This window comes from Cervus elaphus, chromosome 29, assembly GCF_910594005.1.
Source record: "Cervus elaphus chromosome 29, mCerEla1.1, whole genome shotgun sequence".
Lineage (NCBI taxonomy): Eukaryota > Metazoa > Chordata > Mammalia > Artiodactyla > Cervidae > Cervus > Cervus elaphus.
The window spans coordinates 7,189,527-7,333,705 of NC_057843.1; the positions used below are offsets into that span (position 1 = coordinate 7,189,527).

General features: G+C 37.4%; 2 protein-coding genes across 13 annotated transcripts; one reads left to right on the plus strand and one right to left on the minus strand.

Moving 5' to 3' along the window:
- Positions 1-40,684: 40,684 nt before the first annotated feature.
- Positions 40,685-78,057, minus strand: FBXO8 (F-box protein 8). The gene is made up of 6 exons (XM_043890818.1): positions 77,868-78,057; positions 63,497-63,833; positions 61,788-61,914; positions 44,850-44,968; positions 42,581-42,777; positions 40,685-41,317 (listed from the first exon to the last, which is right to left on the minus strand). The coding sequence occupies exons 2-6, from the start codon at positions 63,823-63,825 to the stop codon at positions 41,130-41,132; spliced, it is 960 nt and encodes a 319-aa protein (XP_043746753.1). The 5' UTR covers positions 63,826-63,833; positions 77,868-78,057; the 3' UTR covers positions 40,685-41,129.
- CEP44 (centrosomal protein 44) lies at positions 78,042-112,103 on the plus strand. 12 transcript variants are annotated; one of them, XM_043890807.1, is made up of 13 exons: positions 78,042-78,660; positions 79,758-79,866; positions 81,570-81,617; positions 86,353-86,491; positions 89,530-89,677; positions 90,833-90,979; positions 91,347-91,469; positions 93,431-93,592; positions 94,277-94,483; positions 94,937-95,012; positions 97,509-97,633; positions 97,886-97,923; positions 111,382-112,089. In XM_043890807.1, the coding sequence occupies exons 4-13, from the start codon at positions 86,403-86,405 to the stop codon at positions 111,602-111,604; spliced, it is 1,338 nt and encodes a 445-aa protein (XP_043746742.1). In that variant the 5' UTR covers positions 78,042-78,660; positions 79,758-79,866; positions 81,570-81,617; positions 86,353-86,402; the 3' UTR covers positions 111,605-112,089. The 12 variants fall into 12 exon arrangements, with proteins under 12 accessions (XP_043746742.1, XP_043746740.1, XP_043746748.1 ...); XM_043890805.1 differs by having other exon boundaries at positions 78,042-78,568; XM_043890813.1 differs by lacking the exon at positions 111,382-112,089 and adding an exon at positions 98,715-99,250 and having other exon boundaries at positions 78,042-78,568.
- The last annotated feature ends 32,076 nt before the right edge of the window (positions 112,104-144,179 follow it).

Sequence of the window (144,179 nt, forward strand, 5' to 3'; positions counted from 1 at the left end):
CTACTGAACCAGTGTGCCAAAATGAAAGATCCCACATGATGCAACTAAGATTCAATGCAGCCAAATAAATAAATAAATATTTTGGAAAAAATACAACAAATGTTTTTAAAAATCTTAAGATAAACCATAATGGAAAAGAATTTTTTAAAGGTATATATGTGTGTGTATATATATATATATATATATATATATATATATATATATATATATATATGTGTGTAAGACCTCACGGACTGCATATAATTCTCCAGGCCAGAATACTGGAGTGGGTAGCCATTCCCTTCTCCAGGGGATCTTCCCAACCCAGGGATCAAACCCAAGTCTCCCGCATTGCAGGTGGATTCTTTACCAGCTGAGCCACAAGGAAAGTCCAAGAATACTTGAGTGGGTAGCTTATCCCTTCTCCAGGGGATCTTCCTGACCCAGGAATCGAATCGGGGTCTCCTGCATTGCACGCAGATTATTTACCAGCTGAGTTATCAGGGAAGCCCTACATATGTATATATATGTACGTGTGTGTGCAGTTACAATGTTGTGCTAATTTCTGTTGGGCAGCAATGTGATTCAACTATATTGCAATAAAAAAATAAGTAAAAAATTAAAATTTAAAAATCTGAGAAAATATGAATGGAAGGAAAAGTAGGAGAGTGAAAGCCATGAAGATATGTAAAAGATGATGCTTAGCCCAGAGGGCTTCTTCTTCAATCTGTTGAACCAGCTTCAACTAAAGATAAATAAGTTGTCACTGTATCAAGGAAAGTTTGACCATAAATGGAAAAAAAATAACATCTGTTATAGCACAATGAATTAAAGGGAAAGTGGTAGACTAGATTATTTAGAGTGGTTCTCTGCCATGTATTGAAACAACTGGATCAAACATACAAAACATCTGGTTTTAAGGCCTAGGAGAGCTATCATGTTTGTGAAGTGCTACTGCTTCAGTATCTTGAGGTATAAAAGGGAAGCAGAAAACTGAGTCCAGCTCTGACCACTTTTCACATTTTTTCCCCTTAATTTGAAAGAGCAAGGATGAGAGCATGAGAAGTGCTTTTGACAGAGAAAATAGAAACAGTCCAGAGCCTGTCAATGGGAGTTCCCAGTTGAAATCCTTTTCTTCTGGTTGGAAGGAATGCACCTTCAGGTGATAAGGATAAGGATAAAGAATAAGATAAGAGTGAGATGTAGGATGTAGCACTTGCAGGACCCAGAGTTCAACTTAAAATCGTCTCAATAAATGAAACTGGATTAAGATGATTCCCCCCTCACCAGGTACCTGATGGAGGGAAAAGTAAATCCTCTCTGGAAATAAAAACAGTATCCCCTTTTCCAGAAAATTTTAAAAGCAGTCATAAACATTATAGCAGGGATGAAGCAGTGAGCAGGCACAGAAAAATGACACTACTGAAAAACAGCAAAAACAAACAATAGAAGCAGACCCACAGGAACTTCAAATTTGGAGTTAAGCTTATTGTGTACAAGGACATAAAAGATCAAGACTTCAAACTTTAGCAGAAACTAAAAATCACGTTTTTTTAAAGATAGAATTCCAAAGCAACAACAAAACAATTACAAAGTTAAAATTTCAATGAGAAGTTTTTATAGTAAATTAAAAATATTAAAGAGAGAATTAGTGAACTGAGATATAGGTCAGAACAAAATGTTCAGAATAAAGCATGGAGAAATTAAGAATGAAAAATATGAAAAAGAAAACAAGATTTATAAAGGGATATAGTATAAAAGCTTAATATAAATAAAATGGAAGTCCCAAAATAAGAATAGAAAGAGAATGGAACAGCAGTTTTATTTAAAGAGAAAATGACTGAGAATGTTTGCAAACTAATGGAATAAGCCAAGCCATGTATTCAAAAAGCCTCACAAATCTCAAGTAGAAATAGCTAAAAAAAAAATCAGTATCTGTTCACATAATAATAAAGCTGATGCTGAGAAGCAATCCAAGAAATAATCTTAAAAGCAGTTAAAAGAAAAAAGAAACAACAATTAGACTGACAGCTGACTCTCAACAGAAACAGTATAAGCAAAAACAAAAAAGCAAACAAAAAAAAATCCATAAAGCTATAAAGTATTTAGATAAAATTATAGCTTAAATTAGAATTATATGCATAGCAAAAATACCTTCCAAAAATAATGATGAAATTAAGACATTTTTCAGAGAACAAAAACTAAGAAAATTTATCTTCAGCAAACTTATATTTAAAATATTTTCCAAGTTGAATACAATTTATCTGAGGGAAAGTCAGAAATTCAAGAAATAAAGACTAAAACACAAAAAGTGTAGGCAAATCTAAATGAATTTAGCATCTGATGAATGTTTTTATGATGCTGCTCTCTAAGGACTAAAACCTAGAGGTGTACATCCGTTTCATATGTGCCTCTAAGCTGACACACGTGATCATGAATTCTGTTCTCTCATTTGTTGTTGTTTAGTCACTAAGTTGTGTCTTGACTCTTGCAACCCCATGGACTGTAGCCCCCCAGCTTCCTCTGTCTTCAGGATTTCCCAGGCAAGAATACTGGAGTGGGTTGCATTTCCTTTCCAGAGGATCTTCCCCACCCAGGGACGGAACCCGCATCTCCTGCATTATCAGGCAGATTCTTGACCACTGAGCCACCAGGGAAGCCCTCTCTTGAGTACACTGCTAATATAGTAGCCAGTTGCCACATATGGCTAGTCTAAATTGAGACAGATTGTAAGAATTTAGAGAACTTAATTTTTTCAAATACAAATATCTATTAATACTTTACAATGATTAAATATTGGTATAATATGTATCCATTTGATTAAATACAATGTTATTGAAATTTCACTTCCTTTTTGCTTATTTTAATGTGACTATTAAACTGCTACAAGTTTCAAAATGACATATATGGCTCTCATGGTGTTTTTATTGGGTAATGCTGCCTTAGAGTATGAATTCCGTTCCTTCAAAATGGAAAGTTTCCTATATCTACTCTGCAAAGTCCCTGTAGGGAGTTTATATTCATAGCAGAGACATAGTAATTCATGAACACTATGACTTCTCCACTCTAAGATAAAGTCATTTCTTAAATTTATTCATCACTTCAAGAGCTACAACTATTCTTCAAACAAGAGTCTTTTACAAACCAGATCTGCTTGTGAGGATGTAGTGGGATAGGAACGTGAAGATTTGGAATGGTAGCAGCAGCCCCAGCACCACAGAGCGTCTCCCTGGAATCGCCCTGCCTGGTGGGAGTTCACCCTATCAACACGGAAGGAAGCTCCCATCGCCTCTGGAATTATATGATATTCAATCACCGAAAAAGGAAAGTGGTTATGTCTTAGGGATGGTTCGTGTTTCTTATTTATTACAGTCTCTTGGTAAATACATCAAGGTTTTGACATGTGAACAGCACATGGGAAGTGAAATGAGAAATGAAGACCAGCCCGTAAACTGCGATGGTGAGTGTGCACACACAAGCCTGTGATGATACAGCCTAGTGCACAGAAAGCAGGCAGACGGCCCTCCGTGAATATATGTGGGAATATGTGTACTATGTAAATACACAAGTCTCCTCTCGTGACTTAGGAAGGACACTGAATGTGCTTTCCTCACAGACTGCTCAGTAATCAGCTATTTGAAAGGCAGTTTGGTTCCCTGACGTTATTTTTTAATCTTCATTCCAGACCCTGTTCCCTTGGAGGTCAGTGTGTGCTGAGATAAAGAAACGATGCTACAGAAATCTTACCAACTGTTTGTGGGAACAAAGTGTAATAGTTACAGGCGTCTTTCAATTCATACCAGACAGGAAGCCAGGAACATGATCCAATGGAGACATCGCCATCTAAGCCTGATACAGGAAGAAGTTGAGAGGAGAGAAGTAATTGAGAAAATATTTTCATGTGCCCACAAATTAACCCATCGAAGTATTCCAATGTCATTTCTTCAAATTACGAGTCCTAGGATCTGTGCTTCTATTTTGCATATTAAGGTCCTTCACAACCTGAGGTTGCCATGTCAACCTCATCCCCCTTCACCCTCCTCCTTGTCTTTGCGCTCCAGAAAGACCAACTTTCTGCTACTTTCCTGGGCGTGTCATTTTCTTTCACTCTTGTGCTTCTGCCTACATGCTTTCCCCTCTATGTGGAATATTCTTCCTCACTTCCTCTGGTGACTTTTAACCTATTTATTCCATATAATGAAACTCAAACTTTACATCTCGGTTAATCTTCACCTCATAAAAAATGATTTTCAAAATCCATTTTAAAGCATTTATACGTGAAACTGTGGGAAACAGGGAGAAATAATGTCATTCAATCTAGAATAGTTTTCTTAAAGTTTTACTTTATTTATTTTTAAATTTTTACTGGAGAAAAGTTGATTTACAATATTGTATTAGTTTTGAGGTGTACCGCAAAGTGATTCAGTTATACATATACATATATCCATTTTTTTTTAGAATCTTTCCCCACATAGATCATTACAGAGTATTGAGTAGAACTACCTGTGTTTACAGCAGGTTTTTATTAGTTATCTATTTTATATTTATATTGTAGTAGGTATATGTCAATCCCAATCTCCTAATTTATCCCTCTTGCTCAGAATAATTTTAAGAATTAACAGTTATCCAAATATAATAAGCTTATAAAAAATAAAACCTAGATTATGCTCACACATCTATGAATACATATATACTTCCATAGTTTCTCTTTGAAGATGATATGAAGAATTCTACACACACACATAAATATAGGCACATACAACATTACTGTTAACCAAAAAAGGAAAATTTTGCCACTATATTTGTTAATGTTTGGGAAACAAAATCATGTAATAGTCACTGGAGATATATTTGCTGTTCTTTTGTTGTTAAAATATTTCCTCACTAAAATGATTAAAAAGGTGAGCTTCTGATGAAAAAATAAATGACGCAGTTTGCAAAGGGACACCAAATTAACATCTCAACTTCAGTCATGACAACAAAAACATGTTTCTCTTCAAATTTAATTTCCATGAGAAACTATTTTAAATTAAAACCTTCCAGTGCAGTGTCCTTCCATTTTTTGCATTTTTACTACCTAGAGATCAAACAGTTTGACACAGCAAAAATTCTGGTAAGTTAGGAAGAAATGCTGATTGGTTTGTTGGCTGGTGGCCGGGGGAATGTTATGACCGAGTAATTATGTGTTCTGGACAGATGCATTAACCAGGCTTGGGGCTGGAGCCACTGGATATTATTTTAGTCATAAGGCTAGAGGAACTGAATCATTTTCAAAGCATCGGCTGGCTGACATTGCCTCACTGATGCCTGTTCCAATGACTCTTTGGCAATAACTTCCAACGCTGCACTTATGACATGGTAAACAAAAACTACATTAAAGGTTTGCTTTTTAATCATGAAGGACTTCAACATTTCCACTAAGCTCTCTTGCTATTCATCAAGTCACATAGAAGTCTATTGCAGATTTTCACAGCCCTGTCTTCCGATGGAAGAATTGTAGCAGGCAGAAAGGCTTAGTTTTGGGGATTTTTTTTTAATAGCAATCGAAAGGCTCATGATCAAAATTTTCAAAATGATAATACACTTTTACAATTGTTCTCAACTATTAAATAGACTGAAAGTTGATAATAGCTTTCACCTTTTACCAATGACATATATTAATTCATAAAATGCTGTTCCTTACAATGCATCTATGTTTAATGATCAGAAAAATATACATAATAAGAAAATAATACAGTCAACATGATGACTTTTTGCTTCTAGGAAAATACAATAAGTCCCATAATAATCAATTGTTTAGCTTTAAGTAAATTTTGTGTCATATAGACTTGAAATTTTGCTTCCACATCAGGTACTAACTGTAAATTTAATAATAATTTAATTGGAATCACACTTAGTTAATGCAGATATTTTAATACTGATTATTTAAAAACTTAATCATTTTAATATGATTTAAAGCAGAAACATTTTTACTTTTTTAATGGGTTTGAATTATGAGGGCCTAGTGACATTTCTCACCAATGTAGCACTACTGAAATAAAATGCAAATAATAACCAGGTTTTATGACATTTGAAAGACCTTGAATCACTTTTTCATATTTGCAAATGATTGATTTTGATAGATAGCAAGATAGGTGATGAATGGAAGAATGGATGAATTAGTAGACAGACATAAATAGGTGATAGCAATAGATAAAGATGGAAGTGTTTCATTGTGGTTTTATTTTCTTTTTTTGTATTTTTAGAGCATAATGACTACAAATTTTAAAACGATTAAACAAAAAAATTATTGGAGGATATTCTCCAAAACCAGATATGCTTAAAAACATTCTTTGGAGATTCATCATTTTGTTTCAGTTTCATATTGTTGTGATTTTTTAAAATTTTGATTATTATTAAATAAATAATCCATCAGAAGAAAAGGAAAAATTACTTTCATGGATAGAATTTTTTCTTTAATTACAAAGAAGCTCTCAACAAATTATAGTATTAGTGCCTGTGCTATAACTAAGTTATATGTCTCAAATAGCTGCAATGGAAATTTCTCAGGAAAAGACTCCATGAGATAATTATAAATTAGTAAAGAAACACATTACTGTGATCATTACAATCATTGTAACCATCTTGTTATTTTTATTAACAAAATTCACTATTTAAAATGCTGTTTGTTTGTTTCAAATGAACTCATCCAGGAAACGCTATCCCCTTGGGCTAAAGAACTGTCAAAAGCCTGGAGGCCTCTGTTAATTAGAAGGTACTTAATGAACTTAGGAAAAATCTAGAAAAATTTCTTCCTATACCATCAAGCACTGACAAAAATATAAACTGGCTTTTTTTTGTTGTTCTATCCAGGAAGAATTTACTGAGAGAAAACTTTAAATTATATCTAAAAAGCAATAGACAGACATAAATGAAACCATGATGATGAAAATGATGAAAACTGTATTTCCTAGAAAATGGAGAATGCAGAAATAAAAAGGATTGTTGAAGAAAGCGGCAGAGTTAAAAGCACTGTCTTAAGTTAAACATTATATCATGATTTAAGAAATGATTGTTTATGATTCAAAAATACAGGATATATCAAAATATGATATAACTACAATCTAATTAGATTAAAGTTCAAAATATATAATGAAATATTATAATGATACTATAATTATTCTATAATAAAATATTTTAGTCCATTAGAATTTAATACATAACCAATATAACAGAAAAACTTTTACAAGAAAAGAATATATGTTACAGTCCAACAATAAGAATATACTCTAGAAATTTCTTATTTAAAAATTTCTACTTCTTTCTTTTTTCTAGGGACTCAAACATTTTCACAAAATAAAAGGTTAATTATTTTTTACTATTTTAATCATTTTAATAAACATTTTGCTCTGAATTGTTACTAATTTCACTAGTAGTGTTAATTAGTGAAACTAATTGCCACTTAAACTAATCTTGAATAAGTGAGTAGAATATGAATTAGTGCTACTTTATCATATGTGGTATATTCAATTCCTTTCTGGAAAACAAAAAATCAAAATAGTTTCATGGCACTGTTTAGGTTGTAAAATTCAAATATGTAATGTAACATCTGCCACATAACAACTGTTTACAAATATCATGAATAAATAAATCTGTTCGTAATAAATGGGTTTTTTTTACAAAGGCTAGTATTCGGGATTTATTTTCCCGCTTACTCTATTCTCAGGCATTGTTTTCATTCAGTATATAGATTGGATAGATCCATCAGCTAATTCCTGTTTAAATGCAAGAAATTCTGGGACTCATCTTTTCAAAAGTTTTTATAAGAGATGTTTTTGATTTTTAAAAAAGTTATGTGATCAGATGTTCACCTAGCTGAAGTGCCACCCCCCACCAAAAAAAAAAAAACAAAAAAAACAAAGAGACTTTGAAAAAAAAAGTCTTTGAACAAGCACAGTATAAAATATGGTGAAAATGTTGAAAGGTATTTTATTACCAGAGGGTGTAGTAAATGTGAATTTAGCATAGAGTGACCTAAATTAAATACAGAAACTTATACAATATATTCTCTGATGGAGCTAATGAAAATACACTTTTTAAGCAAGCTGTAAAAAAGAATACAAAATAAATGCATTTTAACGTGAAATGATCCTCCACTAATGATTTTCTTTAAAAAAAAAAAAAAGAAACTTTCTATAAAGCCTAAACAGGCAGAAAAGACACACAGACACACATCTGTCATATGTTTGCTGCCTTATGGTTACTGCTTTAAGGAAGGATGTGACTTATGAAGTGAGTCCTTTTGTAAACATTCTAATAAAGTCTGGGTAAGATATACAAGACTTCAGAACCCTTCAAGCTGCTGTTCTCTAAATAACACTAAGAATTCTATAAGAGTCTCAAAGTTATTTGTGTAAATTGCTACACCAGCGCAAAACACTGGGCTGCTTTATCATTTTTAAAATCCTTTTAAGAAAACCTGTCGTTATTCTTCCACTTTACAGAGAGGTGATAACACAGCAGTGAAGAATCTACATTTTATAAGATGTTCATGCTTTTTGGAGAAAGGGGTCAGTACATTTAATTTATGAGCCCTATTTCTTTTTTTTTTTTTCCCCTTCCTAAAACTTCATGTCATTAGCTCCGCTGAGGGAGATGACATGACCACAAGCACATTCTAGGCATTCATTCTTAAGAAAGAGGTTGGTAAGAGGATATGGAAACGTCAACTAACCTTTGATTACTTTATGAACTGTAGTCTATAAAAATCTAAAATGAAAGGACCCTAGATTTTTAAAGCTCAGAACAAATAGTAGACTATCTCCTCTTGTTCTCACCTGTCATTTCTACTAAATATTTCTGAATCAAATCATTTAAATTTGGGGGGATTAATTTCCACAAAGACTGTTTGAAGAACTGAGTCCCCATTCCTGTTTTCAGACTGTAGTAACGCTAGTTCAGTCCTAGTCCTAGTGACCCTGTTTCATGGCGTATTTTTATCATTCACTTCCAAACTAAAACTAACTTCTAAAAAAGAAAATGTTAAAAATTATTTAAAAATCTCTGCCACTAGTTGAATAAAAAACATTTTTCTTGGTTTCTAAAAATACTTAAAGGAAATGTTAATCTCTTGAGAAAATATGAAGCTAAAGTAAAAAGTTGAACCTAACTCCAATGGACAAGTTGTTATCAAAGCATTGATTGTTTACAAGGTTTCGTTGTCTCGTGACTATTTACAGTGTGACCAGTTGAAAGCAAGAAAAGCATATAAACATAATGATGGAAAAAATAAATTTAAAAAACAAAAACTAACAGATTTGTTCATTGTCTCATGTAGAATGTGGAACTGTAATCCACTTCCTAAGACACTCAAATTAGTGTTTACTGCTTTTTCGTAAGGATTTATGTTCCTTAAATTTACTGTTACATTGAGTCTGGGAATCTAACATCACAAATTTGTTTCTCTTTTCTTCAATAGCAATTCCCTATGGATAAGAGTTGCTACTGCAAAATTAGATGTTAAGGAAAAAGAGAAAAAAATAGAGAGCGAAGAGTTTGAGATTCTAAAAGTTAGAAGGACATTTTAATTCTTACTTTCTTTTCTGTTAGCAACACCCAGCAACTCTGGGACTTACTTTTTTGGCGGGGGGAGGGGGACTTACTCTCTTTAACTGATGCTATAGAATATTTATGCATGCATGACAACAAAATATGTTTCAATAAAAATATATTTGAAAGAGCAAAGCAAAATTGCTTTAAGCTTTTGATCTGTCTCAGAGCTCACATGGCTGAAAGTCTTTTCCTTTCAACAGTTACATTCAAAAAGTCAAAGATATACAGCTGACGATTCAAGCTGAATGACAGTACGATAAACTATGGTTTCTCCTGAAGATAAAATACATCATAAATCCAGGCAACACTTACCTCATTTTAAATATTACTGTCTCCTTTTATCAGGTAACACTATATGACCTCCCCTTACCTCCCTTCTTCCCATATTTTACATGGGATTTTAATTCTATGCAATGATCACAACCAGAATTTTTTTAATTAAAATAGGATATATGGCTTTAAAGGCTTAGGTTATCTGATAGACAGATTTAATTTGAAAAAATAACAAAGGCAGACTGACTTCTGATGCCCTATAAAATGTGACAATAATGGAATTATATCTATTTTAAAATGGCACTAACTCTTTAAACTTAACTGCAATTTATCACATGATATAAAAATGATAGGCAACACTTTTGAATAAAATGGAAATGCATTCACGACTACATGGCAAAGGGATATTTTTGCAGGGAGTGTTATGAGAACATAAAGTGTCATTTTTTTTCTCATTAATGTATCTATTCATGAATTATCGCAACCTTATCAACATGGTATGCCCAGTGAACTGCTTGATTTATACTGTCCAGTCTCCAGCAAGAAGTTATCCTTTTTTTTTTTTTGTATACATAAATTTGGACTACACTCCTCGAACTATTCAGTGTGTTAGTGTACTAGTATAAATGCCAATTATCCACTGCACGGCTAGGGGTTTATATGCTCCCCTCATTGGGAGGGACGCACCCTCACAGCAGGGTAACCAGGTGCTCTCTGCCCTTTTCCTTTCACTGGCTGCCCCAGAGCAGAAGCTAGGCCCTTTTAGTTACCCCTATCTTGTCCATCACTGGAAAACATGAGTCACAAAGACACCCCAGACAGAAGCCACGGAAGGCACTCTTAACCATATCCTTTCATCCAGAGGATCGTGGCTACCAGCAGGTAAGGATCATGTCCCAGGTGGAGGGAGATGCCCAAGCTAGCTGAAAGTCTCTTTATTGACTTCATCCATTCTGTTGTAAATGATTACTTTTTTCCCCCTACACAGGGGCTCAGGGACTTCTGAGTATATGAAAGCTTTACACACAGCAGTAAATAATATATCCTATTTTCATAAAATATGAGAAAGAAATAAAGTGCCTTAGATTCTGACCTATAGATTCTAATGGTTTCCTTTAAGGGCATGCTTTGTGGTAGATTCGTACTGATGGGTATCCAAGCGTTTCACACCTCCAGGGTCTATGAACAAGGACCTGTCCACCACCCTGAGCTGACATAGGGCTGAGAGTGGAGCCTTCAGCCTTGAAACACAATAAGGCCAGTTAATTCCAGCATGAGACCACAAGGGCTTTCCACACCCACATTCCCGATGCCTCAACTTCACCTCAAGGCTAAGGCACCCAGTCTTGGACCTTGCCAGGTCTGAACAGCATTATCTCTATGCTATAGTGTTCTCTTATTCCTCTTGCCTTAAAAAAAAAAAAAATCAATGTCCTTCTTTTCCCCAAGTAAGCCTCTCCATCTGTGCTGAATTTCACCTTCTCTTTTCTCCCCGAGAACTTTGCACCATCAATTATTTACCCTTGACCTCCTCATAGACTCCTCCCAGTATGCCTCCATATTGGATCCATTTGGAAAAACAAAATTATTTCATGTGTCCCTACCACATTCTTCCAGCTATTTTCCCATTTCTACCCTTCTTTTCACTGCTATAAACTTCCAAAGCATTCATTTTTCTCCTTCTATGACACATAATCTATACATCATTAATGACTTGTTTCCTGTCTATTTTCACAAGCAATCTATAAACTCCATAAAAGCAGAGATTAAGTTGTCTTGTTCCAGGCTATTCCCTCAACACTTAATACTGTTTCTGGCACATAATAAGTGATCAAAAAAACCATTGATTATATTATAGTATTTAATTTTAATAAGTACTTCTTCTTTTTCTTACCAGTGTCACCATCAGTTATGAAAATCTGGTTTCCACCCCACCACTGACATGAAAATGTACACTCATCAAAAATACATGGTTTATACTTTCTCAACACTTACTTACAGGTCAGTAAATACAATAGCATTGTCTCAGCCCTCACTGTTTTTGACCCTTAAGAATTGGAGGCTGGTGAGGATAGAGGAGCCTAGTGGGCTACAGTCCATAGGGTCACACAGTCAGACACAACTGAAGTGACTTAGCACACACACACGAGGACTCTCTTTGGTGACTTTCCAGGGCACTGGCTCTCCTCATGTTACAATCCCTGGGACTTCATCTCTGTTTCCTTCATCTAAACTTTGCAAACTCTGGGAATTTCCTGACAGTCCAGTGGTAAGGACTCCTTGCTTTCATGGCTAGAGGGTCCTGGGTTTGATCCCTGGTTGGGGAACTAAGACCCTACAAGCTGCATGGCACAGTCAACAAGATAAAGAAATTAAAAAATAAATTTTACAAACTCACCTCACCACCTCCACCCCAATCTCCTTGCGTGGGATGCTGTCTTTGATTCCAGCCTCTCCCGTCTCAATCCACACTGAAAGTTATTAGGGGCCTTACTACCCCTGTTCAAAATTTTGAAAGCTTCTCTCTGTTTATATTATTATTAAATCTAAACTCCTTTTCCTGGCATTCAAGGCTCTTTATAATCTACCCCTTAATCTCTTCAGCTCAAATTACTGACAGTCATCCCCATTTACTTATTAGGACCATAAATGTTGTCTATTTTCCTCTGTAGGGCTTTTGCTCAATGTCAGTTGAATTCAGAATGCTTCCACCTCCTTTTGAAGTATCCAAATAGTATCTATCTTTTAATATTCAGTCCAGATTCCTATTTCTTCATTAAGAAGAATTCATAATTTAAATATTTCAAGTATAATGGTTTTCTATTTGCACCATTGTTTTGGAAAGTAGCCATGTACTTAAATATTGATTTTCTTTTTATTTTGTTCGTTTGGAGTACTTTTGTAATACATTCTTGGTGTTTAAAAATCAAGAAGTACAAAAAAATATTTACCAGAAAAAAAAAAAAAATGCTGGGGACTTCACTAGTGGTCCAGTGGCTAAAACTCTGTGCTCCCAATGCAGAAGGCTGGGGTTCAATCCCTGGTCTGGGAACTAGATCCCACATGCCTCAACTAAGACCCAACGCAACCAAATAAATAAATAAATATATATATTTTTAAAACACCTCTCATCCTTCAACCAGGTAGATTCCCTCCTGGTAATAACCAGTGTTGTCAGCTTCTTGTGTATCCTAGAGATTTATTTATTAGAAGCAAATAAAATGTACCACCTTTTAATATGTTTCACATTTTGTACCAAACAACTATGTATCTACATATCTCTTTTTCTAGATATTTAACATTTTATATATATACTTACATATTATCTTCCCGCTCATGGAGATTGTGTGTCTTGGCTTCTTTATTAAAAAAAAAAAAAAAGCTGTCACACAAATATTGCTTGATTTTGCAATTCTTCCTTTCAAGTTTGGGATAGAGTATGCAATGGGAAGACTGAATCTCCACCACCTCCTCAATTAAGGATAAAAATGTAAGCAGTAGGTTTTTCTCAAACACTTCCTCCCCATCCGCCACCACCATTAAAGGAAAATTAAAGCATGACTAATCACATATGCAGATGTGCATTGTTTTCCTGCGATAGTTTAATGTGTTCCAGATTCAAGCATGTATTACCATATTTCCTTTGGTCCTGATACATCTGCTGATACAAAGATTAACAAAATCACTGATTTGTAATGGACGATTCTGTTTCATTTTAGAAATCTTTCATTCCTGCAGCATTCCAAGTTCACCCAAGGTATGTTTGCATTGAAATTTTTGCTTCGTAATTGAGTCCATCTCCATTTCATGTTGCATGTATTAGAAATGACGTGAAAGCCCACCCACCTTGTTACTGCTTAAGTGCCCTACAGTTTCCTATAATTATTTTAAACGTATATGCCAAACTGTGAAATGATAAACCTTCCAATTTTTTTTAATAAAGTCACGGAATAATACCTAGGAGTGAAGCATTGGAATCCGAGTAAGTTTCATTCATAGCTAAACACTGCTCTCAGTCATATTAATTTAAAGTGTTACCTAGTACATGAGTAAGTGTTTGTAATGAAACAGATTATTTGGTCAATAGAGAAACAAAGCAGATAAGCCAGAATCCCTCAAAATCCATTAGTTAAAAAGTCTTTAACTATGAAGTTGTCTGTTTTTAATGGAAGAAACTGAATAGATAGTTCCAAATACTGTCTTCACTTCACACCATGCCAAACATAACTTTAAGGTATACCCCACACTTGTTCCTTGAATTATGATATTTCTTGCTGATTAATCTTGTATCTAAATCCATATCCAAGATTTAAATATTAATTATAAAGCCTCAATTTTCCTTAGGGGGGGGAAAACTGTCTTGAACCAATAAATAAAGTTCTAGTTTTAAAAAGTCAACCTAAATGATTTTTTTCTCTACTAGTAGTGATGCTTTTTAAAGTTTGAAATTTTTTCCCACAGAACTCTATGGGAAACACTAGTATTTTAGGCTTAAGAATTTTAGTAACTCATTAAATCACCATAATTGCAGCATAGTTTTGGTTTATGTTATTTTTCTTAATGGCATCGGTTCTTCCCAACTAAACAACATAAAATGGTCATAGGTTTGTTTTTATTCCTATGGGCCTTCTACCTACGACAGTCCTCTAAGTATGAAATTCACAGTAAGTGTGAGTGAGATTAAATGAGATTCAATAGCTGTCATTCATCCTCACAGAGACTGAAGGTTTTGGAGGAATTGTTTGTTTCTGCTTTTTTTAGGGGGAGGGGCTGCTACACAGGCTTACTTTACTGTGCTTTGCAGGTATTGCACTTCTTTTTTTTAACATATTGAAGGTTTGTGGCAGCCCTGCATTAAGCACGTCTATCAGCAGCACTTTTGTAACAGCATTTGCTCACTTCATGTCTGTGTGTCCCATTTTGGTAATTCTTGCAATATTTCGGATTTTTGTTATCCTGAACTGGGATACATTTTGTTTTGGGTTTTATTTCAGGATGGGAGTATCTGTTGTCATCCATGGTTTGGACTTTTGCTAGCTAAGAAATTAAGTAAATTTAACAATTCAACAGAATGCTCATGTTAGATGTTAAGACACGCCTAAGGTAGGTTGGAAATGCTTAGCTTTGATGGGTGTGATATATAGTTGGGGAAGTGAGTGTCCCTAAATAATTATGCTGTCTTTGAAAGAGTGGCCTATTTATAAGCAGAACAACCAACGAGACTGAGGTAGCAGTTGTCAAATTTACAGGAAGTAATTAAAGAACCAACGATTCTCCTCTTTTACTGGCTATTGCTGGGTTACATAGAGATTATGAAGAGAGACAAGAAAAATGACAGAGGAGCCTAAACAGCCCATCAAACTTTCCACTAAGAAAATTGTTTTTTTCCCCAGATAAACTTTCCAATTAACAAACACTTATTGTTTTTATTTCATACCCTATTGTGATTTTGCACACACACACACACATACACAAATTGATTTCTACACACACACACACACACACACACACACACAAATTGATTTCTACATGTTAGCAGAAAACACAGGGATGTTTATTCCCCTAAGGACTCGTTCCCTGTTTCACCAGCATTTTATAATCTCCTCCATCCGCCGTGCCTTTGGTGGCCTGCCATCTGGCATTGTGCCTTTTATTTTATGAATAAGGTTCCCAATTGTTTCTGCAGCTGCTATCAGTGCAGTCTGACCTGCTGCAGATGAGGATACCAGAGAAAATCATCCTCAAGACTTGCACAGCGTTTCATTCCTGTGGTTCTCTTCCCAGAACCGCAAGCTGTACTTTTCTCACATTTATTCCTCACCACAGATGGGGACAATACTAGACCCTGAGTTCAAGGAAGATATAAAAGTGAACCCTTTCCAGTAATCACTGTTTATGAACACATTTATGAATCGATGAATATGGAACCTATTCATTCTATACATAGTACATACATGTGGTTGTTCCCATTCATAGTCTCGGAGAATCCTAATTAATCAATTTCTCTCTCCTTCCAACCAGTTGTTTTTTATGCCAATATCTTTCTATCAACCTCAGGCAAAATAATCATTTTCAAACTGTACTCTCAAGAGTCCAGGGGGATGAATGGAAGAGATCCAAGTGGCAGGCTGCTGCCCAGCACCATCCTGTCAACCAGGGTAGTTCTTTTTAATTTTTTTTTTTAATGTGGACCACTTTTAAAGTCATTATTGAATTGGCTAAAATTTCTGCTTCTGTTTCATGTTTTTGTTTCTTAGGCCATAAGGCATGTGGGAGCTTAGCTCCCCAGTCAGTCAGTTCAGTCGCTCAGTCGTGTCCGACTCTTTGCAACCCCAGGGACTGCAGCACGCCAGGCTTCCCTGTCCATCACCAACTCCCGGAAGCTACTCAAACTCATGTCCATTTAATTGATGATGCCATCCAACCATCTCATTCTCATCCCAACGAGGGATCAAACCCATACCCCTGCATTGGAAGGCAAAGTTTTAACCTCTGGACTGCCAGGGAAATCAGAGGAAACTCTTTTTAAATGTCTTTCCTGTATTGAGCTTAGGAGTAAAATTTCATTTGGAAAAGGGGTCTGCCTACTCAATTAGAAGCTAACTGAATCCACTCACTTTGAGAGGTGGCCTCAGGCCAGTTCACCCCACAGACAAGATTTCATTGTGTTGAAGGGGCCTTTGTCACCAACACCCCCCAAAGCATCTCCCCTTGTATTTTGCCACAGGAGAATTTCTACTTCTAAGCCCATTTCTTTTTAAGACATTGAAAACAGCAGTTTGGAGAACCTAGAACAGATTGATCAGGAAAACACATTAAGGCATCCATTAGCACTTCCATGTGAATAACATTGGGCTTCCCTAGCGGCTTAGTGGAATCTGCCTGCTAATACAGGAGACACAGGTTCAATCACTGGGTTAGGAAGATCCCCTGGAGAAGGAAATGGCAACACACTCCAATATTCTTGACTGGAAAATCCCATGGACAAAGGAACCTGGCAGCTACAGTCCATGGGATCGCAAAGACATGATTGAGTGACTGAACATGCATGCATGAATAAGGTTATCTATCAACTCATGGGACCTAGTAGGGTCTGGAGAAAACTTGATAAGTTTCTGTGGAGAGGACAAGAAGGAAACGACTGGAAACCTGAACAAAAAAAAGGGCAACGATAGGAAACCTAGGTTCTGAAAGTTGAGACCCATGAGTCAAGGAGAGTGGAGAGCTGATGGCTAGTAAGGGTGGCGGGTGGGGGTGGGGGTGGTGTAGTTTTCATCTACCCCCACTGCTCCCCCACCCTCCGCAATCTCACCTTGGTTAACAGAGCTCCTATCTCCAGATCAATAGAGTTTTTCTTCTCTAATATAAGAACTTTATTCTTCTGATTGTGTCAACTATTAATATAAATATTTTTGTTTAACTGAATTTTACTGTAAAAGGCTTTTGTTGGAGGAAAGGATAAAGAAGATGTGGTGTGTGTGTATATATATATATATATATGGTATATATATATATGGTGTATATATATATATACGTATATATATGTATGTATATATATATATATATAAAGGAACATTATTCGGCCATAAAAAAGAATGAAATTGTTCCATTTGCAGAGACATGGGTGGAACTAGAGACTGTCATACAGAGTGAAATTAAGTCAGAAAGAGAAAAGCAAATATTGTTATATTAATGCATATATGTGGAATCTAGAAAAGTGGTATAACTGAACTTATTTGTAAGATAAGAATAGAGACACAGACATAGAGAACCAACCTATGAACACCAAGGGGGAAAGGGAAGAGGATGGGATGGATTGGGAGATAGGGTTGGCGTATATACACTACTATATATGTAGGAGATAACCAACAAGAATCTACTGTGCGGCACAAGGAACTCTACTCAGTGCTCTGTGGCGACCTAAACGGGAAGGAAACCCAAAAGAGAGGGTGTGTGTGTATATGTTTGGCTGAGTCACTGTGCTTATAGCAGAAACTAACATAGCATTGTAAAGCAACAATACTCCAGTAAAAAATTAAAAATAAATAAATGAATGGTTCTGTTGTCACCAGTACCAATAATAATGCCTAACCTATATTCATCTTGAGTTTTGCTATCTTCATAAAGCCTGTTTATTTTTTTCCAAATTCAAGCCACAAAGTTCTCAAATCTATCCACAGAACTGGTTATACACACTAATGTTTAGGTCTCCCACTTTGGCACAGGAAGAGATGGATAGAAGCTCGCCTAGGGTACAAAGGTAAGATGCATGCAGTCGGTTCCCTAAATTACATTCTCCTTGCAGCAAGGTATGAGCAGAGTCTTTACTTAACCTGTACAATTTGTAAAACGGCAGAAGGAAAAGCCTACTGGGTCTAGTTTTTACATTACATTAAAGTGATAAGTAAAATTGAATTATAGCCATGACTCACTCTCTGCAAATTACCATCCCACATCTCCCGGCCTGCACTGGAGGATGTTTCTCTGAAGAAACGTGCTTCAGAGAAACATGCTTCTGAATTGCTAGTGACTGAGGTAAATTCTAAAGCCGAGTTGGCAGGGCGCTTAACTGTACAAAGATGAAGACGGAAATAGGACCGTGTTTTTACAAAGACTGTGTCAACTTTCAGTAGAAGTCAACCTCAGATGACAGTGGAAGTGAAAGAGAGGTGGCAGAGAACTTGAATGAAATGAAAACAGAACTCCACCAAGAATTTTCTTACCAATTGTCCCCACATATATACATGAACATTTCAGATACACCTAGTAATACTGCCAGCTAATAGTCTACAATTGAAGAAGTGCTTTCATGTGTGTTTTCCCTTCTTTGCAGACTGTGAGCCTTGAACATCAATCAGTCATCCAGGATGCTGCTGGAGGCTAAAGAAGAGCCTTCTAGACCTCAGCTTTCTTCAGGCACCATCTTTATATAGATACACCCCATGGCACCCCTCCAAGGTCCATGGGTCTCAGGACTGTGTGTGTGTTTGCATGTACACTGTCTCTACTGCACGTTGCAAGGTCAAGACACAAGGAGCAACTGCATCTTCTTTCTGCAGGTAAGAGCTCTCTCTTCCTCACAATCTACTGTCCATCACATTTAGAAGCCAAACCCACACCCAAACACCCTTTGAAAACTCTCAGTGCTACCTAGGATGCTGACAGAGATGCTTTGCTGATTTACCCAGTCCTTTGATGATGATTAAAATCAAGCCCTGATCCCCACTGCTGTTTGGTATTCAGCTATGTCCAGGGAGGGAGCCCTGCTGGTCACTCATAATGCAACCTCCCAGTCTTCATCTGTTTGTGAAGGACCTATGGAAGGCAGGATGCTAACAGGCTGACTCTTCCTTTTCTAAAGCCCTGTTGACACAAGTTGCTGTTTAGTTTCTAAGCCCTGTCTGACTCTTTTGCAACCCCATGGACTGTAGCCCTCCAGGCTCCTCTGTCTATGGGATTTCCCAGGCAGGAATACTGGAGTGGGTTGTCGTTTCCTTCTCCAAGGGATCTTCCTGACCCAGGGATCAAACCCAAGTGTCCTGCGTTGGCAGACAGATTCTTTACTACAGGGCCATTAGGGAAGCCCATGTTTACACAAATTACTTCTTCCTTTTAATGAGCAACCAGGATTTCTTTTCTCTTTGTATCAACCACACACACACACACATTCAGTGCTGGAGAACCAGTGAACATTAGTGTTCTTATTTTATTCCTAATGAAGCAGGTTCAAATCAAACAGCAAAGTCTGAGAAAATAATAAAAAAGCTCATGGAAGGCTTTTTGCCTTTGTGTTTGTTCTAATTTTCCTCCACTGATCATTTTCAACTCTCTTCTTCATCAAGGGGAATTAAGTAGGTATCCTGCCCCCAGGGCAGGTGGTAGCCCCAGGTTCAGGCAAAAATCACTGAGACCCTGACAGCTACCGTGTCTTGGTACTCAATGGGCAACTTCCCCAGGGGAGGCTTTCAGTGGAGAAACAGAGACACTTGAGAGACCTTTCTGCAAAACCAGATATTACCTGGAAACCCAGCCAGTTCTGGCTGTTGTTGAGAAGATGCTCAGCCTTCCCCAGGCAACACTTCTGTCCCCAGAAAGGAGAGGGCAGTGAGATCCCAGGTAGGTAAAGTGAGAAAACCCCCTCTGTCCCTGAGAGATGTGACCTGCTCTTTGTCTTGAATTTGGCCTGGTGTCAGTGAAGATCCATGGGGCCGAGATCCCATAAACGACACTAAGTATACTGAATTGTTGACTCCATGGCTTGAATCAAGACCAACACTAGTTTGAGAGGGGTTTGGAGAGCCCTTCACCCACTGCCACACAGATGGAAATGGTGTGAGCCAGGCAAAAAGGATGGAGGGTGCTGCTATCTGCTTTGTATCGAAGCAGGTACCTGGTAGAAAGACGGGGGAAAGAAAGGCAGTGTAATTTGATTTATTATGTAATAGGATTGTACACAATAAAGAAACCTCTTAGGTGACAAGGAGAGAGGTCTCAACCAGATGGCTAGGACTGTATCTTATGCTTCTATTAAAAATCACATCCTCTGTGTGTCCAGCCCAAAGTGAGTCCTAATATAAAGCTGATACTCCCTGCTATAGTAAAAGCTCTAGAAAAGGAATTTTGTTGTTTTGATTTTTAATTGTGTGTCCCCATCACCTAAACATCCCCATCACCAGGCATTCAGTACATATTTACTCATTGACAGATAGAACTTTCCATGTCCTCCTCCCTCCCCATCCCCATGAAACAATGGGATTTATAAACCAAAGCCAGTGAAAAGGGAGATGCTGGTAGAAAGAAGTGCTTTCTAACCACAGTTTGCCGAAGAACTGGCCACCCAGGAAGATAAGTTCTGACTCAACACCATCTTCACCTACTCTTTATGAATAAGGGAAGCAAAATCACACCTGTGTTGGGGACCTTGGAGTGGGGAGGGGCCTGAGCACTCCTAACGACCTTTCCTGAGATTCTTGGAGAAAAGAGATCCTGGGTACTGGGGATGATGGGTACAGATGAAAGATGGCATAAACATCAAGCGCATAAATGCAAAACTGCAGAACTTGCAGACTACTACGTAAAGGAAATGTATTCATTCAAAATACCGGTAACTGGAAAACGGGTTTTGGAAATGGCTCTAGATTTTTGGTTTTTTTTAAGTGTTGATCTTGGAGCTTCTGGTTTAGACTCTTTCTCTGCTTCCTTCTTGTGGGTCCTTACGGAAAGAGGATGCTCCACGGCCGACACCAGTGTCCCCTTCGCTGCTCAGGGACCGGGTGATGCCAGGTTCGGTTCTGGCCCCCAATTCCCCTTGTCACAGCTCCTACCCCCACCCACCCCCCAGCTACTGACCGAGGCCTCGAGCAGCTGCCATAATGTGTATAAAAGAACCTCTCGCAGACATTGGTTTCCTCTGTTCTTGGAATGTTTTTGGCAGATTCCCCCCCGTTTTCCGGGTCTCTTGGGAGTCTAAACACACATTTTCTTTATTTCAGACTAGATTACAAAGTATTCACTACATTGCTCGCACACTACCCCTCTCCCCCTCCCAGCCGTGCGCTCGTCCCTGCCAGCCTCGGGCGCGCGGGGACTCGAGGGCGTGAGCCCTGGCAGACCCAGCCTTTTGCAACTTCGAGTGCAGAATCTGATTCAGAGTCAGGACGATTCAAACTGCTATATGCCGCCGGAAGACTGAAGGGCCCCGTGCAGCCAAACGAGAGCTGCTGCAGACCCAGCGCCGCGGTCCCCGGAGCGACCAGGCTCCACATCGCCGCCCCGCTTTCCAGACGCACGCGTTTCAGAAAGCTGTTCATTGGAATACATCCTTCAAACCGGTGGGGAGAGGAGCGGGTGGAGCAAAGCCCGAGTGGAGTCTAGGGGCTCCAGAGCAGAGGAACTCGAAAACGCGAAATAGGCTTCTGCTGGCCTTGGATCATTCGGTTTTGATACTGAGCTGCGGCTATGTGGGGTGGTTTCGGTCCCGGCTCTCACTGGCTCTAGATCCTGGAGCTAGTTACAGCCGTTCCACTGGTACGCGGGTGGGGCAATTCATTAGGCAAGAAGCGGATTAGTTGTTTATTATCTATAAACATTCCAACCACAGCAACCAATCATAAAACCGTGGAAGGGCCTGTAAAGGAAGCCTTGGTGTGAGCGTTGCGGGCTCAGTGACCGTTCCTGGAGACGAAGGGTCCTTGAGAGAGAGAAAGAAGGAGAGAGAGAGAGGGAAGCGGTTTGGGGTGGCGTGGAGTCAACAACAAAGCCATTTGTCGGAAAATCATTTACTAGATTTTTGAGAATAACGATTTTTTAAAAAAATGGAACAGGGTAGCAGAAAAATTAGGCAGCTTAAAGTCATAAGTGGGGTTGTTGATGCCAGCAATAAAAGCTATTGATTAAATGGGAAGAACAATTTAGTCTTTGGTTCTTGGTGAAATACAAAGTGACTAATCATGAAAGGAACCTAACAATAATTTATGGAGGGAAAACATGTTTCAAACTGCCTTCTGTTTAGTGACAGAAATTAACTTTTGAGTATGGCTGAGACCCTTTTAAAAATTCCCGTTTGGGATAAAACATTTTCGAATAGGAGTTAGTATCAAACAATTAAATACCGTTTTAAAGTATGAAGTCTCGTTGTTGTTGTTTTTAACCAAATAGCTATTTTATTTCTTTAGGTATTTTCTTAGACAAGCTTTAAATTCCCAGTGCTCATTTGATATTTTACTATATTAGAAAGCTATCCAACTTTTATACTGGTTTTCTAATAACTAATTCAAGCGCATTGTTCTCAGTCTGATTCAGAACCTATTACTGAGAAACCAAGTTATTGGTAAATTTCTTATATATAGTTTAACAAATATATTGGTTTGGAAATTCATTAGAAATAGATTTTAGGAGATCTAGTGACATACACACATACCAGAGGTTTCCTATTTTTCAGATATTTTAAAGCTTTTAATTGAAGTATAACAACGCAAAAAGAGCCACAAATCATACACTAAACGCTCAATAAATTATTAAAAACAGTACATCTCCTGTAACTACCTAGATCAAGAAAAAACATTACCAACATCCAAGAAGTCCCCCTCATTTAAAAGTAAAATAGGTTTGCTTTTGATTTGGAGATAGGTTTTTTAAAATAGTTGCTCATCACAAGCTCAGATTTCTTTTTAGTATCAGTATTGTGGATTTTTTTTTTCAGGGGATTATCTTCTGGTAAATAAAATTAAAATGCTCTGAGTTTTCCTGTGTTGAAAGGGAATAAAAAGTCTCCAAATTCATTCCCCCCCTTGGCAACCCACACCCCTTCCCAGCTTTCCCGAGTCCACACCGGGAGACATAACAAACAAACGATTACATGTTGAAAAACACAGCTGAAAACAGAAAGGTCACATTACCCCTGAGTCCTGGGGAACATTAATCTCGTGTTTGGAAAACAGTTGACAGTTGAAGGTTGGGGTTTCTCTCTCTTCTACAGTAGGACTAAAACGGGCGGGGAAGGGGGAGGGGAGGAGGAGAGGGGGAGAGAGTCATTTGAGAATAAAAGGGAAGAGATCATCTCTGTGGCCTCTTATAGAAATAAATGCTTTGGGGGACCACCAACTTCCAACCCAGATTTAAGTGAATGAGTGAATGCATGCATGATTGGGGGGGAAAAAAAAGAATGCCACTGGGAGAAAAAGAGAATCCGAAATGGCTTGCCTTTACTCAAAGAGTGCAGAGGTGTGCGTGAGCTTTCCTAGAATAATTAATGTGAATAGTGAGCAATAGTAAGATAGCGTCAAGCCCAGAGCGCCTAAGGGCAGAGTTTGCTGGACGAAAACCAGTCCCTTCTCTAATAGTTTATGGGAAGGTGAAAGCTGATTGCCTAACCACTCGCCTGGATCGGCATTTCCCTGAGCCTGCGCCTACCCCAGGTCCCCCACCCCTCCAGTTCTCTGACTGCTCGGAATTCCTCCTCCTGACTTGGATGAGTGCCCAGAACCCACTGCCGGGTGGGGGTGGGGGTGGGGGGCAAAGTGTCGGGGGAGGTGGATTGGGTGTCTAGCACCCTGATATCTAAGATCGCACGAGATTCTGCGTATCTGAATTTATGAGGTAGAATGAGGAAAGATCTGAAGTACGTTTCTGGGACGATAACTAGAAATATCAGGCCGAAAATTATACTGGTCCATTGCAAATTCAGCATATAGTGATGTCCCCTTTATTAGCATCCTTACATCCTGACATCTCTAAAACAATGAACTTGAGAGGCAGGACGATGGAGGGGTCAGGCAGTGATAGCGAGAACCAAGGGACTTCGGGTCAAGCAGAAGTTTTCCAAGAGCTTTAAATGACCTTGAGAATGTTACTTTAACCTTAATGGACTCAGGGATCCCCGTGCACAAAATGCGATCTGATGATGATGCGCTCTCGACCTCTCTGACTGCAGGTCAGTAATCAGACCCTGGCGAGAAGAGGCGGTAGGTGGCTAGAACCATCTCCCTGGCTCCCTCTGCGCGTCCGAGAAAGTGCAAGCTCGCGTCTGAAGCCCAGGAGATCTGGGTGGGAAAATTAGCAGGCAATTCGTTCTGAGCCGGGACAGTTAATCTGCCTAGAGCCCGCGTGGCCAGGACGAGCGAGCTTTCTCTCTGCCTGCTCTGTCCGGCTGACAGTGATTTATGCGCCGGTGACACAAGCCGGCCGTGAACCTGGATGGTTGGACGGTTCTTGGGGGCTGCAGGGAGTTAAAACCGGACCTCTCAGCGCGGCGCAACCTGCACGCCTCTCGCGGGTGCTCGTAGTTGCAGCGCGCGGATGCGGCAGATTTTCCCGCTCAGTTGGATTCAACATCAACCTTCTCGGTTAAGCGAAGGCATTTCCACTCCTGGGTGTGTGGCCCTCGAGCCCCGGGCTCCGGACCGAACTCGAGGTGCAGGTCTCGCGCCGACGGTGGGAACCACTTGTCCTAGAGTTCAAAGCCAACTGCCTTCGGGGGGAGGGGGGCGGGGTGGCCGCTTTGCCTCGGGAAAGAACTGTCCCTGGTTATTTATTTTAAGACACGAACTCCTCCAGATCCGGAGCCCAGCCTCCCTGCGGCTATAGCCCCCGCGCCAGGCAAGCGGCCACACCGCGCTCTCTGTGAAGCAGCGAGACTGCATCAATCCGGTTGCAAATATAGTTGTTTGTTTGTTTGTTTGTTTTACAGCCGCCGGCCACGGCCTCAGTTCCCTCGCGGTTCAAAGTCCACAGCAGCTGCCTTCCCCGAGGCTGGAGGCCGCCTCCCAGGACCACAAAGCGAGCGCCTCCGCCCGGCAGGCCGCGGGCGGGGCCGCGGGACTCCTGAGGTGTTGGGGGATGCTGGCTCGACTCTCCGCGGTTCCTTTGTCGACCCAGGGGTTCAAACATTCATTTTATAATCGTCCCCGAAGAACTACGCGCGACTAAGAAAGACTGCCAAGAATTAAACTGAAGTCAGGCACCCACGTTTCGGGGAGATTTTTTTCCCTTGAGCTTGGGACACGGGGGCTGTGCCCCTTTACGATTCATTCACCCTCTTTCTTCCAGCTCTCTGTTCTGCTTGGTTACGAGGAGCGACGTGGACCCGGTGTGAAACCAGGCGGGCGGAAGGAGGGGGTCCTCTCCCTGGCTCAGGTGCGTCATCTCCAACCCACTGCCATCCCCAGCCCACCCCGCGGGACGCGGGAGAAACAAGCATCTCTGGGCACCAGTGGGAAGAAGGTCAGGCCTTAATGCTCTGCAAGGGTGAGGTGTGGCGATCTCTGGGGAGTTGGGCCTTGCTTCCCTGCTGCTCCTCTCCTTCATATCTCCCACCTCCTCCCCGTGACACACACACCTGGAGGAAGGGGAAATGGACGGAGAGGAGGCTGGAGAGACGCTCCCACCCACCAGGAGATCAGACTCTTCTAAGGCTGCGCGATTTGGCCGGTTCTGGTGGAGGTCACAGAAGGTGCTAAGACCTGCTAAGATGATGCTAAGAAGATGCTAAGATGAGAAGACACAGGAATGGTCCAACGCAACGAAGCTCAGAAGGAGACAACCCTCTCTCATTCATAAATATCACTGCAAATGTATTAGAGACCTCAAGTGATTTTTTATTCCGTTTGCAGTCTCCGCTGAAAAGGATCTGGTACTGTTTGTGCTAGTCAAGCGCCAGAACACTGTTAAAGTGAAAGGGAAAAGGGAACTAAGAATGTTTAAAAAGACACACGTAACATTTTAAGATAACCACATACAAAATGCTCACATAACTTTTATGAGGCCAGTTACAGTTAAGAAAATACATTTTCTAATTTAATAAAATTTAGTTCCTTTGGTTGTTTCAACAGACTTTCAAAATTAATGACATTTGATTATAAAAGTTGACTTTGCAGAAAAATTAGTGCCTTTGGCTTTTTAAACATACATAGTTATTTTGAAACAAAATGTTTTAAACTATCTGGCACAAACACAAAATACAAAACATATTTTAGGAATTATCATAATACCTCCTCCTCTATGAGATCAGAGTTTGACCTATTTAAACCAAGAATAAATAGCTAACTCTTTGGTTTCAACAATTTTTTCTTCTCAGTTCCTAGATGTTGATTGAAAAGTAATAAATGACTGTTTTTAACAAATCATTAAAAAGCAAGATTAAAAACTGTATAATCTTCCTAGATTATAAAACATAATAAAACATAAACATACTAGAAAACAAAATTTACATAAATTTCATCTCTGTATGAAACTGTCATTTATAAATTTTATACTCTTATGAAACATAATTCATTTATGTATTTTGTAACAAAATGGGAGCCTTATTGTATTACTATTTTCCTTTATCTTTAAGAAAACCCCTCTCCCCAATGAAAGATCTTTTTCTTTAAGCAGCAAATTATGTCAAAATATAAAATCTAAAGGAATTGGCTATTTTAAAGTTTCTTGACAACTTCGGAGATTATGTGTTGGTATTTTTTTCTCTTTCTCTCTAATTTCCGTAATTTCCATATGTGAATATGTGTTTGTGTAACTTTCACTATCTTTCCCCATGTAAGTCATGTATATCAGGCAGGAAAAGTTAATTTTGAGACTTCTATTTATTTTAAAAATGTTACACATTGTATGTATGAGGCAAGTACACACTATCTTTCCCCATGTAAGTCATGTATATCAGGCAGGAAAAGTTAATTTTGAGACTTCTATTTATTTTAAAAATGTTACACATTGTATGTATGAGGCAAGTAAACTAAATTTAGAATATTTTTTCACAATGATAGAGTAAATGTAAGGAATACTATATTATTGATGTTAAAAGAGAAAACCTCTCAGCCTGTGAAAATCAACGACCTATCTTCTCTTGATTACAAAAAAAAAGTACATTGAATTCTTTGGTTAGGCTCTGTATATATTAATAATGTGTCCTCAATAGTTTTGATCTCCAGTATTAATGTTGAGATTATAGAGCTAGCTTTATACCAATTAAAGAGAATTTCTGAGCAACATAAACATAAAAGGGAAAAGACATCTTCCCACATATCCACACCCCAAACTTCTATCCCCGATGCAGTAAGAATAATCTTTTTATTCCATTAAAATTGTCACTAACCTTATAATGATAAAAGAATGTTTCCATCTCTTACCTGAAAGGAGGCTTGTCAATATAACAGGAACTGAAATTGGGACTGTTCTGTGCTGTCTATTACAGTACAAGGCTCTGCGCTGTTTTGCCTCTTTGAAGGCTGAAGTAACAATGTATGACTCTTGCCTCCTGGGACCCTATGAAAATGAGATAGCTGGTTCCAATAAAAGCTATAGACCTTGACGCTGGGACAGAGTTGAGGAAAACCAATTATTTCACATACACTAAAAAATAATTAACATGTTATTCTAAACTTGTTTTCCTTGAATATTTTTGTATGTACATATGAATGTTATCCTCATTCACACAAATATGAAAGAAATGATTTTACTGACACAAATGCTACTTAAACTTTTTGTTTGCAGAGGGGCAAAAACCACCTTAGAAAGCAGTTGCTTAAAGCCTTTGAAATTTGAATATTGTAATTTATAACTTTTATCCTTATCATCTTAAAAAATGTTAGGCTTCTTCAAAGCTGGCACTTTAAAATTTTCTGTGGTTTGGTGGGCTAGGTATGTAGGGTTGCCTTTCCCATTAACTCTGTCAAAATGCTTTGCATTTAACATTTATTTGGATGTGTGTGCAAATCTGTTTAAGACTATGAACTCTGGAGAGTTTTCATTCTATGCAACATAAATGAGTTTTACATAATGAATATATATGTTTCAGCTGAAAAAAAACAGGCTTTGTATCTCGACAATATATTATTAAAACGTGTTAGGATATTGTCAGCCTAAGATCAACCTAATATAAAAAAATTAAAAGACTAAGTTCTTTTAATGAAATACTAGCCTATGTTATATGTATACCTATTTTGCTGATTTTAAAATGGAAACTGATTCTCCTGAGAAAGAAATTTGAGGTGATTACCTAATGAATTATCTTTAGCCTAATGTTAAGGTATTAAAACACAGTCATATATTTTGCTTTTTATTTTCAAAAGAAAGTCTTAAAAATCAAAAAATGTTAGAGGAATATTCAACTTAAAAGCTATCATTCTGCTCTTTAAAATTACCAATCTTTATGCCAGGAGAAATATGTTTAAGAGTCATTAACACTGTAGGCACATTGAAGAAGCACAGAATATTATTTTTAAAATAATATATATATATATATATATATATATATATATATATATATATATATATATATATTCATACATGTGCATATGTACTCTCTTTAAAAAGAGGCCTAGAGAGGTTTCATAATTTTTGGCAATAGAAAAAAGGAATAGCAAGTATCACAGACTAAACGAGAAGAAAGCCAGTCATGATTTTTTAAGTAAAGGAGAAAGATTATTTTCCAGGGTAAATTTAGCTTTATTTGGAGCAGTTGAGGTGAAGAAGAGGTAGGTGCTCACTCTCTAAATTAAGTCAACTGGATAATCTTTCTACACAGAGCAATGAAGACATCTCTTATTCTAATGAGCTATGTAGACATTTCTCTAACCTGAGAATATAGAGCACCATTCATTTACTTTTGAAATAATTTAGAACTTTTATTTCAGTTAAGAAACATATTTTGCCAACATCATTATTGTAACTGTATTTTCAATGACATTCTCCATAATAATAATCTTTAAATGGAGAGTACCTCCAATGGTAAGTCATCCCCCATTAAACAGCTCTATAGTGATGGTCTGCTAAGCGCCAGGCACTGTAGCCGGAGCATCATCAATGAACAAAACAAATAAAATTCCTCCTACGTGGACGCAGAGCAATTCTTTCCCACGTGTATGGAAATTAATCATTAGGGGCGGGGGGAAGACTGTAGTTTTCGGATTGTCCACTAGGTGGCAAAATGTGAAAAACTGACCGCCTGCTGGGGAGCCAAATTTGGTGCGTAGAATAGAGTATTTCTTTGAAAATCTCGTTCATATTTTGCTTAAACCGTCTCTTTTTGAGCACTACAGTTAACAGCTAATGGTCGGATTATATCTTGTGTTTAGTTTATAAAGCATTGCCAGCTGCTTTTCCTGGAGTCCTGTCTGCAAGAATCCCAAAATTATTTTAAGACGTCTTTATACATTCCTTACCTTACTTCTCTGTGCCCTCAAGTGTGTAGGGTATAGACATCTGTCTAGGGATATGAATATCTGGCTTTGCATAGGGCCTCACGAAGGCTTGGGTCGATTTTATTCAGATTTACATAGAGAGATTTAGTCATTAGACTTCAATTTGCTAATTTGAGGAGATATTGTCCAAAAACACCAAGTAACATTCATGCTGTGGAGTAGCCAAACACATTTGCTAATATATACATTCGTACAATCATGCATATATTTTGTATTCAGAGGTCCCTTAAGTAAGATCTTATACTTACATCGAACAAAGTGAAAGTGAAAGTGTTGGTTTCTCAGTTCTGTCTGACTCTTTGACACCTCATTGACTGTAGTCCACCACGTTCCTCTGTCCATGGAATTCTCCAGGCAAGAATTCTGGAGTGGGTAGCCATTCCCTTCTCCAGGGTATCTTCCCAACCCAGAAGTCAAACCCAGGTCTCCCACACTGCAGGCAGACTTTTACTGTCTGAGCCACCAGGGAAACACCAAAGAAACAAAATGACTTCATTTAATCAGATCTCTCTGGGACAGAAGGAAGATATTAGTCCCAAACAAAATTGGGATCTGCATTTGCTTTTAGATCTAGTAAAGACATTTTAAAAGAATCTTCCTGTCCCAGAAAAAAAAAAAATGGTTTATACATGGTGTAAGAAAGGTTGTAGAGGGGTTTAAATGAAGAATTTGAGATTTTTCTCTACTTGTATACTGTGTGAATTTTTGTTTCTAGAGGAGTGTTCTTTCAATCTAAAAATGAAATGTTACAGAGAAACATTTCTATATGGAAAGATGTTCTCATCAACCAATTTGTGTGTTCTTTTCCTAAGGACAGAATTAGTAGAATGCTCAGGTTTTAGTAAGTGTTGCTGAAGATTTTTTCTCCTTGCATTTTCACTTTGGCTTTGGTAGTTCATATATTTGAAAAGCATGGATCACAGTTGAGTTTATCAGTTTGGTCATAGATAATAGCTGTGAGTAAGAAAGGAAGGATGATTTTATACAGAAACTGGAAATGTGAGTAAGTTTTCTTGCAGATGTGGCTGTTCTTGAGTTTGTGGAGTTCTAGGGTCACTGTTGTTTGATAGAAAGTGAAAATATGTATATGAAGAAGGCACTGATTTATACCTGCCCTGTTTTGCTGGGGGCCCCACAGTAAGCTGAATTGTAACAACTTCATTATTGATAATGAGGATAATTTCATGCAGAAATCATTTGTATAAAATCCATTTGTAGAGGCTTCCCTCACGGTCCTGTGGTGGAGGAAGTTCCTCATGTGAGGTATGCCCCCCCCCTCAAAAAAAAGTCCATTTGTAACTCTCAGTGTAGCAAAGCTAAAGGTGTGGTGTGAGTAATCTATTCTTAACATGCTTCTAAGGGTAACAGGATTTACCGCTGAAGAAAAGTGAGTGAAAGTGAAAATTGCTCAGTTGTGTCTGACTCTTTGCAACCCCGTGGACCACCGAATGCAGTCCACCGAATTCCTCCAGGCCAGAACACTGGAATGGGTAGCCTTTTCCTTCTCTAACTCAGGGATCAAACCCAGGTCTCCTGCATTGCAGGCAGATTCTTTACCAGCTGAGCCAGAAGGGAAGCCCAGAAGAAAAGAAGGGATAATTAAAAGGGGCTCAAGTGTATGAAGTGCTTCTTTCTGAAGCTGGCAGTGCATTGCAATCCATTCCCGCCAAGACCAAAACAAGAAAAAGTGAAATATAGGGAAACTGAGGACTTTATGTTAGAAAACCATCATCAGGGGTTCTTCCATCCATCCATCCATTCATTCACACATTCCTTAAATATTTACTGACTTTTTCTTATGGTTCAGTGACATTTTTAGGTGCTTGGAATAGAAGAGTGAGTAAAGCAGTGTCTTCCTGAGACTTCCCTGGTGGTTCAGAGGTTAAGACTCTGCTGTTCCAATGCAGGGGGTACAGGTTCCAACCCTGGTCAGGGAACTAAGATCCACATCCTGCACAGCACAGATAAATTAAAAAACAAAAGTGTTTCCTTCCTGAAGCTTTCATTCTATGGTACATGGACCAGCCCATGTACCAAAGACTATTTTTGCCTCACAGTCTTTGTATTTGCTGTTTTCTCTGCTCTGGCATGGGCTTCCCAAGTGGCGCTAAAGAACCCACCTGCCAATGCAGGAGACATAAGAGCCATGGGTTCGATCCCTGGGTTGAAGGAAATCCCCTGGAGAAGGACATGGCAACTCACTTCAGTATTCTTGCCTGGAGAATCCCATGGACAGAGGAGCCTGGCAGGCTACAGTCCAAAGGGTCACAAAGAATTGGACACTAGTGAAGTGACTTAGCATGCATGCATGGCGCTTTGGCAGACTCTTCTCCAGATCTATTCAGGGGTGGATGGAATATTTAGACAGATATGGATATACAAATATGTCAGTGTATGCAAGACTCACAAGCCTATGACCTGTAAGTTAAGTCACATTTATGTTCTCCGTGTGTACTTGTGAAGATTAAATAAGAGAAATGTTATCTGTAATTTTGATTTTATTATCATCATTGCCAATTAAATATCTCCATAATCTTTCCAGAGGATTCTGAGACTCAGTTCCTTAGGATTTTGACCAAACTACAAAACAAGCTCCTCTCCAGGGATTCTAAATTACCAAATGTGTTTCCAACAAGCTGAAACATTATTTCCTTCTGGAGCTTGAGCTCTGTTGTACTGCCTGGTGCAAATAACCCTGGCTTAATGGCATGTTTTTTTTATCATGGATGCTGACTGAAAAATAATTTAGAGATGTTTCTGATTGGAAACAAATTTGGACCCATCAGTGTGTTACATTCAAAATGTTCCCCCTGCAAAGTGTTTAAACTTTTATTAACATGTTTATCACATTGTATTATAGTCACGGGTAGGGCGACCAAACTTCCTAGTTGACGCATGTTGTCTTGAAGTACCATCTGGTTTAGCATTTTAGCACTCTCAGAAGTATCCTGGTGTGGACAATAAAGTCTATAGACCCCCAGGTTATGAGGCAGGTGCCTGGCTGGAGAGGCTGAGGAGCACTGGGGTGGTCCTCAGCCGTGGGTGGGTCTGATGGAGAAATTGGTAAGTCTGGTGACCCAGGGATGTCTGGTCGATTTGCACACAGAGCAGGGCTATGAGGGGAAAATGAAACTCTGGAGGCTAAAGGCAAGAGTCAGTGGAGGAAAGTCAAGAGGGCCTCAGAGATTGTGCTAAGCCCTGTGAGGAGTTTGCCTTCCCATTTCTGCTAAGAATACACCATATTCTAAGACAAGGAGACTGCAGAGAAGAGCATCATTTTGGCTCTTTTAGAGCTTAGTTACACGTGGATCAGGAACAGCATCCTGGTGAAGGAAGTGAGGGCAATAAGACATAATCCAAAGATACTTTGAAACTTTGAACTGCAGCAGGCCATGAAGGCAACTCACCTCGAGTTTCCAAGGACTCAGGAATAGTCAGGTTGGGTATCTTGGGTGTGGGGATGGGAGCAGTAGATTTGCATGGGTCTTAATCAGCAGTGCAAGATTTTATTTGGTTAATTTTCATTTTTAGCTTTGAGTATTCCAACTATAGGGTCAATTGGAGTTTCTCCAATTATTTACAAAAAAAAAGCTATTTGATAAATAGAGCCCTTGGGCTTCTCTGGTGGTTCAGACGGTAAAGAATCTGCCTGCAATGCGGGAGACCTGGCCTCAATCCCTAGGTTGGAAAGATCCCCTGGAAGAGGGCATGGCAACCCACTCAAGTATTCTTGTCTGGGAAATCCCATGGACAGAGGAGCCTGGTGGGCTACAGTCCATGGGATTGCAAAGAGTCAGACATGACTGAACGACTAAGCACATTCATATACTGGCAAAGACATGGATGGTCAAGAGGAAACACTTTTCTGAACAGATCAACCTCAGTTATTTGGTTTTTAAATTGGGTTGTGAAAGGTTCTTTCAAATGTAACAGGGTGCTTTTTTCCCTCTCTATCCAAGGCATGTTATTAAAATACTTTGAGATTTTTGGATATTTGAGAACACTCATCAATATCAACTTGCTCATTTCACCACCAAGTATAGTACAAAATGATCTTGACAACCTTAACATATGTATCTATTCTTTTTCTTCTATCTTATTTGTGCAGAGGACTCTCTCAAAATGTAATCTTAGCTTTTATCTCCAATCCTTGCATTAGATTACATTTCAAACTAACTGCTGAATTCCTTCGCATAATTGTTCTCTCTGCACTTAAGGAAATGGCAACCCACTCCAGTATTCTTGCCTGGGAAATCCCATGGAGAGAGGAGTCCATGGGGTTGCAAAGAGTCAGACATGACTGAGTGGCTAACACACACACACAAACGGAACTTATCCTCTCTCTCTCCTCAGTGCCTTACTTCCAACCCAAATAAACTTGTTGGTCACTTGGGTTTTCTCTGTTTATAGCAGCAACACCTTCTTCAGATCATGCAGAATCATTTTTAACTCCTTCATCTTTATGGCCAACGTTCAGTCTTGTACCAGGAGGGTTTACTTCTTTCAAATCTTTCTTCTATCATTTCCATTCCAATAGCCATGCTAAAGTTCAGATTTGCACCAAATTTCACTGCCAAAATTCCAGAAGCATTTTCACTAGTTTCTTATAAAACATTCTAGTGTGTTTTTGTTTAACATTTTAGATTGGCTTTAAAAAGAGCTTCCTAAATCATAGATCAGAAATGACATCTGTGTTCATGAATATCTCCAATTGCCTACAAAAAGTCCCAACTGTCGCTTGTAGCATTATCTCTGTCCAATCTGTATTTTCCAGCCTTTTCTTCCACTAAATCACTGCTGAAAACTTGCCCTCCAATTCCAGCAAATTGTTCACTGTTTCATGACCTCAGACACTTGCATATTTCCAAGCTTTTGGTCAGGCTATTGCCCCATCCAGCAGTATACCTGCTGATATCACATTCCTTCCTTCATACTTGGCTGTGCATTTAGTCGCTCAGTCATGTCCAACTCTTGTGACCCCATAGACAGTAGCCTGCCAGGCTCCTCTGTCCCTGGGATTCTTCAGGCAAGAATACTAGAATGGGTTGCCGTTTCCTTCTCCCGGGGATCTTCCCGACCCAGGAAACGAACCCCGGTCTCCTGCACTGCAGGCAAATTCTTTACTGACTGAGCTATGAGGAAAGCCAGTACTAATTGCTCACTCTTCTCTTTAAAAAATCATAGGGCCTTTTCCCCCCGCATAAAATTGAGGTGGGAAAAAAAGACATAGTGTTTTTATTAACTAACTCCATAACAAACTTCTGTTAGTTTTTCCCCTATATTTTTAATTTTTTAAATTTTATTGTTGGAGAATTATTACTGTATGATGTTGTTACTTTCTGCTGTAAAACAGCTTGAATCAGGTACAAGTATACATGTATCCCCTCCTTCTTGAGCCCCCCTCATACCCCCACCATCTCACCCCTCTTGGTCATCACAGAGTACCAAGCTCAGCTTCCTGTGCTATATAGCATGTCCCCACTAGCTAGCTATTTTACATACAGTAGCGTGTATATTCAATCCTAATCTCCCAGTTCGTCTCACCCTGCCCTTCCCTCCCTGTGTCTACGTCTGTCCTCTGTCTGGGTCTCTGTTCCTACCCTGCAGATAGGTTCAGCTGAACCCTTTCTCTAGAGCCCACATATATGCAATAACATATATTTGTTTTTTCTTTTCCTGACTTACTTCACGCTGTGTGACAGACTCTAGGTTCATCCACGTCACTACGAATGATCCAGTTTGTTCCTTTTTATGGCCGAGTGATACTCCATTATATATGTGTACCACATCTTCTTTATCCATTTGTCTATTGATGGGCATTTATGTTGCTTCCATTGTCCTGGCTATGGTAAATGGTGCTGCTATAATGCTGGGGTGTATGTGTTTTTCTGAATTAAGATTTTCTTAGGGTATATGCTCAGGAGTGGGATTTCTGGGTCATATGGTAGTTTTATTTTTTTAAGGTGGGCTTTTTTTTTTTTTTAAAAGCTTTTTTAAAACATCTTTCAAAGTTTTTTATGGTTCGGTATATACAAAATGTACTCGGGGTCTGCCTCTCCTGATCCCTATAAATGGTCACATGAACCTCCAAAACTCACATAACATCTCCAGACCCCTGCAAAGTTGCAGTGGTAGATATAAAGTATTCTAGAATTGTATGTGATTATGGTTGTCTTCCTCCCAAGCAAAGCCCTCGATGGCAGGGCGTAGATTTTTTTTGTTTTCGTTTTTGCTTTCTTTTGCAGCACATGGTTAATTCCTTCCTTGCACAAAATGAGCCATCTTTAAATGCTTACTTAAATATTTAAATGAAAATTTCACTGTCACGTAAAATGTACTGCTCTAAACTCATGTCATATTATACATATTGGGGAGCTATAGTGATCCTGAATATATGAGAAATGAAATTCTCCTTGAATAGAAAAGCAAAAAAATGCATCAGAATAACTTTAGGAGAGCAAACCATGCCCAAGTGATTAGCTACAGTAAAGTTTTAAATAACTTGATGTAATAATCATGAGAGTATTAGAAACATTCTGAGTCAATAAAAAGAGAAACTGCTGAGAAGGGAAAATTATTGTTCCACTTAGCATAACATAAAGAGAAACAAGCAGCAAATACTGGTAATATCTGGTAGAAAGTGACTTCAGTTAGCAAAACTTATTTATGTATTAATATTTATGGGATGTCCCTGGTGGTCCAGTGGCTAAGATCCCATGCTCCCAAATAGTGGGCCTGGGTTCGATCCCTGGTCAGGGAACTAAGATCACACATACTGCTTTTTACTGTTCTCTTAGTAAGAGCAACAGCCTTGATCAACTGCTCAAGGCATTTCCACTTCTCTGTGCTTTCCTCAGCTTTCCTACCGTGGGAATGAAGCTGACAGTCACTGGAAGCCTGGCTCTGGCTGAGAATTTTTTCCTTAGATTGTCTACAGGCACACAGTTCAAAAGAGATCACCATCTTGATATTGTGAATAGGAAAGCACTCTTTGCTAATTTTTTGCTTTGATAAAAATTGGCAAGTAGACATTATGTTATTTCTAAAGAAGAGAGTCCAACATTAGTATTGTTTCCTTATGTGGTTAATTAAACAAAGCAAAAACACATATTGCATTTACCCCATAATAACTAGCCACATTCATCAACTTTGCTTTAGCTAGTCATATCATTGACTATTTAAAAATAAAAGTACACAAGTAAAAGAGGAGTTCACTATGTCAGATCATAAATTTATAGCTTATTTTAAAAACTTGATGCGAAAATTTGGTCATGCTAATGGTTAAAAACAGCATTTTCAAAAGTGAAAAATCATTTCACCTTTTTTTAAAAAAAAGCTCCACCTTACTTCTTTAAGTTAAAAAAAAAAGAAAAACAAAAAGTGACCCAAGATCACAGGATTCCTTGTTTGTTGAATTTTTTAAATAATTTAGGGAAAAGGGATATATTAGTAAAGATTTTGTCTTTAAATAGTTTCCTTTGGAAAACATCAACACTTAAATATTTAAAAAGCGATTAACCACTTGCAAGAGACTGAAAACATCCCAGGTATGTGTGTTCCCAAAACATACATTTTCCAATTGAGACTTTTAAACTGTCAATGCCCGAGAGACAATGCCATTGATGTGTACCTGGCACTAGTTCTGCCAGTTAATTTTTTCCCCAGAGAGTGGTTTTGGGCGACAGAGTGGCGTCCTGGCTTCCCAGGTTGTTGCATTGACAAACTGCAGTGGGGTAAAGTCAAGAAGCCTGACAAAATCTCATTAATCATTTTAAATTAAATCCAACCCTCCTGTCCGACCAGGCCAAGAAGAAAGTCATTTCTTTTTTTAAACAAATGAAAATTTCCTCCGTAAAGATTTGGTATCTTTCTCTTGTTGGTCTTTAATTTGATGAGACAAAAATAAAACAAAACAATCCACTTTTCTAAGCTTGAAAACAAAACATTTATCCAGATATGATTTAACAGATCAACCAAGTGTCTTTTAAAAATAAAACAAGCTTTGAATAAAAATGCATGGAAACATTATGAAGGGAAACTCTACTAGCCAAATTAGGAACACTCTATCATTTTCTGAATAAAGAATTTATTTTGTTCTGTCTAAAATACATGACCATTAAGAACATTTGAAAGAAGAAATTTTAAAAATTTCATTATCCATACTATTTTGGTATATTGTGTGCCAATCTGTTCTTTTCAGTCATAGGCTTTTGCTTTGTTTTACAAAGTAATTGTAATGTGTGTGTTTATATGTAATTCAATATCCTTTTAAATATTTACCATAATTTACAACTGCTAACACATTATTAACATCATGGCATCATAGTTATGAGGATGTGTTCTGGTCTACTTGACCAGTCCTTAGTTTCTGGTGTCTAGTATAAACTCAAATATTTATTATTTGTCAGAACAGCCCCAAGTTTGGGGCATTCCAATTGTTACTTTTCCTTTTGTATTAAAACAATGATGTGACGAAGACTGTACCTACTGCCCTTCCTCTATTTTGGATTATTTCCTTAGGATGGTTTCCTAAAGTAGACATATTCGCTTACAATGCTTGAAAAGAAACCATAGCCAGTTCATTACATGATTAATAGTAATATTTAAGAAAATGTTCACTAGAACAGTATATAGGTTGGATCTGCATTATTTTAACTCTAATACATCCTGATTTGTAAAATGGGTACACCTGAAAGGTCTGGATGTATTTTTTTGAAATGCAAACAGTAAAGCCATCTTTCTGTATACTTAGATAGAAACTAAACCAGGGCTAGAATAATACAATTTTGGGTTTATTGAGAAACTGCTTCCAGGCCAAGGTCTATGTTAGGTATTGAGGGAGATCTAAGAATACAATTCCCACCTGCAAGAATTGAGAAAGCTGCCCTGGAGGCAAAAAGTATGAGGGGACTTTGAAGGGCAAATAACATCTCAACAGGTAAATAGTGAGGGATTACAAGCTTTCCAGAGAGAAAGTAGAACAGATGAGATTAGAGATTGTTAGCTTGGACAGAATAATGTTAGAAAAAAACCCTGTTGATGGAGGTAAATTTGGAGGGCTCTAAACGTTTTCAAGCATATTCTCCCTTTGCTTTCCTTAATATAGCTTGTACTGCATGTTAAAGTGTAAGTGGTGATGGTGTATAGGAGGGAGGCACGAGCAGCGCATAGTTGGTACGGTGTATTCTGGGCTTGAAACAGCAGAGCCCTTACTGGGAAGGAAAGTGTAGACAGGTCTGAGTTGCAGAGGACCATAAGTACTGTTACTGGTTTCAGCAGAGTTCAGATTACACACTGAACAAGGAGGTATTTGGCCAGAGACAATATAAAAGCCATTAGCACTACCATTATTTTCTAGCCTCAAAGAACTCAGCCCCAAGTGGAGAAGGTATACTCAAAAAAGGCCTAGGTGTAAATGGAAAAACAAATCTACTTGGGCTGCAGCACATGCAAAGCTCAGCCTCCTCCTTGAATTCCTAGCTCTTGGGATTCCATTATTCCCTGGTCCTTCTACAGTTTTTACAAACCTTTGTTTTCGGACTTCATGCTTCACCTTGTATGCTGCTGCTGCTCCTGCTAAGTCAGTTGCTTCAGTCGTGTCCGACTCTGTGCGACCCCATAGACGGCAGCCCACCAGGCTCCCCTGTCCCTGGGATTCTCCAGGCAAGAACACTGGAGTGGGTTGCCATTTCCTTCTCCAATGCATGAAAGTGAAAAGTGAAAGTGAAGTCGTTCAGTCGTGTCCGACTCTTAGCGACCCCATGGACTGGGGCCTACCAGGCTCCTCCGTCCATGGGATTTTCCAGGCAAGAGTACTGGAGTAGCATGCTCCAAATTCTAATTACCCTCAAACTTACATATCTAGTCTTATTCTTTAGCTTCAATGTTCTATTGATACTTTCAAATTCAAGACATCCCCAAATTAGAATCATTATCTTTCCCACTTCATTCCACTGGTTGCTTTTCCTACTAGTTACCTTTGATAATAGAATAAGCAGATCCTCATATTAGAAACTTATCTTCCAAATCACTAAATCCTATCAATTTTCAGTTGTGTGTTTTTAAAAACTTTTTCTTCCTCACTAAGTCCTCTACCACTTGTTTAGTTCAAGCCTTAGAACAGAATCTAACAGAACAGACAGACTAGCAGTAATCCTTGACATTAGTAAGACTACAGTTTGATAAAGAAGTTGGACATGTAGAAAATTAATTAACACCAGTGGTATATATTATATGATAAAGACAGTCTTTTATAGCTTTGACCAAGAAATAATATTCGAAGTGGATCTTAGATGATAGTAGGGGGACCTTAGATACAAAAAATGGTTAAGGATATCACAGAAAGAACAGCTTGTAAAAAGACAGATATGGGTTTGGTTTACATGGATGAGGCATTTATAAAGACATTTATTAGAATTATTTTGTCGTGGAATTCAAACTTACATATGTGTGAAACATAATTAGATATTTGCTTTGGAATCTTAGAAATTGAGTGTGTGTGTGTGCTCAGTCGTGCTCCTGTGATTCCATGGACTATAGCCCGCCAGGCTCCTCTGTCCATGGGATTTTCCAGGCAAGAATACTGGAGTGGGTTCCCATTTCCTTCCCTAGGGGATCTTCTTGACTCAGGGATCAAACCCAAGTCTCCTGCATTGGCAGGTTCTTAACCATTGTACTACCTGGGAAGACCCTAGAAATTGTCTGCTACCAGCCTAAAAGTCCCTTAGCACATGGAAGGCCCTTGATAAATATTTACTGAATGAGCAAGTAAAGACAGTTTACTATCATTCACAAGATTCCTTTCCCAGATGATTCTGAGCTGAAATCATCACAATTAGAAGAATAGTAAGGTCTGACTAATTACTTTGGATATAAGTTCTAATAGCATTTTGTTCTTGTGTGTGGAAACCTTAGATTTTAATGTGTTTTGCTACGGTTTAAAGGACTTCAGACTTAACTAAGGCAGAAATTTTAAAAATGAAGTCAGGTGATGAATTTATGTTGTAAAAATAAGTGCCTGTTTTGCATAGAGACAAATATACTCTTCAAAGACTGGAAAGAGAAGCTGGTATCGGTTTCTATCCAGGTTAGATGCAAGTTTTATGAAGACAGTCATAATTTCTTATCAAATAAATTTCAGAACTCAGTTTGAGAGAAAAAGGAAAGGCTTTAGTCAAAATCTTTACAATAAAATAATTATGATTATAAATTTTTAGTTAAATATGTACATATTACATGGTATTTTAAAAAAGAATGGAAATGAATAAAGTTTCAGGCAAAATCTAATGCACAAATATCCCATCTTTTTTAGAGTATAACGTCAGTTTAACATTCTTAAACAGCTGTGTCAGACAATGGCTCTGCTTTGTGCAAAACATGATAAGCAAAATTAAGAAAAATTCTGCAAAATTCTTTAGTTCCCCAAAGAAGTCACTAAAAAGAAAAGAGTAAAAGGAAAAAGGTTGTACACTCAAGCTTGATTGTATACAGAGGCTAGAATGACCAGCACTAATGTCACCCCCATATCTGCTAAATAGGTCCTTGGGTAGCTTTAGTTTGCAGTTAAAAGCTGAAGTCCCAGCAATTGTGCTTTTATGCAGCCACATGGCCAATAAGGTAGATGTTGTCATAAAGGTGCCCCACGAAATCTTCACTAATGTTTTGAGCAGCACGCCGGGTGTTTCGAATAAATTCTCTTTTTGACATTTTATTCTTCACATGAGGGCTAGTGAGGTCAATGGAAAGTAGAATCAAAGAGTAGCACAGTACATAGACAGCATCTGGAAGGAAAAAGAAACACCTCCAATTATTAGATGGTTATTAAACAGTGGTCCCAAAGGAAAAAGTGGTCATAATTCCAAAAGATTAGATTAAAATTAAAGAGAACTGCCTGGGCCTTTTCCAATTTGGTGATGAAAGTCTTGTGTCCTAGAAAACTCGTCTCCTGGGCCAACAGGGATGTCAATTATCCAAACACCAATTCATTGAGCATTTTCTTCAAATAATTTAGGAATTTTTAGTGAAAAGTCATTCTAAATTTAAAAATTTCAGAATTGGTCTTATTTTCCTCTTGCTTTCAAATGTGATATTCCCCTTCAACTACCCGTAAAACATATTTGTACTCTGTTTATCCTATTAAAACAAAGTAAGATATTTATTTACATATGCTTTTACAGAAACCTAATTTAATTTGGAAGCATTGTATATAACAAGAAAATGTATTAACTTGGTACTAGAAAATAAAATGTAAACACCTCATAAAATTATTCTTCTTCTAATTTAGATATGTATAAAAGGTTTAAAAAAATTCTATGGAATTTACATATTAATCTCAAACGTGAATCTTTAGATTGCTAAACATGAGCCCATGCAGCAAAAAATTTTCTTCTCTATATATTTTCAGGGCAATAGTTGATGCTTATTGTTATCCTCATGATACTTGCCACAACTACTTACTACTACTACTATGGTGTTTATTTTTCAGAATCTTGAAAGTCTTTATAAAGACTGCCTTGCACAAGTATGTTCAACAAATTTCTTATGCTAGGAAAAGGTTTGGTAATCTCTGTAATAAGATATGAAAAACATTCTTGACAGGAAGAAAGAAATAAAGCTGCATCACATGAAAAAATACATAGGTGACTCAGGCTACATCATGCACACATATACATACACACAAACAGTGAAAACTAGTTATAGAAAAAATACACTTTAGTAGAAAAATTCTAGGTGTTACCTATGTAATATGTGTATTATGAAAAGCTTTAAAAATAATTTCTCAAGATTTTGATTAGACTAGTATAAAATTTCCAATGCTTAAGTAAGAATTAACATACCTAAGTATAACTTTCCTCCTAAAACAGTATATTGACTACATGTAAATAATAGCTTTGACAAACTAGTCACTGCTAGAAGCAATGAAACAAGTATTTGTAATTATGGGAAGCATTTTTCCCCAGAGTGAGGAAAATGTCTCATTTACTACTATTTTTACCCGGAGATGGGAATGGGAGAAGGAAGGAATTCACTATACATACTCTTACCAGGACTAAGGCCAAGTTCTCTCATTAAATCAGGGTTACAAGCACAGAATCTATGTGAGAACTTTGTTATAAGTGTTTCAAGATACTCCCCACGCTCTTCAGGGGCATGGATGTGACGAAAAAATTCTCTCAGTGCATTGGGCAAGAATTGATTTCTAAAGTTATGCAGCGTTACAAGGTCATCCAAGACATCTCTCCTAGTAGAAAAAAAAAAAAAATACAGCTTTAGTTAACTTTTCTCTATTTAAAAAAGATGGGAAAAATCATAGATTATTTACATTTTGGATGAAAATACTTTACTATTTATTACCAGTCTTATAAAGCATATATGTCTTAAAAGTTAAAAAAAAAACAAAGTATGATTATCAAGTTAAACAATTAAAAAAAAAATCTTTCATGAATAGAACAAAAAACAAGGTGGAACTAGAAATTTTAATTCTGAAATGAAAAAATGAATTTTTCAGAATTAAAAATAGTAACTTCTTTTCAAGAATCTTCTTGGTTAAATCCATATGATCAACAAAATTCTTTACCTTTTTAATTCTGAAAATAAGGAGAATCTACACTTTCCATACCAATCCACATTGCCAGAGGTAACAACTGCTGATGTGAAGCTTTTTAAAGTGTCTATCTATACCCTATATTGTTCTAGAATCTGCTTTTGCTTATTTCATATAGTATAATATGAACAGCTTTCTGTGTTTTTGCACATGGATCTAACTCATTCATTCTAATGGCTCCACAGTATCCCATCTTAAGGACATAATTCTAATGAAATACATTTCGGTTGTTTACGATTTGTGTACATATGTGCATATATACTTATTATCAATAGCATTCCAATAATAATGCTTTGGGGTTCCCTGGTGGCTCAGATGATAAAGAATCTGCCTGCAATGCAGGAGACCTGGATTCAATCCTTTGGTTGGGAAGATCCCCTGGAGGAGGGCATGGCAACCCACTCCAGTATTCTTGCCTGGAGAATCCCCATGGACAGAGGAGCCTGGCGGGCTACAGTCCATGGGGTCGCAAAGAGTCAGACATGACCAAGCACAGTACAGTGCGTTGTTACACTATGCTTCAATCCTTACTAAACTCAACAACGATTATATGATCATAATCTTAATTTCTACCAGCTGCTTACGGCAGGGACAGGCAAACTACAGCTAGTGGGCCAAATACTACAGAGGCCCATGGGTGGTTGTTATAAATAAAGCTTTATTAGAACACAGATTTTCTCATTTGTTTACTTATTGTCCATGTCTGCTTTGATGATACAATGGCATAGTTATAAGTAGCTGCAACAGAGATCATATGTCCTTCAAAGTCTAAAATATTTACAGAAAAATCAGATTTTTCACCAAAAAAACCTGCCAATTCATAGGTACCTAGCACTTCAGGACAAAAAGAGTTAATTATACCATCTTTATGTAAGAAATTTTTTTCAGTGACCAATATGCTGAACTGTGTACCCCTCAAGGCTAGGGATTATGTTTTAATCAATTGCATACTGCAAATTCTAGCAAAGTTCTTGGCATATAATAAATACAAATTGTTGGAAAATCCTGAGAAATTAAAAAAAAATGAGAATCACAATGAAAAGGCAAACCCATTTTTGAAACATTCCTTAGATTACTATGAGATCTATAATTTTTAAAATCATAGTTTATGGTGATATCACATCAAAATATTTCCACAATATTTTTATGTCCTTGATACCCAGAATTCAAGAGTACAAATGGATAACTATCAAGTCAGGACAGCATATCAGACACTATCTCTGGAGAGCACACTATTAAATCATACTTCTCAAATTTTCAAACTTTTAGATGACACTTTTCATGTACTGTATCACAAATATATACATCTTATACTTCTAGGATTTGTGTTTATGAGTACAATTTGTCTACTTGATTTTTATATGGGCAATTTCAAAATTCAGAACTTTTAGCTACCAAACACTTCTTAGGGCTAGTTATTAAGGAAAAAAGTCTTCGACCTTCTCAAAAATATTTGGTTTTGGTTAGCTATCACAAAGATGTTGGACTTCTTGGGCCTTTTTTTTTTTTTTTTTTTAATTTTACAACAGTAAACAGTAAACTCACACACAAGTTCAAGTTCACAAGAGTAATGATTTGCAAGGTACAGGAATCTTTTCCCTGTCTTCACTCAATTTTACAACTAGATGACTATAATTTTTAAAGTAAAACTTAACTAATTAAAAGCATTCCTCAACTCATTTCTCATGAAAAATTAATTTTTTTTTTACCTTTCATCAAGATAAATTCTCAGTTTTTTCCAATTTAGTGTCCTTGTACAGAAGATAAACTTTGCTATTTCCTTTGGTGAATCATCAAGGATGCCCTTGGACATAAAGTAGTTCACTCCCTAAGACAGAAAGACAAGTCTACATAAATAAAATCAGTCTTCATTTATAAATTTAACAATTAGGCAATAGCAAAACAATAGCTATCGAGTCTTTCCAGCATCAACAGACTGTTTATAGCTTTCACATGCAAAATACAAGCTAGAACTTGAACTGACACTATTATTTATGGTTGATAGTTTACATGCAATGAAAAGTAGGAAATTCAAAGTTAAGACTTCTAAAGTAAGTCTGATTCAATTTTCTGACTCATGTCAATCAAAAAAAGTATCCAGAAATATCATCTAAACTGGGTTATGGGTAAGGGTAATGAATAACTATTACATAGACTTTAAAAATAAGCCTTATAATGAAAACTTCAATTGCCTAATTGAAAACATGAAAGTGCAGATATACATTCTAACACACTTTTCAAGGAAACAGATTCTTGAGAAAAAAAGATTCTCCAAATCACAGACTAGCATTTTTTTTTTGGGGGGGGGTGGAGAAGAATAATAATTAAGTTATTTAACTTAAAGTAAAATGGGCAGAATTATAGACTGGTTTATGGGTTGTATATAGTTTGGCTTTAAGTATTGCTATGTTCTATAAGAATTTGGCTCCAATACACACTGAGGCAAAACACAGTAAGACAAAACAATTTCAATGTTTTTCATAGGGTTTATCTTTGAATTTCCTTTTCTCTGCATGCAAAGTTTTCCAGAGAAGCACTATCTATAAGGTTGTGCCCTACTTTAGATTTAAACCAACAACAACAATACAGCAACAACAAAAAAATCAAACACTGAAACCAATGTTTTCTCATGTATATGAAGGTCACATTCAAATAAATGTCTTATGTGGATTTGAATGTGCAGTTATTGAAATAAAAGGCAGGTGTGTTTATTTCAACTCACAGTTATCCAGATACATGCATTCCCATGAATGCTCATGTCTGGATAATAGCACAATGTGTGCAGTTAATTGGTAGAGAAAATGACATATTATATACACGTAACATACTGTTTTCACACACAAATTCCTTCAGCATTTCTTCCCTTTACAAACAATGACACAGTACTCAGAAATACTGCATATATTAGGAATTCTAAGAGTTGGAAGAATTTTTATAAAAACTCCCATAAAAATCTTCTATTACATTTTTAGAGCAATTTGGTACCATGAGGTTATGCTTTTGAAAGGTTATAATTATCTATAGAATGTAATTCAAAAAGATAAGATTTTTATACAAAATTAATTTTATGAGCCATCAAGATAATAGGATATTAGCAATGTTATCAAATTTTCATGAGAATTTTAAAAGTGTAAAAACAATCCTAAAGCATTGATTTCAAAAAGCACTGACTTTAAAAAGAACAAAATGTGAGAACATGTGACTCTGTCAACTCAGTGGGAAGCCATCTTTCAGACTGCACTGTACCCGGATAGGAGGCTAGAGAACGTAATATGGTCAAGATGGAAAGGAAAGCCAAGGACCTTGTTTGCAGTAAGGCTCTCAGCAATAGCCTGAGGGGGTAGGAACCAGGGAAATAGGAATGAGTTTTCCATCCTTCCCTCCATTCGTTTGAACAATCGAGAGTTGACTGTATATTTAATTGATCTACTTAGCAAGATTAAGTCAGGTTTTATTTCTTTTCCAAAATTCATCCATTTAAAAAGTGTAACAAAATATTAGAAGTACTTCCAGTGTTTAATTTTAATCCAAGTGATTCAAAGACAAAGGAATGTCAGTTAAATAGTTATGAACAGGTTCTTTATTCACGCTTACTTGTAAATCAGTATTTAAGAGATACAAAACTAATTCTAATTTACTTTCTAAAAATTTACAAAATATAAAAAAACTAATGTGATCTATTAAATAGTATATAATTCTCTAATTATATTATATATGCCATTTTTAATATTGCTTGATGCTCCTCACTTATAAACAAACACTGGCATTTGCCTTATGCAAGCATCATAAAGTTGTTGGTCATTCCCTTTTTCTATGGACTACATGTTTGAAAATTTAACATATAATCTCACTTGAGTTCTCCAAAATCAATTAAATGCAGAGGAGGAAGCAGACGGTTTTAAACACAATCCTGAAAACCAGCAACACAAACTTGAAATCAGCTAGCACTGTTGGTTTTGAGGATAGACGGCCTCAATTTGAAGCCTGGGATTCCTCTGGAAAGGAAGATTACTTCAGAAGGGCTATCAGAGTGAAGGGTTAAGAGATGACACAACAGAAAAAGGCACAGGACCAGATTACAATTGTCTTCAATAAGCAAGCTGGCAACCATCCAAAACTATCTTGTTTTGTAAGCAGTAAATACAAAAGAAACTGCAGCATGAACTGTTGAATAACTATATATTTGTTTAATACATGTATAAGTATTGTTGATTTTTAAATAAAGTTTTAGAAGAATGTTACAGAAGAATCCCTAGACCATTTTGGAGGTGTTGTCTAGTCACTAAGTTGCGACCCCATGAGCTGCAGCACGCAGACTTCCCTGTCCTTCACTATCTCACAGAGTTTGCTCAGACTCATGTCTATTGAGTTGGTGGTTGCTATCCAATCATCTCATTCTCTGTTGCCCCCTTTTCCTCTTGCCCTCAATCTTTTCCAGCATTAGAATCTTTTCCAGTGAGTCAGCTCTTCGCATCAGGTGGCCAAAGAATTGGAGCTTCAGCTTCAGAATGGTGTTCAAAAGGGTTGATTTCCTTTAGGATTGACTGGTTTGGTCTCCTTGCTGTCCAAAGGACGCCACCACCAAGCATCTTCTCCAGCACCACAGTTCAGAAGCATCAATTATTTGGTACTCAGCTGTCTTTATAGTCCAACTCTCACAACCGTACATGACTACTGCAAAAACCATTGCTTTGACTAGACGGACCTTTGTTGGCAAAGTAATGTCTCTGCTTTTTAATATGCTATCTAGGTTTGTCATAACAATTCTTCCAAGGAGCAAGAGTCTTTTAATTTTGTGGCTGTAGTCACCATCCGCAGTGATTTTGGAGCTCAAGAAAATGAAATCTGACACTGTTTCCACATTTTCCCCATCTATTTGCCACGAAGTTATGGGACCGGATGCCACGATCTTCATTTTTTGAATGCTGAGTTCTAAGCCAGCTTTTTCACTCTTCTCTTTCACCTTCATCAAGAGGCTCTTTAGTTCCTCTTAGCTTTCTGCCATAAGAGTGGTGTCATCTGTGTATCTGAGGTTATTGATATTTCTCCCGGCACTCTTGATTCCAGCTTGTGCTTCATCCAGCCCGGCATTTAACATGATGTACTCTGCATATAAATTAATCAAGCAGGGTGACAATATACAGCCTTGATGTTCTCCTTTCCCAATTTTGAACCAGTCTGTTGTTCCATGTCAGCAACCAATCTGTTGCTTCCTGAATACAGGTTTCTCAGATAGCAGGTAATGTGGAGAATTCCATGGACAGATGAATATGCTAGACCCTATAGCATTAATGATAGTTATTAATCAGGACTATAACTCTCAGCAGTATAGATATGTGCTTCTGTGTGTGTGTGTCTTATAGGTAGCAAGGAAATCATGACCCAATACTAGTCTAAATTAACACAGTTTCCAGAAAAAGGAAGGGTGTAGCTCATTATCATCTACACGATATAGTAAAGTAAGTGTCCAATTCTGGATGTTGCATTTTATGGGACATATTGACAAACTAGAACCATCTGAATAAAGGAAACCAGGGTCTGAGTGTGTTGTTGGAAGGTTAGACTTTATGTTATATAAGGCAGAACCAAGGGAGATAGAGATATTAGGTCTAAAGATGAAGCTATTTAGGAAAGAAGAAAAGATTAAGACATTGAGACATCTAAAGAGGTTAAGACTTGTGACATCTGTGTCAGAAAGAAAATAAACACTGTGTGTGGTTTGAGTGAAGACTTTAAACTGATGAAACTTAGAACTTCTTGCCCCCCAAAATGCATACTGTCAGGTTTTCAGTGATAGAAATTAACAAGTATCAGAGTTTGAATCTAAGAATATATAAAAATAGTGACTTTCAAGGGGTCCCTTTTCACATAGTAATGGGAAAAGTAGAAAACTAAGGCATGAGCAAGGTGAGAAAACTGAATACAAATCTACTGACTTAGTGTATTAGTACGTGTGTGTGTGTGTGTGTGTGTGTGTGTGTTAGCCGCTCAGTCATATCCAGCCCTTTGTGACCCCATGGATTACAGCGCATCAGGCTCCTCTGTCTATGCAATTCTCCAGATAAGAATACTGGAGTGGGTTACCATAGGAGAAAAAAATGGCAAAATTAATGGCAAAAAAGTAAGAGAACATAATTGGAGCTGCAAGTAGAGGAGAACGGGGGAAGGATCAAAAATACAGGTGGGGTCTAAGACACTTCCTCAGCCTGGAGGACAGGATGGCGTACTGGTTCAGAGACAGATGTCTGGAGAAACCGTTAAAAGACAAAAACAGAGTGCACGTTGGTTTTCTTTTTAGGGAAGATAAGCCATCCAGAAAGAGTTGGACAAGAGCAAACTCTTGGCTCCTCGAGCAAAATGGTAAAGATTTCTATCAACAGTGGTGGAGGGTATAACAGGAAATCCATTAGAAATAAACAAAAGGAACGGTAAGCATCAATGAAAACCCAAAAGAAGTTAAGGTGAATTCATCTCATCTCATGTCAAAGCTTTAAACAGAATACATACTTTCAGTGATTCAAAGATTAAAAAAAAAATCAAGAAATTCTGTAAAGCATTCTCTATGGAGTACGTCACTAAAATTTATTATGCAAATGACAGCACCAAGACAATCTAATTAGAGTGGTAAGTTGTTTAGACATAAGATTTATTTAGGTGGCAAACACAAATAAGTCAAGAAAACATATACAAATAGCTAAAACGAATATTAAGAAGGAATTCGGAGTGAAGAATGACATGTTGAAGCTCAGTCCCCTACACAATGCATCTTCCCATTTTCTTATAAGAATGCCTCTTTCACACAGCAATTTCTGTTTAAGATATACATCCTTTGTTTTTCTTTTTTTCCTTTGTTTTTCTTCTATTGTACTAAACTCATGTTTTTGTCTCCTATTTTTAAAAATCAAATCATTATTACCCATAGTGTACTTCAAAGGCAAAAATCTACTATATCTATGTTCAGAACCAAAAAATATATATTTGGGGACAAAGTGAATTCTAGGAAACTAGACATGTAAAGTACTGACTTCTGCTGTGAACCTAAAACTGCTCTAAATGATAAAGTCTTAATATATATATATATTTTTTTTTAAGTGCTGAATACTAGTACTGAAAGTACTGGCAATTGGCCCAGACACTTGGTAGAAACACTGTGTAACAGTTGGTATCAATAGAAAAAAATCACTAATAAAACAAAACTGACATACTAGGGAGTATCTTTAATGTGTTTTCCTAAAGAACAACTTAGGAAAGAAATTTAGTGAAAAAAGTTGCTTTAACTAGTTTTGTTCAAACTTACTGTTGTATAAAACGTAAAAACCAAGTATTACAACTACTACTTTTCAGGTAATAAATCTGTCCTTTGAGCCTTACACAACAGAAAGCAAACTGGACACTGCATTTAATTTCCTTTTTAAAAGGACATCTGAAAACTTTTAGAATAACAGTCCTTAAATTTTAATAATAAATATTTATAAAATGAAATACTTCAATCTAGATTTCTAATTTTTGTTTCAATATGGAACTGATCTATTAATAGTCAAGTGTACATTTTAACCACAGGGGAATGAGCAATTGAAATGTAACATTTTCATACTAAAAAAAATAAAAATAAGATACTATATTGTAAAAGCTTTAATTTTAAAATTTTAATTATTTCTAAAAAAAAATTAGCACATCAGGGGTAGCCCTCCACAGGTCAGAGTATTCCCATTGTCTTATTTGAAAACAGCAGCACCAGTGGGTAAGATGACAGCTCTGATACTATTTCTCCTTTTTCTAGTGCTATCATAATTGCTAATAAATATGTAAAATGTATTAATATTAGCCAGCCCAGAATTTCTCATTCTTCCTATTTATTTAGAGAACATGGGCACTATAGTTAATGGAAAAAACACGTCTAGAAATTCTTCTAGGGATATATACTCTGCAAATTAAAATATCAACACTTCGTTTTTTAGCTGAAGTAAAATAAAGATTATATTACTTAAAGGGAAAGTTTTAAAACTAGGTATCCATGTTTTTATGCTGTCATTTCATTTCATTCTACCCACTAAGTTTAGCTATTCCATTCTCTTGTGTATAACACTGTCCTTCAGCATGTAACTTCAGAAATGTCACACAATACTTTTACTCATGGCAATTTTATTCATGGTAATTTAATTATGGTTAATCTAATCAATAGATTGAAAAGACTAAAGGAAAAGCTCTGACCAAATTTTTAAAGTTATCTAACTGGAATTGGTCAGAACCCCATATTCTGTTTGGAGGATGATGAAAAGTCATGAGTATGGAATACGGACTGAAGTCAGCTTATTCATGGACCTGTTTCAGTTGGCAAGGATTTCAGTCTCCATAAACAATTTATGGAGGGATTTTGGTACATGAAAGTACACAATGCTGAGGAATTGCCAAGAACAGTCACACCTATGCCCTAAATTATTTGTAGCTATTAGAAAATGTCAACAGGAAACTCAAGAAAAGCAGGGATAGTTCAAAGAAAATAAAAAGAAAAATGGAAAATCACCTCTAATGGAGTCCAGGAAAAAGTAGAGGAGAGGTGGAGGACAGATCTCTCTGTTTCTTTTTCATAGGAGAGAAAGCAATGCCATCAGACAAAAATAACATGAACTTCATTGTCTAAGATTTCAAATAACACTACAAAGTTCCTATTCATTGGTTCTAATAGCCTCAAACAGAAAGCAAGCTGTATCTGTGAGTTCTAAGATTCCCCAGGAGTCACATCCATCACTGGGACAGACCACTGCATGAAGATGATGTTACTTCCAAAGTGATGTTACTCAGTTCACTTCAGTTCAGTTGCTCAGTCATGTCCGACTCTTTGCGACCCCATGAACTGCAGCATGCCAGGCCTCCCTGTCCATCACCAACTCCCGGAGTTTACGCAAACTGATGTCCGTTGATTTAGTGATGCCATCCAACCATCTCATTCTCTGTCGTCCCCATCTCCTCTGCCTTCAATCTTTTCCAGCATCAGGGTCTTTTCAAATGAGTCAGTTCTTCGCATCAGGTGGCAAAAGTATTGGAGTTTCAGCTTCAACATCAGTCCTTTCAACAAATATTCAGACTGATTTCCTTTAGGGTGGACTGGCTGGATCTCCTTGCTGTCCAAGGGACTCTCAAGTCTTCTCCAACACACAGTTCAAAAGCATCAATTCTTTGGCTCTCAGCTTTCTTTATAGTCCAACTCTCACATCCGTACATGACTACTGGAAAAACCACTGCCTTGACTAGACAGACTTTTGTTGGCAAAGGAATGTCTCTGCTTTTTAATATGCTGTCTAGGTTGGTCATAACTCTTCTTCCAAGGACTGTCTTTTAATTTCATGGCTGCAGTCACCATCTGCAGTGATTTTGGAGCCCAAAAAAATAAAGTCTGTCACTGTTTCCCCATCTATTTGCCACGAAGTGATGGGACCAGATGCCATGATCTTAGTTTTCTGAATGTTGAGCTTTAAGCCAACTTTTTCACTTTCACCTTTCACTTTGATCAAGAAGCTCTTTAGTTCTTCTTCGCTTTCTGCCATACGAGGAGTTAAATTACTACTAAAAGTTAAATATAGCAATCATTATTGTAATTATATTGACAAAATTGCTGGTAGGCTATGTAAGCTTCTAGAAAAAGTACTATCTCTAATCTGTCTGTAAATTAGAAAAAGATAGCATTAATCAAAATATGGAGATAAATCTCTATTAGGTTAAGGTATGGTTACTAACACTTCAAACTAATGACAAAGTGACACATTTAAGCACTAATGTTATGTCTAGAATTCCTGCTTTATAAAAATCACAAATATTTCACTTGCAATATGTGCATTTATAGAAATACACATACACACATACATATATAGCTATTTAAATGACAGACTTTGACAAACAAAACTTACAATTTTATATTATCTGGAATGTACATTTATAAATATATTTTAACAGCTCTGAAGCAATTTTCAAATAAAGAAGACTTTAAATGTTTTCCTGACTGAGAACAAATGAATACTTTTAAAAGGACATTAAAATAAAAAAAAAAAAGATTTTTCAAAAACCCAAATCTTATTAATAGAGAAGTTGGGGTTTAAATAGTAGTTTTGCTGCCATCACATGTGCATACTTTTTCATGTAACTGAAGTCTCTGTTCATCCTACCACTATTTCAGCCCAAACATGTTTAAATTTGAGCATAATGTTGTATGTACCTCGATTTATTGCTTAAAATTTCTTTTAAAAGATTAAACTAAGCCCTATCACTGAACCAAAAAGTTACTGGTTAATAACACTATTATTAAAATATGCAAAAACTGCTCATCACATGTCAGAAAACAAAATTAAAGGCAAAGTTTATCACTATCTAAAGCTAGAAGATGCTGGTGTTTCTGATACATACTTGATGAAGGACCATTACTCAGGTGTCAAATATTTATCTGCTACAATCCAAAAGTTCCAGGAGACACAGAACCCCTAAGCCTAGAGCAGTACCTGCTGCTGACACTATGGTGTGTGCAGTTGTGCTTGTAGTATAAAATAAAGCTACAGTTTGGTGAGCACTAAGCATTTAACACATACTATTTCATTAAATCTTGAAACCACCATGATATACATACTATTATTATCCCCATTTTGGGTTGGGGAAATTGAAGCACAGAAGTAGGGCAAATAATTTGCCTGAGGTCAAAGTCATATACCTAGAAAGTGAAGAGATACTTAATAAGTATCTGTTGAATGAAAGCACAACTCTTTCTATATAAAGCTTCCAGGTGACTTTCAAGAGAAGCTGTAAACTTGTTAAGGATTATATAATTCAAACAGGGGGGAGAAAAGACGACTGTAACATAAAAAAGAAAAAAAATAATGTATCTAAAACCTATGAGTTGGACAAGTACACCATAAACACCTCAAATTATAAACTCATAAAGGTTGAAATCACTATTCCAAAAATAAAAAGCGGCATGTCATTCTAATGGTATATTTAACTGCTAATAAGTAGTTCAGAAAGATCTTAAGACTTTTGTTATATAGAAGGTATCTCTAAAAATCTTATAAAATGGACAAACATTACATAATCTTATGGATAAATGTACACTACAACTAGCTGGTTGAAAATGCATAGTGTTTCTTTTATACTTCCACATTTCAAAGCTGCAATTAAATTGATAGATGGTGTGCAACTGATGAAATCCAATAATTGAGGAAATACTGTCTTTTCAATTTCTGATAAAGCAGTCATACTTGAGTGACATCTACTGTGACACTGGTAGCAACAATTTCAAATTCAGGAAAGACACACAGGGAGACAACTACCTCCGATGGTAAAGCTGAGAATTTAAATCTAGCAAGTGATGTCAAGTTTCACTGAAACTGTGTTTACATCAGATAAAGAACACTGGAGAGGTGTCAAGGTGGTCAGATAGGGTATAATAAGGAAATAAAAGACAAAGAGAATTTCCTTGGAAATGTACTTAAAACATTAATACAGTACTGCAAAGTTTCTAGGAACATATATCTAAATTGGTAGCAAAATTCATACAAAGAAAAAATCTCCCTGATTTTTAGCATTTCCTATTTTAAAATATGTAGTACGACTGCTGTGGTGTCAAAAATATTATAATTAAAATATACTAATTTTATTCTTTCCTGTAGTTCTTAGTCCTCAGTACACTGTGCATTAATTTCAGTATGCTTTCACTCCAGTAGCAAATGAGTATATCCTATAACACACAGAGGAAAACAAAAGCAAAGCCCATCAGGTGGTTTGGGTGATGAATAAATTATGGAATACTCTAGTCCTGAATCTTTTTCAATTAGATACAGACTAGAAAGGGGCCTGGGAAACTGATTTTCTCTGAAGTTTCTGAAAGGTTTATGCCAAGTCTATAAACGTCCTTCTGTGGACTGATTCTAAACCACGTGAGGGAATGACTTGGGGATGAGGGAGGGTACGGGAGGATGGTCAAAGATACAGTATGGTCAGGGCAAAGTGTAAAATAAAGTTGATCTAGTAGACACCAGACAAAACCAACACATGATAGATCAGATTGAAACAGGCAGAAACATACATACATATGCACATATCGACACATACATCATGTTGCCCTTAAGAGAGTTAATGTTTAGTATGACTAAACGTTTAGTTATGTATGGCTAATTTTAGTTTAGTATGACCTGACTAGCTGTTACCAAGTAGAAGGTTATTAACTTAACTAGACAGAGGTTAACTAATATTCAGTGTCTGAGAGGCAGAGTTTTTTTGTACTTTGACTCTAACGATGATCAAGGTAAAGGGATTTTGCTAATGAACAAGAGCATTTTAGGTCTTTTGAGTACATATATTTTTTTATAGAGGGGAAGGTATATTTGGTAAGGGAGTCCTCTCATTGTCAACAAGCTCTTTTTGCTCTAAATAAATTCTCATCAGCAAACTGGAGACAAAATTAATTTGCTAATGAGAACTAGCAATGTCTATTTTTCTGAAAAACTTGGTTCAGAATTACATGTCAAACTCCTAAGAGTTTGGATAACAGCAATGATGATGATTATGTAGCATTAGTATGTTTTAACTGCAAACAGCAGGAACCTCAATTCAAAAAATGTCCAGCAATTTATTGCCTTGTATAAGAAGTCCCAAATTACTAAGGCTCTAGGATTTTTAGGCTCACAAATGGACCATGGACCCAATTCTTCCTTTCCAGTGTGTCTTTCTTGGTGTGTTAACAACCTACATGGCTGCAAGGTGGTCACAGGTGTTCCTATCACTACATCCCTATGCACCCATGTCCAGAGGTACACGTGAGCACATAGAGCATACAGTACTCTTTCTTCCAATCTCACAGGTTGGCACTGGATTATATGGATGTCATGGAAGCCAAAGGGAATGAAAGCAACATGATTAGCTTGGGATAATCTATACTCAACTCCTGAGGAATGGAGCTGGGCTCTCAGCTGTTGAGGGTCTTTATCTAGTGAGGTGTCTAAGAGACCTCAGATTTAAATCCTGCCCATATAGGACTACAAGGATTTAAAAAAAAAATAACTTGCATAATAGAATATAGTGGAATTGGAAGGAACACTAGACATCTCCTGAGTTCCACTTATATTCTTTTGTTTTTCCACACTGTGTAGCAGTAACTATTGCCTTCTAGATTAGGTTTAGTCACTTCAACCACAGAATAATTATCTACGCTTGTACCTTTTTCCCCTCCCTTTAGGTCTATTTGCTCAGTGGCAGGAGGACCTAAAACAGCGAAAGGGTGGTCTCTGCAAGCAATCTGAATTGTTGTGCCTCTGGTGACAATACTCATGCCTTGACTATTAATGTCTCTAAACCAGCAGAGCCCCGGAACAAGGGAAGCGGAATCACACATTTTTTGAGTGGCTCACTAGTGAAAACAGTGCTGCAGACTCTTGGAAGCTTGCTCAAAGGCTCATTCACTCTTTCACTGCTTCCAACTCAGCCACAGTTGCTAAATCATTCTGAGTCTAAGCCAATCGCATAACCCTTTCTCTTAAGTTCTCCACTGGTCTAGAGGTGTTCCCATGATTCAGTTTGGGTCATAAGAAATGAAGCATACTGAAGCATACAGAAGCATACTGAAGGCTCCAGAAAAGAATTTTTTTCTCCTTAATCAGCATAAGGAACTTGAGGAGTTTGCTGCCAATCTTTGTGCTGAGGGTACTTTCATATAAGAATGTGATACCTTGAGTAGTGGTAGCCAGTCAACACATTGAGCTCTCCCTGTATCACTGAAACAACTTTGGGATACCCATTTTGGGTGTCTTCTGAAGCAAATAAATTTATATGGCTTAAACCATTATTAGGTTCTTTGTTCTTTCAAGCCAAAAACACCTAGATGAACCATACAGGGAAAGTGGGTACTACAGGTACATCATAAAATGTGGTACTGAGTGGAGCAGCACAGTGAAGGGGAGTGAGGACCCAATCATTCCTAGACATATTTTAGTTTGTGACATTAGCTAAGAGCTTAGGCATTCTTGCTCTGTGTTATGAGGCACTGTTTAAAGTACACCCATTTGACTGTCAACCTGGCTCAGGTTCTACTATATGGCTTACGTTTACTCCTGAGAGACTGATCTAATTTCAGTGGAAAGATAAAGTCAAACTTCAAGGCCTGCAGAGCTGGGATAAAACCCCCAAAAGCGGTACATTTGCCAAACTAAATAGTATCTGTTGTGGCCTGTCAATCTTCTCTGGGAATACCCCTGTTGCAGGAGATTTAATAGAGTTAGTGTAGAGAATGAGACACCAACGATATGATGACGAATGATCTGTTCCAAGTTATTGACAAAAATACTTAATCAGTGTCTACAGGTAGTTATTTGAATACAATATTGCTATCAGGTTTGATGTCCTACCCTTATTTTCCACACTTAACATGTTTGACTACAATCAAAATATAGAACATGAATAAAGAAAGCTCTTGGTTGTCTAGACTCAACTTGGTTTTATTATTTGTTGGGTTTTTTTTTTGTTTGTTTGTTTTTTTGTAACTAATACTATCAGACCAAAGGAAAGAGAACACAGAATTATAGATCCATAGACTTTAAATAGGAAAGGAGATTATAGGTAAAATAAACATCTTATAGCTGTCAGTGAATAATAAGGTATTTCCACCATTTAATCCAGGTTTATTTAATTCATTTAGAAACACATACTCATTCACACAGAGTAAGACTACAGATAATCTATCCTAGCATACCTCAGAATCTGTTCCCCAGAATGTTACTTTATACCCCTCCAGCCCACCTCGCCAAAAAGAGACTATGACAAATAAACTCACTTACAACACTTTCCTCTTAGATATTCACAATGGGCATCAATATATTATAAAGGCTTTGAAAAGTTATTCTTTAAATAAGTCAACTAATTGTAACTTATCATGATCAAATTTATTAGACTTGGGAAATACTTTGACTATGTCCATTATCTTGTGGAATAATTAGTCCAAAGAATACATTTGGGAAATGTGTATTTTCTGATGATATCAGAGTTTCAACCTCCAGGAAAAACGTCACTGTTCATCATTGTTTCTATGGTATGAAGTCATGGCAATGAACATTTTGGTGCTGTACATTGGAACAAAAAACTAAGATTTTATATATGAGACAATGTAAAAATTGAGTATAAACACCCAAGTCCTTTTCTATAATGAAGAATTCCTCCAAATTTCCTGTTTGTATTTTAGCTGGTCCAACAACAAAAAGAAGATGATCCCTTATAAATAACTGGCTTACACATTTCCATCTAAAATATATGCTTAGGTAAAATTTAAAATGTTTCTCATAATAGATTTTATCCCAGATCTGTCTAATAAAATACACATAATTGTATGCATGTGGCTCTTTTTACATGAACACAGGAAAAATGTGCTTATATAGTGTTTAAAAAGACTTCTTTTACCTGACCCCAATGAGGATATTGGTGCTTCCCTGATGGCTCAGACAGTAAAGCGTCTGCCTGCAATGCGGGAGACCCGGGTTTGACCCCTGGGTCAGGAAGATCCCCTGGAGAAGGAAATGGCAATCCACTCCAGTACTCTTGCCTGGAAAATTCCATGGACAGAGAAGCCTGGTGGGCTACAGTCCATGGGGTCGCAAAGAGTCGGACATGACTGAGCGATTTCACTTTAATGAGGATATTATTTTTAAAATTTATAAACATATATAGAAACAAAAATGAGCCTATAATATAAACTATGTTCACTACCAATTTCAGCCTCTAAATTTACAAATAACTATGTCAAGAAAACATTTATTACTCAATGGAATAAGTTACTGGTTGATAAGTAAAATTACTTTATTATAATAATGCTGGGGAATAAAATACACACATAACTCGGACATGCAGGGGAAATATGGCCTAATGTAAACAGATGATTTTTAGCACATTCCTTTACTAGAATGTGGTCACCTGCCACAAGGTACACAAGCTCATGCACAAGATCACGACTTTACATACAGCTGAGATCACACCGTCATGCATGTAACAGCAGCGTGCCAGACAATCGTACCACAGACTGTGCAGAAGTCCTCCCCCACCCCATGAGCCACTGCCAGCAGCTGCTGTGGAGTTTGGTTACCCATATCCGTGACATGAACGATGTCCTTTGGAGAATCTTGCTCCCTGTGGCTGTAAGTATTCTTATTTTTATAATATTTTAATGATGCTTGCTATCAAAATGTTAGGTACAGAACTAGAAATTATGGAAAAGTAGATTTATTACAATACTGAACAGTTATATACATCTTATCTCAGGTACTTAAACACCGCTTACATTTAAACATAACATCAAACGTAATTAATTTACTTCTCAGCCTTAAATAAACCCAAATAACACATCTGATGACAGTGCTCCAGTGAGGGGGAAAAATAATCAACCTCCATAGGTACTTTCTGATTGCTAGAACTAAAAAATCATGGCAAGAGTCATTCTAAGACCTGGCTGAAATATGACTCATATAGGTGAGTTCTGTATAAAAACATCTACTAAGATGATCTTTTGATTATATTTTGGTTGATTAAGCAACCAAACTGACATTGATTGTTTATCAGCCAATGAAAGCAAGTGTGGAATATTAAATAAAATACTTCTCCTCATTTCCCTGCACCTACAAGTGTACTTCAATGTCCTTCCATGCCTACTTATGTCCTAAGGGTACTCTGGTAAAGAGAGAATTCTATTTTGTTATTAGGCAACAGCTGCTTGCTGAGAGCCTGGGTGATGTTAAATAAAAGCATAGAAGCAGAATTCTGGAACCAAAAGTCACTTTGAATGGTTTAGTTCCATGCTGCCTGACAACAGTATGTGCCCCTTTCAGAACAGTGAATTCAATACTTCTGGAATGCTCCAGGATATCTTTGAATCAGGCCAGGGAGTAAAAGAAAGAGAATACAGCCAACTCTCAATAACAATGGGAGGTAGGATGGATAAGTAAAAATCTGAAGATCTAAAAATCTTATTTTTGATTAGTAACTTGAATCCCCTTTTTAAGCAAACATTTGACTTTTATAGTTTATTGTCAGTTAAAGAGGATTTTAATCTTACCTCTTTTCTCTGCCCCCCCTCCAAACACTCTAGAGGAGGTATAAAAGAACTCTATAGTCTGATATATGTAGCTGCAAAGATGGAAACATATTTTGACATCTAACTTCTCCAATTTAGATATTTAAAACTAATATAATATTCTAGTATATAAGGGCCTATCTATAGTTTCATTTTTGCATAAAAAGATGCTTTATAATTTATTTTAAAAATGGTACTCTTTCAGCAAGGAATGACTACTTACCATAATCAATATGAGCAGTTACATCCAGCTTTTCTGACTTCGAAAAGCTACAACTTAGTACTTACCAAGTTACACTTTCCTTAGAATGTAATATTTGCAGCTGATATGAACTGGGGATGACAGTTTTGCTCAACACTGGCATAACCCATGACTGGAGCCAGTATGACTTGGTAAATTAGTCCTAATAAGACAGGCCTGTAATAGCTGCCTTTCCTGATTCCCACATATCTAGAGTAAAACACCATACCCCGCTGCTTCAATTTTCTAGTAATCATCATTAAATTAACTCAAGACACTAATGCAAAATATTTCTTATGGTAACACTAGTCATATGACCTGTTTAAACCGGTAACATCAATATTATACTGGTTTTAAATGTATACTTTGAACTTTAACTTCTTATAAATCATTCTACTTTCACTAAAAGTATGTCTTCTATTCATTGAAAATAAAAGTGGTGAAAGAAGAGAACAAATATAACATATCTGTTCTTTATAACATATTTGCTTTATAACATATATACTTTGCTGTATATGTGGGGCTAAGACTTAATGATCCACCCAAAAGTTGTAGTTCTGAGTGTTACATAATTTCTATTAGATTTATAAGAATAAGAAACATTACTAAAAATCTGAACCTTTCCAGAATATATTGAAATAAGAATAGGGGAGAATGGGAGCCAGTGACAGAACTGTCTTCACATTTTGATCACTCATATGTTAAGAAAGGATTAAATAATTAATTCATTTCAAGCAGTTCTTTTTGATTCTCCCACTCTCCCTCTTCTTTATTTGTGTTTGCTTATTATCTTAAGAAAAAAAAGAATCAGATAATTAATGCAAAATTATGCAATTTTATAACAATCTATAAGTTGTTTCTATGTTATCATGGGATTAAGATTTTTAAAGGCATTATTTAAAGACATTTTGATGCATCATGAACTAGAAAAATATCCTTTGTATCCTCTGATAATCATAACTAAGTGGAAATGAGGAAATGAAGAAAATGCTGCAGATAAAGTCTGATGAATATATTTTGTGCTCTCAACTGATAATGTAGTGGTATCTCAACCAAATGCAGGCGATGGCTGCATGTGCCTCATGGAAGCTGCCATGAGCAGTGAGCAGATAGCAGATAGCAAGTGAGCAGATAGCAAGATTAGTACTTGACATCATAAGGAAGACAGAAATGACTAAGTCATACAGCAATAACTCCAAATACTGGACTTCACAGTGATTCAAAAGTCATGTTCAGGGACTTATAACTTTACTTGCAAATTTATTATGTTGGAACAATTAAGTTCAACAGTTACAAATGTTCAAATTCTTCACTTACCTCATCTGGGTTGGCATTAAAGGTGAGACTGCCTTCATCCAGCTGCATATACAACTTTCTGAAAGAAAATCCTAGAGGTGGGTTCTTGTTGTAAATGGAACAGTGACCCCAAGTGGATTTACACAGCCTGTAAGTATGATAAAAATCAGATGAGAAAACATGACCAGATTGGATCTTCTAAGTTAAAGACGTATATAAATGATAAAATAGTGATATGAAATGATATAAAATTGGATTTTACAGCTCTGAAGTATAAACTGCTTAATTTTATGCTTGTTTTATTTATTTACTAGAGTAAAACAGACAAACGCCTTCAATTTAGTAATTCTGACAACACTTAATAAATGTGAATTACAAAGATTAGTAATATTCGAGTCCCACTGAAGTTAAACATAAATGATGACAATGATAACAGCTAACATTTACCAAGTGCTTAACAGATGCCAGGCACTATTTAAAGCATTTTAATAGTATTAATTTGCTTAATCTTTACAACCATCCTATGATTTGGCACTACAGATAAAGAAACACAGACACCATAAAAAAGCTGCCCATGGTCACACAGCTAATTTGTGTAGAGGCAGGATCTGAATTGAAGGAACTTACTCTTGAGCTTGCAGTCCTGACGAAGAGTCTAAACAGAATTAAACAACTATGTGCTCCATTGTGAAATATAGTTGAGTGGGGGATGGGGGAACTGCTGGGTAGAGGGAGAAACTGTAATGCTGTAACTTTAATACTTAAATGAAAAGTTGCAACATTAAGATTAGTATATGTTAGGATATTGCTTTAAAACACTGGTTCTTTATTATCAGAGCTAACCATGACTTTTTACAAAATCTGTAATACTTAACATACCTCAAAACACACTGCTTCTATTAATACACATTGGGACACTTGTTTCCAATTTTGTTTAGGGGCATTAGCTACTGGTTATTATTTGAAAGCTAACCTTTCATCTTGTTACAATTCCTAGAAATTCTGGATGGATACCATAGTTTCACTTTCTGATATTCATTATTGATTTTTGACTCAAACTTCCAAATTTCCTTCTTTTCTCTCTCTTCTACACACACACACACACACACACATACACACACACACACACACACAGAGCTTACAGGAAAACAAGAAAGTTACTGTCTCAGCCTGTAACATCAAAATTTCTGAGGAAAGTGGGTAGAATATTCACTTTTACATGGGAATATCTTCTACATAGTTGATTTATATCATTGCATTTTTTCCCCCAGCCAAATGAGATGATTCTGTAACAGGGAGTTTGGTAACTTGTTTAGAAGATTATCAATATTTTAGCAGCCTTTTTAGTCTAGTCCCACAGCTTTTGACTTTTATTACTAAGCTATGTAAAAGCAACAGAACCTCCCCTAAATTAAAAAACAAAAACTAAGTCAGCCTTTAATTTATCAAAGAAAAAAAAATCCAAGAGTCAGAGATATAGGCATAAAGGGAGCATTTCTCTTAGAAATGAACAATCCAGATTAAAATCCCAAATGAAAACTATATTCTGATTGAGTTCTGATAAGCAAAGAAATAAACTTTTTTAACAAAGTTCAAATATAGGACCATAAATTAAGTTTGATGGGAATATTAAAAAGGAAAAAAGCAGCACTCCACCCTTCAAAAAAAAAAGCATTTAGGCAAGGTTATACTTAGAGATATCTGGGTCAAATATGGTGAGTTGAACTTACCCTTGCCAGAGAAGTTCATCATTGGCCAGGTCCTGCCAAACGCAGGAAGCTAAGCAGAGGTCGGTTGCATTCAGGTAGGACAAGATGGTAAAGCTTAGTTCGGGAGGCAGCATTTCCAAATTAATGAATCCTTCCTGTTCTTTAGACTTTCTTGTCTTCAGAAGATGATATATGTCAATGCCCCCCTGGACGTGTTTGCGATGACTGGTGTGAGACATGTTGCTGGCAGCCACCCTCCTGCTCTGCTCTCTGCTGAGGTAGCCTTGCTCACCGTAGCCTTCCTGCTGTAGCTGCTGGTTTCTGGCCACTCTCCACAGCCCCTGACCCATCTGCAAGCCTGGGAGAAATGCCAGAATGGAGTAAGGCTCCATTAAGAAAGTAATCCACCTTTCCCTGCGGTACGACAAGTCTACATGAAGCATTCGTTTATCAGAATTAACATGCCTCATTAAAACATATTAAATGGAATAGCAAATTACAAAGAACAGTCGGAACATTGTAAGTATGAAACTTGGATATGGAGAACTACTTGGTTTGATTATCACCTTTATCTCGGTTTGCTAACTGCTTTTAAAATCCACAGGTGACATAATCATTTTTCACAAGGTAAGATTTAAAAGTTACTGACGTCCTAAAGACTCTTACAAAATTATAATTATGTGGACTTATGGGCCAGTATTAAATACAACTCTGATCAGAGCACAGGACTTCATTTAAAAGGTCCCCACACACTGCTTTTTATCACAACCCAGGCTAAGCTAAGCTTGCCCCTTTTAACCAAATTCCCAGATGCATAACAGCTGTGAAACAGGCTTTTCGTTTAATTCTTGCCAGTCTGCTCTTAAGTTGTAGGCTGTAATAAAACGTAACATAGGCCCTGAAGTCTAATTCAGAAACCTTATAAATTAGACACCTAGAACTCCATGATAAAGAGCTCAGTGATGACTATTTGGTTCTGTTGCTGCTTTAAATACAAATCTTGAAATCAATTTTCCAGTTCTTCTCCACATAGTCCTATGGACTCCTCAGAGGTCCCTGGGGAAAGGCAGGAGAAGGGGAGGAGGTGCTCCAGTCTCTCTTGCCTCCACTCCACCTCCCACCAGAGCAGCTCTACATTTATCTGTTACAAATGCCAGACTTCCTCATATGCAAATATTTAGAAGGCTACTGGTCTAGCCTTTCCATTTCATTTGGTTTTGCAAATAAGTAACTTTTCCTGGGCAAATAAATTCATTGAGAAAAATGAAACCAGGAAGTGCTTTTAACTAACATAAAAAATTATTTCCAAGATCTTTTACAAATAAAATATTCCTGTTTTAAAAACCCAATTTTTCTATTAATATGTATGAGTTTTAAAAATTTGGAGGAAGAAACCGGTTTTTGTTCAAAATCATTAAATTTCATTGCATGACCTAACCTTAAGATATGGTTTTGTTTTAATTGACTGTTTATAATAAAGAGTAGTAATCATAATATAAAAAAGCAACCCTTCCCCCAGACTATTGGTGACCAGAAATTCTGAAAATTATCAGGAATAATTTTTGAAAATTGAAATATTTCAAATAAATTTGAAAACTGAGTGGAATTTGAAAGAATATCAAAGGCTATTTTTTCAATATTTAAAAAAGCATGTATATTTACTGAGTTGTTGGTTATTATTTGGATAATGACTACTTGTTGATTAAAACAGGAAAAACAGTCCAGGATAATTTTTCACTCTTCGTCCTTGGAAATCCAAAAGCTTAAGCTACAAAGAGATCGGGTGGGGGTTGGGGGAACGGGTAGGTATAGAGAGAAGGAACATATTAATAATTTTTAAATGTAGGAAAATTTGTTTTTGCAAAGAAACCACAAAAGGTAGTAACTTTTCCTCCTTATAACACATATTACCAATATGGTAGCAGTTCCTAAAGTAGTACTTAAGCTATAATAATTAAATTCTTATTTTCTATTAGAATGATTGAGATCCCAAACTGACAACACCAAATATTGGAAAGATGTGGAAATTCAAAACAATACAGTCACTTTGGAAGACAGTTTGACAGTTTCTTACAAAAATAAACATGCTTTTAGCATATGCTTCAGCATTCATGCTCCTTGGTATCTACCCAGATAAGTGGAGAACTCATGTCCATGCAAAAACCTGCATGTGGACCTGAAGCTTTAGTCATAATTACCAAAACTTGTAAGCAAACAAATTGTCCTTGAGTAGGTGAATGGATAAATTTACTGTGATATATCCAGACAAAGGAATATTTAGTGCTAGAAAGAAATGAGGTATGAAAAGACATGGAAGAAACTTAAATATATATTACTAAGTAAGAGCAGCTGATCTGAAAAGGCTACATCATGTGTGTGATTTCAATTATAAGACATTCTGGAAAAAGCAAAACCATGGACAATAAATCAACAATGAAAAAAGTACAGAATATCAACAAAAAATTTGGAAAGAACTTTAAGTTTCCTAAAGGTTTAAATATGCTGTCATACTACAACATAAGTACAGCTTAATTTTGACACAAGACTCATAAACATTTAAAAAATTTTATCATAGCCATTTCTCTGCTGATCTTAGCAAGAACATATCTAGAAATTGAATTGATTTCTAAGCTCATCCACAGTATATCTGTTGTCATTTTAGATAATTATATTTATTCTTCTCTTTTGCATTTGCACCACCAAAGGTAAATAATCAAATATGATGACTATGATGTCTGAAGTCTCGAGATTTAAGGCACCTAATGTCAATTTGTATGTACTTCCCTACCTCTTTATGGTGGCATATGGTTAGGCAGCTGTTATTCTTCTCAGGGATGTTGCTAGGGAACGCAGAATCAGGGTGATTTCCCTAGGCTCCAGACTTAAATGGGATCATTTAAATACAGCACTGGATAAAGGGACTCAGAAAGCATCTAGCAGGTAGAAAAGAGGTAAAGCCAGCAGATGGTTCTTAGTATTAAAAAAAAAAGAAAAGTTAATGGGGAGGGTGGAGGTTTGAGGCACATATACACATGCATTTTCTATCCTTCTACAGATAAAATATTGCAAATTACCCTTGTGGGATGTCTTTTTCCCTTTAAAGCAGTTTTGGATTTGGGCGAAGAACGCAGCATGATAAATCACTTCAGAAGGATCAATATCATAAATTTCTCCTTTGGAGAAAGGCAAGGGTGTCCACAGTTGTTCCATCCTACTCCCAGTCTTCCTTAGGGTAACAGGTGTGTGGCATGTGGATGGAACTGTCAGAAAAGTGATTAAACTCAAAAAGACATGAGATCCATTGCAGAAATTGTGAAGCAAATCACAGAGGGAGCGTGGTGTTGAGGACTCTGACGCTGAGCAGACACTTGAATTCAAGTCCTGACTCCACTGGTCAGCACTTATAGGACTCTGGGGAATTTACTTCCCCTGTGGCTCAGATGGTAAAGAGCCTGCCCACAATGCAGGAGACTTGGGTTTGATCCCTGAGTTGGGAAGATCCCCTGGAGAAGGAAATGGCAACCCACTCCACTCCAACCCACTCCAGAAGGAAATCCCATGGGTTCGCAAAGAGTCAGACATGACTGAGTGACTAACACACACATTGTCTAAGCTCTGCTTTTGTCATATTTAAGGTGATAATTTGCATATAATAGTAATACACACAGTTCAAAGGGCTTGAGTATTAAATATTACATATAGAGTTCACTTCACAGATAATAATAAAATGTTAGCTCGTTTGTTTTGACAAAATCATATTTTTGCAAAGCGAAGATGATGAGCCCTTTAGTAATAAGTAGCTCTCTATATAATAAACAATAATAAATAGCTCCCTGATAGCTCAGTTGGTAAAGAATCTACCTGCAATGCAGGAGACCCTGGTTCAATTCCTGGGTCAGTAAGATCTGCTGGAGAAGGGACAGGCTACCCACTCCAGTATTCTTGGACTTCCTTGTGGCTCAGCTGGTAAAGAACCCGCCTACAATGTGGGAGACCTGAGACTTGGGTTCGATCCCTGGGTTGGGAAGATCCCCTGGAGAAGTGGTTACCCACTCCAGTATTTTGGCCTGGAGAATTCCATGGACCGCATAGTCCATGGGATCACAGAGTCGGATACTACTGAACAACTTTCACTTTAGTAATAAAACTTATAGAATGATACTCCAATTATCACATAAGGAAGAATCCATGAGTGAGTCTGCACTGATGATTAATAAACACATAAAGAAGAAAGGAAAGCTATTCCTTTTAGTAAAATTCTGAATAATAAGGAGTTAGAAAAATTATCATTTTACAATCATCATAGAAAAAATAATCCAGGCAAGTATTATCAATGAGTGCTGAATCTGGAGTTTGATAAAGAATGGAAAGTTTACAGAGTCTCAAAGTAACTCCCCCTATACATTACTCATTAATTGCAAAAAGAAATTAAGAAATCAGATAGTATTTAACTAAGTGTTCAAACTTAAATTTTATCAATAAGAGACAAATGGACATACGTGCCTCTGAACATATGTGCCTCTGGACCCTGAGAAGGACATAACAGTTAGACAGTATTTTGGCCAAAATGTATAACCTTTATCGAATCATGAGGAATATCAGAGAAACCTGAGTCTACAATCTTTTTTTTTTCCCTTCAAAATTGCCAATGCCATGAAGCTAAAGAAAGGAATCATTCCAGATTAAAGGAGACTGAAAAACATGACATCTAAATGCAATGTGTGGACTGGATCATATACTGAAAAAAGAAGTGCTATAAAGGACATTATTGGACTAACTAAAAAACTAGATACACAGCCTAAGATTGGGTAAAAATACTTACATCAATGTTAACTTTAATGAATTTGATAACTGTGCAGTGACTTTGCCAGAATATTGGGTTGGCCAAAAAGTTCATAACGTTAGATGTTAAAGAAAAACCCAAATGAACTTTTTAATATATTCTTCTTCTTAGGAAAAATACTGAATTGTTAAGGCATAATGTATACAACCTAGTATCAAATGGTTCAGAAAAACAGTAATGTCAATCTCCACACAGAGAGAATGTTAAAGCATGTTGCAAAATGTTTAAAATTTGTGAATCTGGGTAATAGGTGAAAAGTGTTAGTCTTGCAGTCCTGTCTGACTCTTTGTGACCCCAAGGTCTGTAGCCCGCCATGCTCCTCTGTTCATGGAATTCTCCAGGCAAGAATACGGGAATGGGTTGCTATTCCTTCTCCAGGTGACCTTTCCGACCCAGGGATTGAACTCAGGTCACCTGCATTGCAGGCAGGTTCTTTACTGTCTGAGCTGCCAGGATAAAAGGTATGCACCAATTATTTTTATTAATCTCAGAAATCTTCTGATTGAGGAATCCAAGCATGTGAAACTGGAAAATAAGTGAGTTTGATGTGCACTAAGTTTAAGAAGTACTGTTCTTTGAGCTTAGTGTCATACAGACTGAAAACCATCACTAAGGAGATAAAGTTCAGCATCAAGGTTTAAGGGTAGTAAGCGACCCTTGTCAAGGCAAACATCAAAACAGTAAGAATTAGTTTTGCCATTTGTGATAAAAATTTTTATTTAAAGGATGAAGAAATGTTTCTTAAAGAAAGTAGAGGGAGAAACCCTTTAATTTTGTGTGTGCAGATTTAAGGCTTGGGATTACTGGCTGCATTCCCTCCTTTTGTGTATAATATTATGTACACAATACTTTAAATATATTTAATAACAAATATTAAACAATAATATTGTTTTTGTACTATAAACCACAATTTATTTAATACTCTGTGCCAAGTACTGTGGAAGTTTTAATTACATTATGCCATTTTTGTCCTCAAAACAACCTTAACAGGTAGATATTAGATATTATTCTATCTATTTTATAGTTGAGGAAATACTGACTCAGAGAGGTTAAGCAACTTTGCCCAAAATCTCAGAGCTGACAAGTGGAAAACTAAAGATTCAAACTCAGGTCTGAGTCCAAAGTTTTTATTCCTAATCACTGAGCCCTATGCACAGAACTGGCAAAAACAATTTACCATCTGTTTCTTCATCACTAACTCTCATCCCTTTTACCTCTGCAGCTGCTTATTACCTCCACCGTTGGTTCCAGCTGCAGTTTCTCTTTCAAGCTACTATTCTTATGGAAAGCACATAGGCTTTGATGTGAAAAAATATCTATTTCAAACTCCTACACAGAATCTGATTAGACTATAGTTTATTTTCCTCATCAGGAAAACAGTGAATAACTCTTACTCCAAAGAACTTAGAGGGGTTAAGAGAACCTAACACACAGGTAATTTACCATCACAGGTAGTTTTGTAGTCACCATTCAACCCCTTTTAAAAGATAACTCTTATTTTGGTTCTTCCATTTCAGAGTATACCTGATTATTCTGGACATAATTATCTGAACAGTTACAATCCTGGTTTTAAATTTCATGAACTTAGGATCTGTGAGTTTGGAGATGCCATTTACTTTTGCTAGGAGAAAGAAAAATAACATCTAGTAAATATATAAAGTTAGAAGAAACTAACTTTGCTTAGATTGACACAGTTTGGCAAATAAAGTCAAGTATACAGTCATCAGTCAGTGATAACAGACCATTTTGGCAGTTCAGTATCAGTACTATCATCATCTTTAATCACTACAGATATATTTCTAGAAATGGTAACTTTATGACTTCATGGGAGGATTCAATATATCAAAAGTCCTTTTTGCAGTATCACAAACTAAATTAACAGTAAATTTCTACTATAGATCTTTATGACATTTTCACATCCCTAGGAACCTGAATTATAAAGAACTTTATGTATAGAATGCTAATTTCTTAGAGCTCTGAAATCAATTTACAACTGTTGAGAGTGTATTTTTAAACATATTTCTTGATTATAAAATATGAATTACTCAAACATATGTTCCTTAAGACAACAATAATTTTGGAACTCTCCTATCATATTGTGCTTTATTACTGTCAGAAATACAAATTAAAATATATATACAGGTAGTCCTTGTACAGGACCATGCTAACCACTGGATAACAGTTCTATGGGACTTTGCACAGCAAGGCCATGGTTCTAAAAAGCACACATTTCAGTTTACATGGTACCATGCAGAATAAGAACTGCCTGTAAGTACTAAGATGGAGGAATGATTCAACACAATAGGCAACAAGGAAAAATCCAGTACCAAACACAGTGCCTTAGACCTACAAAGCACTCAGCAATATTTGTTGACTGAATGAATCTTTAAATGGTAAACAACAAGCAAAACTGAATTAGATCAACCTTATCCAAATTTCACATCTTTCAAAAAATCATCAGAATAGATCATAGACTTAAATGCAAAACATAAAAGAATACAGCTTTTAGAAAAACACAGAGAAGGAGATCTTAGGGGTCTACATCTAGGCAAAGAGTTCATCAAAAGTACAATCTATAAAAGTAAAAGTTGGTAAAGTCAACCACATCGATATTAAAAACTTTTGCTCTTTGAAAAGTCCATATGAAGACAACAAAAACACAAGCTACAGATGGAGAGAAAATATCTCAAACATAACAGCAAAAAAAAAAAAAAATCAAACAATTCAATTAAAAAAGAACACAAGACATGAACAGATACTTTGCCAAAGAGGATATATAGATGGAACATAATTACATGATAGACATTCAAAATCACTACCCATAAGGGAAGTGGCTGTAGTTTTAAATGGCAGCACCAGGGATCCCAGTGGTGTTTGAACTGTTCAGTATTTTGACAGCGGTACTGGATATGTGAATCTGCTCAGAATCTCATACATGCACATACACATGTGAGCAAAAATAAACTGAAGAATTCTGAATAATATAGGTGAGATATGTTAATTTCAATATCCTGGATATGATGGTATATTATGATTTTGTAATATGTCACACTACCCAGGGAAACTAAGCAAGTGTACAAGATTATCTCTTGCTATATTTCTCACAACTGCATGTGTATCTACAATTAACTAAAAAAGGTGGGAAGCAGAGTACTGTACACTTAAAACAAATGAATTTTATAGTATATAAATGATGCCACAATAAAGTTCTTTAAACAACTAGACACTAACAAACACTCTAAAGAGGGTGACCAAGGACATAGCAAGTCTAATGACATTTGACAAATAGTAACTATTTTAGATTTAAGGAAATCCAACTAATTATTAAAATCTATGACCTCTGAATCACCTCTGACTTTGTGGAATGCACTATACAGATCAAAAGAAGAGAGAATCAAGGAATACAAATCTTTCAGCATACAAATTATAATAATGTGTAGACTATTTACTTAGGATATATCAATAATCAAGTAGAGGTATAAATACAAAAGAATTGATGTGGGCCTATTCCTGGGCCTAATAAAGAAACAGCATAAATGCAAGCTACATTAAAAGTGGTTTAATTACTCATTAAAAATCAAAGTACAGGAAATAATGTGATTTAATTTTGATTGCTGGAGATAATTTTATAATAATATAAAAATAGTTACAATATACTAATTTTATAATATTTCAAATTTGTGGGAATAATGATCTAATTTGCTTAAAATATTTTTAAAATGTTGAAAAAACCATCAGTTGTTTAATCTCCTAACTACTTATATATCCTTATTTCTATTAAAATAACAGTGACAATAACAACAGTACTTTTTTTTTTACACATTGACCAAATAATTTAGAAGAGCTGGGTTTTTTTTAATCTAAATATTTAGGCCTTCTGGTTTTTAAAATTAATGTCTAGTTTTATTATGCTGAGACTAGAGAATGTGGCCTATATGAGGTCTGCATGAGAGAACTGTGTAGGTTTTCTTGACACAGCTATTCTGGAGAGTGAATTTAAAGTTGGAGTTCCAATTACACAATATGCTGTGTGACCTTAGATATTTCAAACAAGGTCTGATCTTTGGTTTCCTATAAAATGGAGGAAATCACTCCTATCTGTATTACAGGATTGCTATGAGTCTTAATGGAGATAATATACTGAATATATAAAGACATCTTTTCATTGTAAAGCAGTGTGTATATCCTGACTCATTCCCTTTTCTCTAATGCAAAAATCTGAGAAACTTTTCTGACATATTTTAGATATAATTTTCATTTTTTAATATAAGAGATACAGTGGCAGTCTAAATGTAACTGTTCTAACAGCACAAAGGCACTTCCACTTAGAAGGCAGCATAGATTATATTAATTACCAAAAGCTCTATCAAGTTAATTATTAACATTTATGAGAATAATACTTTTCTGTTATTGTAATATCTTGTTCTCTTTTCAAAAAAGCAGAACTTTTCCACAAAAGAATGCTAAAGATTGCTTTGTTAATACCTGCTGGTATATCTAATATAAAATTATCTGTAAAGTTTATTAAGCATCTTTAATCAAAACATCCCTATGTAACAAGTTAAACATCAAATAAAGTATTATTCTAAAGGAACACACTGCTCTACTGCTTTTAGTAATTCTATGGCACTAAGGATTTAAATAGCACATGCTGTGGAAACAACTATATGTGATAAAGAATGGTTCATACACCATTTAGATGGATGGATGACACACAGGGGAAGATGGGAAGAACACAAAGGAGTCTGGAGGTCTCAAAAAAGCATTCTGCTTTAAACACTTTCATTTGAAGCAAAGGAGATTCTATAAAGTGTCTTCCTGAGTAAGCAGTGTTAAATCACCAGTCTGTGGTGAGTGACATGAATGAGCTACTTTAAATACTCATTATAAATTATTAGTTTTCAATATTTCTTAAATGTCTAAATAGTTGGATTTACAAATAAGAAATTTCCTATCTCAGATAAAGATCTAAAACTCTGTGTACCAAAAGAGTTATCTTTAACAGACATCTAAGACTTAAAGATGAGGAAATTCACTCCTTTATATTGCCTTAGAAATTTTCAATTTTTTTTTCCAACTAGGAAGTCACTAGATTTTTAGTTACTTTCTAAGTGTTATCATGTGATTGCATAAGAACATGGGAGATTCTGTGAGAAAATATTTTCCACATTTATAACCAAATTGGCAGCCCCGGCATTTATTTCTCTTTTTCCAAAAGAACAGACCACCAAGGTAGTTTAAAACAGACTGAGGAAAGGCGGAAAAAAGAAAAGGAAAAAAAACCTGATAACCAAGCACACTTCTAACTTTGAAAGGCAACAACTGTGGAGAAATGAAGGAGGGTAAGTCCACAAGGAGGTCCTTCTAAGGAGAAAAGGGAAATAGCTAAGTACTAAGAGGTCACAGGGTACATTAAACACATAAAAAAAAAAAAAACCCACTCATTAAATTTAAAGATCTGGTCCTGCAAGAGCAGTTTTTGTTAGTAAAAGGCATACCATTTGTAGTTTTTTTAAATTCAAAAAAGATTTACAATATCACTTTGTTTTCTGAAAGTTTTTTTTCCTGTTCTTTAATTTGATTCTGTAATGAATGTTACCAAATGGTATCTAAACAAGTGTAAAAATTAAGATATGTCACTTAAAATGTAACCAAAAAGCAGGGAATTGGGGGCTTATTCAATTTCACTTATTTCTTCAGCTTCTTTTGCAGAGAGATGTTCCATTGTCTGTTTTAACTTTCAAGTAAAATAAATTTATTGAATTTCTCACCAGCATTATTTTTTAGTTGCACTGATTGTTTAACTGTGCTCTTTATTCAACCCAATTGTATCAGCAGTGGTCATGGCAGCACATTCCCAACCCTCAGGGCACAGCACACTCCATGCCCACTAACCACAAGGCCACTCCTATCAGAGCTGTGGAATTAAAAAAATAAAACAAAAACTGTCACTGTCACTGACATACTTTTATACAAATAAAGACAAAGTATCAAAATAAAATAAATATACTTTAAATTTTATTTTTGGCCACTGCATGCAGCATGTGGGATCTTTGTTCCCCAACCAGAGATCCAACCTGTGACCCCTGCATTGGGTGCATAAAGTCTTAACCACTGGAGGGCCAGGGAAGTCCCTAAAATAAAATAAATACTGACAGCAGCCAATAGAAAAGTCGGAAGTGAGATGAGAAAACATCTAACAGTGAAAACAGACTAACACAAAATACGTGCTTTATTCAGGCTCCTTCAACTTGTTGTGACTACAGGGCATAATACTCAAAGTTTCACTTTCCTCACCTATAAAGAGAGTTTTGAACTTAATGATCTCTAAGTTCCCTTTTAGCCATAAAAGTCTGTGATCCTCTAAAGATGAGAAAATCCGAAAAATTAAAACAAAATGAAGAGGTGATAGAGATGGACGTGTGTGTGCCTGTATGTGTGTTTAGCATCTGTCCTTTCTGTCTCTTTCCCCTGTGTTTGTGACTTCTACAAATTACCGCTCAGCATAAGCAAATAGGGGTTCTTCAAGCATGGCTCACTTGCTAAAATCGTGTTCCTTCTTTCAAATAGCTTATGAAATTCTCTGCAACCTGTTCTTGCAGAATACACAAACTGCTGATCACAGACCTAAACCAAACCTGCTGCCTAAACTTGAAACCAAATGTCTTTTCTCATCTCTCCATCATAAAAACATTTGTCCTAAATAGAATATAAACTCATTCAAGTTTTACCATAGAATCTATGTCAATAAATATCAGAAAAACAAAACCATGAGAAAAGAAAATAAGTGGGAAACATAAATTTCTAGAAGCGGATATAGTTCACTAAAGTTGTTTTAAAATATTAAGTAAAATAATCAATGAAAATGCAACATGAGTTAGACAAATAATTCACAGACTTCATATTAATGATTTTGACATGTTATCATATCAGTCAATGGATTACCCTCAATTTTCAAATCTGAATACAAATGTAGGGGAAAAAATAGACTTGTATATAGCCATTGGTTAAGTAAGTAATGAATGATAAATTTGTAAATTTCAATGACTAACTTCAAAGCTCTATGATCAAAGAAAAGATAATTTCTTGGTAATTCATTCCTTTTACACTGTGAAGAAAGGAAAATAACTATTTTTAACCTACTCAAAAGCACAACAAACACAAAAAACATTCCCTAGTAAACTGATCACAGGTATAATAAATTATGAGGCATGGTTTAGCTTACCTAGTTATTACCATAAAATAGTTTTGTGAATGAAGCATTTCAACTGTATTATTTTTGCAAGCACCTGTTTAAAATTTGGCAGAAAAAAAAAATAAAAAAAATAAAATTTGGCAGATATCTAAGGGCCTAAAAGTACATTAGTTAATTGGCTATATCCTACTATAAATGAAGTATATTAACCTGATAGTGAGCACGATTTTATTTTTATTTTTTATTTGTTTTTATTTTTCCATTTATTTTTATTAGTTGGAGGCTAATTACTTTACAATATTGTAGTGGTTTTTGTCATACATGGACATGAATCAGCCCTGGGAGCACCATTTTAAAAGCCAAATCTACAATTTGAAAATTTACACTGGCTAGTGTTAAGCACCTGAAAGTTAAAAGATAAACTTGAACAATACTTTACTAAGGATTGACAACGTCTTTCAAAACTGGAAGAAGCATAGGCAATTTTACAGTGGGTCAAAGCCAAAATAATAAACCCTGAAGCCTATACCTTTCATGTCTAATAAGCTTATTTGGTTCACTGACAAAAACTGTGCTGGTGATGTGCGTCCAGTAGTGCTGAAAGAATGTAACCTGACATCTAATAATGCTTAAAAACAAACACACAAACGCGTTTCTGTTCTCAGACACACCTCTCCTATCCCTATTTGCTCTCATACCAACATAGACTGCCACATTCTTTCTACACTAGAAAGGCTTACCTCTAGCCTTTCCTAACTTCTTTCCACCTTAAAAACTATCTTTGCCCATGTTTATTTTGAAATCATTTCAACCATGAAAAATGGCAATTGGTAAGGAATACACAATCTCCAGTTATGAGGTACTCTGCTCATGTATATCCTTGAAACACAAACCTTTCTCTCACACATGCCATTTCTCAAGCAGTTTTCCAAGAGGAAAAAAAAAAAAAGCCTTTCTTTATGTAATCAGTAGGAAAAAAGACCCCCTACTTAACTCCCCCCCCTCCGAAAAAAACTTTTCAAGAAGGAAAATCCTTGTTTAAGTTGGCCTGTTTCATTACAACCAGGCATTTCTCTTGGATAAAATTTTGCTCAGTTATGCCTATTAACTCCTAAAAGTTATCAGCCAGTGTAACTGTGTTAAGCTGCCTCTAAGATGGCTCCTAAAGACCCTTGCATCCTGGGATTTATGCCCTTGTGTAATCCTTTTCGCAATGACTGAGTTGGATTTATTGACTCACTTCTAACAAAAGAATATGGCAATTGGCAGTAGTGATGAGAGGCGCCTTTTGATACTAGGTTATAAAAGACTAGAAAGAGTTTTGGGCACTCTCTCTCTTAGATTGCTCACTTGAGGGAAAGCCAGGTGCCACATTGTGTACAATGCCTCAGACAAACTGTCAAGTTATCTGGATAGAAATTGCAAGCTTCCTACTCAACCTGAAAATAGAATAAAACTTATTTCTCATTCTGATATCTTCTCAATTTTGTAAACCATTTTCTTAGGTGGTAAAAATCCCTCCTATCCCATAAATATGGTCTCCAACTCCAAACTTAAAAAAAAATAAAAGGAAAGCTGAAATGGAAAACTAAATTAGCTTCACTTTGCAGTAATAGAGTTCATGATCTATTGATATGGAGGCAAACATCTGGGATCCTTGAATATAAAAACTCCAGTTGTTAGAAGTAGATTCAAAGATTAAATTGCTAAATGTACACAAAACCTAAAGTAAAACCCTTAATTGACTGAGGATTGGGATCCATTTGTGATTTCATCCACCTTTAATAATATTTAATTGAGCAGCCACCATATAAGAAACTAGAGCCCAGTCACAGAGAAACAAACGAGACGACAAATTAATAATTTGCCTAGTTTATAGCCAAAGTTTAACTGCTAAAGCAAGTAGCAGTCCATCGTGACATGAACTGTATGTTAGTGTTTGCATTCATGTTACTGGAAAGTATGTAAAAAATCGAAAACTGTGCTTATGAAATCTCCCAAAACCCACTCTACTTAAAAGCTACATCTAGGGTAGAAGAGTAACCTCTGCTTTTCCCTGGCTTTATTCAGAGTGAAGTCGGGTCCTACCTGGGGTCCCAAGTTGACCTACACCCCAGTGACCTAGGAACACAAGAACACACCTACTCCCGCCTCCTGACACGGATTCCTTATTTTAATTAGCCAGCACCGCTGTCACTCAAGATGTTTTGCACTGTCATTGGCCCCGAAGTCTTACAGGTTGGCAAGTTTCTGCCAACTGGCAAGTGTCGGTTGTCATTATTTCCGAGAAGAAAAGTAGGGGTGTACAGGGAAGGGACGCAAGAGCTATGAAATATCTAGGGTGACGCCCTTACCTGAGCGACCTGCGATCCCACCGCCGCCGCGACGAATCGGCCTCTGGGCGGGGGCTTTCAGCCAAAAAGAAAACGACTCAGCCGGGAACGGGCGCCCAGGCCATGGAGAAGCCGGTTCAAACTTCACTTGTTCACACCGGTGGAGGTAAGGAGGGGGTGAATCCCAGAAACACACCGGATCCTTCCGAACTCAGAGCCTCAAGCTGCAGCCCCCTCAGCGGCCGAGTTTTGACGTTTCCTATTGTTGCCGGAAGTGACGTCAGAGTTCAGAGGCTTCAGAAAGTATTTTCATCTCCATGGTCTACGATTCGCCACAGGGTCTCGGCTCCTCACTTCCCAGTTCGAGCCCCTCTGAGCCTCAGAACTGGGTAGACTTCCAATCTGCACCTTAGGATCTGACTAAATGTAGAAAAACCTCTCGGCAGAACGAGTCTTCCCAGGGCTCTGGATAGACATCCCGTGGAATCTGCGGCGGAGAATCCGGGGACGTGGGGGAGCCGACAGCTTTGAAGGTCCTGCAGCGGTGCTCCGAATACAAACGGTCGGCGCGAGAAGCGCGCCCCGGCACCGCCGTCGGGCCGCAGGGACTCGTTGCTGGAGGCTGGGCTCCCGGATTCTCGGGCTGCATATGCTACCACCTCCTTTGCCCGTTGTGCGGGGCTAGAAGCCTTCGGAACCCTTTCTTTGCTGGGCCGTTCTGGGTGAGCGCGGGGGAGCCGACGGGGCTGCGCCCGGGATTTGGCGGGGGTTGCCTCTCTTCGCTGCCCTAACCGAAGCCCTGGGAGAGGTGGAAGTAAACAGCTCTGCCTTATCTTTTTAAATTAAGTGGGAGGAGAAGAGCCCTAGATGTGCCTTGCCCATGAACCCGAGTGGGGTATCCTTTTGATAACGACCAAGTGGGAAGACTCATCCTCTCAGATAGTTTTTCTGACTTAGCGTCCTGGACGGACCGATTCCTCTTACTGGAGCCTCTGAGCTGAGCAATCCGGCTCCTCGGAAATACTGATGAGAGGGAAGAGCTGAGGATAGTTGATGTTTTCCTTGCTTTACCTTTCCCGAGTATTTCAGGGGGGAAAGAAGAAGTACTTCACTTTCTTACAGGACTGGATTTTTTCGTTACTGGGGGAAAAAATACTGAAATTTGGATTCCGGAATCAGGGCTGTAGTAGACTTTTTCTAAAATTGTCCACAAACCTTTTCACGGTTTTATATATGAACGCAGCTATCCCTCAGATATGCTTGACCCTTACTCCCCGTTTCCCCCAGTTTTCTCCTCTATTATTTTTAATAGATAATATCAATAGCTGTCACAAACTCTTAGTCATCAACCATAGTCCTTACACCAATCGGTTTAATTGCTTCATTCTGAACAAAAATCACTGAGTTCATTGGCATTCCATTGGGAGGCAACATTTAATGACCTTTAATGGCAGTGAGACTAAATTAGATTAAACGTCTTAAACTATTTTATACCATTTTCACAATACCTCCTGTAATACAGTGGGGCAGATCTAACTCGTAGCAGAGAACTCTGGAGGAAGCTAGGAAGCAATACTGAGACCATTTTAGTGGTTGAATCTGTGCTACAAGCTGAGTGGTATATGCCTTTGTCTTTTAATTTCTTTTTATAAGTGTTATAAAGTGAAAATGTTGTGACTTCTTAAAAAGTTATTTTTCATGTCTGAAACTACTCTGTTAAAATGTGCACAATTCCTAGATTGGCTTTTGTTAATGTCTTAATTTTTAGTGTTTTTTCAGTTTTATAATAAACTGTAGAGCCTTCCATGAAAATGTAGAGCAGTAGCTGTAATTTTTTCCTGTAATACTCAATTTTTTTAATCCTGAAATTTTTTTCTTTCCTATTTTATCACTTATCTTCCTCACCTACAGATCCCAGCTGTACTTCTATCATACTCTTCTTCAGAATATTTATTCTGCTGGTACAGAAGAGGATGTGTTCCAGGGATATACTTTGTTGTCAGAAATTCCATTACCAGAGGTAGAAATAATGAGACATTAATATATGTTACAGGACTTAAGAGAAAGGAAAGATACCATAAAGTGTTGAATAAAACAAAATTTCATGTATCACAGAGATTGAATATACCTCAAAAAGGGTTTAAAGAAGTCTGTGGAAAGAGATAAAATTTATATTACAGTAATAGAATGTCTTAGGAGAAAAGGTGGAGAAGGTAATGGCAACCCACTCCAGTACTCTTGCCTGGGAAATCCCATGGACGGAGGAGCCTGGTAGGCTACAGTCCATGGGGTCCTGAAGAGTCGGACACAACTGAGTGACTTCACTTTCACTTTTCACTTTCATGCACTGGAGAAAGAAATGGCAACCCACTCCAGTATTCTTGCCTGGAGAATCCCAGGGATGGGAGCCTGGTGGGCTGCCGTCTATGGGGTCTCACAGAGTTGGACACGACTGATGTGACTTAGCAGCAGCAGGAGAAAAGGTGCCCCTAGAAGAATTGTATTAAGGTACATGGGTCTGGAGGCTTCCCAGGTGGCACTAGCAGTAAAGAACCCACCTGCTAATACAGGAGAAGGTAAGAGACTCAGGTTCTATTCCTGGGTGGGGAGGATTCCCTGGAGGAAGGCATGGCAACTCACTCCAGTATTCTTGCCTGGAGAATCCCAGGGATAGAGGAGCCTGGCAGACTACACCTCATGGAGTTGCAAAGAGTTGGAGGTGACTGAAGCAACTTAGCACACGCACATGAGTCTGGAACTTAACAAACTAAGACCTACTATATTGGCCAGTGACAGCACCCAAAAATATATATATATTTTGCAGTCAACAGCCAGATTAGTTCGCACTTCATCTTTTCCAGGAAAATTAAGGCTGGTCTTGGGAAGTCATCCTTAACTGCTTCCCTATGCACATATATTCCGCCAGTTATCCTGAAAGATTTTAAATAAGGTTGACCTTTCTTGGCCAATACATTGTTGAAAGTGATTTTTAGAATCACTTCCTTTTTTTATCTAATTTTCTTGCATTTGAAATTTCCTCTGCTTAAAAATGTAAATGCTTAGTTGAAGTGGTTGATTGGCTGAAAAAATATTGACTAAAACTCACATATGAGCATTTAAAAGTATATTCTATAATGTGTTCTTTACCATGTGGATAAAGGAGGGGAGATTTGGAACAGGAAGTGAAAGTGGAAGTTGCGCTGGACTCTGGGACTCCATGGACTTAGGCAGTCAATGGAATTCTCCAGGCCAGAATACTAGAGTGGGTAGCCTTTGCCTTCTCCAGGGGATCTTCCCAACCCAGGGATCGAACCCAGGTCTCCTGCATTGCAGGCAGCTTATTTTCCAGCTGAGCCACAAGGGAAGCCCAAGAATACTGAGTGGGTAACCTATCCCTTCTCCAGGGGATCTTCCTAATCCAGGAATCTAACCTGGGTATTCTGCATTGCAGACCAATTCTTTACCAGCTGAGCTATAAGGAAAAAGATACAGAGGAGGAAAGGGTACAGAATTGCATGGCCAGTGGCTTAATATGGAAAGCTTACTAAATTTAGGATTTTGCACATTTGTACCCCATCTCAGGTTATATTTAGATACAGGGAAGGTGTGTGAGAAGGTGATTTGTACCCTAGGCAACTGCTGGGATGTTGACCAGGGGGACATGGTCATGCTGAATCTAGTTCCTCTGATTTATGGATTATTCTGTTTTGTTTTTAATGTCAGTGGCTTCATTTGAGAGGAGCAGCATTCCCAGAGGATTCAATACTCAAGGTATTGTTATATTTTTGGACAGTTACAAATACTAGATATTTTGAAGTGTGTGACTGAGCTTTGCCTCATTGGTTACAGTTTAGAAGCCCTTGTCTTTTTCTTGCAAAAGTTTTTAACCATTTGTTTACCTGTTTAGGTACCTCCCTTGGGAATAACCTCCTTTAGTCTAAAGAAAGCCCTGCCCCATGCAATAAAATGAGTCATTTAAAAATGTAATTCCATGGTATTATTTTGAGATTTAAAAGATGAACCATTTAAAATCTCAAATATCATTCATATCTTTTGGTGCACATAAAAGTACACACATACTCTGTTATTTGTATCCATTGGCCTCATACTCCTGTTTCATGGACCCTGAGTTTGTTAGTAGATATCACTAATAAGTTTCCCAAAGTCATTATACTCATTTATACTTTTCACAGCATTGTGCTCTGTTTCAGATATACTTTTCACAGCATTGTGCTCTGTTTCAGATACTTTACAACCTTGCCTTTGGGTTTACTTTGTAATTTCCTAATGATTAATAAGGTTGCATATCTTTTCACATTTTTGTTGTTTTCATGTTTACTTTTCTGTAAAGTTCCTGTTCAGATCTCTTTCCTGTTTTTCTATTGAGTTGTCTTTCTTATTACTTGTAGGATTTTTTTTTAATCTTTTTGTTGGTTATGTATATTGACAGTATCAACTTCCCCTCAATGACTTATCTTTCCATTCTCTTAATGGTATCTTTTGATGAACAGAAGATAGAAAGTTTATTGTGGCTCATTTTATCAGTCTTAAGACAAGAAATCTTTTTCTACCTGAAGAATCATGTATTCTATAATCTCCAAGAAGCCTATCTGTCTTATATTTCACATTTAGATCTTTGACAAACCTGTAATTGATTGTAATGGATATAAAGTCCCCTTTACATCAAGGGGGTCAAGATTTATTAATCCCATCTGGGTATTCAGTTGACACAGTACAATTTATTGAAAAAGACCATCCATTCTCCAGGGCTATTCTCCATCAACTTTGTCTTAAGTCTAGTGTTGATATATGCATGGTCTATTTCTGTGCATTATTCCATTCCATTGTGATGGTAGATATTTTCAGTAATTCTAAATTCAACTTTATAAGGACTCTCCATATCCAATGGTTGAATTTTCCAATTTTGATCAGCTTCACCATGGTGTTATTTCCCATTTATCTTTTGCATATCTGTGCAAATTTTAGAATCAGCTTGTGAATTTCCACCTTTAAAAAACTACAGTGTGTTTTGGTGGAGCATGGGATGGAGGGAATACATTGAATTATGGGATCAACTTATTGAGTCTTTAAATCCTTGACCTGAATGTAGACATCTTTTTTAGGGCTTTATATTAACAAAGTTTTCTGTTTTTTTGTTTTGTTTTTTTTGAAGTCTTACAGATCTGTTTTAGATTTATTCACACATTTATGATACTTGAGGCTAGTGAATTATTTGTACATATATTTTAAAACATATTTTCTAAATTATTTGAGAAATACAGAGAAATAAAATCGATATTTGTATATTGACCTTCAGTCCAGCAACCGTGCTAAATTCCTTTTATTTCTTTTGAATTTTTTCAAATACAGTTATGTTGTCTGTGAGTAGTAACATTTTTATTTTCTTCCTTTTTAGTTTTTCTTTTTCTTGTATTTTTGTACTAAGACCCATAGTACAGTATTGAATAGAAATGGTAACAGTGAATAAACTTGCCTTTTCCCAATCTCAGGAAGAAAGCTTTCAATATTTCACCTTTACATATGATGTTTACAGTAAATTTTTTGTAAATATCCTGTAGATGATGGCAAGCAGTTCCCTTCTATTCCTAAGTATTGTAAATGTTGAATTTTATCAAATGCTTATTTTACATATATTGAAATAATTATAAGACTTTTTTTTCTTTATTTGTTCACATTGAGTTATACTGATTTTTTGTTGTTGTTGTTCAGATAGTTTCAGCTTTGATCTCTGGAAGCTGTTTCATTCCCTATGACATACTCCTATCAGTGTGGGATTGGTTTCTTTGTTTTGTGTGTACTTTTTTACTTTCTAGAATGATATAATGATAAAACGAGTCTCAGGCTCATCTTGTGTATTTCCTGCCTCAGTCCGAGAATTGGCCATTTCTCCAGGGAGCCAGCATTGCACATATTTCTGTATCTATAGTAAGCTAAACATGAGTTCATACTGATATGTTTAACTAATCCACAAAGCAGGGCTGATTCCAGTCGCCTCCCTTTGCTTCTCTGTAAACTCCCACTTCAGCAGTGAGAATCATACCTTCTACTATTCAGCCATCCGTTTACCTAATTGTTCAATTCCAGCGTATATGTGTAGAAGCATCATAACTCATATGTACATGGGAAACAACTTGATAACTGGAGTACAGTGTTTATGTGCCGTTCATTTTTCCTTTAATCTTATAGATGCCTCTCATTTCCAAAGTTAACGTAGCCTGCAGCTTTTTCACACGCCCCTTTTGTGAGGTTGCTTTGCACATTAACTGTTTGTGATCTTTCTTCTTACTTGTGAATCCTTGCAGCCATAATCTCTAGTTTTGTTGTCTTTACAGTTTTGCCTTTTCCAGAATGTCGTAAAATGGAAAACAAACAATATGTAATCTTTTCAAACTTGTTTCTTTTACTTAGCAAGATGCATTAAGGTTCATTTCTGTCTTGGTTGCCTTTCTTGTTGAATAATATACTGTTATATAGATGTATTAGTAATTCATTTGCCTATTGAAGGACATCCTAATATCTTTTGGTTTTGGATGATTAAGAGGAAAGCTACTATAAACATTTCCATGCAGAATCTTGTATGTACATTTAAAATTTTAAATCAGTTGGGTAAATACTTACTAGCACAACTGCTGATTGTGTGACATTTAGCTTTGTAAGAGTCTGCCAGACTATCTTCCAAAATGACTATGCAGTTTGCATTCCCACCCACCAAAAATGAGAGTTCCTGTTGCTATTCTCATAGGCATTTGGTACTGTCAGTTTTTTGGATTCTAACCATTATAAGAAGATATGCAGTGGTGTCATTTTTTAATTTATAATTACATAATGACATTTGATGTTGAGCATCTTATGTGCTTATTTGCCATCTTTATCTTCTTTGGGGCTTTCCAGGTGGCTCAGTGGTAAAGAATCTGCCTGCCAAATAGGAAATGGGAGTTCGATACCTAGGTCAGGAAGATCCCCTGCAGGTGGAAATGGCAACCTACTCCAGTGTTCTTGCCTGGGAAATCCCATGGACAGAGGAGCCTGGCAGGCTACAGTCCATGAGTTCGCAAAGAGTCGGACATACTTAAACCGCCACCACCACATTCTTTAATGAGACTTTCGGATACTAGGTCCATTTTTAAATAGGGTTGTTTTCTTACTCTAACATTTAAGAATTCTTTGTGTACTTTGGAAATGAGTCTTTTATCCAGTATGTATTTTATAAATATTCTGCCTGTGACCCATATGTTCATTCTCTAACAGTATATTTTGTAGAAGTTTTAAATCTTAATGAATTCCAACTCAGTATTTTGTGGGTTGTGCTGATTTTTCTAAAAACTCATTGTTAAACCTGGGGATCAGGGGTGGTTGCTCCTGGAGCAGGTTAGATATGGAGAGAGGGAGTGGAAGCAGAGGGACAGTAAATCTCTAGGGTTTATTCGCTTTTTATGTCGACCTTCAAATAATCATTCTTATTTCAAGCCCCTGGCTGTACCCCTCAGGAAAATCAAGGACCCTCATTTCTGAACCTGTCTTGCTGTTGTTGGTTTCCCCCTAAATAGGAGGATGGGATTGACTTGTCTTTGCTCTGCTAGGTTGGTTGTTAACTCATCATCTGTTTTCCATCTTCCAAAATTTTGTCATGTGGAATCCCCTCTGGTTTTCTTTTTCCTGATGAGTATATATGGTTTCTAACCATTTACTTTCATTTTACTGGAGTTTAGAAAAGGGAATAAAGGTAACATGCATTTTAGTCTGCCATATGTAATTAGCCGAATCCTGAATTTTTTAAAACTCATCTATTTTTATTTTTTAAGCAAGCCATCTGATTTACAGCTGTGTAAGTTCATGGCCCTGAGAATACTGACTAAACCTGTGCTTAATTTCTTTGTCTCCATTTCCTACTGATTTTATTATGTACCCTTTATAAGTAGCCAAAATAGTCATTGATGGAAATTATTTTAGGGTATTATGTCTTCCCAAATGGTACTTTGTTGTACCGTAGTTAAGTATTTGTGAGAGTGTTATGTAATATCAGTGGTAAAGAATCTGTGTGCCAATGCAGAAGGCACAAGGGATGTGTGTTCAATCCCTGAGTTGGGAAGCTCCCCTGGAGGAGGAAATGCAACCTACTCCAGTATTCTTGCCTGGAAAATGCTATGGACAGAGGAGCCTCATGGGCTACAGTCCATGGGATCACAAAGAGTCAGACATGACTGGGAACGCACCCATGTAATATCAGACTCATTGTAAGAAGATGAACATCTGGCAAACTTATTTTTTTTTTTTAATGAAAAAATGCTGAAGGGAAAAGTGCACCTGACATTCAGGAACATATAGAGGATACCAGACAGTACCAGACCAACAGGGAAGATAAATTGGGGAGAAATAGCTAAAATAAGTACAGTAAGTGTGTATGAGCTATGAACAAAAGAGATTAAATAAACTTCAGAGATAAAAAGAGTTAAACAATGTCTCATGGATTTATTATTTTTTTTAGGTGAAAAATTAGATAATTTGCAAAGCTGGAGTTGAATCAAACGTTAAATAATGGCAACAGGTGACTTAAAAAGAAGCTTACGGAACTTAGAACAAGTGCTTCGCTCGCTAAATTATCCTAGAGAGGTGGATTGTGTAGGGTAAGCTGCAATATTAAACTTGTTTGTATTATCTTCACTAATGATGTGAGGTAACACATGGGAGGAGTATCTAAATAAAAATACAGATTTTATATAGGTCCTTTAATTTTTTTCATCAAAGTGACTGAGATATTTTAGAAAGCAGTTAGGAGTTTGTTTCTAAGTAGGAATTAATGAAAAATTCCAAGAGATTTGAAACAGCTTTTAGAAGTCAAAACACAATATTGTAAGTATAAGGTATGGCCTCTGTACAGCTTTTAATCTCATGGAAGTATAATGGATTTCGTTACTTCTGTAGTTTACCAGCCTCCTACATTTAGTTGGGTGGTATTCCGTTTTGATTTGGAAGATTCTAGTTAACAGATTTCTTATGACAACTTATATCATACTTGAAGATTGTTATTAAGCTGTCTCACTTAATAGCCCCACTTTGAACCATTTGCTTTAGTTTCCACTGTCCAAATATGACTGACTTGCCTTTGTAAAATATAGCAACATACATTTCTTCTCTAATTCTGCTAGTCTAATATACACTCCTATCATTCTTTAGCCTTTGATACCTCTTTTCCTTCATATGTGGGATTGCTGACTGATTAAATATTTTTCCCAGTAGAATGCAGCTTGATATCTGGTGCTTTTGTTCAATTCACTGCAGTCTCCCCCTTCCTAGAACTGCATGGAACATCTTAGAAGCTAATTAGACGTTTATTCTATGAACGTGTTGAGGGACAAGTTCGCATTAGGTATGTGTTCAAGTGGTGAGTGAGCCTGAGCTAAACCAGCTACTCAGTAGCATCCTAGATATTCTCATTGTGAACCAGGGAAGATTAACTAAGAGAAGGCTGCCATTGAAAGGGTAGTGAAGAGACTAAGGAAAGTTTAGCGAAGATGACTGTTACTACGACCATCATTTGTGAGAAGCAGAAGGTTATTCCCTAATCTGCTCCCATACTGTGTACTGGTCATATATTGGTTTCTCAAAACAGGGATCTCTCTACTATCCAGACTTGCAGGGACTAATCAGTTTGAGTAACCACATTTTCTTCTTCCCACTTTTAAGCATTAGCATTTTAAAAGGCATTTTGGATAGAAATAGTTCTGAAATATACTGATTATTCTCCTGTCTTCTGAGTATAGCATTCAAGCATTTGATTTTCTTATTGACCTAAGCTTATCATTAAGAACAAGTTTAGATTATTTTATAATGTAGTAATGTCTGCAGGGTTTATTGACACAGGGTTGGGGGAGGTAACACTGTCTTGCTGCTTCAGATTGCTCTCCTTGACCACACACACACACACACACACACACATTGCTCTCCTTGACCTCACACACACACACACACACACACATTGCTCTCCTTGACCTCACACACACACACACACATTGCTCTCCTTGACCTCACACACACACACACACACACACACACACACTGCTCTCCTTGACCACACACACACACCCACACACCCACACACACACACACATTGCTCTCCTTGACCTCACACACACACACACACACACACACACATTGCTCTCCTTGACCTCACACTAGGGTTGGGGGAGGTAACACTGTCTTGCTGCTTCAGATTGCTCTCCTTGACCACACACACACACACACACACACACACACACTGCTCTCCTTGACCTCACACACACACACACACACATTGCTCTCCTTGACCTCACACACACACACACATTGCTCTCCTTGACCTCACACACACACACACACACACACATTGCTCTCCTTGACCTCACACACACACACAGCCTCCATGTATTTTGGGTTCTTTACACTTTTTCCCTTTTTAAAGTTTTATCCTGACATCTGCTGTTTTTTGTGTTGGCTTGCCAATTTATAGTATCTGTTTTTCTTACTGTTTCTAGTCTAAGTCCATGGAAACTGGATAACCAAGATTTTTGAGATTGTTTAGCAAAAGAGGTATTCATTGCAGACTGACTGTTTTCTATTAATAATGTTCATAAAATAGACAGATTTTTCTGTAAAAAAGTGCTTTTTCATGTTCTGTTTTGAACTGTCTTACAGAGAGACAGAGTTGCCAGAGTAGTTTTCTCATTGAGTAAATTATAATTGTACCCATAAAGATAAAAGAGAAACAATTTATATTTGTCTTGAAAAAACAAAATGTAATGTTATCATATTTGTTCTCTTCCTTATTTTAAAATTTGGGCCAGGATGGGGAGATTTATGTACATGTTTGAATTTTGTGGAAAACAGTCATTTTGAGTAAGTGCATTGTTACATCAGTTGAACAAATACTTGCTGTGCTTTGTTGAGAGAGAATCAGTGAAGGCACTTCTTGGTGAGAAAGATCTATGTGTGGAGACAGTTAGATAACAGTACCAGACAAGGGCATGAGACATCAGATCCTGAACACCTGGGGAGTTGTTCTAGAGAGATCCTTTTGGGTCAGAAAGATGGCTTCATGGAAGAAGGCTTGAGATTGGATGGATTATTCATGCAGAATGAATGACACATAACTGAAGAGAAAGACATACTTTTCTAGGCTGGAAGAATTAGCATAATCTAACAAGTTAGATTCCAAATGAGCCTGATGTCAGGGGAAGATTGTAAACTGGTCAACCTTGTTAGCAGTGATGCCTTTTCCAGCCCTGGTATCCTCATCTGTAACTTAGAATTCATAATATTTTTCTCTTGGAGGTTTATGATAAAGAATAAGTGAGGTAATATGAGAATGTTTGCAAAACCATAAAGCCTATTTGCATACTGTAAGGAGGTACCTATGCTATATCGGTAGGAGAAAATAAACTAGATCGAGTAAGGCCAGTCTTTGGAAAATCAATGAATACTGTGGTAAACAGACTGTTGGTATTGATGCCAAAGAGTTCTTGTTTCCTAGTAGTTTGGCTGCACTGGTTTAGAATAGGGGGTGGAATCTGAAGGGTCTCGTACATCACCTAATTATTATCGCTGTTGTGTTAAATTATGAGTTTTTAACAGCATTTAGTTGTGGAATTAAGCATATTAAAAATCTTTTTTCTTTTTTTCCATATAGTTTGGTAAAGGGAGATACAGCAGCCTCTCTGCCCATCATCAGCTATTCCCTTACCTCATACTCACCCTATGTAGCAGAACTGCTGGTCGACTCCAACGTTGAGCTCCTAGCAAAGAATGACTTGCGCTTCATAGATACTGTCTATAAGGTATTTTGAGTTTATGAAACAATAATTCCTATAGAAGTCATCGAATGGTTTTTTTAAATCAATATTTTTATAACTCCTTACATATACAGTTGACAGTATTTTCATATGTATTTATCTTCTGTAAATGCAGTCTCTTACAATCAAGATGCAATTTGTTTGCTTTTATGTTTTGTACTCTAATAAATATGATGACTGGTAAACATTTATCATTGGTTATCATTTGTCTATTTTATATCTATTTTTGGTAAAATTTGGTTTACTGGCAGAAGTTAGAGAGAATGTGGTTTTATTAAGTAAAATTTGTGGTTCATAGAATTGTGAGTTAATTTGTTAATTTAGTTATTCATAAGAAAGAACTGCAAGTTATGTTAGAACAACTTGTGTTCCTTGAGATCTGAAACCATGTCTTATTATCTACTCTGGCATCTATACTTGTACTGCATGTATCCTGAACTTAATCTCTATTTGATTTTTCAAAACCCTACTTTGTATCATTAATTTTATGTACGTACTATGGTTTATGTAACCTTAAAAAAATAGTAAAAGTCAATTTATCAAATCAAATCTGTTTTTTTTTTTCTTTTGTAAGTAAAGAGTTTGATGAGATGGTAGCTTTTATATGTAGTCTCTGTTTAATCTTCCCTTTCTTTGCCTCTTACCTCAGAAAGCATCCATGGAAGCCTAAAAAGGACTTCTAGGAAATCTGAGGTTACACAGAAGAGATTTTGGAAATTACTGTTTTAATCTGTTTCTTTCATTTTACACGCGAGAAATCAAAACTGAGTAGCCTACTGACTTGTCTAAAAATTGTCATAATTTCTATAAACAAATAAAACTACGGTTTTCTGATATTTGGTATTAGCAAGCAAAGGAGTTTTTCTAGTTCCTATGAGAATATTTGAAGTTTTTGATGATTATCTTTTCCATCTTTCTGGATAGCTATCTGGTACATTCTTAGCTGCCTGTTTTCTACCTATTTCCTACTTGATCAGATCTCATAGCACCCCTACAAGTCTCTTTAGTGCCCTTTCTATAGTGGCTTAATCCTCCCCCATCTGTCAAAAATGGTAGTACATCCCTGGTCACTTACCATTTTGGATTTTTGAAAGAAATTGCTCCCACCCTTTATGCTGGTCTATTATTTCCTCCTTACAGCTTCTTCGTGATCAATTTAATTATAAACCAATCTTGACAAAAAAGCAGTTTATTCAGTGTGGATTTGCAGAATGGAAAATCCAAATTATATGTGATATTTTGAATTGTGTGATGAAAAAGCACAAGGAGTTGAGTAGTCTTGAGAAGGTAATTTTATTAATAGATTTTTAACTTATGTATATTTTAATGTATAAAGTCAATACCTAGTCAGGAAATTAAAGCACAGTGCAATTACCGTGCTACTCACAGATCTGAGTGGCCTTACAATGCCTGATGTTTGCTTAAATATACGTCACTTGTTTTGACACATTTGTGACTTGGAACTACTAGTCCTAAACTAATATAACAATATAACACATTTTCATCATTTTGTAGTTTTCAAAAGACATGTGGTCTCATTAGACTTGCAATATTTGGCAGTCACATTTCATAAAAATTTAAATGATGGAGGAATTTAATATATACGTGCCACCTTCCCACATAGTTTATGACGTCTTAATACCTTTTTTTTTAGACTCCATCACAACAAAGAAAAAAAACCAGTTCTGCTAAGTCAGAACCTTGTTCAAGTGCTGAGAAGACATCTACTGAACCTGTGGGCATTGATGTCACTGGCAGATTTATGACTTCAGGAAAGGTGGGACAGTGCAAAGACAGTGTGTCGCATTAGTGTTAAGAATTACCTGCCTAACTGATCCAACACACAGTGTTCACTTTTCTGACTAGCATCTAGAAAAACATTCTACTCAGACATTAGAGTGTAAGGATTTTTCACAATACATATCATGTATTATCTGGGAACATTGGTAAAGTTAGAAGAGGGTAGAAATGTACAATTGAACACGTTTTCTCTTTATACTTCTAATCCCTAATTCTACCTCTTGTGATTGTGAACATTTACTCTTAATTATGTATCTAATCTTCCTAAAGGCCCCCGCTTTAGTTGTAGGTCTTGATTTATATACATTCATATTTCTGTACCAGGAATGTGGGTTATCCAATGGTTGATAGTCCTTAAATCTATAATCTGGTTTGGGGATGGTATTTTGAATGTTTTCTGTTTATTGGAAGATACCTTCCCTGCCCTTGTCTGCTTCAAGAAGCTGTGACTGAATGAGTTCTATGCATTTAGGGATAGTTTTTCTATCTCCAAGGGAAAATGAAGCCATAATATTATTTTATAATGGTAAATATGCTTTCAGCTGTCTTCCACTTGGGGCAAACCCATCGAGACTGAAGGATAGACTATCAAACAAACAATCAATGTGTCATTAGATACAGGATTTGAGTATATTTTAGCTGAAGTAAGATTCAGGGAATTATTTTTCCCCAATTCATACTATCAGTTATAAAAACAGAACCTGTGAATTTATTTATACTTTACTCCATTATAAAATGTAGTGACACTTAACTATAAGAAAAAGGCTCCTATGTCAGTAACTTAAAAAGAAAACTCTGCCTATTCTGTCTCAGGTAATGAGGGCCCTGTGAAAACAAGTGTAACTGTCCTGAGTCCTTTCCCAACTAGAATTTATCTAAACAAGGAATTTCTTACCCCAGGTTTTTCAAATCTTCATTGTGCTTTTTTAGCACAGTATTAGGTACACTGTAAGGACTTAATGAATCTGAGTTGATACAACTGAATACGTTTTTCAATCTTCTATTTCAGTGTGGGGCTGAGGAATGATCTAAATTGTCTTAACAAAAAAAGCTACAAAACTTTAAGACATTAGACTTGTTTTTAATTTTCTTAAATTTCTTTTGTTATCCATCAAAGTTTTATCAATTATATCAAAGTTATCCCAAATTTGTGTAGGTATTAAAATTCTTCCAATTTAGAGAAGTTGGAGTCAGTCAGTACACTGGCTTACATGAAAAGCTGAGTCAGTGTTGAAGCAAATTGTCTCCTTCTGCCACGCTTTTCTGGGGCGCTAGTTGTGACTTCTGTGTCCTGTGTACTGAGTTTTCATTGCACATGTGCGGATTGTAGAGAAAGGAAGTAGGCAGGAGAGTCTGCATAAGTGCAGTTTCACCTAAAGCCTTCCTCTCAATGCTTTCCCTTTGTAATTGTTATTGAGGGTCTGATGTTTTGTGGTTTATTTAATAGAAAAAACATTGTAATGAGTTCTACTCATAAAGCCAGCTCAATTATCTATATACATGAATAGTGTGTTAACCTTTTAAAAACAACTTCTTCTTATGGACCATCTCAAAATTTACCAAAGTATTCATTCAGAGTTTCAGCAATTTGTCAACTCTTTGCTAATCTTCTTTTATCTTAATTTTAATCACTTCTCTCAACATCTTCCCCCCCAAATTGAAACCTTTTTGAAACAAGTCACAGACATCATTGAATAGATTATTTCAATATTTTGTAAAATATAAAAATGCTTTTTAAAAATCATGACCACAACTTTATCATCACATATAAAATATTAATAAATTTGTAACATTTGGTATATGCATATATGGTAATTTATACTTCTGTAAATCTTAAATGGAAAATAGGATGTTTGTTTTGAAAAATTACTATGTGTGTGTTTAAAATAATTGTGGAAGAGAACATGAAGCATCTCTGATGTATTTTTCTCTATGCAGAAGAAAGCTGTGGTGATCCGACACCTGTACAATGAAGATGGTGCTAACATTCCTGAAGATACAGAAACAGATGTTAACGAAGCATTTGATGTTTGTGACTTAAAGGCTGCTGAAATAACAATTCCTGAATTACAGGTTTCTGACATTAACTGTGAGCAACAAGTAAGAATTTGGGGCTTCTTGAACAGATGCCGGTATTTCTTGCTTTGATGTACATGATTATTTAAGCGTCTAACCTTTGTAACATTTCTAGTCTTTTAAACTATTGATCATGACCTGTTACCATTACTTAAGAATCACTAAGTCTTACTGAATATAATTAAAAAGATATTATTTGCTCCTCATGTTTAGAGTACTAGGAGAGATGATGCAGAGATGAATAAGACATAGGACTTCTTCAAGCTTCACAATCTAGTGAGAGACATAGACTGCTTTGTAGGGAAGGTTCTTTCCCACCTCCTCCCTATATTGATGAATGGAGGAGAATGGTGCACTGCGGCCCGTTCGTTTTCCTTCTGGGGCCCCGCTGTCCCTTGTGGCCTCTCCCTCTCTCTGTGAATATCGTTTCTGTTACTTTGTGGTCACAGACCCTGTTACAGTGTCTGGTCATTACTGCTTCTGTTAAAACTCCTTTTTCTGTCTTTTATGCCTTGTGACTTGCATCTTGGTATACAGTTGCCATTTAAAAGCCACCAGATATCCATTAGGCTTATTTCCTGTTTATAGCAAAGGGAACAATCTCAGTGTACTTTCATTTCTTGGTCATTTCCTCTTAGCTTTCCTAATTATAAGAAGCGAGTTAGTTATAGTTTTATTTTCCTAACTGATACTGTTCTATCATTTTAGGATATAAAAGTCAATCCTGAGGTTACTGCATTACAGTCTATGCTTGCTGAATGCCAAGAAAAGCTTAAGAAACTGACTTGCATAGAAAGTAGATTAGAATCTTTGGAAGAAAAAATGAAAGGGAAAGTGATGGTGAATGAAAAAACCTGGGCCAATCTTCTGAGTCGTGTCACCCTTCTCGAAACAGAAATGCTTTTATCTAAAAAGGTATTTTCTTTCCTTCGCTTCTACAGAGTATCTCAGATATAATAAAGTACTTCTATTCATTATTATGTGTATATTCTTTGGGATGCTAAATAAGAGCCTGTTTTGGGTCTTGGGAAGTGTTTAGTTGGAATGAAGTCCTAGTTGGACACAGCCCGTTTGGTGGTGCCTGTTGGGACTATTGCTTTTTCCTTCATCCAGTAAGATAATCTGATGAACTTGTATCAATTTCTGGTCCTAATCTATCTTTCCTTCTTAAAAAGTAGATTAAAGGTTTCTATCTCCTTCCACATTTGAAAGATCATTTTTTATATAGAGAGATATTTATGTTTTGCTTGTAAATAAAATAAAAGTATCTAAGCATTTTTATGTCATCTATATATGTTATGTAGTAAGAATATAAATTGAGAACATATCTTTTCATTTTATTCTAAATACTAAAGTGTGTTATTTCAGAATGATGAATATGTAGAGTTTAATGAGATGAGTGAAGACTATGCTTCCAGTAGTGACATGGACAGTCTCAATCCAGGTGAGCTCTTGGTGTGTTGGAATTGGTGATATGATTAGGAGATTTTACAAAAATGTTTTTATAGTATTTGATTATTTTAATCCCTGAAACCTTATTTTTTTTAGAAATTGCAAAACTCCTAAGAAGAAAAAAAATACTGAACTTATAGATAAGTCAAGAGTTGCTAGAAAAGCCAACTTACATATAGTAGTGGAATAAATTCCAATCTATAAAATTGCAAACTTTTAGAGGCGTTTTACTCTTTTATTTGCAAAGTGGTTTAGAATAATAAATGGACCTCCGTAATTTCTCATTTAAACTTAAGTAATAACTTTCACCAGGAATGGCTTCCCTGGTGGCTCAGATGGTAAAGAATCTGCCTGCAAAGCAGGAGACCTGGGTTTAATCCCTGGGTCAGAAGATCCCCTGGAGAAGGGCATGGCAACCCACTGTAGTATTCTTGCCTGGAAAATCCCATGGACAGAGGAGCTTGGCAGCTACAGTCCATGGGGTTACAAAGAGTTGGACATGACTGAGTGCCTAATACATAATAACTTTCACATATGTGAATAATATATGTAAAAGAAAAAAAAAACACATTTGTCAGTAACCTGTAATGTGTTACAACCTCTTATATTTCAGCAGTTCACCAATGATGATAGAATGTAAAGGACCTAAAATTAGGGCACATCTCCATATCCCTTAACTTCTTTGGCTACTGGCATTTCCATTGTGGCTGAACAGCAGGGATAAGATTTCTAAGCTGCTTTTCGGTGATAGCTTTTTTTTTTTTTTTATTCTTACACATTTTGAAAAGACAAAGGTCTAAATTTTGTCTCATGTTATAATCATATTTGCAGAAGAGATAATTTTCCAACTGAGAATTCATAATGAAGCTATAGTAATAAAAATTTTATTCTCAAAACAATACAAGTGCTTTATTATCTATATTTTACAGATGAGGAAGAGAGGTTAAATATTAAACTGCCAAAAGCCACATAGCTACTGAATGATGGGACATGTTTGAATTGAGGCAAATTAGCTTTGACATTTTCTTTTCAGCAATACATACTTAGTGTACATACCGGTTTCATTGCACAGAGAACAATTTCAATGTTTAGGTTATTAGGTACAATTATTAGAGATGCTGTTTCTGGCACTAAATTTATTATAGACTACAAGTTTCAGATTTGGTAAAAGTTGACTTTTTTCTCTTTATCATTCATTACTCAACAAATTTCTAAGCTCAGTTCCAAGACCCTTAAGAGCAAGAACTTTATCTTATGGTCTGTCTAGCGTAATGTCTGTATTTCTGTCCCCAGTAAATATTTATGGTAGAAATCAAGTTTTCATGCATTGCAAGAATACTGAATGCCTGCTATTTGCAAACATTGTCTTTGCCAAGTTCGATATTGCCTATTTGAGCTTAAACTTTTTAAATAACATATTGCAGCACATACTATTAACCCGTTAGTTAAACACATAACCGAGTTTAAGACCTGCGCTGGGACTCTGAGTGATGAGCAGACAGACCACTGTCTGACATGAATTATAGATTAGGAATGAGGTGAATACTTGTCTCAAAAAATTTTTAGTCTGACCCTGGTCAATTAAGAGTCAAATTTATGAAGCTTATACATTATATCTAACCTATACATGCTACCTGGAAGAAGAGGGTTTGACTTCTTTTGATGCTGAGAGCAGCAGTTTACCAATCTGATCTTAGAATTATGTTGGGTTGGGGGTGGTTTATTTGAAGTTCATGCTGATGAGTGAGTAGAGGAGTGGAGCAAACAGGCAAGAAGCTGTGGCTTGGTGGGAGACTAAAGTCCTCATGTGGTAATACTCTGTTCCACAATACAAAGATTGTCTGTGTAGGCTTATGGTAAACTGTGTAAAATAGTTTAAATGGGTACCTGATTTTTTTTTTTTTTTTTGGCCTTGTTTTTGCAAATGTACCTTGACTAAAAATGCAGGGCTTATGGAATTGATTGGACAGAGACTTATCTTTTCTATGGTGTTCCATAATTGATTCAGTTGTAGGAAAGACTTGCCATCATTTTGCTGAATGAATAATATCAGGATACTGGAAAAGGAAAGTTATTCAGTTATATAGAGAAATAAATCTGAACCCTGAATTTTAAGCAATTTTTTCCATAAATATCAACTCAGGGTAAAATGTTTCTTGATTTTTAGGAAGTATATACAGTCAGTTTAAGAAAAGAATATTCATGGGTCGGTAGCTTATATTTAAAAATACATTAACCTGTATATTCAGTTGATTGCTATCATGATAAAGATAATATTACTTTTCTTGATTTTTATTGGCCAATTTTTAACATCTAGATCTTCATGTGCAGGTCATTATCCTAAAAGAATATTAAGGACTCATCTAGACCTATACCAGTAGCCATTTTATATTGAGATGTTTATTTTCCTTCCCTCTATACATAAAATTTTAGATATTTGACTCCCCCGTGAAAGGAAAAGGTAATCTAAAAATTAATTTCTCCACAGATAGAAAAAGCAAAGAGGAAAGGCATGCAAATATTCCTTTGTCCTCTGGTTATAGTACGGTGTCATCAGATTCAACTCCCAGAACCTCAACTGTTAATTACTGTGGTTTGAAAGAGTTCTCAGAGGTAAGAAGAATCTGGCAACCACTTACATGATTTCCTTTGTAATGTCAGAAAAAGTAAGCATTAGATTTAGTTATAGATGCCATTGGCAAGAAAAATAGTGAAACTATAAATCTTAATCTCATAAAAATTCTTTGTGATAAATAAACAGTACTTAATGCAGTGTTTTAGACTGTGTTTTATATGTTCACGGTCCATCTTGGATTATGGTTTACTTTGAGAAATCGCCTAAATTTGTTGCTTTTTAAATTAAAGGAAACAACAATGCAGAAAATGGAAAGGATGAAAAAAATGTAAGTAACCAAAAAGGGCAACAGAGATTCATTTCTCTATAGGGAATTGTGTTGGATTACAGTATATAAAGAATGTACATGTGTGTTTCAAACCTTGAAGGTCTCTCAATCAGGTGTGGAATTTCCTTCAAGACTCTAGTGAATAATAAATCTACCTACAGTTATGTGTTTGTGAGATGAGTCACTGTTTTTGTTTCCAACAAGCGATGTAAAACATTGTTAATGAAATTAATTGCAGATTATAGAGTGCAGTGATATTTTTGGTTGATATTAATAGTTAATCCAGAAATTATCTATTTTTGATAACTACTTTATCAAACTATTAAATTATGTATGTAGATGAATGGTTTGGGGACATACAAGTATTGTTAAAGTGTTGCTAATCTTTTTCAGAAAGTTGTTGGTATGATAATTGGTTGTTGGTATGATATGATACTTTCATCTAATACAAATATAAATTATGTGTATTTTTTAAAGAGAAGTTGAAATAAAATGTGAAATGAAATTGTGTAAGATTATCATGCAGCCTACTACTTTAAAAAACTATAATTTTTTTTTTTAATTTGAAATGTGCTGAAATAACTTATGTTCCGCGATTTAAAGACTTAAAATTGACTCTAGTTGTTTTACCTTCCCTTCTGAGCACAGTATACTTATTAACAGTACTTGTACCTATAAATAGGCACTGAAGTTTATTTAAGGCTCAAAAGCATAATTTCAGCAACCTAAATCCTACACCTCACTATGGATTAGTTATTTACTTAATATATTATTTATTTATTATATTTCAGGTTTGAAGAAACTGCAGAGTTACTGAAATGCCCAAATCACTAATTATAGAATTGTCTGCATGAACTTCTCTAGGACTTTGGCTACTGTACATGTTGTATATTTTAAAGAGTTCTCTATGCAATTTTAATACACTGGAATGTTCTTATTAGAATTTGAATTCCATTTGGTATATTCACTTTTTGGTTCCATATTGAATAAATACTTAAATATTTTTGCGCTTTGATTATACTGCTTTACTGTTTTGCTATTCTTAGGACAGCTAAGGTGCCAGTACACTTCTTTTAAAGTGTGAAGTCATTCCAGCACTGTATTTTTGTGTCGACATTTGTTGGCAGTGTGCTAAATAATATGTTTTTTAAAGTACAGGCTTGAGGACCATGGTTTACATCCTGTTGGAAACGCTTCACCTGGGACTTGCATGTCGTCCCCAGGAGGCTCTCATACATACCATCTTGCCATCTGTACTGACGAATATGTTGTAATGAAAAGTTGAAAATACTCATTGAAATTTAAATAAAACAAAGATACAACTGTTTCATGCGCAGTCAAAAGGCAGCAACACATTTTCAGTTAATGTTGAGGAAGTCATGGCATGATTCTCCTTTTGTGTTTGGAAGCAAGTTGGACAGTTGTGAAAATGTGTTGAGTGTTTTAGTACTCTATTCTGTAACACATTTTAAGACCAGCAGCTCAGACACAGATGGTGGCCATTCTGTATTACAAGATACACAATGAGTATTTTTGTTTGTTTGTTTTTTAAATGATGGGAAGTTATGTTCTTTTTGAGAGAGAAAAAAATCTTAGATGAACTTAAATTAGAGAAAAGTGGAATTCATTTTAAATAACTAGATGAATTATTTTATTTACTCATGTATTTATATAATGTAAGTCGATATTTGCCACATGTGAAACATTAATAGTAAGTTAAAATTCTAAGTATAAGTAACCTAAAAAATACTTTTATTATTCTAATACAGGAACATGTGTAGTCATCATACTTTTAAATTATGAACTTTTGAAGTTAGCATACAACTTTGAATTTAGTAGTTTCAGTAAATATTTCTAGAATTAATGAATCCATTTAGCTTTATTTTTTCAATTGCACAAAGTTATAAACCAAGAGATTATGAAAAACCACTTTATCAATGAAACTTCTAAAAATTTAGTATCTGTAGGCATGGAATTGTAGCACCACCTTGTGGTTTATATGCTGGTATTTTACCTTTTATTAAGATATGTGGTTTCCTGTGAAACATAGGACCTTATTTTCCCTTTGAAAAATCGAATTCCAGTCTTAAAAAGAAATGTTTTGGAATCTTCTTTTTTGCACAAAAGAGAAGTTGTCTTCTTTTCTCATGGTCTTTTTTTCCCCCTCTTTCCTTTATGTAGTATATATATATACCAGTTGTTGTTGTTTAGTCTCTCAAGTTGTGTCCACTCTGCGACCTCATGGACTGTAGCTCGCCAAGCTCCTCCGTCCATGGAATTCCCAGGCAAGAATATTGTAGTGGGTTGCCGTTTCCTTCTCTAGGGGATCTTCAAACACAGGGATAGAACATGCACCTCCTGCATTAGCAGGCATATTCTTTACCACTGAGCCACCAGGGAAGCCCTGAATACCAATGAAAAGATTTAAACATTTTAAATTTCCTAATATACATTAAGTGTGCTAAATATAAATTTCTACTGAAAATATAATAAAAGATGTCATATTATCTAGTGGAATTTGGAATCCAAATTTTTTCATACTTTTATCTAACAAACTTACACAGGAATTAATGAAAACAACTCATAAGAACACCATGTGTTTATACTTAAAAAGAATCTTACTACTTTTGACGATGTAATTTTTGGGGGAAAAGAAAGCAAATTTGACTTCATTGAAGTTATTGAAGAGAGAGCAATTATTTATTCTTCTTCTAACTCTCCTGCAAATAGTAGAAAATTTTTTCCTCTTAGGTAATTTGGCGAGTAGCTTGATACCATAAACCAGCCATTTGAAGTTCTTAAGAAAGTAAGGAAGGGGACTCCTGGTGAGATTATTTGGAACTACATAATTAAACCCGCAGTTAACTAGAATTTTCACGAACTCCATCCCCTTAATTCTCCCCTAAGTGGGATGAAAGGTATTTATTATACTGCCCACAGAGGCATCAGCAGCTGGTGTGGCCCTACCTATACTGTGCTCTGAATACATCTAGATTGAGATCAGATAGAAACACTGAGAATTCATAAGGTGAAATAAGAAGTAATGGCAATTCTATGAAAATTGTAGGCATAACTCAGGACTATTAAGTAGGAAAAAATGGCTCTACATTTGTTTGTTTGTCTCACTCTAACACTTTGTAATGTCATGTTTTAACATGTAATACATTCCCTGAAAAATAAAACTTCAAGACTTTGGAGGCTGCATTTCATGCTACTCATTCCTACAACTTTACATCGTTGACAGGCACTTGGGGAGGCATTAAAGTGTAAATGAACCTTGTCAATTTTACAAACTACAACACTTTTTGAGATCCAATAACATTATAGGTTTAATTTTTACTTTTTAACAATTCCCAAGTTCATCTAGTGTAAATGTCAGGTTTCTTACCCTGCTCACTCAAAGAGTGATAAAAGACAGCAGTAGTGACACAGAGAACATGAGATTTATTGGGGTGGGAGGGGATCTTTCAAAATCCATACTCATTTGATTATGGTTTTTATATCTAATACTTGTAGGAATGGGGACTGTACAGTATGTATGTCTTATTTGTCTCTGAAGTTCACAAATCACAAAAATTATTTGATTTAAAAAAATTTTTAATATGAAATATTCAACTCAACATTTTAAAATTAAGAATAGAGCACTTAGATTTCCCTGATGGCTCTGGTAAAGAATCCACCTGCCGTTGCAGGAGACATGGCTTCGATCCCTGACCTGGGAAGATCCCACATGCTGCGGAGCAACTAAAGCCTGTACTCCACAGCTACTGAAATCACATGCCTTAACTACTGAAGTCTGAGCCCCCAGAGCCTCTCTGCAGTAAGCCACTACAGTGAGAAGCTGTCACGCCACAACTAGAGAGTAGCCCCTGCTTACCTCAACTAGAGAAAAGCCCATGGCAGCAACAAAGACCCAGTATAGCCCCCCAAAAAGCATTTATTCAATAAGTTTCCCAAATGCATAAATTCTTTGAATTATATATTATGGATGGGTGTTAAGATAAAGGAGGGCATCATAATTACTGATTTCTGAATCTGACATCTTAATTTCAATTTAACATCAGTCATTTAGATGTTATGTCATATTGCTCTATCTGGTAATGTATTTAAGCATGGAAAATAATATGTAGCATGAATTTATAAGCTGATAATTTTTAACATAATTTCCCATACTTAAAGCATTAATATTTCTGAGCCTTATTGCAGTAAGTTTCTCCCAATAAAAAAGGTGAGCAATTTTTAGAAACTACCATATTTTTAAAAGCTTGCACAAAACTATCTAGGTCTAATTTAAAGCACTAGAAGCCAGAGAATTTTTACTAAAAAAAAAAAAAAAGTGAGATTTCTGCTTGCAGCAATATGACAGACAAGATATTAAAAGAATTTTTTTTAAACTCCTGCAAGAAACCATCAGACATTCTGGAGGAAATGATAAATACTTATCACAAGAAATCAAAAGAAATTCTTAAGGACCTAAAGAAGAGGAAGCAAAAATCCAGAGGGCTTGCAGCTGACTTGGGGTCGTTTGTTGACAGTAGGACCCTAAGGCCTTGAGGGTTTTTCCTTCTTGTTTTCTCCTCAGCCTGATTGTGGAATAATTTACATATAATAAAACTTCCTTGGTGGTCCAGTGGTTGAGAATCCGGCTGCCAATGCAGGGGACAAGAGTTCCATTCCTGGTCCAGAAGTTCAGGGCAGCTAAGTCAGAGTACCACAACTACTGAAGCTCACGCTCTGGAGTCCATGCTCTGCAATAAGAGAAGCTGCCACAATGAAAAGCCCATGCATTGAAACTAGAGAAAGCCTGTGCACAGCAAAGAAGACCCAGCACAGCCAAAAATAAGTTAAAAAATTTTAATTACATACAAATGTTTTAAATTAATTCACCAGTTAACAGAATTCAGTGAGTTTTTACGTTCATGTAATCATGATCCCTGATCAAGATCTAGAACATGCCCCTCTGTACCCAGTCCTCCACCTCCACCCTTTTCTTAACAACCACTGGTTTGCATTCAGTCATTTTAATGTTGCCATTTCTAAAATTTCACATAAATGTAATCATACAGTATTTTCCTTTTGAGGTTCACTCATGTTGTATTAGTTCTTTCCCGTATATCATTGAGCCATATTTCATTGTGTGGAAATACCACAGTTTCTAGATGACTTATCAGTTGATGGACATTGGGTTATTTCTGGTTTGGGAATGTTATGAAGAAAGCTGCTGTGGACATTAGGATGCAAGTCTATTTAAAAATACACTTTTGCTTCTCTTGGGTAAATACCTAGCAATGGAATGGCTGGGTCATGTGATAGGTTATGTTTAACTTCTTATGAGAAACTGCTACACTGTTTTCAAAAGTGGCTGTGCCCTGTTACTTTTCCCACCAGCAGTCTGAGAGTTCCACTTGCTCTACATCCTCACCAACACTTGGTTTTGTCAGTCTCTTGGTGGGTGTGTGACCCCGGCTGGTCACTTTCAAAGTGCAGCCCTCACATGGCCCCACTTGGCCTGCAGCATTCTTCTCCCACAGGTGGTGAGCACACTTAACTTAGAAACTGTTAAGAGATCTCACCTGTCCTGAGATCAGGCATCTCCATCACCCTAAGGTAGGACGCTCTTCCTCACCAGTGATTAGTAAACAGGAGGTGACAGTGTGGTACCTCATGGTGTTTTTTTTTTTTTTTTTCTTTTAACAATTTTATTTATTTATTTGGTTTTGGCTGTATTGGACTTTCATTGCCGTTCCGGCTTTTCTCTAGTTGTGGTGAGTGGGAGCTACTCTCTGGTTGCAGTGCGCAGGCTTCTCATTGTGGTGGTTTATCTTGTTGCAGAGCATGGGCTATAGGGCAAGTGAGCTTAGTAGCTGCGGCTCCCAGGCTCTAGAGCACAGGCTCAATAGCTGAGGCGCATGGGCGTGGTTGCTCCGTGGCATGTGGGATCTTCCCAGATCAGGGATTGAACCTGTCTCTTGAATTGGCAGGCAGATTCTCTAGCACTAAGCCACCAGGGAAGTCCCTCTCATGGTGGTTTTAGTGTGTATTTCTGTGAGATGTTGAGTATCATGTCTTTATTTGCTATCTGTGTATATTCTTTGGTGAAAGTTTCTTCAGTTCTTTTCCCTATTTTTTTATATTGGGTGGTTTGTCTTCCTACTGAGTTGTAAGAGTCCCTTGTTGAATACCTGTTTTGCAAAGATTCTTCTCCTACTCTCTGACTTCTCAAATTCATTTCCCTTAACTAGGTACTTTTAAAGAGCAGAAGTTTTAAATTTTAATGACATCCAGTTGATCAGTTTATTAGTTGTTGAAACAGAAATGTTGAAATCTCCAATTATAACTGTAGTTGAAGGCTGCAAAAAAATTCTCATTTCTTTCAGTTCTGTCCTGTATTTTGAATCTGTTCTTACATAGATTCATAAACACTTTGGATTGTTATTTCTTCATGATAAATTTATTCTTTTATCACTATGAAATGGCCCTCTTTATCTTGAGTTAGTATTCTCTCATCTGGAAATCTACTTTGTCTGATTTAATATATCCACTCCAACTTTATTTTAGAAAGTATTATTATGGTATTACTCCCCATCTTTTTACTTTTAATATATCTGCATCTGTATTTGAAGTGGGTTTCCTGAAGAGAATATATATGTTGTCCTTGCTCTTTCATGCAATCTGTAAATCTCTGGAGTGTTTAGATCATTTACATTTAACTTGATTATGGACATGGTTAGGTTTAAATCTACCACCTTATTTGTTTTCTTTTTTCCCATTTGTTCTTAGTTCTTTTCTTAATCTCTTTTTATGCATTATTTTGCATTAGTTGAGTATTTTTTAATATTTCTATTTTATCTCGACTTATTAATTATATTTTATATTTATAATGTGTGTAGTTGCTACAGGTTTGCAGTATACATCTTTAACTTACCACAGGCTACCTTCAAGTAATATTATACCACTTCAAGTATAGTATATGAACATAACTACATGTCCATTCGCCCCTCAAGCCTTTTTTGTTTTGCATTTTACTTCTACATGTTTTAATTCCACAAAGCATTGTCATTATTTTGGCTTTAAACATTTATTTATTTTTTAATGAGGTCTCCTATAAGGTATTTGAAATTATTATAAAACTATTATAATTATAACAGTAACTATGATTGCTAAGCAGTTATGGTATTGCAGGGCAGAAAAATAGGCTATTGCAATGAGCAGAGTACAGAGCTTCCTACCAGACTCTACATAGAATAAAGATTATGACAAACTGCATTACTGACTAGTGGGCAAAGGATGGACTATTCAGTGAATACAGGCTTCCCTGGTGGCTCAGTGGTAAATAATCTGCCTGCTGATGCAGGAGATGGGTTCGATCTCTTGGTTGGGAAGATCCTCTGGAGAAGGAAATGGCAACCCACTCCAGTATTCTTGCCTGGAGAATCCCATGCACAGAGAAGCCTGGAGAGCTACCGTCCATGAGGTTGCAGAGTCATACATGACTGAGCATGTGTTACACATTCACTGAATAGTTTTAGGAAGGCCTGGCTGTCAAGGGGTGGGGGAGATTAAATTAGAGCCTCATTTTACACCATTCAATCATTTAAAGGTAGATTAAAGACAAATATGGAAATATAAATGAAAGTGAGGTCTATGAGCAGCAGCACCAACATCACGTGTGAACTAAATCTGCATTTAAAAATATGCATATGAACGTTAGGGAAGCACTGGAAAAGATTATCTTTGTGGAAATAGTTCTTAACTCAAATTGCACAGGTAATAAAAGAAAATATAAACTTGACATATGGGAGTTGAATTACTGACTAGAAAGATGGTGGCTTCCTGGAGGATTGGTGGTTCATGCTGAAGGTAGCCCTCCCTCCCTGCAAATGTGTCGGCTGGAAGGTACTTGCTGAGCACCCCAGCATCCTACACCTCCTGCACAAATGGCTTGGCTTAAACTAGCCAAAACAGGAAACAAAGTGATGGGTAAAGGGAACCATAGACACGGCAGAGCCCAGAAATCTCACTGAGAAGGAGGAAACAGCTCAGCAGGCATTCCAATCTGGAAGGGAATGAGAATCGGGCACTGGGACTCCGGCCAGTGTGGGCAGCCATAGTGTGCGTGCAGGAGAGGTGGTTGGGGCTCATGACTGCCCCGCTATCCCATCTCCACCCCCTGCCATCCCACAGGATGTCTGCCCACAAAGCCCAGGTATGTATATTGAGGGGCAACTGTCTGGACCTGTCTGTGGAAATGCTGTCAATATTAAACGGCTTTAACAGCTCCGAACCAACACCCTTTGTGCCTCTCAATATGATATAGATGTTCATATGGACAAAACACAGGATGAGTTCAAAGAGGCATGAGTTAGTGCTGGTGGCTCTGACTTGACTGTCAAGCCCAGGCTCCTCCAGAGGGCTTGTTCAGCTGTTTCGTACCAACTGGAGATGCACCTGCAACCTGGAGCACCCCCTTCCATCTCAGTGGCAAGAGACCTAACTGCGGGTCATGGAGAATGGCCAGATCATTACACATCTGTATTTTCTACTTTCTCCTTCTCCACCTCACCCACTCTGTGAGGCCTGATCTTCCCCAACAGAGTGTGCGAAGACAGTGGTTCCAGCACTCACATTTCTTCGATGTCACGTAAAGTGTCCACGGTGGAGCCGGTTGAGATTGCAGAGGTGAGCTGGCCACACAGATGCCATGGGTGCAAGGTCACTCTGGAGCAGCACTGGCTGAAGCCCTCAGTTTGCACACACCTGGGAGCCAAACTACAGGAGTGACCATGCTGGAGAAGGAGGGCCATCCTCTGAGACCAAGGCCACTATGCAGGCATATTTCCCCATCATTTCCTTCCTGATAGTGGTGGTGGAGGAAGCCACCACCAGGGTTCTTGGGGCAAATACCTCAACCTCTGAGCTTGGTTTCTTCTCCTGTGAAGAGAAGTTTGCCCTAGGGTACTGGTTCTCAAACTGGGCACTGTGGAACCCGTGGAGGTTCCAGAAGTTCCTGGAGGACTTTGGTAGGAAGCACAGAAACCCTGAGCGGAGCCCCAGGAACTCTGAGCACTCATCCCCCATGACTTCCAGCTGACGCCTTCCTCTCCATTTGTCAATTTTATTCTTATATGACTTATTACCATGTGATTTTACCACTGAAATAAAAATTTGAGAATCACTTAACAATATTTCAGTCTATCAAAAGAAGATGTGAGATGACAAAGCAGAATTTTTTTCAGTAGGAATAACCAACAAGTTAGTATTCAGCATGTAAAAAGAACATCCCTAAATAAATATTCCAATAGAATACAAAAGATGAGTTACCGAGAAAAGACATCCTGAATGAGCAATATACAATAAAAAAAAAAATACAGTCAATGTGCAAAATTGTGCAATTTTACAGTCAATTGTGCAAAATTACTAAGTTTTATTAAGGTTGTGGTCAACAAAGTCTTAAATAAATCTGATTGGAGTGTAGTCAGTACAATGACTTTGCAGACAGTTTGGCGAAAAGCTTGTAAGATGTGCAATAGGAAGTAGCAATGCCACACCACAGCATATACCTTAGATAAATTCCCTCATAAGTATTGACAGAATTTATAAGGATATTCATAGTATTTATAGTAGCATTTCATCAAATTGCCAATGAAAATAGTCACCACTGGTGACAACTGAGGCTGAAGAGGTAGAATCTTGTATATTATCCTAAGGAGCTTTACCTTGTGAAACAATGGGAAGCCATGAGGACTAGAATATTGTTTTAGGAAGATGGCCCTGGTGGTGTTGGAGAGGGAACAAGAAGAGGACAAAGCTGGAGGCTGGGGGACTAGTTAGAGAATGCTTACAGGGTCCAGGAGAGAAATGAGGCTGAAGGTAAAGAGCATTGGAGATGAAGGGACAGAAAAGAGAAAGACTGACTGGATAAGGAAGAAAGGGTGTTTCTGCCTTGGATGGGTGATAATCACCCAAGAGCACTGACAGCAGTCCCATGGAGTCACTTCAAAGAGCCCTATCTCCAAATGGGTCCAACAGGATAAATAACATCCAACAGATAATTTCAGATAAATATTTGGATTTGTTGGCTGGGCTCCTTTATACTGGTTGATATCAATTTAGTATAATGTCCACCTCAAACAATGATTTAGTTGCTTCATAATAGCAATCAGTTTTCTGGCAGTAGTGTTACAAAGTTCTCCTAAAAGACTCAACTACAGCCCTTATTCTTAGGACTGCTTAAAGATGGTCTCTGCTATGTCCTCAGACTGGTCCTGTTTCCTCTGTTCTCCCAGGGACATCAAAAGGCAACCTTTGTGCACGGATTCATCAACTGGGGCCTATCTTCAAGTCAAAGACAGATGACATTGTTCATTTTGATTTTGGAATTAAAGACCATAGAATTGGTTGGGATTTTTGTTGTTTTTTTTCTTTTCATTTTGTTTGTTTTCTCTGAAAAGTGAAGAAGTATAATTATTAATGTGGAATAATCTACTTAATGGTGATGGGGATCGTAGACACATTAGCTGCCTGCTTTCATGCTTAGATTTCTTTGGGGGATTTACCCAAATTTCCTGGTGGGTAACAATCCTTTCCCTTTCTGAGCCATGTTGCTGTTGTTTACTCACAAAGTCATGTTTGACTCTTGCGACCCTATGGACTGTAACTCGCCAGGCTCCTCTATCCATGGGGTCTTCGAAGCAAGAATACTGGTGTGGGTTGCCATTGCCTTCTCCAGGGGATATTCCTGACCTGCATCTCTTGTGTCTCCTGCATTAACAAGGTATTCTTTACCACAGAACCACCAGGGAAGCCCTAAGACAACTATAAGCCTCAAACAAAATGACTTCAGGTATAAGCCCACTTGCCTTATAACTCATTCTACTGATTCCCAGATGCTGATTACAGATGAGCAGCCCACCCAACTGTAGGCAAAGAGCTTGGTCTTCTGGGGAAGACGAGTTTCCTTCCCTTGCCTCCATAACTACCAGAAAAGACCCTTAACTCTGTACAGTGTGATGTGAGGCTGTAGCTCTGGAGTTGATATACTTGCTTGTGCCTCAGTGAAAAGCTGCCATGTGGAACCCACAGAGGAAGGTATGTGGTCACAGCATTTAAGATGCTGAAGGAAGCTACTTGCAAAGACAGGTCTCCTTGTGGATTTTCACTGCCATGAAACAGTACACTGCTATTATTAAGAGACCTTATGGGTATAATGATGTACCCAGAAAATTATGTGTAACTTTTGGGAAAAATCAACCTTATTTCTTTAACTATTTTCTCATGACAAGAACTATTTGATACATATGATTTCTTAACCCTAATACTTAGACACATGTAAAAGATATAAGTATACAACTCAAGCAAATTAGCTTCAACATAGAAGGTATCAATTGTTCTTAACTTTTCAGGTCCAAACCATCATTTAACAACAATAACAGAAAATTAAAATGGCTTCTAAAATCTGAAGTTTATGTAGAAAAATTTACAGTGAGCCTTTAATGTTTAAGATTAGGATGTAAAGAATTATTACAAATACGTTGTTGTTTAGTCACTAAATCTTGTCTCTTTTGCAGCCCTATGAACTGTAACCCGCCTGGCTCCTCTGTCCATGGGATTTCCCAGGCAAGAATACTGGAGTGGGTTGCCATTTTCTTCTCCAGGGGAATCTTCCCGATCCAGGGATTGAATCTGTGTTTCCTCGATTTCAGGCAGATTCTTTACCACTGAGTCACTGGGGAAACCCTGTGACAACTATACTTTCCCATTTTATCAGGAAAGTGAATCAGGAGGAGTAGGAAAATACACAGGAAAGCACTTTGCTCAAACACACAAAAAATTACATTTTAAAAAGAGCTGGTCATAAGAATGTTCAGATAAGTTGCTACCTCTTCCCCTCTTAGTCCAGTTTTAGTTGATTTTAAGTTGTAAAAGCTAAAGTTAAAGGAGACATGTGTTTCTAAATTGTTTTCAGTGTATCTTCAAAGTTATAAAGTAGTCAGTGTTAAAATATATCTGGTAGTTTAACAATAACATTTTGCTTCCAGGATAATGTTCTCACACTTTATAGCTTTAAGAATGTACTGTACTCATGGGAAAATGAAGGCTGTTATGAGAAACTGAAGGGAAAAGTTCAAAAGGTAGTCCATGACTTTTTGCCTTTTTTTTTTTTTTTTTTTTTTAGGTTTAGAGAAAGGATAAGACTGTTTGGATTATGTTGTTCTCTGACTTAGTAAAAAAATGCTAATGAATATATGTTAACCTTCAGGTTATCAACATTCTTGCTCAAGATAGATTTATAGTAAAAATAGACTACTGAACTGTCTTGTTAAATTTTAAAAGATGAGTTTGGATGAGTTACAAATAACATCCTCTACCCTAAGGTCAAAAAGAATATGCAAACTCAAATTTTTTAGATAAGAGTACTTATTATAGTTTCAACTTTCATGCTTCTTATTAAAATGACTATGTAAGAAATACAATCTTTTATGGTTTTATTTTACTATATAGCACTCTCTGTTTTTAACATTTTCAAAGTACCACATGTTCATTTTATTCTGATTTTGAAAATTTTTAGAAGTACAAAAAGCACCTTAAACTTTGTTAATATTTTGGTGTTATCTTTTTTTATAGCTCTATGTGCACATTCATGTGACTTGTGTGACTTGTGCACATTCATGTGACTTCATTTTTTATTAAAAATGGAGATTATATTTCAGATATAATTTTAATTCTTTCATGGGACTAGTGATCGTTTTCCATGTCATTATGTTTCTGAATGCAAAATATGGATTTTTCACACTATTCTGTCCTAGAAGTTTAACAGTCATTTGGCCTTCTTCAATGTGCTGGGCATGATCCCATAATCTTTTAAATAATTTCTCTATTGCGCATTTTACTGGTTTACAAAGTTCCTAAATAGAAAAAGTGCCAATGATAAGTCTTCCTACATGTAAATTTTTGATGGTATATATTATTTCCTTGGGATAAGTTTTTAAGATATGCAATGGTTAAGGTAATTGGTGTCTATTTATGACTTTATGTCTACAAAAGTTATATCTTCTACAGGAGTTTTTAAGTATACACTTGCCATAATTGAATATATTCACTTTGTAGACCTCTACTAATTAGTATCAATACCTATATTATTATATTATGATGTCATTGTATTTACTATTTTTTTTATTAGATTAAGACAATTGCTGAGGCTTCTTATCCCTACAGCTCTTCACCCAAGCCCCACTCCCCAGAGGAAAAAATCTTGACTATTTTAAGTCTTTCTCTGGTGTTTTAACTGTATTTGTAAATAATCTGGTTAGTTTTTGCTCATTTGGTCTACTTTTGACCTTATCTCTAGACCACCTATTATGGAATAGGAAGAACTAGCACTCTGAGTGCTATGTACCCATCCTGCTAACCTGTTTATACACTATTTTAATCTTTTGTGTTGTGTTTTCTGTTTCCTAGAACCTTCCCACTTGGAGTGTCCCATCCTCTTGTTCCCACCCTGGCCGGCTGCGTTCTAGGCCTCCTCCATCCAGCTCGTCCTGGACTCTCCCGGGTCCCTCTCCCGGGTTGCCTCTTCATTTCTGGCACCCCACGTCTCCCTTCCCTTGCTGCACTCGGATGTTTTAGGGGAGCTCCTCCGCTAAACCCAAAGCCCCTTCTTCAGCAGCAAGTCTCTCAGTAGGTGGACCTTCACCCTCCGCTTTTCCTTCCTGCAGCATCACCCTTGTCCATCTGATTTCCATTTTCCACCAGCTCATGAAAACCCCTGCTAATGGCCCCTCACCCATATTCCTCATGTGGGTTTATAACTTACCTATACCTCTGTCATGGTAAATGGAATGGAGGGGCCACGGGCAGGGAAATACATGCTTTCTTCGAATAGAAAACGTGCTTCATTCACTCAAATATTTTCATTGACTTTACCACACAAAAATACAAAATTAGGGCAAGATTACTAGAAAAATATTCAGATATGACAAAGCACCCATCCTTACTTTCCTCCCATCCTCAATTAAGTCCGCACAAATGTAAAGGACTGTGTAACCAGAGTAGTGAAAGGGACAAACATGGGCTGAAGATGTAGGAATTAAAATGTAGTTCAACAGTGAAAACTAGGAAAAAGCTGGGCAGGGCAAATAGGATAGTTCTGTAGGGTTGGTAAGGATTCCCAGGTGGCTCAGTGGTAAAGAACCCGCCTGCCAATGCAGGAGATGGAGGTTCAACCCCTGGAGGAGGAAATGGCAACCCACTCCAGTAATTCTTGCCTGGGAAATCCCATGGACAGAGGAGCCTGGTGGCTACAGTCCGTGGGGTCACAGTCGGACAAGACTGAGCCACTGAGCACACATGTAGGGTTGGTGGTGTTCACAGAAGCTTGGGCAACAGGGAGAAAACAGATTGAGTCCTTGTATCTAAGATTGCTCCTCCTGGGTTGATAATATAGTCTAAGCTGCACTATGGCACTCATTTCAGTGGAGTAGGAGAAAGCAGTGGCAAAGGAAAGAAGGGGAATATAATGGGGATACCATTTGCTTAGCCTGAGCGCCCACAGCATTGGCAGCGCTAGATCCATTCTATTAATTGCATCACTCACATCTTGTAAACACATTTCCTTAGACCACATGTAATAGGCCTTGGCTCCATTCAGCCCATTTATTGACTCCTCAAATGCCTAAAGTATAATTTTTTTTCACATCATTCTCATCAAATAAAATTCACTTTCATTTTTATGACCATATTTAAAACAGAGAATATCTCCCCAAGTGGTCTTGGGTCTCAAAGTGGCAGAGATTTTATGTACTGCACGTTTGAACTGCCAAAGATCTCCGGCGATGTATGCATTAACCACAACCACTTAGAGTTCTGGTTCAGATGTTTGCTCAAAGCATAGGGCTACCACCAGAAAGGGTCTCAGCCTAAAAAGAAAATTACTCCAGTTATGCAGATCCATAAATTCTGGCTCAAGCAATGTATTTTGGGGGTAATAAACACAATTTTGTTCCTAATTGGGGAGAAATAATACTTACGCTTGAACCTGTCGGCTTCCTGGAATTGAAGTCTATCCCACATGGAGACATTCCTCTGTAATGAACACTTTTGCTAGTAAAACCAGTCCACAAGGATATCCAGCCAACACTTCTTGCAGAGGGCAGAGTTCTCTGGAATTTACTGAAAATGGAAAATTGATTACATTGGACACAGAGGACATTTATATTTATACAAACACTTTAGACAAGGCTTTTAAAAGCCAGAAATCACTTTTAGCAAGATTTCAGAAAAATGTGGTAGTCATTTTTATTTTTAATAGGTGTTAGAAGGGTTATTATATTGATATTGATAGCAATTAGGTGATTAATTGAAGAATTTGACTTGAAAGGATGAATTGCTCCAACATTGGTTTGTAATTTTTCTTTACTATATGCAGTTCAATTTTGTGGTTTGGCAAATGACCAACAGCCATTCATCTAGTACACATACCTTTCTACAGCTGGATTTTCAAATATGATTATAAAGTTCATATGACAGAAGTGTCCTGAAAATAAATATGTCAGCAGGCTTTGCTTTATTTTATGCATTTATTCTGGATTTAACATAACTTGATACAAACACAGACGATGTTCTAAGACATTTTGCCAGACCTGTTCAAGTACAGCATCGTTTGAGATGGTGGAAGGTGATTTAGAAACACCTGGGTTGAGTATTTCTATCCATGCCTTAAATCCTAAAAGCCTTGCAGTTTTTATAGTCCTTTCGGGGAAAGACAGGAACTACATTAACACTTGTTAGTATAACAGTTAATGCACTTCTGAGAAAGACTTTGTAAAAAATTTTGAAAATTATGCAAAAAAAATTAAAGGGAAGATTTAAAAAGAATTAGTGTTTGATCAGCCTCTATAGTGGCTTCCCTGGTGGCTCAGTCAGTAAAGAATACACCTGCAATGCAGGAGACCAGGGTTCTATCCCTGAGTTAGGAAGATCCCCTGGAGAAGGAAATGGCAACCCATTCGAATATCCTTCCCAGGGAAATCCCATGGACAGAGGAGCCTAGTGGGCTGCAGTGCCTAGGGTCACAAAGAGTCAGACATGACTGGAGCTCCTTAGCGTGCATGCATAAGCTGATAGATTAATAGGGAGAAGAAACATAAAGTTTCTTCTTCTCTTAAGCAACAACATATTTGCATTAAACAGCCATCTTCTGAAGTGCCTCCCCTTTCCTTGTCAGGAAGAGTAATTTTCAGCCAGTGTTATGGCTATGTAGCTATGGCTACACCATAGCTCATAATGACATTTTTTTCTCAAAGTGGGAAGTTTCATAGGCTATAACATTAGTCACATGACGTGCCAGACTTTTGAAAAAGCTGCTTCCCCCACAAGATAAAGATTATGATAATAGCAATAGCTCTTATTGTGGCTAAGGTAGTTGAGTACTCTGACTGGGCAGAGAGGATTACATGTATGATCTCATCTAAATTTCCCAAGAATACTCCAATTAAAAAGAAAAAAAAATATAACTCCCAAGAATAATGACTAATAAAGACCTACTGTACAGCACAGGGCATTCTAGCCAATACTCTGCAACTCTATTCCTTATATGGGAATAGAATCTACAAGGGATATATGTGTATGTATAACCGACTCTGCTGTACCGCAGAAACTAACACAATATTATAAAATCAACTATACTCCAATAAAAAAGTTAATTAAAAAAATCTCCTAACAGTCCTATTAGGTAGATTCTTATGCTAGCCAGTCTCACTGTGAGGTATCTCTATCAATTATGTGATTAACAAACCACCTCCAAAATTATCGGCTTATACTATCAACTCCAAATTTGATTCTGTAGATGGTGAACTGGACAGGGCTTCACTGCCCAGTTCTTGATCTTAAGTTGGTCTAGGTGATCTGGCAGAGACATGAACTTGTGATCACAAGTGAGTTTGAAGCTTCCTGGTCTAGAAAGGCCTTAGCTGAGACATCAGGGCTCTTCTTTAACCTGGTAACCCAGGTTTGTTCATGGAACCCCTTGAGTTCCAAAAACTGCAGAGTGGAAGCTTCAAGACCTCCTGGGGCCCAGGCTGGGAACTAGCTTAGCCTTATTTCTAGAACTTTCTGTTGTGCAAGTCACAAGGCCCGCCAGGTTCCAAAGTTTGGGGGAAAGACCTCACTTCTTGGAGGGAGCTTCATGGCAACTATTTTTGCATTGTACTTGTACCACTGAGTCAGCAAGGTGTGGTGACTGACCAAATATCACACAGTTAATAAGTAACTTGACTTTCATACACTGCAGCGTGGGGGTGGGGGTTTGTACAACCAAGTTGGAAAACAATTTGGCACTTTTGAGTTGTGTATCTTCTTGTTATTAAATTGTAAGTGTTCTTTCTATATCCTGGTTACCAGTTTTTCCTCTGACATGTGTGTAATGAATATTTTTTTTTTCCTGTTTTTGGCTTTCCTTTATTTTCTTAGTGGTGTTTTTTTTTTTTTTAAACAAACAAATGCTTTTCATTTTAATGAAGTTCGATTTACCAATTATTTTCTTTCCATGTTTCGTGCCTTTCGTATTCTGTTTAAGAATGAATGAGTGAATGACAAGTGTAACCCTAGAGTCTGAGGGTATAACTTGAAGTGGTCCAAGAGTTTTATTTAAAAATGAATTTTGAATTCTACCTAATACAATAATTTGACTTGCCTTCACATAAAAACAGTGCCTTAGATAAAAGAGAGTTTATCTAATGCTTCAGGATAAAAAGCCACATTTTCTCTGGGCACAGAACTGCTCACCTTCAGAACATAAAAACTTTAGGTTGAGAATCAGAGACCTGAATGGCCACTTGCCTCAGAAACTAACAACATTATTATTCATAATTAGTTCTAGTATAAATAAAAGTCATGTTACAATTAAAAGGGAAAATTGCCAAGTATATTTATACATATGCACACAGATACACACACATATACAGTGAACTCTGCCTTAACCTTTTCTCATTGACTATATTATTAGCTTTCCGTATAGATTCAACTGTTCAACTGCTTATATATATATCTAAGCTACTAAAAATCCTTCCTGAATGAATAGCAGATGAACAACTGAATATAAATGAAAACAGATGCTTCAAAGAAGAGGATCCAGAATTGTCATCAACTCTTCACAGTCACTACATGTTTTCCCTAACAAGCTCATATGCCCACAGCACATTGCCAAACCTTACTGACTTCTTCCAGCATTTCTGTATGAAGTTATGATTGTGACCTCATAGCACTCAGGACTGTTGGCTAAAGAGCATGCCTCCCCAGCATGTTCTGTTTTTCCAAAGAAGCTCTTTACCCCCTGGAGGGTGGGGAAGGGAGGTGCACACACATATTGGAGGATGTCCCTCACGTAAACCCTGCCGTCTGACCTCAGAATCTCCGAAGTTTGACTTCTTTCAAATCTGACAATCTGGAGGCACTCCAGATCTAGAGACACAAGGCAAGCAGAAAAGGAAAGCCATTGACCCTGTATTTGGCATCCACATTCTTGTGACTTTCAAGTATATATTTTCAAAGTTAACCTATGGAAATGTCATTATCCTTCTGAATATACACGTGTATTTTCACAGTACATACATTCATGATATAAAAGAAAAGATGGGTTCTTAACACATAAAATGCAACATAACATAAAACAACGGTTTCCGCTGTAGTAGTTAGACTCAATGTCTGTTTAAACGTATGTATAAAGCATGTTTAAGACGTGCTAAGAGGTTAGATGGTCAATAACTAAATGTGGAAGCTTGAACTAAGGCACATTGCTGAGTTTCTATCCCTGCTGGACAAATCCTAGAAGACAGAAAATTCACTTTATACCTCATTTCTGTACACAATCAGATTTAACTGCTGAAAAAAATCTCATGGGTCTATTATCATGATTCCATCTATCTCTTTTTATTTCTTTCTTGACTCTTTTTCTAACAAAAACTGTTGATTTTTAGAGACAGATTAAGAGAGGGAAGACGAATTCAGATGTGTGCACATGCAGATGGTGGGGGTGAGGGGTGCATGGGTTTGTGAGAAACATTTGTCATATATATATATATATATATTTTTTTTTTTGCATAGAAACAGATACACAAGTGTTAAATATATTCCTATTATAACATCTGCTAAAATTATGGTTCATTTTGACAGAAAGATGTCTAGCTCAAAATCTAATTTCAGGCAACTATTCAGCAAGCAGAATTGTAGTAACAATCTTCTCTGTGCTTTTTATGTGTATGTTTTTCTGATGGGTTGTGCTAGTTATAGTAAGCCTTTCCTAGCACTCTACAGAATGTATCACAATGTGTGATTTAAATAAAAGCAAGTTATTAATATTTGAAACTTTAGAGCCCTCATCCCTTGGTTTACAATGATTTCTGGTTTCATCTTATTTATGCTGTTGGTTCTAGAATCAAGTACCTCACCAGATTTACAATAAAGTTATCCAAGTTTATGTATTATGTAAGAATATATTAACATTGCATAAAATCTTAAAGTGCTAGATTTCTTGGAAGAAGGCCCTTGAACATAGAGCACTAGTTTTAAAATTATGTATATTTGGATATATCCTTAATTCTGAAAGGATGCACAGCATAAACTCCTAGATTTTTTTTAAAAGGATTAAAATTTCTTCTTTTTGTCTCAGTTTAAAATATAACACATAGTTCTACCTCCCAAAGACAACCTCTCTTAATACAAGTTTGTTTCTAGGCTCTTTTTTTTTTTTTGGATACACTTTTACATAACTGGGACCATCCTCCCTATAGTTTCTATCCTGCATTTTAAACTTAAAATTAAACATAAGTTTTCCTATGATATTACCAAAATTTCCAGACATATAAATACAACAAGTAACTGTGCCATAATTACTTTAGTTGAATTCATAAGTTTCTAGATCATGTCCAGCTCTTTGGGACCCCATGGACTGTAGCTGCCCGCCAGACTCCTCTGTCCGTGAAATTCTCCAAGCAAGAATACTGGAGAGGATAGCTGTTCCCTTCTCCAGGGGATCTTACCGACCCAGGGATCAAACCTAGGGTCTCCTGCATTGCAGGCAAATTCTTTACCCTCTGAGCCACTAGGGCACACTTAAGTTTGCTATTATAAAAAAGCTCTCATGGTAACCTTAGTATGTGAAAGTTTTACAAATTTCAGATTATTTCTTTTATCGTATCAGCCAGGGCTTACACTATGAAGCAGAAGCAGTAGGACATGTTTGCCAAGGGATTTATTGTAAGGATCTGGCTCACCCTGTGGAGGCCAGCCAGCCAGGTATGGAATTGTAGGTGAGAAATGGAAAATTTCCTGCCATACCAGTAAACAAAGGATGTCACATTCATCAGCAATTATTAGCCACCATGGATGGTGAGCTGGTGAACCTTGAGAAAACTCAGGGTGTGAAAACACAAAGAAACTAGCACCAGAAAGCTGAGGTTCATATCATAGGAATGATTTCAGTAAGCCCAAACTCCTGCATGTTCCCATACATGGAAAAGTATTAAATTCCTTAACCTGGGTTTTCTTTAATTAACAATAACCTGCCCTTTGTTGCAAAACTTCTTTTACTATATAACCTGGCTCCTCCCCTCACCTCCTTGGAGAAATTCTCTCAGGGTTACTTGAGATGCTGTCTTCTGGGCTCAAAGTCCTAAAAATCCCACCAAATAAAACATGTGAAGTATTTGTCATTCAGTCGTGCCCTACTCGTTGTGACCCCATGGACTATCTAAGATGATCTCTTTTACTTACAGTCAATTTATTTTTTTACTTTAATTACATCTTAAAAAAAAAAAAAAAAAAAACCAAACAAACAAAACCTTCATGGCAACACTTGGATAAGTGTTTATGAATAACTGAGGACTGCAGCTTAGCAAAGTTGACTCATCAAAAGACCGTCAAGAACAACAACAACAAAAAAGACCATCAGGGCTAAAGTTTTTAGAAGTAGAATTGCTGAGTTAAAGGAAATGGATTTTAAAAATAAATTCTGATGTGTGTCCTATTCTTTGCAACCCCATGGACTGTAGCCTACCAGGCTCCTCTGTCCATGGGATTTCCCAGGCAAGAATACTGAGTGGGTTTCCATTTCCTTCTCCAGGGGATCTTACGGACCCAGGGGTCGAACTTAACGTCTCTTGTATCTCATGCATTGGCAGGTGGATTCTTTACCACTGCACCACCTGGGAAGCACCCCCAAATTTGATATATATATTTAAGTCCCTTTTCTAAAGGGTTGTCACAATTTTCTATGCTTTGCCACTCTATCCCTGAATTTTCTTGGGATAGATACCAGACTACCTACCCCAAGAAAGTAGTGGGGTACCTACACCATGATGCATGCATGCTAAGTTGCTTCAGTCCTGTCTGACTCTTTGTGACCCTATGAACTATAGCCTGCCAGGCTTCTCTGTCCACAGAATTCTCCAGGCAAGAATACCGGAGTGGGTTGCCATGCCTTCCTCCAGGGAATCTTCCTGATGCGGGATCAAACCTGTCGCTTATGTCTCCTGCGGGATCTTTACCACTAGCGCCACCTATGAACCAACAGCATAGTTGAGAAGCCTCCTAAAATAAAAAAGCACTAGTGTTTCAAGATAAGCACAAGGTTTTCTGGCAGTGAATATTTAAAGATTTGCTTTCCCAAGATAGTTATTGTACCTCCTCCCTGAGCCCCGTATGAGCCTCACTGAGCAATTGCCCAGATCTATTTACAGGTGGGAATATAGATTACTATTTATTATTTGCTATTTACAGGGAATCTGTTAGGCATTTCTGAGGGGAGATAAGAGTGTTAACCCTGTCCTCAAAAAGTTGCAAGTCAAGACTAATTTTCAAAAAAATATTGGATGTTATTATATCCATGTTAAAGTTCTTTTCCCTGTATTTCTCTGGGAAACAGGACTAATCATGTCTTTAAACTCCACATAACTATAAATAAAAGGCAGTTCTTTCTGAAGTTCCATGCTGTTTCAGTAGATCTACATAAAATAAAGAACCACATTATTTTATCTTCAGAAAACTTATCATTAGGCAAAGGTTAGTGAAGTGATTAATTAGATGAATTTGGGGATGAGATTTTTTTACTTGAATTCTTACTTCTACTTTGAAATATTTTTTAAAACCTGGACAAATAATTTAATTTCCTTAAGCTTCAGTTTTCTCACTTATAAAATGGAGATAATACTCTCTCATGTGGTTGTAGGAGGTTTAAATGAGCCAATATATGTAAAACTGTGTGGTATATATGTGGCATATATGCTGGCATATGGCAAAAATGTAGTATATATGAAATGCATATTGTCCCTTTGTATTTTCTGCCTTTAAACAATTTAGAGGCAAGACAGAAAATGCAACTGGCTTGCAAATCATTCTTTGGTTTCCTCAAAGGCTCAAACCTTCAGGGAAGTTAGGTTTAGGAGGAAGCAGGAAATGAGGTGGGGGTGGGGAATAATCTGAAAACAGAAACAGAATGCCTAGGAAGAACATCAAGGAACACATGCTTCTCCAGAAGACACAGAGGGTCCCCAAGCTGAGGGAGAGGAGGATGGGGCTGTGGGTTCTGAGAGCAGAAAGGTCTGCATGCTTAGGGGTGTAGCCTGAAGAAAAGGAACAACAAAGAAGGCCTCACTGCCTCCGCTTCAGGGTTTGGAGGCTGTTTGGTGGCCTCTTTCCCTAAAATATAGCCCTCTCCCTGTTCTCAGATTTAATTTCTTAAGATGAACATTTGAGGGGAAAAAAAGAGGCAATTTTACTCCCGGTGTGAAAACAAATTAGTTTTCAAAAAATAGGAGCTACGATTCACTATTTGCAGGCAAGCCAGGAGATAGCTTTGCCAATACTATTGATTCACTGCAAATGTCTCTGTGTTCTCAAAGCTTGACGTTAAGCTCTTTAGTCAATGACTGTTTCAAAGCACCTAATTTAATTCAGTAGCTTAAAAACCTAATGTGGTTTCAGCTGGTAATTGAACTTTCACAGAGAGAATCATGTGCCCTGTTTCTGAGAAATGAAATTAAAGAGTTAAGTCCAAATAGATGACATCCATTATCAATAAAGTAGGTTGGAACCTTTTTTTGATGAGTATCTAGCAAAACAAAATAAACTAATAATTCTTGAGTGATTCTTTTATTTCATCATTGGGTATTAGATAGTCTTGATTACTTCCACAGATTCATTTTATAGGCAGTGTCAGAAACTACATCTGCAAAGCAAGAAGCAGAATGACTCCTTAAATGTCATCCTCATTCTCATTGAAAGTGACAGATTTTTGACAAAACTCAGTGTTCTCTCTGAACTATTAGAGCAGTTTATTTTCCAACAGCAGGTCATTTCAAACTGACATGATGGTTAGTGTGGACGTTTAGTTCACGAGCTAAACCTTCAAACCCCTGACTCTTCGCGTTGGGGAAACCTCCAGGTCACATGCTGTGATTTCTTACAGAAAAGAAATAGAACTCTGTTGCAATACTTTGAACTCTAGATAAGGGTGAGATGTAAAAGTGATGTGTTTCTAGTGTTCCATTTCAAGATAATAACAATGCATCTATTCTTAAAGAAACATAAAAACTGAAGCTATTGGAGTCATAGCATCTGTGAAGAGGGTGCCTTTGGAGACAGGTGGAAGTGCTGACGTGTTGCCCGTGTGTCTGGACCTGACGGGGTGGCCCCTGAGGCCGGATAGCACAGCACTTATTTCCCTGCAGACTCTGAAGCATTCTCATCCTTCTCTCAAAGTTAAACAGAACCTCATCCCACATGGGCCTCTTCACTTGCGTTCCTTGCCTCCCCCAATGGCCAGTTGTTGTTAACTGGGCTTTCATAAATGTGACTTCTCTGAGCAGAGCCAAATGTTTGCCTCAAATTTTGCCTATTATGCTGATGCATCTAATATGACTATTCTGATGCAGGACAAGAATCAGCATCATTCTAAATTTTAAAAAATAGAGGTAAGGGCTGGACTAAGATTTCATGGGAAGGAAGGAGAGCACAGCTTCTCCTCTCCTGGAGAAACCTTGTCTCCTGGTTGTCTTTGATGAACAACATCAGCTCAGAATCCTTCTCTGATTCGTTTTCTCCCAGTCATGTTTTGGGAGGGCGCATTATGCAGACAAGGGCACACCCTAGGGAGAAGGCAGTGGTGCTCAGAGGAAGCTGAACTTGGCCACCTGTGCTGTGAAGTGGAAGCGAACGTTCTAATCAATAGCCTTGTCATTTTCTTCAATCACTCTGCCTCCCTTGCAATTTAGCCCAGAAAATCAGTTGAGGGTAAGAGAGCTCCTTGTGATTCTATAAGCATTGGGGTGGCCCAGGTGTTGTTTGGTGCTCTGCAGAAGGTAGAGAAAGTACATGTCCTCCTCTGATGAACAACCTCCCCATGAAGGAGACTTACTGGCAAGTTTTCACTGATGAGAAACCTGGAGTCAAAATCAAAGAAACTGGCAACAATTAAAAATGATAAACTAAGGGACTTCCCTGGTGGTCCAGCGGTTAAGACTCTAGCACTTCCACTGCAGGGGCTCAAGTTTCATTCCTTGTTGGGGAACTAAAATCCTTCAGGCCCAGTCATGCAGCTAAAAAAAAAAAAAAAAAAATTAAGAAAGCAGGGTAGGGGGCACCTTAGGTAGATAATATTTTGACCTTTGTTTTAGAAAAAGTCACTCAGAGAAGTACCCATTCCTCTCCTGCACATCTGGTCAAAGATGGGGGTTGATTCTGATTGACAAATTCTTACCTGTTTCAGGGAGGATAAGGCTGACGGCTTAAATGAAGGGAAAAGTATGTGTATTTTTAGGACTTAAACCCCTTGTTCTTTAACTTGTTGATTTATTAATTCAATACATTTCAGTTACTCATCAGCTATGCTCCAGGTACTCTGGCTTGCAGCATGGATGCTCTTTCTAGAAAAGCTGAGCATGATTTTAATAATCATAGTGATGAACTGGGCAGCTCACTTTACCTCTCTGAGTTACACATCCATCAAGGAAATTGTGAAAATAAATTACTCTAACCCAACCAACACAGTTTTTGTGGCTCTGGGAGCATATAACAGAGTATTAGAGAAAAACTTACCAAATAATCAGAGCTCACATCCCTTGCGGGTAAGTGGATAACACTTAATGAAATATGAATGAAACATTGTGAGATAGAAATCCTCCTCCATTTGGAGCTAGATGTTAATAACCCCAATTCAAGATTGACTCATTTTGATTCATTCAGTCCACAACTTTGGTTGAATATCAAGCCTCTAGAGGAAAATTGAGGAACTTCCTTTCGTAATTTCACTAAAATTGCATTGATACTTATTGCCTTATTCCAAAAATATTTTTTGAAAAACAATTGTGCTAGAAGATTACAGTTTAATAGAGGAAGATGTATGAACCAATCAGTGCACTACAATGTATAAATTCTGGAACAGAAAGTTTGAAGGCTATGTTTAGGATGAGGGCTTAATAGACATAATGAAAACCAAAAATTGTTCTAGTTAACTAGTGATATAATATTCTAACATTCCTTCAGCACTCCTTCTTCTTTCTTTCCCCTTTCTCAGAAAAAAGAAAAAAAAAAAGATAAAGAAGAAAAAAGAGAAATGAAATCATCAGATACCATCATGAATGGTTAGATATTTATAAGTCGTATCTTAAACCTGATTTTCTTTTTCTTTTTTAAATCCTGTTTAACTGCATAGTTTTATTTGACTCATATCTTTTTTTGTTTGTTTGTTTCATCTAGCAGCACGCAGAATCATAGTTCCCTGAGTAGGGACAGAACCTATGCCCCTGAAATGGAAGCGTGGAGTCCTAACCACTGGACCATCAAGGAATTCCCTTGACTGATATCGTAGACAGAAAGAAGGGCTTAATGAGATACCTGGTTCCAGATAGAAGGGTTAAAGTAAATAACCTTGGGAAAAAAGAACTCCTGGGAAAATTCAAAACAACAATAAGGGGAAAATGAGATTGGCTGATTTATATGTGTCAAACTGCATTTCACAGCATTTTGCTAAAGTTTAATCCCGAATGATGTTGCTTCCAAATACTTCCATTCAAATATTTGTTCATCTTGTTTAAATCCTGGTTCCAGATAGTTCCAGAGCCATCTTGAGGAAATTTCCTAGCTTTTTATTGCTTTAGAGCTTTCATCTGTAAAGTGAGCATAAAGACACTTCACTATTTTGTGAAGGGGATCAGGACATGCCACCCCAAATTTGCTACTTTGGCATACTGATTTTTTTTAACTGAAAGCAACTGAGAAACAGCACATCCAAGAAAAGTCCTTTGCCCTCACCCTTCTACCTAAAAGCAGAGTATAAACTTACCCCCAGGTGCGCTAGTGGTAAAGACCTTGCCTGACAGTGTAGAAGACCCAAGAGACGTGGGTTTGATCCCTGGGTCAGGAAGATCTCCTGGAGGAGGAAGTGGCAACCCACTCACCAGAATGATTTCCCAGGATTCCTGCCTGGGAAATCCCATGGATAGAGAAGCCTGGAGGGCTACAGGCCATAGGGCTGCAAAGAGTTGGACATGACTGAGCACCACACACAAACTACTCCCTCCCAAAAACCTTGTACCAAGATGAGGATAGCAAATCTTATCACCAGAGTTGGAGAGCCGGCACCAAGATGAGTCCACGTAAAGAAAAACCTTACTAAAATAACATTTTGTTTCCATTAGTTCTGAAACTGAGTAGAACCTTATGGGGCTCCTGGGCTTGAAATTCTTTGTGTCCCCTGTTTCTTGAACTTCCTTGAGTTCTTGAGTTTCAAAGGGCAGGTTCAAACAGTTGCTAATCAGGGAGGGTGTGCAGAGACAAGGGAGGAGCAGTGGAGAAACAATTGTGCGACCTTGGGGCAAGGTCCTAGTTCCCCTTCAAGGGATTTTTTGTTCAGTCACTCAGTCATGTCCGACTCTTTGTAACCTCATGGATTACAGCATGCCAGGCTTCTCTGTCCTTCACCATCTCCTGGAGCTTGCTCAAATTCACGTCCATTGAGTCTGTGATGCCATCCAACTATCTCATCCTCTGTTGTCCCCTTCTCCTCCTGCCTTCAATCTTCCACAGCATCAGGGTCTTTTCTAATGAGTCAGCTCTTCACAACAGGTGGTCAAAATATTGGAGCTTCAGCTTCAGCATCAGTCCTTCTAATGAATATTCAGGATTGATTTCCTTTAGGATCGGCTGGTTTGATCTCTTTGCAGTCCACGGAACTCTCGAGAGTCTTCTCCAACACCACAGTTCAAAAGCATCATTTCTCCTGCGCTCAGCTTTCTTTATGGTTCAACTCTCACATCCATATATGACTACTAGAAAAACCATAGCTTTGACTATACAGACCTTTGTTGGCAAAGTAATGTCTCTGTTTTTTAATGCACTGTCTAGGTTTGTCATAGCTTTTCTTGAAGGGATACACATAACAGTATCTTTGAGCTCAACTGCAGAAATAAAACCACCAACAAATGGAAGATGTTAACTGCTTGAGGAAGCATTCTTCATCCCAGAGAGAAGGTCAAAATTTGAGAACCTCAGGAACCACAGCTCATCAGGAGACCACCTAAGGCCAGATTAAAGGAATCTAGTCCCTATCAATTGATCCTTATCAATAACCCTGCCCTTGAACCATTGCCATGAAACACCTCACCAAATCCCTCCAGGTTGGGACAGATGATTTTTGAGGGCACAAGTCCACTGTGTCCCCCATTGCCTGGCAAAGCAATGAAGCTATTCTTTTCTACCTCACTCAAAACTCTATCTCTGAGATTTGGTTTGGCACTGGTGTACAGAGATCGAGTTTTTAGCATCAGTTTCTCTAATAGATATATTTTTTCTCACATAATATATCAGCCTTAGAAAACCCAAATCCCTCTTCTTTTGTTTACTTACTTCTCCAGAATTTATTGTACATGTGCATACTCAATTGTGTGTGACTCCTTTGCAACACATGAACTGTAATCCACCAGGCTCCTCTGTCCATGGAATTATCCAAACAAGAAGACTGGAGTGAGTTGCCATTCCCTTCTCCAGGGGATTGTCTTGAGCCAGACATCAAACCCACATCTTGCATTGGCAGATGGATTCTTTACCAACTGTGACACCCCCACAATTTATTGGCCTTTGTTAAAATGTTCCATAGGCCCCTTAATCTGACCACTTCTTGAGGTTTTTCAGTTTTCTGTGATGCCTCTGTGCATGTAACATTAACATCAATATAAATTTTACGTTTCTTTTTCTACTTAATGTGTCTCTTGCCTGTTTAATTTGCAAGTTCTTCGCACTGAGCCCAAAAGGATAGAGGAGAAGTTTCTCCATCCTTATACTTGCAAGGATTAAATGAGATCAACTGTTGAGGAGTCATTTGTTCCAGTCTAATGATTTTCAGGCGTGTGGTAGCTCCTCTCAGCCGCCGCCCCTGACCTCAGGCATGGGGTAGCTTCTTTTGGCCGCTGCCCCTGGCCTCAGAGGTGGGGTAGCTCCTCTGGGCCGCTCCTGCGCTGTTGCAGCCTGGCGCTCTCGGTCGCCGCCCCCGACCTTGGGCGAAGGGTAGCTCCTCACCGCCACGCTTCTGCGCGGTCTGTCGCAGCCCGCGCGCTTCTGCGCGCAACCCCACTTCCAAGGAGCTGCGGCTGCCCTGGCCCAGGAGGGCAGAGAGGAGCTACTCCACATTCAAGGTCAGGAGGGGCAGCTGTGAGGAGATACCCCTCCTCCAAGGTAAGGAGCAGCGGCTGCGCTTTACTGGAGCAGCTGTAAAGAGATACCCCACGTCCAAGACAAACCCAAGTAAGACAGTAGGTATTGCAAGAGGGTATCAGAGGACAGACACACTAAAACCATAATCACAGAAAACTAGCCAATCTGATCACAGGACCACAGTCTTGCCTAACTCAATAAAACTAAGCCATGCCGTATGGGGCCACCCAAGACAGACGGGTCATGGTGGAGAGGTCTGACAGAATGTGGTCCACTGGAGAAGGGAATGGCAAATCACTTCAGTATTCTTGCCTTGAGAACCCCATGAACAGTATGAAAAGGAAAAATGATACGATACTGAAAGAGGAACTCCCCAGGTCGATAGGTGCCCAATATGCTGCTGGAGATCAGTGGAGAAATAACTCCAGAAAGAATGAAGGGATGGAGCCAAAAGCAAAAACAATACCCAGTTGTGGATGGGACTGGTGATAGAAGCAAGGTCTGATGCTGTAAAGAGCAATATTGCATAGGAACCTAGAAGATTAGGTTCATGAATCAAAGGAAATTGGAAGTGGTCAAACAGGAGATGGCAGGAGTGAATGTCGACATTCTAGGAATCAGCGAACTAAAGTGGACTGGAATGGGTGAATTTAACTCAGATGACCATTATATCTTCTACTGTGGGCAGGAATCCCTTAGAAGAAATGGAGTAGCCATCATGGTCAACAAAAGAGTCCGAAATGCAGTACTTGGAGATGCAATCTCAAAAATGACAGAATGATCTCTGTTCCTTTCCAAGGGAAACCATTCAACATCACAGTAATCCAAGCGTATGCCCCAACCAGTAACACTGAAGAAGCTGAATTTGAACAGTTCTATGAAGACCTACAAGACATTTTAGAACTAACACCCAAAAAAGATGTCCTTTTCATTATAGGGGACCGGAATGCAAAAGTAGGAAGTCAAGAAACACCTGGAGTAACAGGCAAATTTGGCCTTGGAGTATGGAATGAAGCAGGGCAAAGGCTAACAGAGTATTGCCAAGAGAACACACTGGTCACAGCAAACACCTTCTTCCAACAACACTAGAGAAGACTCTACACATGGACATCACCAGATGGTCAACACTGAAATCAGATTGATTATATTCATTGCAGCCAAAGATAGAGAAGCTCTATACAGTCAGCAAAAACAAGACCAAGAGGTGACTGTGGCTCAGATCATGAACTCCTTATTGCCAAATTGAGACTTAAACTGAAGAAAGTAGGGAAAACCACTAGACCATTCAGGTATGACCTAAATCAAATACCTTGTGATTATACAGTGGAAGTGAGAAATAGATTTAAGGGACTAGATCTGATAGACAGAGTGCCTGATGAACTATGGATGGAGGTTTGTGACATTGTACAGGAGACAGGGATCAAGACCATCCCCATGGAAAAGAAATGCCAAAAGGCAAGATGGTTGTCTGGGGAGGCCTTACAAGTAGCTGTGAAAAGAAGAGATGTGAAAAGCAAACAAGAAAAGGCAAGATATTCCCATTTGAATGCAGAGTTCCAAAGAATAGCAAGGAGAGATAAGAAAGCCTTCCTCAAAGATCAATGCAAAGAAATAAAAGAAAACAACAGAATGTGAAAGACTAGAGATCTCTTCAAGAAAATTAGAGATACCAACAGAACATTTCATGCAAAGATGAGTTCGATAAAGGACAGAAATGGTGTGGACCTAACAGAAGCAGAAGATATTAAGAAGAGATGGCAAGAATACACAGAAGAACTGTACAAAAAAAGATCTTAATGACCCAGATAAGCATGATGGTGTGATTGCTCTCCTAGAGCCAGACATCCTGGAATGTGAAGTCAAATGGGCCTTAGAAAGCATCACTATGAACAAAGCTAGTGGAGGTGATGGAATTCCAGTTGAGTTATTTCAAATCCTGAAAATGATGCTGTGAAAGTGCTGCACTCAATATGTCAGCAAATTTGGAAAACTCAGCAGTGACCACAGGACTGGAAAAGGTCAGTTTTCATTCCAATCCCAAAGAAAGGCAATGCCAAAGAATTCTCAGACTACTACACAAATGCACTCATCTCACACGCTAGTAAAGTAATGCTCAAAATTCTCCAAGCCAGGCTTCAGCAATATGTGAACCGTGAACTTCCAGATGTTCAAGCTGGATTTAGAAAAGGCAGAGGAACCAGAGATCACATTGCCAACATCCGCTGGATCATTGAAAAAGCAAGAGAGTTGGAGAAAAACATCTATTTCTGCTTTATTGACTATGCCAATGCCTTTGACTGTGGATCACAACAAACTATGGAAAATTCTGAAAGAGATGGGAATACCAGACCACCTGACCTGCCTGTTGAGAAACCTGTATGCAGGTGAGGAAGCAGCAGTTAGAACTGGACATGGAACAACAGACTGGTTCCAAATAGGAAAAGGAGTACGTCAAGGCTGTATATTGTCATCCTACTTATTTAACGTATATGCAGAGTACATCATGAGACATGCTGGGCTGGAAGAAGCACAAGCTGGAATCAAGATTGCCTGGGGAATATCAATAACCTCAGATATGCAGATGATGCCACTCTTACGGCAGACAGTGAAGAAGAACTAAAAAGCCTCTTGATGAAAGTGAAAGAGGAGAGTGAAAAAGTTGGCTTAAAGCTCAACATTCAGAAAGCTGAGATCATGGCATCTGGTCCCGTCACTTCATGGGAAACAGATGGGGAAACAGTGGAAACAGTGTTAGACTTTATTTTGGGGGGCTCCAAAATCACTGCAGATGGTGATTGCAGCCATGAAATTAAAAGATGCTTACTCCTTGGAAGGAAAGGTATGACCAACCTAGATAGCATATTAAAAAGCAGAGACATTACTTTGCCAACAAAGGTCCATCTGGTCAATGCTATGGTTTTTCCAGTGGTCATGTATGGATGTGAGAGTTGGACTGTGAAGCAAGCTGAGCACCGAAAAATTGATGCTTTTAAAGGTGGTGTTGGGGAAGACTCTTGAGAGTCCCTTGGACTGCAAGGAGATCCAACCAGTCCATTCTAAAGGAAATCAGGCCTGCGTGTTCATTGGACGGACTGATGCTGAAGCTGAAACTCCAATACTTTGGCCACCTGATGCGAAGAGATGACTCATTGGAAAAGACCCTGATGCTGGGAGGCATTGGGGGCAGGAGGAGAAGGGGACGACAGAGGATGAGATGGCTGGATGGCATCACCGACTCGATGGACATGAGTTTGAGCAGACTCCAGGAGTTGGTGATGGGCAGGGAGGCCTGGCATGCTGCGATTCATGGGGTCGCAAAAAGTCGGACATGACTGAGCAACTGAATTGAACTGAACTGAATGATTTTCAGCATCGTCACACCAGATTTCTTTCATTCAAATGTAGACATAACGTAATATGGTTAGAAAATATCAGCCTAACATTTGGGCCAGAATTCTTGTCTATGAGCTGCTTCTGCTTAGAAAACAAGTTCATAAATGCTGGGAAGTTTTTGGCTGGTGACTTCAGAGGACAGCGGAGCTGCTATGGGTGAGGTGAGAGGAGGAATGTATTGTTTTTTACCAAGAAGCCAGGGGAGGAGAGAGAGACAAATTTTAGGAGAAGAGCGTACATAAGCCAGCAAAACAGAAGAACAGGTACTTCGGAGAAAAAGCCAGTAGAGAAACTTCTGGTCTTGAGTGGTAAAATGTACCAGAGAGCAAGGCAATACAATAAGACATGTTGGGACTTCCCTTGTGGTCCAGTGGTTGAGACTTCCCCTTCCAATGCAGGGGTTATAGGTTTGATTCCTGGTCAGAGAGCTGAGACCCCACATTCCTCATGGCCAAAAAACCAAAACATAAAATACAAACACTACTCTAACACATTGAGACTTAAAAAAAATGGCCCACATGAAAGAAAATCTTAAAAAAGAAAAGTGATGTGTTTTTGTTCCCACCTTTCCAGTTATCAGTAAAATCACACATTTACAAATGCTTTAGTTCTAATTCATCATCTGAGGATGATGATACAGGAATTGTGTTTATATCCAGATCGATGAGAGGTGGCACCCAGTCAGTCTATGTGGAGCCCAGGCAGTAGAGGAAGCTGTGTGATAGTAAACTGTCTAGGTATTCACCAAGGGTCCTAGCATGGCTTTGAATTTCAGCAGCAAGTGGAAGTATGGGGTTCAGTCCAGGTTTACCTTGCTCACCAAGGATCAGATGAGCTCCCATATGACACATGACTTGTACCAATTTATAAAGACACCAGAAAAGAGTTCACATTGTTTCAAAGTTGGCTCCATGACTAGCCATTTATTTTTAACATAGAACGAAACTCTTTAGGTTAAATCCTTCTGTTTGCATCAATCATATTCCATATCTTCTTTGTTCACCTGTGCTACCTCAGCCTTGACTTTTCCTAAGCCAAATACATCCCTGTGCATCTACGACTCTTGCTTACATGGTCATCAGAACAGAAAAGTAAAATTGCTCTACCAAAGATCATAATGACAAAGGGCGCTTTCAGTTTTGTTTCATTTTATTTATTTTTATTGAAGCATATTTTTTTTTTACAATGTTGTGTTAGTTTCTGCTGTACAATGAAACGTATCAGCTGTAAGTATACATATATCCCCTCCCTTTTGCACCTTCCTCCTACTCTACATTCCCATGTTTCTAGATCATCACAGAACACAGAACTGAGCTCCCTGTGCTATACAACAGCTTCCCACTAGCTAGCTATCATACACATGGCAGTGTATATATATATGTGTGTGTGTGTGTGTGTGTGTGTATGTGTGTGTGTGTGTTCAGTCGTTCAGTTGTGTCTGACTCTTTGCAACCCCATGAACTGTAGCCCTCCAGGCTCCTCTGTCCATGGAATTTTCCAGGCAAGAATACTGGGGCAAGTTGCCATTTCCTCCTCCAGGGGATCTTCCTGACCCAGGGATCAAACCCGCATCTCTTGCATCTCCTGCACTGGCAGGAGGATTTTTTTCCACACACCGCCTGAGGATCCAGTGTATGTATGTCAATGCTAGTCTCCCAGTCTGCCCCACCCTCAGGCCCCCTCCTCCCATATACCTGTATCCATTCTTTACTTCTGTGTCTCCATTCCTGCCCTGCAAGTAGGTTTATTTGAACAATTTTTCTAGGTTTCACATATATGTGTTATTATACAATACTTGTTTTTCTCTTTCTGACTTACTTCATTCTGTATGACAGACTGTAGGTCCATTTATAGCTCTACAAATGACCCTATTTCGTTTCTTTTAGTAGCTGAATAATATTCCATTGTGTATATGTAGCACTATCTTCTTTATCCATATTCTTTAAATGGAGATGGATTATGAAACTATTTATGTACCGTTCTTCTCACACAGGTATGTTTAAAGTTATACTTCATAGGTCTCTTCTTTGCAACTTCAACTACAAAGTCAAGTGTTGTCAATTTAAAATTTTTTCTTCAGAGAAACCTTTTCCTCCACCATCCAGTGACATTATATCTTTCATTTGGGCCATTTCCTCCCTTCTTCTCTGAGATGTCCACATTGAATTTTGCTCCAGTTTCCTATTCCTTCTCTGACAGTATTTGTAATTAGAATCGGAGGTGTGGGAGAAACTCACATTCAGAGTAATTCCAGATGAAGCCAGGAGCAAGAGTGTAAGTCTTACTGACCCACGGAAATTTACCTGTGGACAGCCCTGGGCTTAGTCGCCCAGTTGTGTCTAACTCTGTGACCCCGTGGACTATAGCCTGCCAGGCTCCTCTCTCCATGGGATTCTCCAGGCAAGAATACTGGAGTGGGTTGCCATGCCCTCTTCCAGGGGATCTTCCCAACCCAGGAATCGAACCCAGATCTCCGTCATTGCAGGCAGATTCTTTACTGTCTGAACCACCAGGGAGACCCTGGGATGCTATTGAAATAAAACACCCACAGTCCCTCAGTTGAAACCGGTCCTTCCTCTTGCTTTCTGAGCCCTCTTCAAAATGAGCAAAACAAACAGCACCCCTTCACCTCACAGGGAAACAAGCTATCCTGGTCTCATTTCCTACATCCCTTCTTGCTCTGAGTTGGTTCGGGTAACACTTCCTTGGGTTCATGAACTACATTTAGGTGGCAAGAGAACAGAGAGACAGGCTGGTGCAAATCAAATGAAGCAGACACCTGGGCATTTCAGGTGACCAAAGCATTTCAGGATGGTTCAGGGTTTGCACTGCATCAGTGAGTGAATTCTCTTTCCTGCTCCCATTGGCAGAAATGGTTCAGCTTTAGTGAGCCATTCAGATCTTGGCTACATTACTGGGACTCTTATCTTTCTTGAAAAGACATGGACATGATCCTGAAAATAAATATATGGATGAATAAATAAATAACAGTGTTAAGATTTTCTGTCTTCAAAATGTTAGTCAACAAAGTAATCCATAGGGAAAAGTATAATGCTGTTATGATTAAAAAAAAAAAAAGACTAGGATGGAGAGAGTGATGTTCTAAAATCAAGAGGAGACTGATTTCCAAGTTGCATCTACTTATTTATCACATGAATATAAATAACTTTTCTTTTTCAGTCTAAACTTGCTAAGCCACTTGGGGTTTGTTCCAGCAACTGCTCCCCTGCGCAGGCTGTGACTTTTCTGAGTCATCATGCTTCTCTGGGCAAGGGAGGTATTTGCTGTCACCAAAGTGGGCTGAATCAACAAGATGTCACTCTGTATTTGCTGAAAATTGGTGCCTTGTCAGGAGGCAGTGGTGATGTGGGCGGTGATCTGGCACACTCTAGAATGTGAACAGAGGTTCCAGGAACTTGCATACAAGCAACCTGTGCTACTTTTCTTTCAAAATAATGCTATTAAATATTAAATGCGTACATATTCAGTTGCTTCAGTCATGTCTGACTCTTTGTGACCCTGTATGGATTGTAGCCCACCAGGCTTCTCTGTCCATGGCATTCTCCAGGCAAGAATACTGGAGTGGGTTGCCATGCCCTCCTCCAGGGGATCTTCTGAACTCAGGGATTGAACTGGTGTATCCTGCATTGCAGATGGATTCTTTACCACTGAGCCACCGCGGAAGCCCAAATATTAAATACTTCACAATATTATTCTTTAAATATAATATTATTATATTATAGTAATATAGATATTTAAATATAAAGAATAATATTATGAAGTAGATAATTATCTTCATGAGAAATAAATAACTGTGATGCTTGAATGCACCATATGGAATTTTGTTTGTTGATGGTTAATTCTCATGCATGCTAATTGTTGACCAAATTCTGCTGTTCTTCTATAGCTGAAGATTTCCTTAATCTCTGTTTCTTTCTTTTAGGATAGCTGAGAGATTTGATTTGCATGAGTTTTTGTGGAGTTGGCTCTGTCTTTAAAAGCTAGGTCAATAGAGTTGTTGGAGTTGAAATTATCCAGCCCTTTAACCACATTTGGGCTTGATGGATACTGAACCTGGTTAGTCTCATAAGCCTCTGGGAGCCACTTTCCTCCTTTTTATATTTTGAATGGCCTACTTTTGCTTGTGGACTGTAACATGCAAACTTGCATAGCAACTGCTTTTATAGCTTTTTAACTCTAGCATCCAACACAGGACTTTTTGTACACATCAGGGCTCCAGAAACATTTGATGTTATTGATAATGGTCAATGATGATAGTTAGTATTTTAGGAGTAGTCATTTTTAAAAGAGTAACTGACCATGGTGATACAATCTCCTGCTCACTTGTTCCCACTTTACAAGCAGGAAATAAACTTAGAGTACAGGACCTGCTTAAGGTTTAAGATGAATATAGCTCACCCTAACAAACAGATTTGACTTAAAGCTTTCGCTGTAATTATCAGGCTTTTTATGTTGAATCTGACTAGTGATAGCTGGCATTGACTGCATTTCTCTTGTGTGAAGTGTTTCATGTTTATTAACTCAGCCTCACAGCAACTCAAAGAGAGACATGAATTATTGCTTATAGTTCAAGGATGACAAATGCAGAAATCAAAGTTTTAGTTGCTGGAGCTCCAAGGTCCTGTTGCTGGTAAAGGGCTCCTCCAGGATTTAAGCCATGGAAACCATTGTAAGGACCCACTTTCATCTGATGTGTTATATAGTTTTTCATTTAAAGTTAGGTTTGAATTCAGCTAGTGAGGTTAAGATTATATATATGAACCTGTTTCTCATCTTGAATAATTTTCTGTGTATTTCTAGTCAATAACATTTCATGTTATTGAGCTTTCATTTTCATTTTTATCAAATTATCTCTTTAAATTTTTTCTGTATTAGTTTCACCAAAGGAATGTGGTTGGGAGTCCTCATACAATGTATTTAACTATAAAGCAAAATAAAAATCCTATGTTATATACTGATTTTTGACAAAAGTGCAGAAGTAATTCCATGGAGGAAGCACAGTCTTTTCTGCAAGTGGTGCTGGAGCAATTGAACATACTAAAAAGCGAAGCTCACCCCAAACCTCATGTCTTATTCATAAGTAAACTCAAAATAGATCAGAGATTTAAATATACAGTGTGAGACTATAAAACATTTGAAACAAAAACAGAGAGGAATATCTTTAGGAGGTAGGCCTGGGCAGAACTCTTGGACATGACATCAAAAGTGTGATAAAAGTGACATAAAATTTTTTTGTTAAACTAGATTTCATCAAAATAAAAAACTTTTTATATATATTTATGTATCACCCTTTTGATGTTTTATATATATATATATATATGTATGTGTGTATATATGTATAAAAATCACTTTAATATGAACTTGAAACTAACACAACATTGTAAATCAACTATATTTCAATAAAAAAATAAAAACTTTTGCTCCATGAAAGTTCCTGTTAGTAATAGAATAAAAAGACAAGCTATATCCTGGTAGACAATGTTTTCAAACTGCTTATCTGACAAAAGAGTTATAACTAGAATTAGAACTGTCAAAAGTCAGCAGCAAAAAAAGAAAAATTGAAAATGGGTAAAAGGTACAAACAAGTATTTCCCAAAGAGAAGATATAGACAGCCTATAAGCATACGAAAAAAAATTCAGCATCTTTAGCCATTAGGGAAATAAACCTGAAAGCTGCAACAAGACATCTCTATATATGTGTCAGTATGTACAATAAGAAACAGTAGAAAGACCAAATGCTAACCAGGATGCTGAGAACCTAAATTTCTCACACAATTATAATGTGAATCTAAAATGGTACAACTACTCTGAAAAGAGTTTGGCACTTTTTCCATGGGAGTTTATGTGATATTTTTTTAACTTCATGTGAATCTCTATTTTATAATAAGAAGTTAAAGAAGTCACATGTCCAACATGGTAAGATGGGAATGGGCCATCACTTCATTCATGATCTTGTTGTAATGATAAAAATGGTATTATCGATAATAGTGTACATATAATAGACATGCACAGTTTATTTAAAAAATTTTTATATCTAGTTTTTTCAGATTAAAATATATAAAACATTCTAGCCATTTAAGAGAGAGAATCCTTTTAAAATTCTAGTCATGGTTTGCTGCACCAGAGGTTTTATTTGAAAAAACTCAGAGGCACCACCGGATGGCAGTAGAGGTTTGCTTTTTTGTTTACTTGGCATATGGGGAGGAGAGTGGGGCAGGGGAAGGCTGAGATAAGGGACACATTTGGTTCTGCTTTCAGAACCAAATAAACATCTGTAGTGATAAACATTATTGGTAATTAGCAAGGTTTAAACTGAAAATCCTATCATTAAAAAATAATCAGTATGGTATAAGTTAAATAAACTTGCGAAAAATAACAAAGTGAAAGATCACAGGCAGAGTAAACTGTGAAATAAATCTTGAGATAACAGTCTGGATGAAAGCGAACAACTTCAGAGAAAAAAATTGGGCATTGATCTCTGTGATGGCAAGTGAGATTTTATGGTTCAAAATCTTAATGTCGTTCAGAAATTTTAAGCTATTCTTTTATTTCTGCTTCTTCCCACTAATGATTATACAAAGTTCAGCTGCTTGTCATTTCTTTTTAATTTATTTTTAAATTTTGTATTGGAGTATAGATGATTTACAATGTTGTATTAATTTCAGGTATACAGCAAACTCATCCAATTATGAAAAAGAAAAAATGAATTGAAAGTGTTAGTCCCTCAGTAGTGTCGGACTCTGTGATCCTATGGACTGGAGCCCACCAGGCTCCTCTCTGTCCATGAAATTTTCCAGGCTAGAATACTGGAGTGGGTAGTCATTCCCTTCTCCAGAAAATCTTCCTGACCCAGAGACTGAACCCAGGTCTCCTGCATTGCAGGCAGATTATTTTCCATCTTAGCCACTATATCTATTCTTATTCAGATTTTTTTTTTTTTTCCCATTTAGGTTGTTACAGAATACTGAGTAGATTCCCTGTGCTATACAGTAGGTCCTTGTTTATTATCTCTTTTTTATATAGCAATGTATATATATTAATCCCAGACTCTTAATTTATCCTCCATCTCCACTCCATCATTTCTTAACTGGGAAAAAGTCTTCCCATTACAGATTAAAGCCGTATGAAGCAGAGGAAAAAAATTCTGCTGTTTTTGTGTTATCATATTTCAAAATACTCAGTATCTTTTCATCTTGAAAAATCTCTATATCACTTGCTGGATTTTCTGTGAAATTTATATGCTAGGGACAAATTGAAGCATTGACTTAATATTAAGGTTCAAGAGATGGGGGTTGCAATGGGGAAGTGCGGAAGTGGAGGTTGAGAGGCCCATGAGGGTTCCATCCTAGTCTTTAATAAAAGGCTTTCTAGGTTAAAAAGAGAGAGAGAGAGATCCTATGCTTTTCTTCCTAGAGGTTAATTGATAAGGTTAACCCATTCATGCTTCTCACTCTAACTATATACTGTCATCAAGAATATTTCTGAGGCATTTATTTGCATATGTTACTATTCCTCTGTGTCATCCTAATGTCAGATGAAATGAAACAATAATATTATGTCTGGGGCTCTCTGTGTAGGAGAGACACATTGGAAATTTCAGTGGAAAATTCACAGAATTGTTGAAGCAACTTTCCACATGAGTCAGGCATCAGAACAATTTTTACAAACAAATGGTCCAACTTTTGGTCTGCCTTCTACAATGCCATCTAAACCTTATGGATGCTAGATGTTGAAAGAGGAGTGAAATTACTATAATGAGACTTCAATGGTGAGGCTGGGATGGTGATACAGAACAGCACCGTCCTGGAGTTTGAGGTGAAAGTGCCAGGAAAGAAAGAGCCGGCATTGGAACTTCTGTGGTGGTCCAGTAGTTAAGAATTGGCCTACTAATGCAGGGCACCAGGATCTGATCCCTGGTCAGGAACTAACCTCGGGGCAACTAAGCCCACATACTGACAACTAGAGAAGGCTGTGCACCACGGGGAAGACTCAGCATAGCCAAACTAATAAAAAAGAGGCGGGGCTGGCATTGATCCCACCCCAGAGCAGGTGATCAGTAAATCCTATTGGCTGTGAACCTGGCTGAGATAAGAAGATGCTAATTCATGGTATTTTCTTGGCACAACAGACTTTAAAAATAAGCAAGTATTCTTAATGCTTTAGTAGAGAGAAATATCTGATATTCTCTCATTTACTTTATCCACATCAGCAAACCTTAAGAAATCTGATTTTCATGACATAGTAGTACTTCTGTATATCCACCTTTGGTATAAATAGCAAAACAAGGTTTTCAAGGAATGTGGGTGTCTTTGTCTATTTTTTTTTACTGTTATCTCAAATTTAAACTTTCTATTTTATATTGAACAATTAATAATGTGATAGTTTCAGGTGGACAGGAAAGGGACTCAACCATACATATGCATGTATCCATTCCCCTTCAAACTCCCCTCCCATCCAGGCTGCCACATAACATTGAGCAGAGTTCTATGTGCTATACAATAGGTCCTTATTGGTTATCCACTTTAAGTATAACAGTGTGTACATGTCCATCCCAAACTCCCTAACTCTTTCCCCCAGCATGTAAGGTCTATTTTTTAGTAGAAGAATAAGATTGTTTACTTTCTCTGTATTTCTGTAAGTGAGTAATAAAGATAGTTAATTCTTCTATACTATAATTTTGCTATAACTGATAATGAGATGAAGCAACTAAAATATTTTTCACTCCTTCAATATTTATCAGTTTTTTACTTTTGCTTTAGCTTTGATAACAAACAAAATCTTGGACTTTCAAATTAGACAGTTTCCTGAAGAAAATTCTCTGGGGCTTCTGAGGCTAACTAAGAGAGATCAATAATTAAAAGTGATTCCCTCAAATCCTCTGGGCTTTGTACTTTTGATCTTGTCTCCCCTCAGTTTCATTTTTCTCTAAAACCTGGCACAAGCTCAGGCGCCTGATAATCCTGCATAACATGTATTTTTGCCTCTTCACTCTACTGTCTTCAATCCTTTCAACACCTGCATTTTTTTTTTTTTTTTTTTTTTTTGCTGATGATGTTTCTCCTTGAAAAATCTACCCTTGATCCAAGTGAATCTTTTGGAGAATATATGTAATATAGATAGCAACAGACAGGCATTCAGAGAATATGGCTCTGGACCTCAGAATCCAGGCGTTATGTTTTAAGATGAATATATATCAAAACTGTCCTGTCAAGTTAAATACTGTCATATTCTGATAAAGCTTTGACCTTACCTATTTTGTTTCTTGAAGTTGGTCTCTAGAACCTCCTAGCAACAGTTTTTAAGAGTCTTATTTCTAATACTTTTAGGAAAAGCACCAGGGGAATAGATGAATGTTTTACAATAAGAGTTAATTTGATTCCTGTGCTCAGCATTGGCACCCAATAATTCACATTCCTGAAAAATTGCCTGAATCTTTGTAGGAAAGAAATTGTCCACTGAGTCATAAAGAAGAGACCTTTTGGAATAAATCTCTCTGAAAATTTCAATACTTTATGCTTTAAAATAGTAATAAATAAGTCAGAGAGTTTCCTCCAAGCTTGCCCACAGCTGACCTGATTGGCATCCCTTGTCCTTTACATGGAAACTCTTTTTAAATGCTCAGATCGCGTCTTAAGCAGCATCATATGCAACCCCATCTCTGCCTTCTTAGCAAGGTAGCAAGAGGCAGTTACTCCATTTTTAGTAGTGCCAACATTAAAGCAGAGAGTGAGAAGACACTGGGAAGATGGTTTCCAACACTTGAGGAGCATTTGGCTGTACCTATGAAAATGCGGTGTACTTCTGTGAGCAGGCAATTAATCTGTGCTATCAAATTCACAACTGAGTGGAAATCAGGGCAGGTAGAAAGAAAAAAAGATCCAAAATTGTTTTGATGGGTTTTGTGCTAGGTACTATAAAGCTGCTTTTTATCATCAAATCTTTATAGCCCTAGGATGAAAATTTCTTTTTACATACAGGGAAACTAGAATTCAGAGAGGTGACATGACTTTCGATCACATAGCTTGAAAAAGGTAGAACACAGTTCTTACTGCTTTTTTTTAGATTCGTTTTTTAGTTTTAATTTTTTTTAACACCAAAAACATTTTGTGTTGGAGTATAGCTTATTAACAATGTTATGATAGTTTTAAGTATGATTGTTTAAGATAGCAAAGGGAATCTGTCATACATATACATACATCCATTGTCCCCCAAACTCCCCTCCCATCCAGGCTGCCACATACCATTAAGCAGAGTTCCCTGTGTTATGCAGTAGGGCCTTATTGATTATCCATTTTAAATATAGCAGTGTGTACACGTCGATCCCAAACTCCCTAACTGTCCCTTCCTCCCAGCCTTCCCCCTTGGCAAAAATGTCTACAAGTTCACAGATCATGGTTTTAAGCCCTGATTTGTCTACCTCAAGACCTAGTTCTTTTTGGAACACTTGTGCACTGTTGGTGGCATTGTAAATTGGTATAGCCATTATGGGAAGCAGTGTGGAAATACTTCAGAAAGCCAGAAATAGAACTAACCGTGTAATCCAGCAATCCTTCTTTGGAGTACATACCCAGATGAAATTAAATAAGTGTCTCAAAGCAGTATCTGCACTTCCAAATTCACAACAGCCAGTATATGAAAACAACTTAGATATCTGTTAACAGATGAATGAATAAATATAGTGTGACGTGAGAAAAGATATCTGAAGTACTTAGCATAGAACTCATCATGAAGCAAGTTACTGCCTTTTCTGCAGTGCACTTGTTTTGAGGAATTTGTTGTTGTCGTTCAGTCACTAAGTCATATTTGAGTCTTTGTGACCCCATCGGCTGCAGCACACCAGGCTTCCCTGTCCTCCGCTATCTCCCAGAGTTTGTTCAAATTCACTGAGTTGGTGATGCCATCTAACTAGTTCATCCTCTGTCACTCCTTCTCCTTTTTCCTTCAGTATTTACTAGCATCAGGGTCTTTTCCAATGAGTTAGACTTCACATCAGGTGGCCAAAGTATTGGAGCTTCAGCTTCACCATCAGTCTTTCCAATGAATATTCAGGGTTGATTTCCTTTAGGACTGACTGGTTTGATCTCCTTGCTGTCCAAGGGACTCTCAAGAGTCTTCACAAGAACCACAGTTCGAAAGCTTCAGTTCTTTAGTGCTCTTCCTTCTTTATGGTCTAGCTCTCACATCCTTACATGACTACTGAAAAAACCATGGCTTTGCCTCTATAGACCTTTGTCAGCAAAGTGATGTCTCTGCAAAACCCAGCTGAGCAATTTGAAGATCTAATTAGCTTAATTTAATGATTCGTGAATCAGGGAGCATCCCATTTAGCCGGCAGAAAGGGGTTCTGAGGAGCTGTCAAATGGAAGGGTTTTCTGGGCAGAAAGGGGTAGAAAAAGGAAGTTTCTAACAAAGAGTGGGTTGTTTCCAGCAAGGTCATATTTTGGGAGATGGGTGGGGTTCTATCCTGCAGGTGACCTCATTAGTACTGATCAGGTAATTCCAGATTAACTGGTTAAAGGTCACATTTCTGGGAGAGGCGGAAACTGTAATTAGGTTAGATATTAAATCTTGATTTGCTGTTATGTGAAGCAAGTGACCCAATTTTGGGCTTCTCTGTCCTTTTTTTTTAAAAACAATTCTTCCCTTTTGATTAGAGACTCAGCTTCATTGAAAAATGTAATCAAATTGCAAGGCATGAGGATCATTTCCAGCTCCCATTCTGAAATTCTTACAGTTTTTGTTGATCCTTGTGTGATAGTCATTGGTCATAATGTTTTTGTGACCTTAATTTCTCTGATACTCACATGCCACGACTTTAGGTTCACAATATTTAAGTCAGTTCTCTTTGTTCCTTTTTTTGATGTTTCAGTCTCAGAGAGATTATGTGCTTGGTGGTGAGTGGCTGTGGACAGGCATGGAAAACCCTTGAGAGTACAGAGCATGCCAGGAGACTCTGTAACTACTATCCACAGGATAATTCCCAGTGTCTGAGTTCATGTCAGAACTGTAGTCTCCAAGACCCAAACCAATCAAAATCAATAATCAAAGAAATAAATAACCAATACATAAATAACCAATATTTATAAATAAATAAATAACCAAATAATAAATAACCAGAAAACCAATAAATCAAAGAAAGACTCCATTGATGGAGCCACCTGGGTAAGCTCAGTGCTTACTCAGTGATCTTATGTGACTAAGTTTCAACTTCCCTAGAAGTGTTAATTTGGGTGAAGCAGGTAGCCTTGGCCAGTGAAGTAGGACCTTACCAGAGGAAGCGAGTGCTGAATCATGAATGGCTCCTGGGAATTCCTATTTGAATCAGAATGAAAAAAGTGACAGCCATGGATGCCAGTCTAATTTTAAGTGTCTGTAGACAACACAAGAAGTTTTATTCTGGTTACCCTTGTCTCATGTTCTTTTTCTTTTTTTACAGATCCTGGAAACAAAGTTCACTAATTCTGGGGTGTTAGCCAGAGACAGGAAAACAGACCAAACAAAAAAATTAGGAACAAGGAAAGGATTCATACCCATAGGGTCCTACTTGGTTTCAATCCCCCCTTTACTTTGATACTCATCAGTCATGTGAAGAATAAGTGTTGGATGAGAAGGGGGATAATGGGCAGAGAGTTTAATCATAAACTCAGGGAGGAGCTCAGTTTTAGGGGGACTCAGCTTCACAATGGGTCTGGATTTGGAAAGGAGGGAACAATGGAAAATTTAATTTTCTGTCTGGACTGTGCACTGTAGACAGGCAGACACCTGAAGGAGGACAGAGGGGAGCAGTAAAAGTTATGTCACTCAGTCTTTCGATTTAGGCACTGCAGTCTTTAATTTTTCACTAACTTTTGCAATATTTTTTTTTTAAATTGGTGTATAGTTGCCTTACAGTGTTGTATTAGTTTCTGCTGTACAGCAAAAAGAACCGGCTATATGTACACATGCACCCCCTCCCTCTTGGACCCCCTAGATTATTAGCCGTACAAAGGAACACATTTGGATCATTCATAGATGAACCTAGAGACTGTCACACAAAGTGACGTAAGTCAGAAAGAGAAAAGCAAATACCACATATTAATGCATATAAATGGTACAGCTGAACCTATTTGCAGGGCAGGAATAGAAACACAGACATAGAGAATGGATTTCTGGACATGGGGAAGGGAGGTGCAGTGAATTGGGAGATTAAGGTTGCCATTTATACATTACCATGCGCAACAAATTTTTACATGAAGCTATTTTGCAATTTTTAAGTCTCTGGAGGCTCCTGCATGCCAATTAAAATAGGTATTTCGGTATGTTTGATTTGGGAGTCCTTGCTTTTGAGTTCATTTCTTAAATAAATAGTCTTGTCCAATTGGAATATTTCTCATAATGGCCTGGGTTGTTTTTAGAAAGATTTTGTCATCTTTGTAGATATCTACAGTTTCTGGGACCACAGTTCTTAGACATAAAGTGAACAGGTGTGTCAGAAGGTGGTGTGCTTCACTTTTTAGGATTTAAGGTTCTGTGCAAAACAAAAACAAACGTAGGCACCTTAGCACACCAGCAGTTACCAGGAGATGTTACTGCAGATTGTCCAAGAGAAGGTCTTGTGTGCACCATCCGCAGGAGCGTGGGACTAGAGAAAGGACTGAGCCAGAGGTTAGGACTGAAGATTGGTCTGGGTTTCCGAAAGAACGGGAGACCGGAAACCAATGAGGTAGGGAGCCCAACACAAAGATATTATCCTAGCTAGCCAGTGCAAAGGTCTGATGAGAACTCTTGTAAAATTAAAAATATACTTTTCTGAGTTCAGAAATCCGGTGAATCTGATGGTCACCAATTGAATCAGTTGATTCAATTCTTGAAGCATCTTGGTTTATATTAAGTTTGCTCTGATAATTAGCTCAAGGGAGCCATCAGTTTTACAACAGAAGATTCAGTTTACATCCTATTTTTTAATCTGCACTAAAATACTAGAATTTCAATCTCTTAACGTGAAGCTTGGGTTTCCTGAATGACTCAACAGTTAAGAATCCACCTGCAATGCAGGAGATGCAGGAGACTCAAATTCCATCCCTGGGTCCGGAAGATCCCCGGCAGGAGGAAACGGCAACCCACTCCAGTATTCTTGCCTGGGAAATCCTACTGACAGAAGAGTC

Excerpts from the sequence above, each read along its gene's own strand:
- CEP44 (XM_043890808.1), top strand. The coding sequence starts at position 86,403 with ATGGCAACAGGTGACTTAAAAAGAAGCTTACGGAACTTAGAACAAGTG. Across the intron at positions 86,492-89,529 it reads AGAGAGGTGGATTGTGTAGG|TTTGGTAAAGGGAGATACAG; the intron begins GTAAGCTGCAAT and ends TTTTCCATATAG. Across the intron at positions 95,013-97,508 it reads CATGGACAGTCTCAATCCAG|ATAGAAAAAGCAAAGAGGAA; the intron begins GTGAGCTCTTGG and ends ATTTCTCCACAG.
- FBXO8 (XM_043890818.1), bottom strand. The coding sequence starts at position 63,825 with ATGGGTCAGGGGCTGTGGAGAGTGGCCAGAAACCAGCAGCTACAGCAG. Across the intron at positions 44,969-61,787 it reads TTAATGCCAACCCAGATGAG|GGAGTGAACTACTTTATGTC; the intron begins GTAAGTGAAGAA and ends TTTCTGTCTTAG. Across the intron at positions 42,778-44,849 it reads AGAATTTATCTTGATGAAAG|GAGAGATGTCTTGGATGACC; the intron begins GTAAAAAAAAAA and ends TTTTTCTACTAG.